The 144179-nt window shown below is 47.8% G+C and overlaps 2 protein-coding genes across 2 annotated transcripts; both read right to left on the reverse strand.

Moving 5' to 3' along the window:
* Positions 1-20974: 20974 nt before the first annotated feature.
* Positions 20975-24763, reverse strand: LOC138563021 (paternally-expressed gene 3 protein-like). Its single transcript, XM_069642816.1, has 5 exons — positions 24433-24763; positions 24115-24131; positions 22396-23636; positions 22068-22245; positions 20975-21961 (listed from the first exon to the last, which is right to left on the reverse strand). Exons 1-5 carry the CDS (start codon positions 24761-24763, stop codon positions 20975-20977), a joined length of 2754 nt encoding a protein of 917 aa, XP_069498917.1.
* Positions 24764-24812: 49 nt separating this feature from the next.
* LOC138563037 (uncharacterized) lies at positions 24813-118011 on the reverse strand. The gene is made up of 3 exons (XM_069642817.1): positions 117872-118011; positions 25283-26008; positions 24813-25122 (listed from the first exon to the last, which is right to left on the reverse strand). The coding sequence occupies exons 1-3, from the start codon at positions 118009-118011 to the stop codon at positions 24813-24815; spliced, it is 1176 nt and encodes a 391-aa protein (XP_069498918.1).
* Positions 118012-144179: the final 26168 nt, after the last annotated feature.

Genomic DNA, 144179 nt, shown 5'->3' on the forward strand with positions numbered 1-144179 from the left:
TGCCTGTCACGGAAAGAAGCCACAGTGACCGCTGAATGGACAGCAGTTCCGGGACTACTTTTCCGGAACCAAGCCGAAAAAAGGGAAAAACCCACACGGGGAAAAAACCCTTGAGGATGCAGAGTGACCGTTGCAGTCTGGAAGATCCATGCAGGCAAGGCTGGAGAAGACACAGTCCAAAATGCAGGTGCGGTGGAGTACAGAGAAATTCCAACGAAGAAGAGACCGGTAGCTGAAGGGTCGTGAAGTACTCCGTAGGAAGGCGGGATAGTCCTAAATGAAGTAGGAGCAGGCAACTGTGAAAAGGTGGCTGGTCGCTACTGAGTGGACCGAGGAACACGGCCCAGAGAAAGGAAGCAAACAGTTACCAGAAAAGGAGGAAGGCAGCGGGAAAAGAATGCAAGAGAACCTTACCGCCGCGGAGGGAGAGAGTGGCCAGGGAGGAGAAGGGAGAAAAAACGCACGCCGCAGAGGCAGCGACAGCGAGGGAAGTGGAGGGAGAAAAGGTACCGTGAAAGAAGCGGCAGAGGAGGGAGAAAAGACAGGAAAATAGTATCGCTAGGAGAGCGACACTAGCAGGCACCAAGATCCACTTCGTAAGCCGAGGCAAAGCGGAGGGATCAAGAGGGGCCCAAGCAGAGCGAAGGAACCAGTAGCGCTGGAGCGAAATCAGCGAGGGGTTGAAACGCAGCGACTTCCGGGTTGAGGGAGAAGATAACACCCGGCAGCCCTGCGTCCGGCCAATGGGCCCGGACCAGAAACAAAGGAAGGACTAAAAACCCTTTTGTCCGGGTTGCAATCTCCAACGTGGAAGAAGCCGCCAATTGCGGCTGTGGTGGCGGATGACACCTGCTCAGGATAGGAGCTGATGGTGCAGCTCTCTTTATTACTAGAGGGCGCCTCTTCAGGAGAGAAGCAGAAGGTGCAGTGTTCTTTCTCATTACTAAAGGGCGCCTCCTCAGGAGAGGTGCTGAAGGTGTAGTGCTTTACTAGAGATCGTTTACTCAGGAGAGGAGCAGAAGTTTCAGTGCTCTTTAGTGTTGCTAGAGGGCGTTTCCTCAGGAGACGCGCAGAAGGTGCACTGCTCTTGCTTGTTACTAGAGGGCGCCTCCTCAGATGAGCAGAAGGTACAGTGCTCTTTCTCCTTACTAGAGGGTGCCTCCTCAGGAGAGGAGCAGAAGGTGCAGCACTCTTTCTTGTTACTAGAGGGTGCCTCCTCAGGAGAGGAGCTGAAGGTGCAGTGCTCGTTCTCCTTACTAGAGGGCACCTCCTCAGGAGAGGAGCAGAAGGTGCAGTTCTCTTTCTTGTTACTAGAGGGTGCCTCCTCAGGATAGGAGCAGAAGGTGCAGCACCCTTTGTCCTTACTAAAGGGTGTCTTCTCAGGAGAGGAACTGAAGGTGTAGTGTTCTTTCTCATTACCAGAGGGTACCCTCAGGAGAGGAGCTGAAGGTGCAGTTCTCTTTACTAGAATGTGCCTCCTCAGGCGAGGAGCTGAAAGTGCAGTGCTCTTTCTCATTACTAGCGGATGTCTTCTCAGGAGAGGAGCTGAAGGTGCAGTGCTCTTTCACGTTACTAGAGGGTGTCTTCTCAGGAAAGGAGCTGATGGTGCAGTGCTCTTTCACGTTACTAGAGGGTGTCTTCTCAGGAGAGGAGCTGAAGGTGCAGTGCTCTTTCACGTAACTAGAGGGCACCTCCGTGAAGAGGAGCTGATGGTGCAGTGCTATTTCTGATTACTAAGGGGGCCTGCACAGGAGAGGAGCTGTAGGCACAGTGCTCTTTTGCGCTACTAGAGGGCACCTCATCAGGAGAGGAGCTGATGGTGCAGTGCTCTTTCGCATTACTAGTGGGCGCCTCCTCAGGAGAGGAGCTGACGGTGCAGTGCTCTTTATGATTACTAGAGGGCACTACCTCAGGAGAGGAGCAGAAGTTGCAGCGCTCTTTCTCGTTACTTGAGGGCGCCTCCTCAGGAGAGGAGCAGAAGGTGCAGCACTCTTTCTTGTTACTAGCAGGCGTCTCCTCAGGAGAGGGGTTGAAGGTCTAGTGCTTTACTAGAGGTTGCTTACTCATGAGAGGAGCAGAAGTTTCAGTGCTCTTTAGTGTTACTGGAGGGCGTTTCCTCAGGAGAGGAGCTGAAGGTGCAGTGCACTTTAGTGTTACTGGAGGGCTTTTCCTCAGGAGAGGAGCTGAAGGTGCAGTGTTCTTTCTCATTACTATATGGTGACCCCTCAGGAGACGCGCAGAAGGTGCACTGTTCCTTCTTGTTACTAGAGGGAGCCTCCTCAGAAGAGCAGAAGGTACAGTGCTCTATCTCCTTACTAGAGGGTGCCTCCTCAGGAGAGGAGCAGAAGGTGCAGCACTCTTTCTTGTTACTAGAGGATGCCTCCTCAGGAGAGGAGCTAAAGGTGCAGCGCTCTTTCTCCTTACTAGAGGGCGCCACCTCAGGAGAGGAGCAGAAGGTGCAGAGCTATTTCTCGTTACTAGAGGGCGCCTCCTCAAGAGAGGAGTAGAAGGTGCAGCACTCTTTCTTGTTACTAGTGGGCGCCTCCTCTGGAGAGCAGCTGAAGGGGCAGCACTCTTTCTTGTTACTAGAGGGCGCCACCTCAGGAGAGGAGTAGAAGGTGCAGCACTCTTTCTCGTTACTAGAGTGTGCCTCCTCAGGAGAGGAGTAGAAGGTGCAGCACTCTTTCTTGTTACTTGAGGGTGCCTCCTCAGGAGTGGAGCTGAAGGTGCAGCGCTCTTTTTCCTTACTAGAGGGCGCCTCATCAGGAGAGGAGCAGAAGGTGCAGCACTCTTTCTTGTTACTAGTGGGCGCCTCCTCACGAACTATAGGACGCCTCCTCAGGAGAGGAGCAGAGGGTGCAGCACTCTTTCTTGTTACTAGAGGGCAGTTCAGGAGAGGAGCTGAAGGTCCAGCACTCTTTCTCCTTACTAGAGGGTGTCTTCTCAGGAGATGAACTGAAGGTTTAATGCTCTTTCTCATTACCAGAGGGTGCCTACTCAGGAGAGGAACTGAAGGTGTAGTGCTCTTTCTAATTACCAGAAGGCACCCTCAGGAGAGGAGCTGAAGGTTCAGTCCTCTTTCTCATTACTAGAACGTGCCTCCTCAGGAGAGGAGCTGAAGGTGCAGTGCTCTTTCTCGTTACTAGAGGTTGTCTTCTCAGGAGAAGAGCTGAAGGTGCAGCGCTCTTTCTCCTTACTAGAGGGCGCCACCTCAGGAGAGGAGCAGAAGGTGCAGCACTCTTTCTTGTTACTAGAGGGCGCCTCCTCAGGAGAGGGGCTGAAGGTGTAGTGCTTTACTAGAGGTCGCTTACTCAGGAGATGAGCAGACGTTTCAGTGCTCTTTACTGTTACTAGAGGGCGTTTCCTCAGGAGAGGAGCTGAAGGTGCAGGGCTCCTTAGTGTTACAGGAGGGCGTTTCCTCAGGAGAGGAGCTGAAGCTGCAGTGCTCTTTCTCATTACTAGATGGTGCCCCCTCAGGAGACGTGCAGAAGGTGCAGTGCTCCTTCTTGTTCCTAGAGGGCGCCTCCTCAGAAGAGCAGAAGGTACAGTGCTCTTTCTTCTTACTAGGGGTGCCTCCGCAGGAGAGGAGCAGAAGGTGCAGCACTCTTTCTTGTTACTAGAGGGCGCCTCCTCAGGATAGGAGCTAAAGGTGCAGCACCTTTTCTCTTTACTAGAGGGCGCCACCTCAGGAGAGGAGCAGAAGGTGCTGCGCTCTTTCTCGTTACTAGAGGGTGCCTCCTCAGGAAAGGAGTAGAAGGTGCAGCACTCTTTCTTGTTACTAGAGGGCGCCTCCTCAGGAGAGGAGCTGAAGGTGCAGCACTCTTTCTTGTTACTAGAGGGCGCCTCCTCAAGAGGGGAGCTGAAGGTGCAGCGCTCTTTTTCCTTACTAGAGGGTGCCTCCTCAGGATAGGAGCAGAAGGTGCAGCACTCTTCTTGTTACTAGAGGGCAGTTCAGGAGAGGGGCTGAAGGTGCAGCACTCTTTCTCCTTACTAGAGGGTGTCTTCTCAGGAAAGAAACTGAAGGTGTAGTGCTCTTTCTCATTACCAGAGGGTGCCTACTCAGTAGAGGAACTGAAGGTGTAGTGCTCTTTCTTATTACCAGAGGGCGCCCTCAGGGGATGAGCTGAAGGTGCAGTGCTCTTTCTCGTTACTAGAACGCACCTCCTCAGGAGAGGAGCTGTTGCCAGGCACTCGAGAGTTAATGAGTGCAGCCCCCGCCGTTGGGGAGGCGGAGTTATTGTATTGGGGAGCGGGAAGGAGAAACGGGGAGTTCTGGGTAAGGCGCGAGGACGCCAGGTCCTGTTAGAGATTAGATGAATAAAGAAGTTGTTACATCCACTCCGTGTGCGCGTCCTCCTTACTGGCCCTTCTGAGAGGGTAACACTGGCGACAAAGGTCTTCCAGTGCGCACCGCGGAGTCCTCCTCCTCCTTGGCAATCCGCCACGCTCGTGCTCGGCAGGCCTACCAGCTCCTCCGCCGCATGCACCTCCTCCTGCTCCTTCGGTGGCCGCACACGTGCCACCACCTTCCTCTTTCCGCTACATCGGGGACTCTACCACGTGCCCCCCGGCAACTGAAGGACGCCACGGCCTGACTCATCTCCTCCCGACGAGCTACCGTCGCACATCGCCATGAGCAGAAGGGGCTCCACCTCAGGGTCCGGGCCCAGTTCACCTCAACTGCCCCGTGCGACGCAACCGTTTCAACTACGCCTACCCCCACCTTTCACCATGACCCCACAGTCCACGAAAGGGCCGCGATGGACTGACTGGATGGAGGATTTTCAACACTACGTACGGGGGTCCGGCGATGGCGAATCGCCCAACATCAGGGACATCTTCCTCAACCTGGTGGGTGGAGAGATCAAAACCGTGGTGAAAACGATTCCCGCTGCAGAACAAAATACCTTCAAGAACTTGATTAAAGCGCTAGACAAGCTCCTCATAATTGAAGTCAACCGTGACTATGAACGCTACTTATTCAACAAGTGCACCCAAATGCCACAAGAGACGGTAGATGAGTTCATCACCCGCCTTCGGGTAAAAGGAGCGAACTGTCAATTTGACGCGTATTCACTGGAAGAAGCCATTAGACTGAGGGTCATCGAAGGGTGCCTGTCTCCGGCCCTCAAGAAACAGCTCCTGAAGAAACCTCTCACGATCCAAGAGGTGAGTGAACTAGCCCGCATTCACGAGAGGGTGGATGCCCAGGCCACATCCATGTGCAATCCGGCCCACCCCAAAGTGGACACTGCTGAAACCGTTGCGGCGCTGCAGCCATCTCGCCCGGGAGATAGAGGGTCATACCCGTACAGGACGCAACCTATGCAAGCTCCTCGTCTACAGCGACAGTGTTATCGATGTGGGATGTCGTTCCCCCATGCCGGAGCGTGTCCAGCGCTATCTCAACGATGCTCGAATTGCGGGAGAGAGGGCCTTTTCCAGTCCGTATGCCGGGAGGGCATACCATTCCCGCCGGTGAGACCCCTCACACAGGCCAGGATGCCTTTCCGTCCACCGTCCCCACAATACCACCAGCCCAGATTCGGCCAACCAGGAGGGGGACAGAGGCGGTACATCAGAGCCATCGATGAGTATCAAACCCAAGGTTACCCGATGCAACCTGAACAACCGGATCAGCCACAAACTCTCACCGACGAATATGACCACCCCCCGATGGACTTCAGATATGGTTCTGCCTACCAGGACGTGCAAGATGCGGCATACGATCCGCCATACGACATGTACGACCAGGACGAATTTGTCAACCTGATACAGGACACCGATGAAGCCAGTGAGGCCCCCAAAATCCCTGTCAAGATGGGCAATCAACAGTTCCTTTTCATGATCGACTCAGGCGCCACCGTCAACATCATGGGTGAACAGGACTACGCCAAAATTCTGAACCCACCAGCACTGGAGGCCCCCCGTTCCAGAATTTTCCAGTGGGGTGCCGCAACGCCCCTACAGGCTGTGGGATGTTTCACACAACGCTTCCTCCTGAACGGCCGACAGATCGACACGACTATCCACGTCATCCGGTCGCTCACCAAAAGCCGATGCCTCCTCAGTTACCACACGGCATCTCGTCTGGGACTAATCGAAATCCATGTGAGAGCGGGAGACGTCATTGCCGCAACCTCGGACAGCCTGAGCTCGAGAGACTCAGTCGACACGGTCACGTGCCAGCAACTGCAAAATGTGATCACACAGGCAGATGTTGCGAGTGGTTTCCCGAAGCTGTGCAAAGGCCTGGGCAAGCTCAAGGCCCCCCCCATCCGGCTACACATTGACCCTTCGGTGACCCCCGTCCCGCAACACCCTCGGAGAGTTGGATTTCACCTACAGACGGCAGTATCGGAGGCACTTCACCAACTGCTCTCCGACGGTATCATCGAACCAGCCACCGGGCCGACGCCGTGGGTGTCACCACTTGTGATCGTGCCCAAGGAAGGGGGCAAGATACGTCTGTGCGTTGACATGAGGGTGGCAAACACCGCCATCCAACGGGAGAGACATCCAGGACCGTGCATCGAGGACATGATCGTCCAACTGAACAACGCCCAGATGTTCTCCAAGCTCGACCTCAATCAAGGGTACCATCAGTTGGAGCTGCATCCGGAGTCCAGACCCATCACCACATTCGCCACCCACGATGGCCTCTACAGATACCGGCGGCTGAACTTTGGGATCTCGTCCGCCGCAGAAATTTTTCAGGAGGCCATCCGGCAGGTAATCAGACCCATCAAAGGCACCCTAAATTACAGCGACGATATCCTCGTGTTCGGATCGACGAAAGAGGCCCACGACCGAGCCCTCCTTGCCACGTGCACGGCACTCCAAGATGCGGGCCTCACCCTCAACATCTCCAAATGCAGATTCAGTAAATCGAAGCTGAAATTCTTCGGTCACATCTTCTCCCGTGAAGGGATGCTCCCGGACCCAGACAAGGTCGACACCATTACCAACCTGAGCGAGCCGCGGCAAGTGGCCGAAGTCCGTTCGTTCCTCGGCATGGCGGGGTATTGTGCCAGATACATACCCCACTACGCGTCCCTCACGGACCCACTACGTAAACTCCTGCAAAAGGAAGCAGCCTTCGAGTGGACCCCCGCGTGTCGTGCGGCATTCTCTGACATCAAGCGTGCCCTGGCGGAGGCACACCGATTGGCGTACTTCAACCCGTCATGGCACACCGAAATTGTCGTGGATGCTAGCCCGGTGGGCCTCGGCGCCATCTTGGCACAGACCAGCGGGGTGGACATCCACCCACGACATGTGATCGCATATGCGAGCAGGGCGCTGTCCGCCCTGGAACTTGCCTACTCCCAGGCGGAAAAGGAGAGTTTGGCAGCTGTCTGGGCCTGCGAACATTTCCACAATTTCGTCATTGGCAAAAAGTTTACGCTCATCACTGATCACCAGGCCCTGTTGTCCCTGTTTGGGAACCCTCACACCAAGATGCCCCCTAGGATCGAGAGGTGGGGCATCCGCCTGCAAGAATACAACTATGACATAGTACACCGCCCCGGGGGTGACCTCAACCCCGCTGACTACTTATCACGACACCCCGTCGGGGCGCCAGTGACCTGGGAGGGTGACGTCGCCTACGTACAGTTCATCTCCACCAACTCACTGCCACCCGCGATGTCCCTCGAGAGAGTTGCAGCCGCATCGGCGGCCGACCCGACCATGGCCCTCGCCATCAGCCTCACCTCCGCCAACAAGTGGCACGACCACCGCAGAGCGACGCTGGCGCACCCGGGGGTATGCAAACAGGAAATTGAGCGGCTGGCCAGGATACACAGGGAGCTGGCTGTGAAGGACAACGACATCCTCCTCAGAGGGTGCAAGATCGTCATCCCCGCCACGCTACGGAACGAGGTCGTGCACATAGCACACGAGGGCCACAGGGGCGCGGACAACACAAAGAAACAGCTGAGGTGCCATGTCTGGTTCCCCTTCTTGGACACGGCAGTAGAAGAATGGGTGAGAAACTGCCATGCATGCCAGTGCACTGCCCCTCCAGAACACCCTCCCCCGCTACAGTATACACAGATTCCAGAACGCCCGTGGGAGCGCGTAGCAATGGATTTTTACGGGCCGACGGAAGTTGGCAATTACCTCCTGCTTCTCATAGACGAGCACTCAAGGTTCCCGATAGTCAAATCCGTCACCACCACTGCATTCCCACAGGTAGCGGCGGTGATAGAAGAGGCATTCAGCGAGTGGGGGATCCCGAAGATGGTCAAATCTGACAATGGACCGCCATTCTGTGGCCACGAATTCAGGACGCTAGCAGAACACCTAGGGTTTAAACACATGAAGGTGACCCCTCGCCACCCACAAGCGAATGGCATGGCCGAACGCTTCATGGCGTCCATCAAAAAAACTCGACAAAGAGCCATGCTGGAGGCAGTCGATCCTCACCAGGCGTTGTGCAGACTCTTAAGGGATTATAGAAACACCCCACACGAAGCCACGAACAAGACGCCTGCTGAACTAATGCTTCGATACAAGGTGAGAACCCGCATACCTCACAACTTGTCACCGGAAGAACCGCCTGACATAGAGGTGCTTCAAAAGGATGCAGAGGTAAAAGAAAAAGCGAGATGGGACACTGACTCACGCCGCCATGCGACGTTGCCAGACTTCCACGTAGGGGACGAAGTGCTCGTACAACAACCAACCCTCAGGAAGACAGATCCGCGGTTTGCCCCAAGCCCCATGAGGGTAACCGCAGTCAACGGCACTATGGTGACAGCGGAGGACCAACATCGAGCTGTCACCAGGAACTGTCAACACTTCAAACACTACAACAGACGAGAGGGATCAGGAGGGCCCCAAAGGTCTGTCTCTCCAGAACCTCGAGAGCCGCGGGATGACCCGTGGATTCCCCCGGGAAGAGACCCGGACGAGCTGAGTCAGGAAGAAGGTGCCCCGGAAACCCCGGGACCAAGCGCCCTTGACGAGAGGCCTCGGAGAGTCGTCAAGAAGCCGGTGAGACTAGTTGAAGAGTGTTGACTCTGATGTTTGGACATATTGTTCGGGGGTGGTATTGCCAGGCACTCGAGAGTTAATGAGTGCAGCCCCCGCCGTTGGGGAGGCGGAGTTATTGTATTGGGGAGCGGGAAGGAGAAACGGGGAGTTCTGGGTAAGGCGCGAGGACGCCAGGTCCTGTTAGAGATTAGATGAATAAAGAAGTTGTTACATCCACTCCGTGTGCGCGTCCTCCTTACTGGCCCTTCTGAGAGGGTAACAGGAGCTGAAGGTGCAGTGCTCTTTCTCATTACTAGAGGGTGTCTTCTCAGGAGAGGAGCTGAAGGTGCTGTGCTCTTTCGCGTTACTAGAGGGTGTCTTCTCAGGAGATGAGCTGAAGGTGCAGTGCTCTTTCTCGTTACTAGAGGGCGTCCTCTCAGGAGAGGAGCTGAAGGTGCAGTGCTCTTTCTGATTACTAAAGGGTGACTCCTCAGGAGAGGAGCTTAAGGTGCAGTGCTCTTTCGCGTTACTAGAGGATGCCTCCTCAGGAGAGGAGTAGAAGCTGCAGCGCTCTTTCTCGTTACTAGAGGGTGCCTACCCAGGAGAGGAGCAGAAGGTGCAGTGCTCTTTCTCGTTACTAGAGGGTGCCTCCTTAGGAGAGGAGCTGAAGGTGCAGCACTCTTTTTTTTTACTAGAGGGCGCCTCCTCAGGAGAGGAGCTGAAGGTGCAGCGCTCTTTCTCGTTACTAGAGGGCGCCTCCTCATGAGAGGAGCTGAAGGTGCAGTGCTCTTTTTGATTGCTAGAGGGTGTCTTCTCAGGAGAGGAGCTGAAGGTGCAGTGCTCTTTCTGATTAATAGAGGGCACCTCCTCAGGAGAGGAGCTGAAGGTGCAGCGCTCTTTCTCATTACTAGAGGGCGCCTGCTCAGGAGAGGAGCTGGAGGTGCAGAGCTCTTTCTCGTTACTAGAGGGTGCCGCCTCAGTAGAGGAGCTGAGGGTGCAGTGCTCTTTCTCATTACTAGAGGGCGCCTGCTCATGAGAGGACCTGAAGGTGCAGTGCTCTTTCTCATTACTAGAGGGCGCCTGCTCAGGAGAGGAGCTGAAGGTGCAGCACCCTTTCTCGTTACTAGAGGGAGCCTGGTCAGGAAAGGTGCTGAAGGGGCAGTGCTCTTTCTCATTACTAGAGGGAGCCTCCTCAGGAGAGGAGCTGAAGGTGCAGTGCTCTTTCTGATTGCTAGAGGGTGTCTTCTCAGGAGAGGAGCTGAAGGTGCAGTGCTCTTTCTGATTAATAAGGGGCACCTGCTCAGGAGAGGAGCTGAAGGTGCAGTGCTCTTTCTCGCTACTAGAGGGTGCCTCCTCAGGAGAGGAGCTGAAGGTGCAGTGCTTTTTCTGATTACTAGAGGGTGTCTTCTCAGGAGAGGAGCTGAAGGTGCAGTGCTCTTTCTGATTACTAGAGGGCGCCTGCTCAGGAGAGGAGCTGAAGGTGCAGTGCTCTTTCTGATTACTAGAGGGTGCCGCCTCAGTAGAGGAGCTGAGGGTGCAGTGCTCTTTCTCATTACCAGAGGGTGCCTGCTCAGGAGAGGACCTGAAGGTGCAGTGCTCTTTCTCATTACTAGAGGGCGCCTGCTCAGGAGAGGAGCTGAAGGTGCAGCACTCTTTTTCGTTACTAGAGGGCGCTTCCTCAGGAGAGTAGCTGAAGGTGCAGCACTCTTTCTCATTACTAGAGGGCACCTCCTCAGGAGAGGAGCTGAAGGTGCAGCGCTCTTTTTCGTTACTAGAGGGTGCTTCTTCAGGAGAGGAACTGAAGGTGCAGTGCTCTTTCTGATTACTAGAGGGTGTCTTCTCAGGAGAGGAGCTCAAGGTGCAGTGCTCTTTCTGATTACTAGAGGGCGCCTCCTCAGGAGAGGAGCTGAAGGTGCAGCGCTCTTTCTCATTACTAGAGGGCGCTTCCTAAGGAGACGAGCTAAAGGTGCAGCGCTCTTTCTCGTTACTAGAGGGCACCTGCTCAGGAGAGGAGCTGGAGGTGCAGAGCTCTTTCTCTTTACTAGAGGGTGCCGCCTCAGTAGAGGAGCTGAGGGTGCAGTGCTCTTTCTCATTACTAGAGGGCGCCTGCCCAGGAGAGGAGCTGAAGGTGCAGTGCTCTTTCTAGATACTAGAGGGCGCCTGCTCAGGAGAGGAGCTGAAGGTGCAGAGCTCTTTCTCTTTACTAGAGGGCGCCTCCTCAGGAACTAGAGGGCGCCTCCTCAGGAGAGGAGCAGAGGGTGCAGCACTCCTTCTTGTTACTAGAGGGCACCTGCTCAGGAGAGGAGCTGGAGGTGCAGTGCTCTTTCTAGATACTAGAGGGCGCCTGCTCAGGAGAGGAGCTGAAGCTGCAGCCTCTTTCTCGTTACTAGAGGGAGCCTCCTCAGGAGAGGAGCTGAAGGTGCAGTGCTCTTTCTCATTACTAGGGGCGCTTACTCAGCTTTAACTTTACTTTAATAAATTATATAGTGCAGCCACTGACCCTGAGGCTTAAGGGTGCTCAACAGACGAGACATAACAGAAGTAGGTGAAAGAGACAGCAGTGTCAGTGGAGAGAGCACAAAGAGAGTTCTCATTAGTTAAACAAGAAAGTCTTCAGTCCCTTCTTGAAGTCAGTAATGGAGGCCTCTTATCTCAGGCCAGGAGGAAATCCATACCATAATGCTGATGCCACAGAGTAGAAAACTCCTTTTTTTTACCTGAGTCAACTTACATGCTGAATTTTTGAGTTAGGAACAGTTACTATATCCTAGATTTTAATTACTGGTTTTAACAAGTACCAGTTCATCCATGAGATATGTTGGTGCTGTTTGTCTGAGGCATTTGTCAGCTGAAAGCAGATTCTTTCGTTGATCGGGAGCCAATGTAGATCAGCAGAGGAACTGAAGGTGCAGTGCTCTTTCTTATTACTAGAGGGCTCCTGCTCAGGATAGGAGCTGAAGAAGCAGTGTTCCTTCTCCTTACTAGAGGGCTCCTCCTCAGGAGAGGAGGGGAAAGAGTATTTCACTTTCTCTTACCAGCATGTGCCTCCTCAGGAGAGGAGCTGAAGGCGCAGTGCTCTTTCTCATTACTAGAGGGCACCTGCTCAGGAGAGGACCTGATGGTGCAGCTCTCTTTATTACTAGAGGGCGCCTCCTCAGGAGAGGAGCTCAATGTGCAGTGCTCTTTAGTGTTACTAGAGGGCGCCTCCTCAGGAGAGAAGCAGAAGGTGCAGTGTTCTTTCTCATTACTAGAGGGCGCCTCCTCAGGAGAGGTGCAGAAGGTGCAGCACTCTTTCTTGTTACTAGCGGGCGTCTCCTCAGGAGAGGGGCTGCAGGTGTACTGCTTTACTAGAGGTCGCTTACTCATGAGAGGAGCAGAGGTTTCAGTGCTCTTTAGTGTTACTGGAGGGCGTTTCCTAAGGAGAGGAGCTGAAGGTGCAGTGCTCTTTCTGATTACTAGAGGGTGCCTCCTCAGGAGAGGAGCAGAAGGTGCAGCAATCTTTCTCATTACTAGAGGGCGCCTCCTCAGGAGAGGAGTAGAAGGTGCAGCACTCTTTCTTGTTACTAGAGGGCGCCTCCTCAGGAGAGGAGTAGAAGGCGCAGCACTCTTTCTTGTTACTAGAGGGTGCCTCCTCAGGAGAGGAGCTGAAGGTGCAGCGCTCTGTCTCGTTACTGGAGGGCGCCTCCTCAGGAGTGGAGCTGAAGGCCGTCCAAAACTTTGAGATATACTGGCTTCCCCGATCAGAAATTATCTTATCGGGTAGACCATGCAGCTTAAAGATGTCTCGAGAAAAAACTTCTGCCATTTTGGCCGCAGTGGGTAGACCTGGAAGAGGGGAGAAATGAGCCAGTTTGGAGAAAGCATCCACCGTAACCATGATACAAGTGCAGGACTCAGAGACTGGCAGATCGACTATGAAATCGGTGGAGATTAGCCCCCAAGGACGAGCAGGCAGTTCGACTTGAGTCAACAGACCTAAAGGTTTACCCAGGCGATATTTGCCTCTGGCACAAATCGGGCAGGCTTTAACATATTCGTAGGTCTCCTTCTTCGCATTGGGCCACAAAAAAGTTCTGGAAAGGAGCTCAAGAGTGTTATCGCCTCCTCTATGACCGGCCGAGCGAGAATCATGGCTCCACTTCAAGATCTTAGTGCGTAGAGGACCCTTAGGGATGTACAATCTTCTCTTGTAGAAAAGCCAGTCCCCTTTTTGTTGAAAGGGGGTAGTGGAGGTCCTTCCTGAAGTAGGGCCGTCTTGACATCTTGAAGGAAAGATCCGATGCAAGCCAGAATCTGATTACGGTTAAACATGGACATGGACTCCATCCTGATCGCTGTGTGTTCTTTAATGGAGTCTTTGAGGGACAAAGCATCTGCCAAACTATTCTGGGATCCAGGGATATATGTGACCTGGAATTCGAACTGTGCAAAAAGATGAGCCCACCTGGCCTGTCTGGAATTTGAACACTCCATCTCTTGAAGAACCTTGAGATTCTTGTGATCAGTTCTGATCAGGAATTGATGTCTGGCCCCCAATAGCAGATGACGCCACTCTTCACAGGCAAGTTTCATGGCCAGCAGTTCTTTTTCCAGCACCGAGTAATTGAGTTGGCTGGAGGAAAGAGTTTTTGACAAATAGGCCACCGGATGTTCCACACCCTGCATGGCCTGAAGAAGAACGGCTCCTACTGCAACTGCTGAAGCGTCCATTTCCAGAATAAATGGTCGTGTCTGATCTGGATGTTGTAGAATTGGAGCAGAGCAGAAAAGACTTTTAAGATGACTGAAACTCTTTCCGGCCTCGTCTGACCAGGAAAACGGGAATGCCTCTTTCTTGAGCAGTCACGTAATAGGATACACCACTTCAGAAAAGTTAGAGATGAACCTTCGGTAGTAGTTAGCTAGGCCCAGGAATCTTTGTACCTCTCGTATGGGGGTAGGTGCCGGCCAGTCGAGAATAGCTTCAACCTTGGCCTGATCCATAGCAACCCCTTCCTCGGAAAGGATGAATCCTAGATAGTGCACCGAAGAAACCACAAACCTGCATTTTTCAGCTTTGACCAGCAACTGATTCCCCTGGAGACGAGACAATACCTGAGTAACGTGTTTCACGTGTTCCTTCATGGTAGAGGAGAATGCAAAGATGTTGTCAGGGTAGATTATGACTGAGACTGAAAGCAGATCTGAGAACATCCGATCCATGAATCTCTGAAAAGCTGCTGGAGCATTCACCAATCCGAATGGCATAACTCTATACTCACAGAGACCGTAAGGGGTGCGAAAAGCTGATTTCCATTCGTCCCCTTCGGCGATGCGGAGCAAATGATATGCGTTCCTGAGATCCAACTTGGTGAATACCCAATCTCCTTGCACCGCCTTGATGATGTCGGTTATGAGCGGCATAGGATATTGATCTCTGACGGTCACCTTATTAAGACCCCTGTAGTCTATGCAGTGTCTGAGGTCGGTGCGGTCCTTTTTTTTGATGAAGAATAAGGAAGCTCCGGCGGGAGACTTCGAAGGTTGGATCAGCCCATTCTCCAAATTAGTGTCAAGATAGTTCCTTAGTACCCTCTTTTCTGACTGGGTAAGGGAGAACATTCGCCCAAATGGAACCAGAGCATTGGGTTCGAGATCAATTGAGCAGTCTTCTGGCCGGTGAGGTGGTAGTCGGGCGTGAAGGCTCTCTTGGAATACTTGCGTAAATTCTGCACAAAAATTAGGGAGAGTGTGAATCCCAACATGATCGTTCGAGAGAATCCTGACAGACTGTGGATCTTTCCCAGCTTCTGACGGAAGACAGATGGCAGCACAATATGAGGAACCAAAACTCAGTTGGTTCTCGGTCCAGTTGATGTGAGGATTGTGCCTGCAAAGCCACAGGATTCCTAAGATTATGGGAAAATGAGCCGCCCGGATGATGTCGAATTGAAGGACCTCTGTGTGTCTGTTGATGACTAAAGACAGTTGCTCGGTGGTATGAGTAATGAGCCCGGAGGACAAAGGGGTACCGTCACCTCCTCCCACTTTCTGATCCTCCTTCCGGGCTATCCGGGTCAGTTTCATCTTATCTGCCCATAGAGTGTCCACGAAGTTTCCGGCTGCTCCGCAATCCAGTAAGGCCATGGTTTCTACAGATTTACCCTTGATGTTAAGGCTAACCGATATTACCATCAGTCTGGAATCATCTTGGAAATCTGATGCTGACACAGATAGAGTAACGTAGGGACGATGAAAATATTCTGAATTCTACCGGACACTGGTCCCTATTGGCGCCGAGGGTAATCGTTTCCCGCCTTCTTCTCTGGTAATTCCGAGCAGTCTTTTAGGACGTGTTGATCGGAACTGCAGTATGCACACAGTCCCTTCTCTCTTCTTCGTCTTATTTCTGCAGATGACAGGGGTGCTCTTGTGGCGCCGATCTGCATCGGTTCGTCGGCAGGGTTAGAAGAGGAGCGCCCAGAGGATGAGTGTGAAGGGGGGTCCACTGGAATTCCCGATCCTCTTTGTTTTCGGCGTTCAGTCCTTCTCTCTTGGAGACGGTTCTCGATGTGGAGAGCAGCTGCCAGTAGAACTGAAAAAGTGGGAGAGCGGGGAGATCTGGCCAAATCATCCTTGATCTCTTCTCTCAAACCCCTCCTGAAAACAGCATACTGCGCCTGTTCGGGCCACCTGGTACCTGCCGCCAGCGTCTTGAAGGAGGAGATGTAAGACAGTAAATCTAGAGAGCCTTGTCTTACATCAAGCAAATCTTCGCAGGCAGTGAAAGATAATTCGGGACGTTCAAAGGTCTGCTTCAGTAGGCTCTGAAACCCAGAGAAATCTTGCAGGATGGCATTTCCACTTGTCACCAAGGGAGTGGCCCAGGTTAATGCGTTCCCTGTCATATTGGAGATCAGAAACCCCACCTTGGCCTGATCTGTTGAAAACATGTGGGGTCTGAAGGTAAAGTAGATGGCACAGGCCTCTAAGAACTCTCTTACTCTCTTGGGTGAACCATCAAACTTTCCAGACGAAAGCACCATGGGGGGTAGTTCTGGAGGGTGGGAAGCGTCCCTGGCTGCTACCATCTGTTTAAGGAGGGCGTTCTCAGTCTTAACACCCTGTAACTCCAGAGACATTGCTTGGAAAGCCTTCCATAGTTCCTTGACTTGTTCCTCAGCAGACATTCTGATAACCTTTGGCGTTTCAATCTGTGACTGTTCGTGCTGTCGAACCACGTCTCTCCCCTGTACCTCCACACTCTCCTCACCTGAAATTCCCGAGTTGTCCGTGTCTTGTAGGTTTCGCTGACTCTGGTAGTCTCTTTCCTTTTTTAGGGGCACTTGCCTGTCACGGAAAGAAGCCACAGTGACCGCTGAATGGACAGCAGTTCCGGGACTACTTTTCCGGAACCAAGCCGAAAAAAGGGAAAAACCCACACGGGGAAAAAACCCTTGAGGATGCAGAGTGACCGTTGCAGTCTGGAAGATCCATGCAGGCAAGGCTGGAGAAGACACAGTCCAAAATGCAGGTGCGGTGGAGTACAGAGAAATTCCAACGAAGAAGAGACCGGTAGCTGAAGGGTCGTGAAGTACTCCGTAGGAAGGCGGGATAGTCCTAAATGAAGTAGGAGCAGGCAACTGTGAAAAGGTGGCTGGTCGCTACTGAGTGGACCGAGGAACACGGCCCAGAGAAAGGAAGCAAACAGTTACCAGAAAAGGAGGAAGGCAGCGGGAAAAGAATGCAAGAGAACCTTACCGCCGCGGAGGGAGAGAGTGGCCAGGGAGGAGAAGGGAGAAAAAACGCACGCCGCAGAGGCAGCGACAGCGAGGGAAGTGGAGGGAGAAAAGGTACCGTGAAAGAAGCGGCAGAGGAGGGAGAAAAGACAGGAAAATAGTATCGCTAGGAGAGCGACACTAGCAGGCACCAAGATCCACTTCGTAAGCCGAGGCAAAGCGGAGGGATCAAGAGGGGCCCAAGCAGAGCGAAGGAACCAGTAGCGCTGGAGCGAAATCAGCGAGGGGTTGAAACGCAGCGACTTCCGGGTTGAGGGAGAAGATAACACCCGGCAGCCCTGCGTCCGGCCAATGGGCCCGGACCAGAAACAAAGGAAGGACTAAAAACCCTTTTGTCCGGGTTGCAATCTCCAACGTGGAAGAAGCCGCCAATTGCGGCTGTGGTGGCGGATGACACCTGCTCAGGATAGGAGCTGATGGTGCCGCTCTCTTTATTACTAGAGGGCGCCTCTTCAGGAGAGAAGCAGAAGGTGCAGTGTTCTTTCTCATTACTAAAGGGCGCCTCCTCAGGAGAGGTGCTGAAGGTGTAGTGCTTTACTAGAGATCGTTTACTCAGGAGAGGAGCAGAAGTTTCAGTGCTCTTTAGTGTTGCTAGAGGGCGTTTCCTCAGGAGACGCGCAGAAGGTGCACTGCTCTTGCTTGTTACTAGAGGGCGCCTCCTCAGATGAGCAGAAGGTACAGTGCTCTTTCTCCTTACTAGAGGGTGCCTCCTCAGGAGAGAAGCAGAAGGTGCAGCACTCTTTCTTGTTACTAGAGGGTGCCTCCTCAGGAGAGGAGCTGAAGGTGCAGTGCTCGTTCTCCTTACTAGAGGGCACCTCCTCAGGAGAGGAGCAGAAGGTGCAGTTCTCTTTCTTGTTACTAGAGTGTGCCTCCTCAGGATAGGAGCAGAAGGTGCAGCACTCTTTGTCCTTACTAAAGGGTGTCTTCTCAGGAGAGGAACTGAAGGTGTAGTGTTCTTTCTCATTACCAGAGGGTACCCTCAGGAGAGGAGCTGAAGGTGCAGTTCTCTTTACTAGAATGTGCCTCCTCAGGCGAGGAGCTGAAAGTGCAGTGCTCTTTCTCATTACTAGAGGATGTCTTCTCAGGAGAGGAGCTGAAGGTGCAGTGCTCTTTCACGTTACTAGAGGGTGTCTTCTCAGGAAAGGAGCTGATGGCGCAGTGCTCTTTCACGTTACTAGAGGGTGTCTTCTCAGGAGAGGAGCTGAAGGTGCAGTGCTCTTTCACGTAACTAGAGGGCACCTCCGTGGAGAGGAGCTGATGGTGCAGTGCTATTTCTGATTACTAAGGGGGCCTGCACAGGAGAGGAGCTGTAGGCGCAGTGATCTTTTGCGCTACTAGAGGGCACCTCATCAGGAGAGGAGCTGATGGTGCAGTGCTCTTTCGCATTACTAGTGGGCGCCTCCTCAGGAGAGGAGCTGACGGTGCAGTGCTCTTTATGATTACTAGAGGGCACTACCTCAGGAGAGGAGCAGAAGTTGCAGCGCTCTTTCTCGTTACTTGAGGGCGCCTCCTCAGGAGAGGAGCAGAAGGTGCAGCACTCTTTCTTGTTACTAGCAGGCGTCTCCTCAGGAGAGGGGTTGAAGGTCTAGTGCTTTACTAGAGGTTGCTTACTCATGAGAGGAGCAGAAGTTTCAGTGCTCTTTAGTGTTACTGGAGGGCGTTTCCTCAGGAGAGGAGCTGAAGGTGCAGTGCACTTTAGTGTTACTGGAGGGCTTTTCCTCAGGAGAGGAGCTGAAGGTGCAGTGTTCTTTCTCATTACTATATGGTGACCCCTCAGGAGACGCGCAGAAGGTGCACTGTTCCTGCTTGTTACTAGAGGGAGCCTCCTCAGAAGAGCAGAAGGTACAGTGCTCTATCTCCTTACTAGAGGGTGCCTCCTCAGGAGAGGAGCAGAAGGTGCAGCACTCTTTCTTGTTACTAGAGGATGCCTCCTCAGGAGAGGAGCTAAAGGTGCAGCGCTCTTTCTCCTTACTAGAGGGCGCCACCTCAGGAGAGGAGCAGAAGGTGCAGCGCTCTTTCTCGTTACTAGAGGGCACCTCCTCAAGAGAGGAGTAGAAGGTGCAGCACTCTTTCTTGTTACTAGTGGGCGCCTCCTCTGGAGAGCAGCTGAAGGGGCAGCACTCTTTCTTGTTACTAGAGGGCGCCACCTCAGGAGAGGAGTAGAAGGTGCAGCACTCTTTCTCGTTACTAGAGTGTGCCTCCTCAGGAGAGGAGTAGAAGGTGCAGCACTCTTTCTTGTTACTTGAGGGTGCCTCCTCAGGAGTGGAGCTGAAGGTGCAGCGCTCTTTTTCCTTACTAGAGGGCGCCTCATCAGGAGAGGAGCAGAAGGTGCAGCACTCTTTCTTGTTACTAGAGGGCGCCTCCTCAGGAACTAGAGGACGCCTCCTCAGGAGAGGAGCAGAGGGTGCAGCACTCTTTCTTGTTACTAGAGGGCAGTTCAGGAGAGGAGCTGAAGGTCCAGCACTCTTTCTCCTTACTAGAGGGTGTCTTCTCAGGAGATGAACTGAAGGTTTAATGCTCTTTCTCATTACCAGAGGGTGCCTACTCAGGAGAGGAACTGAAGGTGTAGTGCTCTTTCTAATTACCAGAAGGCACCCTCAGGAGAGGAGCTGAAGGTTCAGTCCTCTTTCTCCTTACTAGAGGGTGCCTCCTCAGGAGAGGAGCAGAAGGTGCAGCACTCTTTCTTGTTACTAGAGGATGCCTCCTCAGGAGAGGAGCTAAAGGTGCAGCGCTCTTTCTCGTTACTAGAGGGTGCCTCCTCAAGAGAGGAGTAGAAGGTGCAGCACTCTTTCTTGTTACTAGTGGGCGCCTCCTCTGGAGAGCAGCTGAAGGGGCAGCACTCTTTCTTGTTACTAGAGGGCGCCACCTCAGGAGAGGAGTAGAAGGTGCAGCACTCTTTCTCGTTACTAGAGTGTGCCTCCTCAGGAGAGGAGTAGAAGGTGCAGCACTCTTTCTTGTTACTTGAGGGTGCCTCCTCAGGAGTGGAGCTGAAGGTGCAGCGCTCTTTTTCCTTACTAGAGGGCGCCACCTCAGGAGAGGAGTAGAAGGTGCAGCACTCTTTCTCGTTACTAGAGTGTGCCTCCTCAGGAGAGGAGTAGAAGGTGCAGCACTCTTTCTTGTTACTTGAGGGTGCCTCCTCAGGAGTGGAGCTGAAGGTGCAGCGCTCTTTTTCCTTACTAGAGGGCGCCTCATCAGGAGAGGAGCAGAAGGTGCAGCACTCTTTCTTGTTACTAGAGGGCGCCTCCTCAGGAACTAGAGGACGCCTCCTCAGGAGAGGAGCAGAGGGTGCAGCACTCTTTCTTGTTACTAGAGGGCAGTTCAGGAGAGGAGCTGAAGGTCCAGCACTCTTTCTCCTTACTAGAGGGTGTCTTCTCAGGAGATGAACTGAAGGTTTAATGCTCTTTCTCATTACCAGAGGGTGCCTACTCAGGAGAGGAACTGAAGGTGTAGTGCTCTTTCTAATTACCAGAAGGCACCCTCAGGAGAGGAGCTGAAGGTTCAGTCCTCTTTCTCCTTACTAGAGGGTGCCTCCTCAGGAGAGGAGCAGAAGGTGCAGCACTCTTTCTTGTTACTAGAGGATGCCTCCTCAGGAGAGGAGCTAAAGGTGCAGCGCTCTTTCTCGTTACTAGAGGGTGCCTCCTCAAGAGAGGAGTAGAAGGTGCAGCACTCTTTCTTGTTACTAGTGGGCGCCTCCTCTGGAGAGCAGCTGAAGGGGCAGCACTCTTTCTTGTTACTAGAGGGCGCCACCTCAGGAGAGGAGTAGAAGGTGCAGCACTCTTTCTCGTTACTAGAGTGTGCCTCCTCAGGAGAGGAGTAGAAGGTGCAGCACTCTTTCTTGTTACTTGAGGGTGCCTCCTCAGGAGTGGAGCTGAAGGTGCAGCGCTCTTTTTCCTTACTAGAGGGCGCCTCATCAGGAGAGGAGCAGAAGGTGCAGCACTCTTTCTTGTTACTAGAGGGCGCCTCCTCAGGAACTAGAGGACGCCTCCTCAGGAGAGGAGCAGAGGGTGCAGCACTCTTTCTTGTTACTAGAGGGCAGTTCAGGAGAGGAGCTGAAGGTCCAGCACTCTTTCTCCTTACTAGAGGGTGTCTTCTCAGGAGATGAACTGAAGGTTTAATGCTCTTTCTCATTACCAGAGGGTGCCTACTCAGGAGAGGAACTGAAGGTGTAGTGCTCTTTCTAATTACCAGAAGGCACCCTCAGGAGAGGAGCTGAAGGTTCAGTCCTCTTTCTCATTACTAGAACGTGCCTCCTCAGGAGAGGAGCTGAAGGTGCAGTGCTCTTTCTCGTTACTAGAGGTTGTCTTCTCAGGAGAAGAGCTGAAGGTGCAGCGCTCTTTCTCCTTACTAGAGGGCGCCACCTCAGGAGAGGAGCAGAAGGTGCAGCACTCTTTCTTGTTACTAGAGGGCGCCTCCTCAGGAGAGGGGCTGAAGGTGTAGTGCTTTACTAGAGGTCGCTTACTCAGGAGATGAGCAGACGTTTCAGTGCTCTTTACTGTTACTAGAGGGCGTTTCCTCAGGAGAGGAGCTGAAGGTGCAGGGCTCCTTAGTGTTACAGGAGGGCGTTTCCTCAGGAGAGGAGCTGAAGCTGCAGTGCTCTTTCTCATTACTAGATGGTGCCCCCTCAGGAGACGTGCAGAAGGTGCAGTACTCCTTCTTGTTCCTAGAGGGCGCCTCCTCAGAAGAGCAGAAGGTACAGTGCTCTTTCTTCTTACTAGGGGTGCCTCCGCAGGAGAGGAGCAGAAGGTGCAGCACTCTTTCTTGTTACTAGAGGGCGCCTCCTCAGGATAGGAGCTAAAGGTGCAGCACCTTTTCTCTTTACTAGAGGGCGCCACCTCAGGAGAGGAGCAGAAGGTGCTGCGCTCTTTCTCGTTACTAGAGGGTGCCTCCTCAGGAAAGGAGTAGAAGGTGCAGCACTCTTTCTTGTTACTAGAGGGCGCCTCCTCAGGAGAGGAGCTGAAGGTGCAGCACTCTTTCTTGTTACTAGAGGGCGCCTCCTCAAGAGGGGAGCTGAAGGTGCAGCGCTCTTTTTCCTTACTAGAGGGTGCCTCCTCAGGATAGGAGCAGAAGGTGCAGCACTCTTTCTTGTTACTAGAGGGCAGTTCAGGAGAGGGGCTGAAGGTGCAGCACTCTTTCTCCTTACTAGAGGGTGTCTTCTCAGGAAAGAAACTGAAGGTGTAGTGCTCTTTCTCATTACCAGAGGGTGCCTACTCAGTAGAGGAACTGAAGGTGTAGTGCTCTTTCTTATTACCAGAGGGCGCCCTCAGGGGATGAGCTGAAGGTGCAGTGCTCTTTCTCGTTACTAGAACGCACCTCCTCAGGAGAGGAGCTGAAGGTGCAGTGCTCTTTCTCATTACTAGAGGGTGTCTTCTCAGGAGAGGAGCTGAAGGTGCTGTGCTCTTTCGCGTTACTAGAGGGTGTCTTCTCAGGAGATGAGCTGAAGGTGCAGTGCTCTTTCTCGTTACTAGAGGGCGTCCTCTCAGGAGAGGAGCTGAAGGTGCAGTGCTCTTTCTTATTACTAAAGGGTGACTCCTCAGGAGAGGAGCTTAAGGTGCAGTGCTCTTTCGCGTTACTAGAGGATGCCTCCTCAGGAGAGGAGTAGAAGCTGCAGCGCTCTTTCTCGTTACTAGAGGGTGCCTACCCAGGAGAGGAGCTGAAGGTGCAGCACTCTTTTTTTTTACTAGAGGGCGCCTCCTCAGGAGAGGAGCTGAAGGTGCAGCGCTCTTTCTCGTTACTAGAGGGCGCCTCCTCATGAGAGGAGCTGAAGGTGCAGTGCTCTTTCTGATTGCTAGAGGGTGTCTTCTCAGGAGAGGAGCTGAAGGTGCAGTGCTCTTTCTGATTAATAGAGGGCACCTCCTCAGGAGAGGAGCTGAAGGTGCAGCGCTCTTTCTCATTACTAGAGGGCGCCTGCTCAGGAGAGGAGCTGGAGGTGCAGCGCTCTTTCTCATTACTAGAGGGCGCCTGCTCAGGAGAGGAGCTGGAGGTGCAGAGCTCTTTCTCGTTACTAGAGGGTGCCGCCTCAGTAGAGGAGCTGAGGGTGCAGTGCTCTTTCTCATTACTAGAGGGCGCCTGCTCATGAGAGGACCTGAAGGTGCAGTGCTCTTTCTCATTACTAGAGGGCGCCTGCTCAGGAGAGGAGCTGAAGGTGCAGCACCCTTTCTCGTTACTAGAGGGAGCCTGGTCAGGAAAGGTGCTGAAGGGGCAGTGCTCTTTCTCATTACTAGAGGGAGCCTCCTCAGGAGAGGAGCTGAAGGTGCAGTGCTCTTTCTGATTGCTAGAGGGTGTCTTCTCAGGAGAGGAGCTGAAGGTGCAGTGCTCTTTCTGATTAATAGAGGGCACCTGCTCAGGAGAGGAGCTGAAGGTGCAGTGCTCTTTCTCGCTACTAGAGGGTGCCTCCTCAGGAGAGGAGCTGAAGGTGCAGTGCTTTTTCTGATTACTAGAGGGTGTCTTCTCAGGAGAGGAGCTGAAGGTGCAGTGCTCTTTCTGATTACTAGAGGACGCCGCCTCAGTAGAGGAGCTGAGGGTGCAGTGCTCTTTCTCATTACCAGAGGGTGCCTGCTCAGGAGAGGATCTGAAGGTGCAGTGCTCTTTCTCATTACTAGAGGGCGCCTGCTCAGGAGAGGAGCTGAAGGTGCAGCACTCTTTTTCGTTACTAGAGGGCGCTTCCTCAGGAGAGTAGCTGAAGGTGCAGCGCTCATTCTCATTACTAGAGGGCACCTCCTCAGGAGAGGAGCTGAAGGTGCAGCGCTCTTTTTCGTTACTAGAGGGTGCTTCTTCAGGAGAGGAACTGAAGGTGCAGTGCTCTTTCTGATTACTAGAGGGTGTCTTCTCAGGAGAGGAGCTCAAGGTGCAGTGCTCTTTCTCATTACTAGAGGGCGCCTCCTAAGGAGACGAGCTAAAGGTGCAGCGCTCTTTCTCGTTACTAGAGGGCACCTGCTCAGGAGAGGAGCTGGAGGTGCAGTGCTCTTTCTCATTACTAGAGGGCGCCTGCCCAGGAGAGGAGCTGAAGGTGCAGTGCTCTTTCTAGATACTAGAGGGCGCCTGCTCAGGAGAGGAGCTGGAGGTGCAGAGCTCTTTCTCTTTACTAGGGGCGCTTACTCAGCTTTAACTTTACTTTAATAAATTATATAGTGCAGCCACTGACCCTGAGGCTTAAGGGTGCTCAACAGACGAGACATAACAGAAGTAGGTGAAAGAGACAGCAGTGTCAGTGGAGAGAGCACAAAGAGAGTTCTCATTAGTTAAACAAGAAAGTCTTCAGTCCCTTCTTGAAGTCAGTAATGGAGGCCTCTTATCTCAGGCCAGGAGGAAATCCATACCATAATGCTGATGCCACAGAGTAGAAAACTCCTTTTTTTACCTGAGTCAACTTACATGCTGAATTTTTGAGTTAGGAACAGTTACTATATCCTAGATTTTAATTACTGGTTTTAACAAGTACCAGTTCATCCATGAGATATGTTGGTGCTGTTTGTCTGAGGCATTTGTCAGCTGAAAGCAGATTCTTTCGTTGATCGGGAGCCAATGTAGATCAGCAGAGGAACTGAAGGTGCAGTGCTCTTTCTTATTACTAGAGGGCTCCTGCTCAGGATAGGAGCTGAAGAAGCAGTGTTCCTTCTCCTTACTAGAGGGCTCCTCCTCAGGAGAGGAGGGGAAAGAGTATTTCTCTTTCTCTTACCAGCATGTGCCTCCTCAGGAGAGGAGCTGAAGGCGCAGTGCTCTTTCTCATTACTAGAGGGCACCTGCTCAGGAGAGGACCTGATGGTGCAGCTCTCTTTATTACTAGAGGGCGCCTCCTCAGGAGAGGAGCTCAATGTGCAGTGCTCTTTAGTGTTACTAGAGGGCGCCTCCTCAGGAGAGAAGCAGAAGGTGCAGTGTTCTTTCTCATTACTAGAGGGCGCCTCCTCAGGAGAGGTGCAGAAGGTGCAGCACTCTTTCTTGTTACTAGCGGGCGTCTCCTCAGGAGAGGGGCTGCAGGTGTACTGCTTTACTAGAGGTCGCTTACTCATGAGAGGAGCAGAGGTTTCAGTGCTCTTTAGTGTTACTGGAGGGCGTTTCCTAAGGAGAGGAGCTGAAGGTGCAGTGCTCTTTCTGATTACTAGAGGGTGCCTCCTCAGGAGAGGAGCAGAAGGTGCAGCAATCTTTCTCATTACTAGAGGGCGCCTCCTCAGGAGAGGAGTAGAAGGTGCAGCACTCTTTCTTGTTACTAGAGGGCGCCTCCTCAGGAGAGGAGTAGAAGGCGCAGCACTCTTTCTTGTTACTAGAGGGTGCCTCCTCAGGAGAGGAGCAGAAGGTGCAGCGCTCTTTCTCGTTACTAGAGGGCGCCTCCTCAGGAGAGGAGTAGAAGGTGCAGCACTCTTTCTTGTTACTAGAGGACAGTTCAGGAGAGGAGCTGAAGGTCCAGCACTCTTTCTCCTTACTAGAGGGTGCCTCCTCAGGAGAGGAGCTGACGGTGCAGTGCTCTTTCTCATTACCACAGGGTGCCTACTCAGGAGACGAACTGAAGGTGTAGTGCTCTTTCTTATTACCAGAAGGCACTCTCAGGAGAGGAGCTGAAGGTGCAGTGTTCTTTCTCATTACTAGAACGCGCCTCCTCAGGAGAGGAGCTGAAGGTGCAGTGCTCTTTCTCGTTACTAGAGGTTGTCTTCTCAGGAGAAGAGCTGAAGGTGCAGCGCTCTTTCTCCTTACTAGAGGGCGCCACCTCAGGAGAGGAGCTGAAGGTGCAGCGCTCTTTTTTGTTACTAGAGGGCGCCTCCTCAGGAGAGGAGCTGAAGGTGCAGCGCTCTTTTTCGTTACTAGAGGGCGCCTCCTCAGGAGAGGAGCTGAAGGTGCAGCGCTCTGTCTCGTTACTGGAGGGCGCCTCCTCAGGAGTGGAGCTGAAGGTGCAGCGCTCTTTTTCGTTACGAGAGGGTGCCTCCTGAGGAGAGGAGCTGAAGGTGGAGTTCTCTTTCTCTTTACTAGAGGGCGCCTCCTCAGGAGAGGAGCTGAAGGTGCAGTGCTCTTTCTGATTGCTAGAGGGTGTCTTCTCAGGAGAGGAGCTGAAGGTGCAGTGCTCTTTCTGATTAATAGAGGGCGCCTTCTCAGGAGAGGAGTTGAAGGTGCAGTGCTCTTTCTCGTTACTAGAGGGTGCCTCCTCAGGAGAGGATCTGAAGGTGCAGTGCTTTTTCTGATTACTAGAGGGTGTCTTCTCAGGAGAGGAGCTGAAGGTGCAGTGCTCTTTCTGATTACTAGAGGTCGCCTCTTCAGGAAAGGAGCTGAAGATAAATGAAAGGAAGGACCCAAGTTGGACCTGGGAGAGTCGATCTGAGAGGAAAGAGGTCAGCCAGGCCAGAGCCTGATCACTGATACCCAGGTTTCACGGAGACGGTTGAGCAAGATGGTATGGTTCACTGTGTTGAAGGCAGAAGAGAGATTGAGGAGGATGAGGACAGAGGGAATGTTAGAGTCAAGGTTGGAGAGCAGATCTTCACGGATGTTCAGGAGAGCAGTTTCTGTGCTTCTGGCAGCTCTGAAGCTAGACTGGTGATCATGGAGAAAGCCAACAGAATTGGAATGAAGGTTAAGCTGAGAGATGGCCAACTTTTCCCGGAGTTTGTTAAGAAAGCGAGTAATGGAAACTGGGCGATAGTTAGCTGGACAAGAAGGATCAGCTGTGGGTTTCTTGAGAAGAGGATGCACAAAGGAGTGCTTCAGAGGGGAGGGGAAGGATCCCGAGGCAAAAGATTGGTTGCAAAATTCAGCAAGGGCCGGTGCGAGGGTCTCAATGTGGTCCTTGATGGTTTTAGAGGAACAGGGATTAACCTGTTTTGACGAGGGTTTCATAGATGGAACTTGTCTAGCGACCTCATCAGGGAGCCCTTACTAGAGGGCGCCTCCTCAGGCGAGGAGCTGACGGTGCAGTGCTCTTTCTCCTTATTAGAGAGTGCCTCCTCAGGAGAGGAGCTGAAGGTGCAGCGCTCTTTTTCATTACTAGAGGGCGCATGCTCAGGAGAGGAGCTGAAGGTGCAGCGCTCTTTCTCCTTACTAGAGGGTGCCACCTCAGGAGAGGAGCAGAATGTGCAGCACTCTTGTACTATAGGCTGCTTCCAGGAGGGAAAATACTTTGACGCTTAATTGGAATTACTGAAGAATGCAAGTAATGACAAAGCTGAAGAATACTGGTGTGTATATATAGAGGGGCAGTGTCTGCTTTGATGATATGGGCTGTGTATGGAGGATCTACGTCACAGCGCCCCCTTGATATGAGTGTTAAGCAGCGCTCTCTGGCTAGGAAGCTCTGAAACAGAAGAGGGACTAGTGACAATGGAGGAGAATATTTGCATACCCACAATCCTTCCTTCAGCACAGTGTTAGACATGATCGTTTGAGGCTAATACCCTTTCCGTCATTCTTACAGTACATAGTGAATGCAGACTTTGGAATAATTATGATCGTATTGATATTGTGCTTCGTTTTTAATCAGATTTTAATATATGCATAACGCACTCTATTATTCTGAGGCTATCATAGATTATGCTATTTAGTGACTGACGGTCTATATTACCACATAGAGTGTATATATAGACTGGGAATCACTTGCACTTCGTGTGGCAGGTGATGAAGGGTCTGTTATACCCAATTTTTGGAGGACTCCATTGGAGTCTACTCATAAACTACAAAAGACAGAAAGAAGTGCAGGTTTCAATAAGGTGTTCAGAAACGTACTTAATGGTCGTTGTTGAAATGTTTACTTATTATATGTATATATTGCTGTTCTAAACACTATTAACTATTCTTTCCAATTTTCAAATGGTTTATACAAAGCGAAGTCATCTTGAATTGTGGCAGTTTAAAGAGACCACCGATCCTATTTCACATCACGATTCTATTAAATGACTGCTACATTGTGAGCTGGATAAAGGGGTAGGGGTAGGGGTAGGGGTGGGGGTGGGGGTGGGGGTGGTGCAGCTCCCGATCAAGCCTGCGACCCCCTTGCCTGTGGGCACCATTTCGTATGTTTGGGAGATAACATTTTAAAGTGGGAATGAAAATGCTGCTTTACCACCACATGGAGGTAAATGCGAGAGGGTGCAGTTCCATCTTCTGTTACTAGAGGACGCTTTCTGGGTGCAGGAGGAAAGCGCTACTCTTGACCTGAGAAACAGGTCGTATTTTGGCCCCACACTATGGTCTTCAAACTTTTTTGGCCTGGGCCCCACCACCCTGAGCAAAATATGGGCAGGCCGGGCCCACCAAAAGTGCCAAATGGAGAATAAGTCCAAACGGCTATCTCCCTGGTACCCCCGCCAGTCCTCCCTCGCACTTGTCTCAGAGCACTACACCATACCCCACTCAATGCACTTGAGATATTAACCCTACACAGTGCCTCTCTCTGCACTTACCTATGTCTCCACTGACCGGGTGCACTTTATTCTCCCCCTCCCTGTGACCCTCTAAGCACTTGCTCTATTCTTACGCACCGCGCCGAAGATTGTATGTATGTTCTCCCTTGTCTTCACCCCTTAATGGCCATGTCTAACACTGCAGAATCGCTGCCAGGCCTATTTGCTGTCCCCATACTGTCAAATGTACTTTTTATGCACTTACTCTGCCTGTGCAGACTATTATCGTCAGAATTTCAAGGGCTCTGAGCGACAATTTTTTCCCCCATGTTCCCACACTCCTTGAGCGCTTTGAAACACTTGCCTGTGTATAGGCGCTATATAAATAATCAATACCATACTAACAATACCAACTATTGCGCGCTGTCACTGCACCATATTCCCAGTAATTTTCCTGGGTTCCCCCATCTGCTCCCCTCACATTTTCTGGGTTCCTTCATCCCACTCCTACCAGGGCCCTGGGATCTCCTCACCCCACCACAGCCCCTGGGCTCTCCCCACCCTTCTCCCACCACTATCCCGTGGCTCCCGCCCATTCTGCTCCCACCACGGTCCCTGGGCTCCCCCACCCTTCTCCCACCACTATCCCATGGCTCCCGCCCATTCTGCTCCCACCGCGGTACCTGGGCTCCCCCAGCCTTCTCCCACCACTATCCCATAGCTCCCGCCCATTCTGCTCCCAACACTGTCCCTGGGCTCCCTCCCCCTTCTCCCACCACTATCCCATGGCTCCTGCCCATTCTGCTCCCACCACGGCCCTGGGCACCCCCACCCTTCTCCCACCACTATCCCATGGCTCCCGCACATTCTGCTCCCACCACGGTCCCTGGGCTCCCCCACCCTTCTCCCAGCACTATCCCATGGCTCCCGATCATTCTGCTCCCACCACGGTCCCTGGGCTCCCCCACCCTTCTCCCACCACTATCCCATGGCTCCTGCCAATTCTGCTCCCACCACAGTCCCTGGGCTCCCCCACCCTTCTCCCACCACTATCCCATGGCTCCCGCCAATTCTGCTCCCACCACAGTCCCTGGGCTCCCCCACCCTTCTCCCACCACTATCCCATGGCTCCCGCCAATTCTGCTCCCACCACAGTCCCTGGGCTCCCCCACCCTTCTACCACCACTATCCCATGGCTCCCGCCCATTCTGCTCCCACCACAGACCCTAGGCTCCCCCGCCCTTCTCCCACCACTATCCTATGGCTTCCATCCATTCTGCTCCCACCACAGACCCTGGGCTCCCCTACCCTTCTCCTGTCAGTTCAGAAATACCAAACACCCCTTGGGCAGAAGGAAATGCATGATTAATTGGTTGGCCGAAAGACCAATCACCTCATTTACAGTGTTAAGAATATATACTCATTAGTTATTACGTAGCTATCAGTTTAACTAGAGTGAGGCCATTTTAAGATGACCAGAATCACCATTTTGTTTTCTCTCTGCTCTCTCTAACGTTCCCACTTTGCCTCATGTAAAACTGCTTTGCTGTAGATATTATTTCGCTTCAATGATCCATGGCTAAGAAACATGTTGAAACATTACACTGGAAAGCCAGACAGAAATGCCCGATTCCCTCCCTCAATTATCCTTGAAGGCAGGGATCAAGGCATTTTAATCAGTACACGAATGCCAGCGAGTCTCCTGAAAGAATAGCAATGTATGAAACTAGCATTTAAAGAGTTGAATTATGTTCTTCTTTACGGCCCCCCTTGCTGAGCCCAGTGAGGCCGCGGAGAGCGGGCTGACCTCTAGAGCGAGAATCGAAACTAAGAGATAGTGATGCCTGGTATGTGCCAGTCTCCTCGCGCAGCTTGCCCATGAAAACAGAAACGCTGTGTTCTCGCAAATAAAGAATGGTGTCTGTAAAATTGGAGATTGCAAACCGTTACTAAATATGGTGGTCTAAAGTGTCATATTTGTCACAATGGCCAATCATCACCTCTAATTCAAAGGGAAATTAATTGGGGGCGGCATCAAATGTGTCATACTGTGTCATTGCTGATTGTAAGGTGCTCCTTTTGTATATATGTAACTGATATACGTCTCTCACTCTCTTGCATCCCCCGAGTTCTGTTAGACACACGTCGCGTGGTGTGGGACCATTTGGCCAACTGGGACTATTTTGTATTGCAATAAACCCTAGATTTTGGGAACAGAACCGCGTGTCTGGCGTATCCATTCGTGTGTGGTGATTGTGCCTTGTTTCCACATCCGAGGGTCCCTCAGGGGCCCCTTTAAGATGGTGCCCGAATAGGGACCCTCCCCCACTTGTTCCATCGTGTACGTTGCAAAATAAGGAAGCCGGTAAGAACGGCGAGGACGGGAGCAATCGAGCCGGGATCAAGAGGGGTTCGGGGCGCCCCTGCGAAAGCGATGAGAGACTCCTCTGCAGATCTACACACAGCTGATCCCTGATCGACGTCCCTGGCCTACGAACAAGGGGGCGAGGGTCCCAAAACGAGGCAGAGCCGAGATACGCAGACACAACGTCATTGGTTGCGTCAGTATACGGACGAATTGTGTCTTGAAAAGACAAATTGACTAATCAGGTGAGTCGTGCCCCGATTCGTAAGTAATCCTGATATTGGTTGAGAGTTGATTTTGCAAAATCAAACACCCAGAGTAAGTTTGATTAGCCAAGGTTAAGGTTAAAACATGCCTGGGGTATTATCCACCTTAGCGGGATTTTTCCGCTGTGGCGAACAATCTTTAGCGCCTCCGGGGGAACGCTGGTTTATGATATGTATATAAAGTATGGTATGGGAGCGATAATGTTTTGTGAAACTTGGCATATGCAAACCAGAAAGCAGACAGACCTTCAGTGGCCGAGGAATCGGAGTTTTGAGATCGACCGGATAGATAACCTGGAAAAGGTTTTGATAAGAAAGAGAGCACCCCCTGTGGCACTTGATATCCTTAGGGACTGGAGGAGGGAAGCAATGCTCCAATTCAGAAGTAGAGAGAAACATGCGTGCAGGCATAAGTCAAAAACAGAGAAAGCTGAGGAGATGGAGGAGGAGGAGTGGAGTAATAGTTTGAGAAAGACAAGGCGGCGCGAGGAATTAAACATAGAAAAAATATATCCACAAAGAGAGCTACACTCATCAGACGAATTAATAAACAAAATTTTAACTGAAACAAAATAGGGCCCGAGGAGTGAGACTAAAAAGACTACGTCAGTAGCTGCTGCTCAACCCCCTCCCGTTGCTCAGCCCCTCCCACCCCAGCACAGCCACAGGCTACATCAGTAATTGCACTGGCCACTAGCCAGCCAGCCCCGAGTGTTTCGCAATTACCACAGCCCCAACAGATATCTCCCACTCTCACTGCCCCCTCCGCACCTCCCGACCAAGAGGGTGCCACTGTTCCGACTGCCCCTCCCATTAGTGGAATTGAGCAAAATTAATGTATGAGAGTGACTCACGGTGCGATCAGCAAGGAGAGGAAGCGTGAGCTGCAAGAACAGGCGGAAATGTATATAGACGTGAATGATGGGGCATCCACGCTAGCGTTACTATATGACTTCAGAAGGAACAATGAAAGACAGGTATTGTTGGAATGCATGGGGGAATATTTGTCGGGACAATGGAAAAAGTTAATTGGGAAGTTACCACCGCAATGATTGTTAGATTTAAATGCATTAGCCAGTTGTAGAGGGAGAGATGAGGAAATAGAAGAACATGTGAAGCGACTGTTTGAAATAAAGAATGAACTGGATGAAGAATATTCTGAAGTACTCGCCACACCGGGAATAGGAGAAAAATATTGAGAGGGGTAGACAGCAGCGATTCTCGTCACCAGCAGCGCAAATTAGTGCAGAGCTAAAAGTATGTATACTGGAGGCACTAAAATGGATTTCAGATCCCAGTATTCCCACAATGGAAATACATGGAATATTTGATGAATACACTTTACCAATGAAAAGGAAAGAATTACAGACAATGGTTGAATATTTGATAAACAAAGATATAAGCGAGGAAAAGTTGAGCCCTCCTGAATTGTTGGCGGTATATAAGAGAGTAATGGAACGGGGAACAGGAGAGACAGCTTTATCCCTCGACCTGGGAATATTGTTGCATATGAGGGAAGGGGGAGTAATAGTGAGTGTGGCTTTTCCCATGAGAGAAGTGCACCCTACTTTTGTACCGAAGGTAGAGACTCCCGCAGTAGGCAGTGCGCCACCTGTGGTAATCCTAGCACATTACACAGCCCAATATGTGCATGTTCACTTCTCTAGACAGGAAGTGAATAATATAAAACAAACAATCCCTGACATACGAAGAAATCCATCGGGTTTTTATAAAGAAGTGGAGTCTTTATTACAGTCCCCGGTGTTCACTATGGGTGACATAGATCTAATATTCCCCGTGATTTTGCCAGCGGACATATGGAAATGAATAAGAAAGGTAGATGATGAGACAGCATATGGCGCCACGTGGGCAAATTTAATACTGGAGGATAAAAATAAAGAGGTGGGTGCGCAGCCAGGGGCGGATATGTTAGCATTACCGACACAAATAGTACAGAAATTGAAAGAATTGGTCCCAGAGAAAAGAATTCAATGGGACAAAATGACTGCGTGTGTTCAAGGTAAAGACGAGTTGGCCACAGATTATTTCAACAGATTTGAAGAAGTATTTACAGATTTCAGTGGGCAGGATTTGAGTACGCAAGCAGGAAAAAGGTTATTTGTGGCTAAATATGTGAGGGAATTAATATTCCCGATTCAAAATTTGATAATGACATCAGAAAGTGCATGGCAAGCAAAAACACTAGGAGAAGTATTACATATGGCCCAATATTATGAGAACAGGGTAAATACCGAGAAGGAAAGAGAAGCGAATGGCAGAACAAATCTGAAAACACGGGTGTTACTCCAGCCGGTAGCGGGACACAACAGGGGAAGGGGAAATGCACAAAGCAGGGGAAATTCGAATATGCATGGAGGACCGTTGGGATTAAACCAATGTGCATATTGCACAGAGGAAGGACACTGGCGGGCACAATGTCCGCTTTTGCAAAATAGAGGCAGATATAGTCAGAGAACGCCTCACAGAGGGCACCCGGGAACAAATGGTCACAACAGAAATCAGATGTCACAACACCAAAGTAATCAAGAGAATGGTGCACAGAATCAAGGTCAGGATCCAAATCAAATTACTCCTACTCTAAGTCAAAATCTGCAGGGTATACAAACTGGAAATAGAGGAAGAGGGGGGAACATTTTTGATACTCAGACAGGTGCATACTATAACAGTGGTGATTACACATCAGATGATGTGTTGTTACTCCAATAGGTTAGCCCAGGACAGGGGTCGGAACCAGTGTCAATTCACGTGAATCAGAAAGGACCCTACATAGAGATGAAAATCGGGAATGAAGAGTATAGATTCCTCATAGACATGCGGGCACAAAAGTGCTTGATAGATCATCACTTGGTTCCAGGCATACCTCTGTCAGGGCGACAGAATATCTCTGTAGGGTTCGCAGGTACCCCAGTAATAAATCCCGAGTCCAAATCAGTAGCAGTGACAATAGGGCCTTTTACTGAACATTGTCCATTTCATTTAACAGAGCATTGTGGGGAAAATCTTTTAGGATTAAATCTATTGAAAAAACTAAGCACAGTTATGCATTGTACAGCAGATGGGGTATTTTTGACTATTTCTCCCCATACTATGCCGACTTCTGAATTTGTGACGAAACCTTTAACAGGGGAATTGAGTGAGGTACCAACTTGCATTTGGGCCGTGAATGACAATGATGTGGGATGCTTGAAAAAAGAGCCAGAACAAATTGCGTTAAAAGAAGGAGTAACGCGCTACCACATATTCCGCAGAATAAAATTTCAGCAGAAGGAGAAAAAGTATTGAAAAGTATTGTTTCTGATTTGGTAAAATTGGGAGTGATTGAAGAAATTACAGGTAGTGTATGTAACAGCCCCATTCTTCCAGTGTACAAGAAAGGGGGTAATGAGGTACCGTACCGTTTCATAATTGATCTCTGTGCACTGAACAAAGTAGTAGATCCCCAATTCCCGTTAGTGCCAGACGTCACTACGATTTTGACAATGATCCCTGCTCCGGGAGAATACTTTAGTGTTATCGATTTGAAGAATGCTTTCTTCAGCATTCCAGTACATAAAGAAAACAGGTATTTATTTGCTTTCACTCTAGGAGGACGATCATTCACATTTACACGCATTCCACAAGGCTATACTGAAAGTCCGAGCATATACAGTAGCGCATTGAAAGAACAGCTGGACATGTTAGAATTACCAGCAGACTGTGTGTTGTTACAATACATTGACGATTTACTAATCGCTACCGACACGGAAGAGATATGTAAAAAAGGTACTGTTCTATTATTGACTCATCTGGCTACGCATGGACATAAAGCAAGCCTAAAGAAATTCCAGTACTGTCAGAAGGAAGTAGCTAATTTGGATTACTTACTTTCAAAGGAAGGGAGAAGGTTAACACCAGAGAGGATAGAGAGCATTTCTGGTATGCCTATTCCCGCGACACAGAAAGGAGTGAGAGCGATAATAGGTATGGCTTCATATTACCGTCAATGGATTATAAATTTCGCTTTGATTGTGAAACCAATGGTGGAATTGACAAAAAAGGATGCTGTGATGCCTTTGCAGTGGAATGAAGAATGTCAGAAAGCATTTGATTTGCTAAAAAACATTTTGAGTTCTGCTCCAGTTTTGGGCACACCGAATTATGAAAAGGTTTTTAGGCTATTTGTGCATGAGAACGAAGGATGCGCGTTGTCTGTTTTAACACAGGAACAAGGTGGAAGAAATAGGGCGTGCGGTTATTTTTCTTCTGCGCTGGACCCTGTAGCACGCGCACTACCACGATGTTTGTGAGCTGTTGCAGCAGCTGCTACGTCAGTGAAACAAACAGAAGGGATGGTATTGGGGCACACTTTAATTTTAATGGTGCCACATGCCATAGATGTTCTACTCAATAGAACGCAGACGCAACACCTCACTTCTGCTAGATTGACTAGATATGAAATTGTATTGTTCGCACCCCACATCCAAATTATGAGGTGTAGCGCTTTGAATCCAGCAGAATTAATGCCAACGCCAGGGGAAAACATTGGTGGGACTGAATTGCCTCCCCATGATTGCTTAATGGTCACTGAGGAAGAAACAAAAGGGAGAATTGATCTAAGTGATATACCCCTAAAAGAACCAGAAGGGGAACTGTTTTGTGACGGCTCCTGTTTTAAACTACCTGACGGCATATCAACTGCCGCATACGCTGTTACGACATTAAAAAGTGTTGTGGAGAGTAAAATAATTCCTTATAACTCTGCCCAAGCAGCAGAGATAATTGCTTTAACAAGAGCTTGTGAACTTTCGGAGAACTTGAGCGTGAATATACTGATCAGTATATTCTATATTGATAGCCAGTACGCCTTTGGCGTAGTTCATAATTTTGGCCGATTATGGGCCGAGAGAGGTTTCTTAACATCCTATGGGGCTAGAATTCAACATGGCCCTCTGATTGTACGATTACTGTCTGCACTTACGTGTCCAAAGCACCTGGCAATAGTGAAATGCGAGGCGCATAAAAAGGTGACATGTAAAGTGGGAGAAGGAAACACATTTGCAGACAAAATCGTGAAACAGACTGCCACTGATTTCAATACAAAAATGTTGACAGTACAATCGGAGGAAGTGCCCTGCATGATAGAGAATGGAATTGTAACGGTTAAAGAGATGCAGGCGGAAGGTACCGCCGACGAAATACAGGGATGGGCCAAGGGCTCTGCAGAACTGGACTTGGAGGGTTGTTGGGTGGACAAGAAAAGCGGGAATTGGATGCTGCCAAATGCTTATGTAAACGCAATGGTTACAATGGCTCACAGTCCCACACACATCTGTGCGAAGAAAATAGTCCAACATTTAGCCACAGTCTGGGAAAATCCATTCATAAAAAAGAATGCCGAGAGGCTGGTACAAAACTGCATTACATGCCTACAGCACAATGTGGAAAAGGGAAAGGTGACTCCAACAGGAAGTTTTGGACCTCCCTCTATGCCATTCGAAGTAATTCACTTTGACTTCATAGAAATGGAAAGATGCCAAAATCTGAAGTAAGTTTTGGTGATCATATGTGCATTCAGCAAATGGGTGGAAGCATATCCATTGAAAGACTGCACAGCCATGAGCACGGCAAAAGTAATGCTAAAAGAGTATTTCTCTCGCTTCGGTCTGCCCCGAGTCATATGGTCGGACAATAGTCCGCATTTTGTAGGTGCAGTGATACTGCAGATTTGTGCAGGATTACAGATCGATAAACGATTCCATTGTTCGAGACATCCAATGTCGGCCTTTCTCATTGAACGCCACAACGGAATCCTGAAGTCCAAAATCAGTAAGATTTGTGCAGGCAGCAAATTAAGTTGGGTAGATGCATTACCAATAGCGTTACTGTGTATGCGAACATCAGTGCAGGCCAGAACTGGGCTCTCCCCATATGAAATCATAATGGGGAGACCGGCGAATGTGTGGTGCGCACCTCAGCTGAAGAGAATGAGAGAGGTAGAATACCTTGTACTCAGCATTTATTGTAATCTGTTAGTAAAAAAACTGCGTTTGATTCATCAGCAGGTGCAGGAGGCATTACCGGTGCGGTATATTGGCCCAGGACATGCATTGGAGCCAGGAACCTGGGTGCTAATCAGAAACTACGAACGGAAAACATCGCTGGCACCCAGGTGGCGTGGGCCGTACCAAATACTCCTGACCACGCAGACAGCGATACGCGTGGATGGAAAGAAAGTTCCATCGCCATTTGACACGTCAACTGATCGGGACAAAGACCAGAAAGAGACAGCAGCGGGTCCAGAAACGAAAAATGCCATTGCCAGTCCCTTGCCACAAAAACTGCCTGATCCTGAAACAAAGCCTGATGAGATTGCCATAAAAGCGTAAGGGCAAAGAGTGCCTCAACGTTGTCCAGCAGATGCTGCACCTCTGCTAGCGGACATCAAGCACATACCTCTTTGGCGCCCACCATCTTCTGTTGCGCCACAGCCTGCATTGTCGCCTGGGCACCCATCATCATCTGCCATTGTGCCCCAGGCTGACTCCAAGCTTGAGACCGGACGTGCACCCGCACTATTTGTCGATCACACGATACCAGGAGCAAATCGGTACAACCTGCGGAGCAGAAGAAAGGAGTGATCACATTTTCATCTCTTTGTGATTTTCTTGCCTCTGTTTCCTATTTTCGGATGAAGTGGGAACCGGAGGCCTAGAGGAGGGTGGCGTAAGAGTTGTGCAAGTCAGACAGCTCACCAAAAGCAACTCCTCGGTGCTAAATCCATGTGTCAGGAACCCGAGCGAACAAGCGGCGTGCACGTGGTACAAAGGCAGCTGCTCTGAAATTCTAGAGCAATGTGCAAAATGCACGGAGGCATTGCCAAATGAATAAGCAATCCAGGCAGATAGCAAACTGGCATAGAAAGACTGTAGACATTGATTGAACTCTTTCAACATCCTGAGAAGCACATGAACAAAAGATATTCACGACGAGCACAGCAGAAGAAGAAGTACGAGAGAAGAATGTCGGAACCAGCAAATGCCCCCTCCTGCACCAATGCTGATAGCGAGTTAAACGCAGTACATAGTAAGGTGAGAAAAGGACATGGTCGAAAGAATTGTATGTTGGGGCTAACCATAATAATGTGTATAATTAGCATATTAGCCCCAATATTGACCATATCAGTATTATGGTACCTAGAAGAAATGCACCCTCTTGAAGTACTTTTGCCTATTGTGAATATTTCCACCACGGAAAGCCCAGTCCATGTGATTTCCTATACCTTGTCCCCAATGCAAGAGAGACATAGGGAAGGATATGGGAACAACACATTGCTGTTAATAATGAATATGACACAATCAATCCTAAGAAAAAACAATTGTTGGGTTTGTGCCCACCTGCCGCAGCATGGTGGTCAGGGAATAGGATGGTATGTACAGCCCCTGCCCTTAACTTCTACATGTTATGCCTCTCTAAGTGCCTTATACTATGGGAAATGGAACGAAAGTGAAGCTGGTCAACTGGATAAAACAAACACAAATGAATTCGAGGAAGTGATTATGAAACCGGTGGGTTGCTCCATATTCCATAAAATACGATTAATTACACCAGCAATAATGCCACAGGATAGATTGTCTGTACCTTATAAAACTTCTGTGATCCCGTTCCACATGAACCCAAAGGGGAATAAGGATGCGGAACCCCCTTCATATACAGTGAATTATAACCCTCATTCTGTCCCATTCTGTTTAAAGAAAAAGGGTTCTTTCCAGGTAGGAACATTTACCAGAAGCAGGAATATAGCAGTCCTTGATAAAGAAGTGGAACCAATATATGTGGGAGATCCTGTGTATTTCATATGTGGAGAAGAAAAAGCATATCCTTGGTTACCTAGGAACTGGGGAGGCACGTGTTATTTGGGATTTCTGTTTCCTGGGGTGTTTCTTTTAAAAACATCAGATATAACCAGATTGACCAGGTCACAACCTCACTGGAAAATTGAAGACGGGTTGATTGAAGGGGACATAGCAAAATCATTCATACCATTTTGGGGCCAGGCGATAAACTCTTATAACATAAGATGACTGTCTAGGATAATGGAAGAAACAATAAATGGAACCACTGATATATTATATAATATGACTCTTGAAGAGAAAGGAATTAGATTGATGTCACTGCAAAATAGAATGATCTTTGATATAATCTTAGTTGATCGCAGCGGTGTTTGCAAAATCGTGGGATCAGCGTGTTGCATATTTGTAAGTGACTCCTCCCCCACGATTTTTGAAGCGATAAGAAAATTGCATGTATTAAGCTCGGATCTCCACCCTCCTGAAGGAGGCTGGGAATTGAAGATAAGCTCCTGGATTTGTGAAGTATTACGATCCTGGGGATGGAAGCTATTTGCAATCCTAGGAATATTCGTGACATGTTGTTGTTGCATACATTGTCTCCCTATAATATGTACTGAAATTAGTGAAGAATGTGTACAAATGATGGAACGAAAAAACATTACTAAATCAAGCACTCACAATAGTAATGAATCTGAAACCATTAAAGAATTCATGGCAATCGACATTGTTAATAATAAGGAGGAGACAACAAGTGTATATGAGTCAGAATTTGAATCAGATTCCGATTCCGGGAACAGTTTGCAGGGCTTAGGGGGGAGGCATGATTTTTTTTTAATGCACATCTATGATGGATGTCCAGTAAAAAGATACCATACCTGTCCCCTGGGCCCCACAGTACTTAACACAATCAACATGATTATGTGTGTATGTGAAGGCAAGTCACTGTTAACGCTCACGCCAGAAAGAATACAACCCTCTAGGGAAAACAGACAACAGATTGCTTGCAAGGATAACAAGGTTTAATTGTACAGAATACAAAGGTATCAGGAAAGAACTCTGCTGCTCGAGAACCTTCTGGTCAAACTTCGTGCAAGCAGAAGCTTAAAAGGCAGTAAGTACATCGCCATAGCTATACAGTAAAAACTAGCGTCACTGATTGGAGAGACCCTACACATGGGCGTGCTCCATAGGGGATGCCAGGCTATGATTCGTTCACTTTTCCGCCATCTCACAATTCCCACATGGGTCAGCTGGGCTCATTTCTGCTGAAGGTCAGGCTTCTTTTGAGTTATAGTTGCAAAAGCTGCTATGATACACTAAGACTACCACTACATCATCGTGGCATGCACCTGGGAGGCTCGGCACTGGTGTCAGGGGGAAGGGAGGAAGAAATACAGTCACGCTGACCCACACATTCTGCGCTTTGTTGATATCGCACCCCCGCACCCAAGGCCTCCACCCTCTTTTGGATCTATAATTTATCGCTCCCTGTACCTCGCATTAAAGGTGAAACGGGCGTACGTGCTCATATCTTTTATGTCCTTTGGTTTTATGCGTGGGGGGACTGGGGTCACTCACTATCATGAATGCAGGGATCTTTGGGCTGGGTCAGTGGTCTGGACCATTACTCTGGGTAGGCTGAGTGTGGGTTGTCGGTCTGCTGCTAGATTGGCTGTGATGGATGGGCACTGCGAGGAGCATGGTGTTGTCTCAGGGCGCATTCCTCCCAGTCATACTATGTAATTGCAACAGTGAAAGGACAAGAGGACGCTTCCGTGAGAAGTAGCGTGCATGCTCATCCCGTCTTAATGTTCTGGGCATAGTCGAGTTCTTCCATTGAGCTAAAGTTGTGCCGATTGGTCATGCAAGACTTTGCACCTACCATTACTACAAAATGGCGTTCCTTACTATGCGCGCACTGAATCTATGCGTATATGTTATTCCTGCAACATTATATCTGTGCTGAGTATTTTAGCTGGTTCTTCCTCCCCCCTTGCACACTACATGGTTGTTATGGGCTTCGCCTCACTCTAAAGTGCCTAGGGGGGTGGGATAAACTAATTTCCATCCATCATATGCAAGGTGCTGGGGCGTCCAGGGGGAAGCATGTTTTTTTTGACTGGACATCCATGATAGATGGCCAGTCAAAAATACCATTCCTGTCACCTGGGCCCCACAGCACCTCAGAAGGAGAGCTGATTTTGGCGGTGGGCAGGGGGATTGTGCAACAAAGCCATTTTTAAAATGCATTTATCGTACAACCTCCCTTTCCCCCTGTCCCACACTCGCCAAAATCAGCTCAATGAACCAAAACAACACACACACACTAACACATTCACACAGCAATCACTCATTCACATGTACACCCATCACCATACACTCACTCATAACACAAGAATACACACATCCATGCACATATTTAAATACAAAATAAATTACCATAAACGTACCTTCTGCCCTGGTCCTGAAGATTCCTTCCCAGAACTCCAGCTCCTGCATCATGAACAGGAACCGGGAAGCCAGTTCAGCTGGGCCCAGGGGCACTCCCTCAGTTGGAAAAAGCAGCTTATGGAGTGCTCCGTTTTTCACTGGGCTGGCTCCTCTGCTCCTCCATAATGGGTGAGGGGGCCACTGGGTGGATGCCCCTTCGCCCGTTATGGATGAGCCACCAAGCTCGGACTGGGCAATAGGTAAATGCCCGAACCAAAAATGCAAAATGCTAGTGTGGGGCAGTTGTTTTGGTCAAAATGGGTCACGTTTCTGGCCAATGTGGGCCATTTTGATGAGTTACTTCACTCTGCAGCTAGTAGTTTCGACCATTATTGCTGAACGAATATGCTTTAAATATCACAATTTGCTAAAATGTTTACAAAAAAAAATAAAAACTTCTGTCACTAAAGGAATGAATTGCCATTTGCAACTGTGGGCCACTTTTCTCTTGGTGCCCGAGACAATGTTATGCTCCATGTGAGCCGCCCCTGCCCATTTCCTCCATTTACAAAAAAAAAAAAGAACGTGTTTTTTTTAAATTTCAGGCTGGGGTCTCTCGCCCCACAGTTTGAAGACCTCTGCTATAAGGCCACGTGGGGGGCAATGAAACTGCACACTTTATCCTGTGCACTACACATTCTGAAGAAATGAGAGAGCATTTGGTCATAGGAACACTAGTGGCTGACTCATCCAAATACATGTTATATACAATAGTTCTCCTTCAATCAAATGTTTTTATTCCAAAAAAGTGTGGGAATAGAGGAAATATACAAAAATATGTTTCTTAAAAATCAGTGCTGTTGGAGTTGAATGTTGGTGACCAATGAGGCCTTTCCTTGGTGTTGATATCGGGAGACATCTCTGCTCCGTATGATGGTTTCCCATTAAAAGGAACTTTCATTGCTCTTATTTTATTAATAGTGTTTTAAATAGCTTATTAATGTTCTGTATTTACTCTGCATATGTTTAATGTATCTTTTCCACACTTTTTTGGATGTATATTTATATTTGCATCAATTAGAACGCATTTGTATTTAATACTTTACAGATTGAGACCCTCAACCCCACTATTGCCATGGACGCCATCCAGGGCCTACATGAATAGCAATAAAGTATTGTGGCTGGAGGTGGTCACGTTAAAATAAGAACCCCCCCACCTGAAGGAGGCCAGGTAGGGATGCCACATCTAACCCACCACCTGAAGGAGGCCACGTAGGGATGCCATATCTAACCCACCACCGGAAGGAGGCTCCGTAGGGATGCCACATCTAACCCACCACCTGAAGGAGGCTCCGTAGGGATACCACATCTATCCCACCACCTGAAGGAGGCCACGCAGGGATACCACATCTAACCCACCACCGGAAGGAGGCTCCGTAGGGATGCCACATCTAACCCACCACCTGAAGGAGGCCACGTATGGATGCCATATGTAACCCACCACCTGAAGGAGGCCACGCAGGGATACCACATCTAACCCACCACCGGAAGGAGGCTCCGTAGGGATGCCACATCTAACCCACCACCTAAAGGAGGCCCCGTAGGGATACCACATCAACCCACCACCTGAAGGAGGCCCTGTAGGGATGCCATATCTAACTCACCACCTGAAGGAGGCTCCGTAGGGATGCCATATCTAACCCACCATCTGAAGGAGGCCCCATAGGGATACCACATCTAACCCACCACCTGAAGGAGGCCCCGTAGGGATGCAACATCTAACCCACCACCTGAAGGAGGCCCCGTAGGGATGCAACATCTAACCCACCACCTGAAGGAGGCCCCATAGGGATACCACATCTAACACACCACCTGAAAGAGGTCCCGTAGGGATGCAACATCTAACCCACCACCTGAAGGAGGCCCCGTAGGGATGCAACATCTAACCCACCACCTGAAGCAGGCCCCATAGGGATACCACATCTAACACACCACCTGAAGGAGGCCATGTAAGGATAACACATCTAACCTGCCACCTGAAGGAGGCCACGTAGGGATACCATCAGAAGATAGGCTGTATTCCCATCTCCTTTCCAAGCCTCCCAAGACTCTCAGAAGATAGACTGCATTCCCATCAGAAGATAGACTGCATTCCCATCTCCTTTCCAAGACTCTCAGAAGATAGATTGCATTCCCATCAGAAGATAGACTGCATTCCCATCTCCTTTCCAAGACTCTCAGAAGATAGACTGCATTCCCATCAGAAGATAGACTGCATTCCCATCTCCTTTCCAAGACTCTCAGAAGATAGACTGCATTTCCATCAGAAGATAGACCGCATACCCATCTCCTTTCCAAGAGTCTCAGACGATAGACTGCATTCCCATCAGAAGATAGACCGCATTCCCATCTCCTTTCCAAGACTCTCAGAAGATAGACTGCATTCCCATCAGAAGATAGACCGCATACCCATCTCCTTTCCAAGAGTCTCAGACGATAGACTGCATTCCCATCAGAAGATAGACTGCATTCCCATCTCCTTTCCAAGACTCTCAGAAGATAGACTGCATTCCATTCAGAAGATAGACTTCATTCCCATCTCCTTTTCAAGACTCTCAGAAGATAGACTGCATTCCCATCTCCTTTCCAAGACTCTCAGAAGATAGACTGCATTCCCATCAGAGGATAGACTGCATTCCCATCTCCTTTCCAAGACTCTCAGAAGATAGACTGCATTCCCATCTCCTTTCCAAGACTCTCAGAAGATAGACTGCATTCTCATCTCCTTTCCAAGACTCTCGGAAGATAGACTGCATTCCCATCAGAAGATAGACTGCATTCCCATCAGAAGATAGACTGCATTCCCATCTCCTTTCCAAGACTCTCAGAAGATAGACTGCATTCCCATCTCCTTTCCAAGACTCTCAGAAGATAGACTGCATTCTCATCTCCTTTCCAAGACTCTCGGAAGATAGACTGCATTCCCATCAGAAGATAGACTGCATTCCCATCAGAAGATAGACTGCATTCCCATCTCCTCTCCAAGACTCTCAGAAGATAGACTGCATTCCCATCAAAAGATAGACTGCATTCCCATCTCCTTTCCAAGACTCTCAGAAGATAGACTGGATTCCCATCTCCTTTCCAAGACTCCCAGAAGATAGGCTGCATTCCCATCTCCTTTCCAAGACTCTCAGAAGATAGACTGCATTCCCATCTCCTTTCCAAGACTCTCAGAAGATAGACTGCATTCCCATCAGAAGATAGACTGCATTCCCATCTCCTTTCCAAGACTCTCAGAGGATAGACTGCATTCCCATCAGAAGATAGACTGCATTCCCATCTCCTTTCCAAGACTCCCGGAAGATAGACTGCATTCCCATCAGAAGATAGACTGCATTCCCTTCAGAAGATAGAGTGCATTCCCATAAGAAGATAGACTGCATTCCCATCTCCTTTCCAAGACTCTCAGAAGATAGACTGCATTCCCATCAGAAGATAGACTGCATTCCCATCAGAAGATAGACTGCATTCTCATCAGAAGATAGACTGCATTCTCATCTCCTTTCCAAGACTCTCAGAAGATAGACTGCATTCAGATCAGAAGATAGACTGCATTCTCATCTCCTTTCCAAGATTCTCGGAAGATAGACTGCATTCCCATCAGAAGATAGCCTGAATTCCCATCAGAAGATAGACTGCATTCCCATCTCCTTTCCAAGACTCTCAGAAGATAGACTGCATTCCCATCTCCTTTCCAAGACTCTCAGAAGATAGACTGCATTCTCATCTCCTTTCCAAGACTCTCGGAAGATAGACTGCATTCCCATCAGAAGATAGACTGCATTCCCATCAGAAGATAGACTGCATTCCCATCTCCTCTCCAAGACTCTCAGAAGATAGACTGCATTCCCATCAAAAGATAGACTGCATTCCGATCTCCTTTCCAAGACTCCCAGAAGATAGACTGCATTCCCATCAGAAGATAGACTGAATTCTCATCTCCTTTCCAAGACTCTCAGAAGATAGACTGCATTCCCATCTCCTTTACAAGACTCCCAGAAGATAGGCTGCATTCCCATCTCCTTTCCAAGACTCTCAGAAGATAGACTGCATTCCCATCTCCTTTCCAAGACTCTCAGAAGATAGACTGCATTCCCATCAGAAGATAGACTGCATTCCCATCTCCTTTCCAAGACTCTCAGAAGATAGACTGCATTCCCATCAGAAGATAGACTGCATTCCCATCTCCTTTCCCAGACTCCCAGAAGATAGACTGCATTCCCATCAGAAGATAGACTGTATTCTCATCTCCTTTCCAAGACTCTCAGAAGATAGACTGCATTCCCATCTCATTTCCAAGACTCTCAGAAGATAGACTGCATTCCCATCAGAAGATAGACTGCATTCCCATCTCCTTTCCAAGACTCTCAGAAGATAGACTGCATTCCCATCAGAAGATAGACTGCATTCCCATTTCCTTTCCAAGACTCTCAGAAGGTAGACTGCATTCCCATCAAAAGATAGACTGAATTCTCATCTCCTTTCCAAGACTCTCAGAAGATAGACTGAATTCCCATCTCCTTTCCAAGACTCTCAGAAGTTAGACGGCATTCTCATCTCCTTTCCGAGACTCTCAGAAGATCGACTGCATTCCCATCTCCTTTCCAAGACTCCCAGAAGATAGGCTGCATTCCGATCTCCTTTCCAAGACTCTCAGAAGATAGACTGCATTCCCATCTCCTTTCCAAGACAAGGCTGCATTCCCATCTCCTTTCCAAGACTCTCAGAAGATAGACTGCATTCCCATCTCCTTTCCAAGACTCTCAGAAGATAGACTGCATTCCCATCAGAAGATAGACTGCATTCCCATCTCCTTTCCAAGACTCTCAGAGGATAGACTGCATTCCCATCAAAAGATAGACTGAATTCTCATCTCCTTTCCAAGACTCTCAGAAGATAGACTGAATTCCCATCTCCTTTCCAAGACTCCCAGAAGATAGGCTGCATTCCCATCTCCTTTCCAAGACTCTCAGAAGATAGACTGCATTCCCATCTCCTTTCCAAGACTCTCAGAAGATAGACTGCATTCCCATCAGAAGATAGACTGCATTCCCATCTCCTTTCCAAGACTCTCAGAGGATAGACTGCATTCCCATCAGAAGATAGACTGCATTCCCATCTCCTTTCCAAGACTCCCGGAAGATAGACTGCATTCCCATCAGAAGATAGACTGCATTCCCATCAGAAGATAGAGTGCATTCCCATCAGAAGATAGACTGCATTCCCATCTCCTTTCCAAGACTCTCAGAAGATAGACTGCATTCCCATCAGAAGATAGACTGCATTCCCATCAGAAGATAGACTGCATTCCCATCTCCTTTCCAAGACTCTCAGAAGATAGACTGCATTCCCATCAGAAGATAGACTGCATTCTCATCTCCTTTCCAAGACTCTCGGAAGATAGACTGCATTCCCATCAGAAGATAGACTGCATTCCCATCAGAAGATAGACTGCATTCCCATCTCCTTTCCAAGACTCTCAGAAGATAGACTGCATTCCCATCAGAAGATAGACCGCATACCCATCTCCTTTCCAAGAGTCTCAGACGATAGACTGCATTCCCATCAGAAGATAGACTGCATTCCCATCTCCTTTCCAAGACTCTCAGAAGATAGACTGCATTCCCATCAGAAGATAGACTTCATTCCCATCTCCTTTTCAAGACTCTCAGAAGATAGACTGCATTCCCATCTCCTTTCCAAGACTCTCAGAAGATAGATTGCATTCCCATCAGAGGATAGACTGCATTCCCATCTCCTTTCCAAGACTCTCAGAAGATAGACTGCATTCCCATCTCCTTTCCAAGACTCTCAGAAGATAGACTGCATTCTCATCTCCTTTCCAAGACTCTCGGAAGATAGACTGCATTCCCATCAGAAGATAGACTGCATTCCCATCAGAAGATAGACTGCATTCCCATCTCCTTTCCAACACTCTCAGAAGATAGACTGCATTCCCATCTCCTTTCCAAGACTCTCAGAAGATAGACTGCATTCTCATCTCCTTTCCAAGACTCTCGGAAGATAGACTGCATTCAGATCAGAAGATAGACTGCATTCTCATCTCCTTTCCAAGACTCTCAGAAGATAGACTGCATTCAGATCAGAAGATAGACTGCATTCCCATCTCCTTTCCAAGACTCTCAGAAGATAGACTGCATTCTCATCTCCTTTCCAAGACTCTCGGAAGATAGACTGCATTCCCATCAGAAGATAGACTGCATTCCCATCAGAAGATAGACTGCATTCCCATCTCCTCTCCAAGACTCTCAGAAGATAGACTGCATTCCCATCAAAAGATAGACTGCATTCCCATCTCCTTTCCAAGACTCCCAGAAGATAGACTGCATTCCCATCAGAAGATAGACTGAATTCTCATCTCCTTTCCAAGACTCTCAGAAGATAGACTGCATTCCCATCTCCTTTACAAGACTCCCAGAAGATAGGCTGCATTCCCATCTCCTTTCCAAGACTCTCAGAAGATAGACTGCATTCCCATCTCCTTTCCAAGACTCTCAGAAGATAGACTGCATTCCCATCAGAAGATAGACTGCATTCCCATCTCCTTTCCAAGACTCTCAGAAGATAGACTGCATTCCCATCAGAAGATAGACTGCATTCCCATCTCCTTTCCCAGACTCCCAGAAGATAGACTGCATTCCCATCAGAAGATAGACTGTATTCTCATCTCCTTTCCAAGACTCTCAGAAGATAGACTGCATTCCCATCTCATTTCCAAGACTCTCAGAAGATAGACTGCATTCCCATCAGAAGATAGACTGCATTCCCATCTCCTTTCCAAGACTCTCAGAAGATAGACTGCATTCCCATCAGAAGATAGACTGCATTCCCATTTCCTTTCCAAGACTCTCAGAAGGTAGACTGCATTCCCATCAAAAGATAGACTGAATTCTCATCTCCTTTCCAAGACTCTCAGAAGATAGACTGAATTCCCATCTCCTTTCCAAGACTCTCAGAAGATAGACGGCATTCTCATCTCCTTTCCAAGACTCTCAGAAGATCGACTGCATTCCCATCTCCTTTCCAAGACTCCCAGAAGATAGGCTGCATTCCGATCTCCTTTCCAAGACTCTCAGAAGATAGACTGCATTCCCATCTCCTTTCCAAGACAAGGCTGCATTCCCATCTCCTTTCCAAGACTCTCAGAAGATAGACTGCATTCCCATCTCCTTTCCAAGACTCTCAGAAGATAGACTGCATTCCCATCAGAAGATAGACTGCATTCCCATCTCCTTTCCAAGACTCTCAGAGGATAGACTGCATTCCCATCAAAAGATAGACTGAATTCTCATCTCCTTTCCAAGACTCTCAGAAGATAGACTGAATTCCCATCTCCTTTCCAAGACTCCCAGAAGATAGGCTGCATTCCCATCTCCTTTCCAAGACTCTCAGAAGATAGACTGCATTCCCATCTCCTTTCCAAGACTCTCAGAAGATAGACTGCATTCCCATCAGAAGATAGACTGCATTCCCATCTCCTTTCCAAGACTCTCAGAGGATAGACTGCATTCCCATCAGAAGATAGACTGCATTCCCATCTCCTTTCCAAGACTCCCGGAAGATAGACTGCATTCCCATCAGAAGATAGACTGCATTCCCATCAGAAGATAGAGTGCATTCCCATCAGAAGATAGACTGCATTCCCATCTCCTTTCCAAGACTCTCAGAAGATAGACTGCATTCCCATCAGAAGATAGACTGCATTCCCATCAGAAGATAGACTGCATTCTCATCAGAAGATAGACTGCATTCCCATCTCCTTTCCAAGACTCTCAGAAGATAGACTGCATTCCCATCAGAAGATAGACTGCATTCTCATCTCCTTTCCAAGACTCTCGGAAGATAGACTGCATTCCCATCAGAAGATAGACTGCATTCCCATCAGAAGATAGACTGCATTCCCATCTCCTTTCCAAGACTCTCAGAAGATAGACTGCATTCCCATCTCCTTTCCAAGACTCTCAGAAGATAGACTGCATTCCCATCAGAAGATAGACCGCATACCCATCTCCTTTCCAAGAGTCTCAGACGATAGACTGCATTCCCATCAGAAGATAGACTGCATTCCCATCTCCTTTCCAAGACTCTCAGAAGATAGACTGCATTCCCATCAGAAGATAGACTTCATTCCCATCTCCTTTTCAAGACTCTCAGAAGATAGACTGCATTCCCATCTCCTTTCCAAGACTCTCAGAAGATAGATTGCATTCCCATCAGAGGATAGACTGCATTCCCATCTCCTTTCCAAGACTCTCAGAAGATAGACTGCATTCCCATCTCCTTTCCAAGACTCTCAGAAGATAGACTGCATTCTCATCTCCTTTCCAAGACTCTCGGAAGATAGACTGCATTCCCATCAGAAGATAGACTGCATTCCCATCAGAAGATAGACTGCATTCCCATCTCCTTTCCAACACTCTCAGAAGATAGACTGCATTCCCATCTCCTTTCCAAGACTCTCAGAAGATAGACTGCATTCTCATCTCCTTTCCAAGACTCTCGGAAGATAGACTGCATTCAGATCAGAAGATAGACTGCATTCTCATCTCCTTTCCAAGACTCTCAGAAGATAGACTGCATTCAGATCAGAAGATAGACTGCATTCCCATCTCCTTTCCAAGACTCTCAGAAGATAGACTGCATTCCCATCTCCTTTCCAAGACTCTCAGAAGATAGACTGCATTCTCATCTCCTTTCCAAGACTCTCGGAAGATAGACTGCATTCCCATCAGAAGATAGACTGCATTCCCATCAGAAGATAGACTGCATTCCCATCTCCTCTCCAAGACTCTCAGAAGATAGACTGCATTCCCATCAAAAGATAGACTGCATTCCCATCTCCTTTCCAAGACTCCCAGAAGATAGACTGCATTCCCATCAGAAGATAGACTGAATTCTCATCTCCTTTCCAAGACTCTCAGAAGATAGACTGCATTCCCATCTCCTTTACAAGACTCCCAGAAGATAGGCTGCATTCCCATCTCCTTTCCAAGACTCTCAGAAGATAGACTGCATTGCCATCTCCTTTCCAAGACTCTCAGAAGATAGACTGCATTCCCATCAGAAGATAGACTGCATTCCCATCTCCTTTCCAAGACTCTCAGAAGATAGACTGCATTCCCATCAGAAGATAGACTGCATTCCCATCTCCTTTCCCAGACTCCCAGAAGATAGACTGCATTCCCATCAGAAGATAGACTGAATTCTCATCTCCTTTCCAAGACTCTCAGAAGATAGACTGCATTCCCATCTCATTTCCAAGACTCTCAGAAGATAGACTGCATTCCCATCAGAAGATAGACTGCATTCCCATCTCCTTTCCAAGACTCTCAGAAGATAGACTGCATTCCCATCAGAAGATAGACTGCATTCCCATTTCCTTTCCAAGACTCTCAGAAGGTAGACTGCATTCCCATCAAAAGATAGACTGAATTCTCATCTCCTTTCCAAGACTCTCAGAAGATAGACTGAATTCCCATCTCCTTTCCAAGACTCTCAGAAGATAGACGGCATTCCCATCAGAAGATAGACTGCATTCCCATCTCCTTTCCAAGACTCTCAGAAGATAGACTGCATTCCCATCAGAAGATAGACTGCATTCCCATTTCCTTTCCAAGACTCTCAGAAGGTAGACTGCATTCCCATCAAAAGATAGACTGAATTCTCATCTCCTTTCCAAGACTCTCAGAAGATAGACTGAATTCCCATCTCCTTTCCAAGACTCTCAGAAGATAGACGGCATTCTCATCTCCTTTCCAAGACTCTCAGAAGATCGACTGCATTCCCATCTCCTTTCCAAGACTCCCAGAAGATAGGCTGCATTCCGATCTCCTTTCCAAGACTCTCAGAAGATAGACTGCATTCCCATCTCCTTTCCAAGACAAGGCTGCATTCCCATCTCCTTTCCAAGACTCTCAGAAGATAGACTGCATTCCCATCTCCTTTCCAAGACTCTCAGAAGATAGACTGCATTCCCATCAGAAGATAGACTGCATTCCCATCTCCTTTCCAAGACTCTCAGAGGATAGACTGCATTCCCATCAAAAGATAGACTGAATTCTCATCTCCTTTCCAAGACTCTCAGAAGATAGACTGAATTCCCATCTCCTTTCCAAGACTCCCAGAAGATAGGCTGCATTCCCATCTCCTTTCCAAGACTCTCAGAAGATAGACTGCATTCCCATCTCCTTTCCAAGACTCTCAGAAGATAGACTGCATTCCCATCAGAAGATAGACTGCATTCCCATCTCCTTTCCAAGACTCTCAGAGGATAGACTGCATTCCCATCAGAAGATAGACTGCATTCCCATCTCCTTTCCAAGACTCCCGGAAGATAGACTGCATTCCCATCAGAAGATAGACTGCATTCCCATCAGAAGATAGAGTGCATTCCCATCAGAAGATAGACTGCATTCCCATCTCCTTTCCAAGACTCTCAGAAGATAGACTGCATTCCCATCAGAAGATAGACTGCATTCCCATCAGAAGATAGACTGCATTCTCATCAGAAGATAGACTGCATTCCCATCTCCTTTCCAAGACTCTCAGAAGATAGACTGCATTCCCATCAGAAGATAGACTGCATTCTCATCTCCTTTCCAAGACTCTCGGAAGATAGACTGCATTCCCATCAGAAGATAGACTGCATTCCCATCAGAAGATAGACTGCATTCCCATCTCCTTTCCAAGACTCTCAGAAGATAGACTGCATTCCCATCTCCTTTCCAAGACTCTCAGAAGATAGACTGCATTCCCATCAGAAGATAGACCGCATACCCATCTCCTTTCCAAGAGTCTCAGACGATAGACTGCATTCCCATCAGAAGATAGACTGCATTCCCATCTCCTTTCCAAGACTCTCAGAAGATAGACTGCATTCCCATCAGAAGATAGACTTCATTCCCATCTCCTTTTCAAGACTCTCAGAAGATAGACTGCATTCCCATCTCCTTTCCAAGACTCTCAGAAGATAGATTGCATTCCCATCAGAGGATAGACTGCATTCCCATCTCCTTTCCAAGACTCTCAGAAGATAGACTGCATTCCCATCTCCTTTCCAAGACTCTCAGAAGATAGACTGCATTCTCATCTCCTTTCCAAGACTCTCGGAAGATAGACTGCATTCCCATCAGAAGATAGACTGCATTCCCATCAGAAGATAGACTGCATTCCCATCTCCTTTCCAACACTCTCAGAAGATAGACTGCATTCCCATCTCCTTTCCAAGACTCTCAGAAGATAGACTGCATTCTCATCTCCTTTCCAAGACTCTCGGAAGATAGACTGCATTCAGATCAGAAGATAGACTGCATTCTCATCTCCTTTCCAAGACTCTCAGAAGATAGACTGCATTCAGATCAGAAGATAGACTGCATTCCCATCTCCTTTCCAAGACTCTCAGAAGATAGACTGCATTCCCATCTCCTTTCCAAGACTCTCAGAAGATAGACTGCATTCTCATCTCCTTTCCAAGACTCTCGGAAGATAGACTGCATTCCCATCAGAAGATAGACTGCATTCCCATCAGAAGATAGACTGCATTCCCATCTCCTCTCCAAGACTCTCAGAAGATAGACTGCATTCCCATCAAAAGATAGACTGCATTCCCATCTCCTTTCCAAGACTCCCAGAAGATAGACTGCATTCCCATCAGAAGATAGACTGAATTCTCATCTCCTTTCCAAGACTCTCAGAAGATAGACTGCATTCCCATCTCCTTTACAAGACTCCCAGAAGATAGGCTGCATTCCCATCTCCTTTCCAAGACTCTCAGAAGATAGACTGCATTGCCATCTCCTTTCCAAGACTCTCAGAAGATAGACTGCATTCCCATCAGAAGATAGACTGCATTCCCATCTCCTTTCCAAGACTCTCAGAAGATAGACTGCATTCCCATCAGAAGATAGACTGCATTCCCATCTCCTTTCCCAGACTCCCAGAAGATAGACTGCATTCCCATCAGAAGATAGACTGAATTCTCATCTCCTTTCCAAGACTCTCAGAAGATAGACTGCATTCCCATCTCATTTCCAAGACTCTCAGAAGATAGACTGCATTCCCATCAGAAGATAGACTGCATTCCCATCTCCTTTCCAAGACTCTCAGAAGATAGACTGCATTCCCATCAGAAGATAGACTGCATTCCCATTTCCTTTCCAAGACTCTCAGAAGGTAGACTGCATTCCCATCAAAAGATAGACTGAATTCTCATCTCCTTTCCAAGACTCTCAGAAGATAGACTGAATTCCCATCTCCTTTCCAAGACTCTCAGAAGATAGACGGCATTCTCATCTCCTTTCCAAGACTCTCAGAAGATCGACTGCATTCCCATCTCCTTTCCAAGACTCCCAGAAGATAGGCTGCATTCCCATCTCCTTTCCAAGACTCTCAGAAGATAGACTGCATTCCCATCTCCTTTCCAAGACAAGGCTGCATTCCCATCTCCTTTCCAAGACTCTCAGAAGATAGACTGCATTCCCATCTCCTTTCCAAGACTCTCAGAAGATAGACTGCATTCCCATCAGAAGATAGACTGCATTCCCATCTCCTTTCCAAGACTCTCAGAGGATAGACTGCATTCCCATCAAAAGATAGACTGAATTCTCATCTCCTTTCCAAGACTCTCAGAAGATAGACTGAATTCCCATCTCCTTTCCAAGACTCCCAGAAGATAGGCTGCATTCCCATCTCCTTTCCAAGACTCTCAGAAGATAGACTGCATTCCCATCTCCTTTCCAAGACTCTCAGAAGATAGACTGCATTCCCATCAGAAGATAGACTGCATTCCCATCTCTTTTCCAAGACTCTCAGAGGATAGACTGCATTCCCATCAGAAGATAGACTGCATTCCCATCTCCTTTCCAAGACTCCCGGAAGATAGACTGCATTCCCATCAGAAGATAGACTGCATTCCCATCAGAAGATAGAGTGCATTCCCATCAGAAGATAGACTGCATTCCCATCTCCTTTCCAAGACTCTCAGAAGATAGACTGCATTCCCATCAGAAGATAGACTGCATTCCCATCAGAAGATAGACTGCATTCTCATCAGAAGATAGACTGCATTCCCATCTCCTTTCCAAGACTCTCAGAAGATAGACTGCATTCCCATCAGAAGATAGACTGCATTCTCATCTCCTTTCCAAGACTCTCGGAAGATAGACTGCATTCCCATCAGAAGATAGACTGCATTCCCATCAGAAGATAGACTGCATTCCCATCTCCTTTCCAAGACTCTCAGAAGATAGACTGCATTCCCATCTCCTTTCCAAGACTCTCAGAAGATAGACTGCATTCTCATCTCCTTTCCAAGACTCTCGGAAGATAGACTGCATTCCCATCAGAAGATAGACTGCATTCCCATCAGAAGATAGACTGCATTCCCATCTCCTCTCCAAGACTCTCAGAAGATAGACTGCATTCCCATCAGAAGATAGACTGAATTCTCATCTCCTTTCCAAGACTCTCAGAAGATAGACTGCATTCCCATCTCCTTTCCAAGACTCCCAGAAGATAGGCTGCATTCCCATCTCCTTTCCAAGACTCTCAGAAGATAGACTGCATTCCCATCAGAAGATAGACTGCATTCCCATCTCCTTTCCAAGACTCTCAGAAGATAGACTGCATTCCCATCAGAAGATAGACTGCATTCCCATCTTCTTTCCCAGACTCCCAGAAGATAGACTGCATTCCCATCAGAAGATAGACTGAATTCTCATCTCCTTTCCAAGACTCTCAGAAGATAGACTGCATTCCCATCTCATTTCCAAGACTCTCAGAAGATAGACTGCATTCCCATCAGAAGATAGACTGCATTCCCATCTCCTTTCCAAGACTCTCAGAAGATAGACTGCATTCCCATCAGAAGATAGACTGCATTCCCATTTCCTTTCCAAGACTCTCAGAAGGTAGACTGCATTCCCATCAAAAGATAGACTGAATTCTCATCTCCTTTCCAAGACTCTCAGAAGATAGACTGAATTCCCATCTCCTTTCCAAGACTCTCAGAAGATAGACGGCATTCTCATCTCCTTTCCAAGACTCTCAGAAGATCGACTGCATTCCCATCTCCTTTCCAAGACTCCCAGAAGATAGGCTGCATTTCCATCTCCTTTCCAAGACTCTCAGAAGATAGACTGCATTCCCATCTCCTTTCCAAGACTCTCAGAAGATAGACTGCATTCCCATCAGAAGATAGACTGCATTCCCATCTCCTTTCCAAGACTCTCAGAGGATAGACTGCATTCCCATCAGAAGATAGACTGAATTCTCATCTCCTTTCCAAGACTCTCAGAAGATAGACTGAATTCCCATCTCCTTTCCAAGACTCCCAGAAGATAGGCTGCATTCCCATCTCCTTTCCAAGACTCTCAGAAGATAGACTGCATTCCCATCTCCTTTCCAAGACTCTCAGAAGATAGACTGCATTCCCATCAGAAGATAGACTGCATTCCCATCTCCTTTCCAAGACTCTCAGAGGATAGACTGCATTCCCATCAGAAGATAGACTGCATTCCCATCAGAAGATAGACTGCATTCCCATCAGAAGATAGAGTGCATTCCCATCAGAAGATAGACTGCATTCCCATCTCCTTTCCAAGACTCTCAGAAGATAGACTGCATTCCCATCAGAAGATAGACTGCATTCCCATCAGAAGATAGACTGCATTCTCATCAGAAGATAGACTGCATTCCCATCTCCTTTCCAAGACTCTCAGAAGATAGACTGCATTCCCATCAGAAGATAGACTGCATTCTCATCTCCTTTCCAAGACTCTCGGAAGATAGACTGCATTCCCATCAGAAGATAGACTGCATTCCCATCAGAAGATAGACTGCATTCCCATCTCCTTTCCAAGACTCTCAGAAGATAGACTGCATTCCCATCTCCTTTCCAAGACTCTCAGTAGATAGACTGCATTCTCATCTCCTTTCCAAGACTCTCGGAAGATAGACTGCATTCCCATCAGAAGATAGACTGCATTCCCATCAGAAGATAGACTGCATTCCCATCTCCTCTCCAAGACTCTCAGAAGATAGACTGCATTCCCATCAGAAGATAGACTGAATTCTCATCTCCTTTCCAAGACTCTCAGAAGATAGACTGCATTCCCATCTCCTTTCCAAGACTCCCAGAAGATAGGCTGCATTCCCATCTCCTTTCCAAGACTCTCAGAAGATAGACTGAATTCTCATCTCCTTTCCAAGACTCTCAGAAGATAGACTGCATTCCCATCTCATTTCCAAGACTCTCAGAAGATAGACTGCATTCCCAGCAGAAGATAGACTGCATTCCCATCTCCTTTCCAAGACTCTCAGAAGATAGACTGCATTCCCATCAGAAGATAGACTGCATTCCCATTTCCTTTCCAAGACTCTCAGAGGATAGACTGCATTCCCATCAGAAGATAGACTGCATTCCCATCTCCTTTCCAAGACTCCCAGAAGGTAGACTGCATTCCCATCAAAAGATAGACTGAATTCTCATCTCCTTTCCAAGACTCTCAGAAGATAGACTGAATTCCCATCTCCTTTCCAAGACTCTCAGAAGATAGACGGCATTCTCATCTCCTTTCCAAGACTCTCAGAAGATAGACTGCATTCTCATCTCCTTTCCAAGACTCTCAGAAGATAAACTGCAGTCCCATCAGAAGATAGACTGCTTTCCTATCAGAAGATAGGCTGCTTTCCCATCTCCTTTCCAAGACTCTCAGAAGATAGACTGCATTCTCATCTCATTTCCAAGACTCTCAGAAGATAAACTGCATTCCCATCAGAAGATACACTGCTTTCCCATCAGAAGATAGACTGCATTCCCATCCCCTTTCCAAGATTCTCAGAAGATAGACTGCTTTCCCAACTCCTTTACAAGACTCTCAGAAGATGGACTGCATTCCCATCAGAAGATAGACTGCATTCCCATCTGCTTTCCAAGACTCTCAGAAGATAGACTGCATTCCCATCAGAAGATAGGCTGCATTCCCATCTCCTTTCCAAGACTCTCAGAAGATAGACTGCATTCCCATCTCCTTTCCAAGACTCTCAGAAGATAGACTGCATTCCCATCTCCTTTCCAAGACTCTCAGAAGATAGACTGCATTCCCATCAGAAGATAGACTGCATTCCCATCTCCTTTCCAAGACTCCCAGAAGATAGACTGCATTCCCATCAGAAGATAGACTGCATTCCCATCTCCTTTCCAAGACTCCCAGAAGATAGACTGCATTCCCATCAGAAGATAGACTGCATTCCCATCAGAAGATAGACTGCATTCCCATCAGAAGATAGACTGCATTCCCATCTCCTTTCCAAGACTCTCAGAAGATAGATTGCATTCCCATCAGAAGATAGACTGCATTCCCATCAGAAGATAGACTGCATTCCCATCAGAAGATAGACTGCATTCTCATCTCCTTTCCAAGACTCTCAGAAGATAGACTGCATTCCCATCAGAAGATAGACTGCATTCTCATCTCCTTTCCAAGACTCTCGGAAGATAGACTGCATTCCCATCAGAAGATAGACTGCATTCCCATCAGAAGATAGACTGCATTCCCATCTCCTTTCCAAGACTCTCAGAAGATAGACTGCATTCCCATCTCCTTTCCAAGACTCTCGGAAGATAGACTGCATTCCCATCAGAAGATAGACTGCATTCCCATCAGAAGATAGACTGCATTCCCATCTCCTTTCCAAGACTCTCAGAAGATAAACTGCATTCCCATCTCCTTTCCAAGACTCTCAGAAGATAGACTGCATTCTCATCTCCTTTCCAAGACTCTCGGAAGATAGACTGCATTCCCATCAGAAGATAGACTGCATTCCCATCAGAAGATAGACTGCATTCCCATCTCCTCTCCAAGACTCTCAGAAGATAGACTGCATTCCCATCAAAAGATAGACTGCATTCCCATCTCCTTTCCAAGACTCCCAGAAGATAGACTGCATTCCCATCAGAAGATAGACTGAATTCTCATCTCCTTTCCAAGACTCTCAGAAGATAGACTGCATTCCCATCTCCTTTCCAAGACTCTCAGAAGATAGGCTGCATTCCCATCTCCTTTCAAAGACTCTCAGAAGATAGACTGAATTCCCATCTCCTTTCAAAGACTCTCAGAAGATAGACTGCATTCTCATCTCCTTTCCAAGACTCTCAGAAGGTAGACTGCATTCTCATCTCCTTTCCAAGACTCTCAGAAGATAAATTGCATTCCCATCAGAAGATAGACTGCTTTCCCATCAAAAGATAGGCTGCTTTCCCATCTCCTTTCCAAGACTCCCAGAAGATAGACTGCATTCTCATGTCCTTTCCAAGACTCTCAGAAGATAAACTGCATTCCCATCAGAAGATAGACTGCTTTCCCATCAGAAGATAGACTGCATTCCCATCTCCTTTCCAAGATTCTCAGAAGATAGACTGCTTTCCCATCTCCTTTACAAGACTCTCAGAAGCTAGACTGCATTCCCATCAGAAGATAGACTGCATTCCCATCTGCTTTCCAAGACTCTCAGAAGATAGACTGCATTCCCATCTCCTTTCCAAGACTCTCAGAAGATAGACTGCATTCCGATCAGAAGATAGGCTGCATTCCCATCTCCTTTCCAAGACTCTCAGAAGATAGAATGCATTCCCATCTCCTTTCCAAGACTCTCAGAAGATAGACTGCATTCCCATCTCCTTTCCAAGACTCTCAGAAGATAGACTGCATTCCCATCAGAAGATAGACTGCATTCCCATCTCCTTTCCAAGACTCCCAGAAGATAGACTGCATTCCCATCAGAAGATAGACTGCATTCCCATCAGAAGATAGACTGCATTCCCATCTCCTTTCCAAGACTCTCAGAAGATAGACTGCATTCCCATCAGAAGATAGACTGCATTCCCATCAGAAGATAGACTGCATTCCCATCTCCTTTCCAAGACTCCCAGAAGATAGACTGCATTCCCATCAGAAGATAGATTGCATTCCCATCAGATGATAGACTGCATTCCCATCAGAAGATAGACTGCATTCCCATCTCCTTTCCAAGACTCTCAGAAGATAGACTGCATTCCCATCAGAAGATAGACTGCATTCCCATCAGATGATAGACTGCATTCCCATCAGAAGATAGACTGCATTCCCATCTCCTTTCCAAGACTCTCAGAAGATAGACTGCATTCCCATCTCCTTTCCAAGACTCTCAGAAGATAGACTGCATTCCCATCTCCTTTCCAAGACTCTCAGAAGATAGACTGCATTCCCATCTCCTTTCCAAGACTCTCAGAAGATAGACTGCATTCCCATCAGAAGATAGACTGCATTCCCATCTCCTTTCCAAGACTCCCAGAAGATAGACTGCATTCCCATCAGAAGATAGACTGCATTCCCATCTCCTTTCCAAGACTCCCAGAAGATAGACTGCATTCCCATCAGAAGATAGACTGCATTCCCATCAGAAGATAGACTGCATTCCCATCAGAAGATAGACTGCATTCCCATCTCCTTTCCAAGACTCTCAGAAGATAGATTGCATTCCCATCAGAAGATAGACTGCATTCCCATCAGAAGATAGACTGCATTCCCATCAGAAGATAGACTGCATTCCCATCTCCTTTCCAAGACTCTCAGAAGATAGACTGCATTCCCATCTCCTTTCCAAGACTCTCAGAAGATAGACTGCATTCCCATCAGAAGATAGACTGCATTCCCATCTCCTTTCCAAGACTCTCAGAGGATAGACTGCATTCCCATCAGAAGATAGACTGCATTCCCATCTCCTTTCCAAGACTCCCAGAAGATAGACTGCATTCCCATCAGAAGATAGACTGCATTCCCATCAGAAGATAGACTGCATTCCCATCTCCTTTCCAAGACTCTCAGAAGATAGACTGCATTCCCATCAGAAGATAGACTGCATTCCCATCAGAAGATAGACTGCATTCCCATCAGAAGATAGACTGCATTCCCATCTCCTTTCCAAGACTCTCAGAAGATAGACTGCATTCCCATCAGAAGATAGACTGCATTCTCATCTCCTTTCCAAGACTCTCGGAAGATAGACTGCATTCCCATCAGAAGATAGACTGCATTCCCATCAGAAGATAGACTGCATTCCCATCTCCTTTCCAAGACTCTCAGAAGATAGACTGCATTCCCATCTCCTTTCCAAGACTCTCAGAAGATAGACTGCATTCTCATCTCCTTTCCAAGACTCTCGGAAGATAGACTGCATTCCCATCAGAAGATAGTCTGCATTCCCATCAGAAGATAGACTGCATTCCCATCTCCTCTCTAAGACTCTCAGAAGATAGACTGCATTCCCATCAAAAGATAGACTGCATTCCCATCCCCTTTCCAAGACTCCCAGAAGATAGACTGCATTCCCATCAGAAGATAGACTGAATTCTCATCTCCTTTCCAAGACTCTCAGAAGATAGACTGCATTCCCATCTCCTTTCCAAGACTCCCAGAAGATAGGCTGCATTCCCATCTCCTTTCCAAGACTCTCAGAAGATAGACTGCATTCCCATCTCCTTTCCAAGACTCTCAGAAGATAGACTGCATTCCCATCAGAAGATAGACTGCATTCCCATCTCCTTTCTAAGACTCTCAGAAGATAGACTGCATTCCCATCAGAAGATAGACTGCATTCCCATTTCCTTTCCAAGACTCTCAGAGGATAGACTGCATTCCCATCAGAAGATAGACTGCATTCCCATCTCCTTTACAAGACTCCCAGAAGATAGGCTGCATTCCCATCTCCTTTCCAAGACTCTCAGAAGATAGACTGCATTCCCATCTCCTTTCCAAGACTCTCAGAAGATAGACTGCATTCCCATCAGAAGATAGACTGCATTCCCATTTCCTTTCCAAGACTCTCAGAGGATAGACTGCATTCCCTCCAGAAGATAGACTGCATTCCCATCTCCTTTCCAAGACTCCCAGAAGATAGACTGCATTCCCATCAGAAGATAGACTGCATTCCCATCTCCTTTCCAAGACTCCCAGAAGATAGACTGCATTCCCATCAGAAGATAGACTGAATTCTCATCTCCTTTCCAAGACTCTCAGAAGATAGACTGCATTCCCATCTCCTTTCCAAGACTCCCAGAAGATAGGCTGCATTCCCATCTCCTTTCCAAGACTCTCAGAAGATAGACTGCATTCCCATCTCCTTTCCAAGACTCTCAGAAGATAGACTGCATTCCCATCAGAAGATAGACTGCATTCCCATCTCCTTTCCAAGACTCTCAGAAGATAGACTGCATTCCCATCAGAAGATAGACTGCATTCCCATTTCCTTTCCAAGACTCTCAGAGGATAGACTGCATTCCCATCAGAAGATAGACTGCATTCCCATCAGAAGATAGACTGCATTCCCATCTCCTTTCCAAGACTCTCAGAAGATAGACTGCATTCCCATCTCCTTTCCAAGACTCTCAGAAGATAGACTGCATTCCCATCAGAAGATAGACTGCATTCCCATCTCCTTTCCAAGACTCCCAGAAGATAGACTGCATTCCCATCAGAAGATAGACTGCATTCCCATCAGAAGATAGACTGCATTCCCATCTCCTTTCCAAGACTCCCAGAAGATAGACTGCATTCCCATCAGAAGATAGATTGCATTCCCATCAGATGATAGACTGCATTCCCATCAGAAGATAGACTGCATTCCCATCTCCTTTCCAAGACTCTCAGAAGATAGACTGCATTCCCATCAGAAGATAGACTGCATTCCCATCAGATGATAGACTGCATTCCCATCAGAAGATAGACTGCATTCCCATCTCCTTTCCAAGACTCTCAGAAGATAGACTGCATTCCCATCTCCTTTCCAAGACTCTCAGAAGATAGACTGCATTCCCATCTCCTTTCCAAGACTCTCAGAAGATAGACTGCATTCCCATCTCCTTTCCAAGACTCTCAGAAGATAGACTGCATTCCCATCAGAAGATAGACTGCATTCCCATCTCCTTTCCAAGACTCCCAGAAGATAGACTGCATTCCCATCAGAAGATAGACTGCATTCCCATCTCCTTTCCAAGACTCCCAGAAGATAGACTGCATTCCCATCAGAAGATAGACTGCATTCCCATCAGAAGATAGACTGCATTCCCATCAGAAGATAGACTGCATTCCCATCTCCTTTCCAAGACTCTCAGAAGATAGATTGCATTCCCATCAGAAGATAGACTGCATTCCCATCAGAAGATAGACTGCATTCCCATCAGAAGATAGACTGCATTCCCATCTCCTTTCCAAGACTCTCAGAAGATAGACTGCATTCCCATCTCCTTTCCAAGACTCTCAGAAGATAGACTGCATTCCCATCAGAAGATAGACTGCATTCCCATCTCCTTTCCAAGACTCTCAGAGGATAGACTGCATTCCCATCAGAAGATAGACTGCATTCCCATCTCCTTTCCAAGACTCCCAGAAGATAGACTGCATTCCCATCAGAAGATAGACTGCATTCCCATCAGAAGATAGACTGCATTCCCATCTCCTTTCCAAGACTCTCAGAAGATAGACTGCATTCCCATCAGAAGATAGACTGCATTCCCATCAGAAGATAGACTGCATTCCCATCAGAAGATAGACTGCATTCCCATCTCCTTTCCAAGACTCTCAGAAGATAGACTGCATTCCCATCAGAAGATAGACTGCATTCTCATCTCCTTTCTAAGACTCTCGGAAGATAGACTGCATTCCCATCAGAAGATAGACTGCATTCCCATCAGAAGATAGACTGCATTCCCATCTCCTTTCCAAGACTCTCAGAAGATAGACTGCATTCCCATCTCCTTTCCAAGACTCTCAGAAGATAGACTGCATTCTCATCTCCTTTCCAAGACTCTCGGAAGATAGACTGCATTCCCATCAGAAGATAGTCTGCATTCCCATCAGAAGATAGACTGCATTCCCATCTCCTCTCTAAGACTCTCAGAAGATAGACTGCATTCCCATCAAAAGATAGACTGCATTCCCATCCCCTTTCCAAGACTCCCAGAAGATAGACTGCATTCCCATCAGAAGATAGACTGAATTCTCATCTCCTTTCCAAGACTCTCAGAAGATAGACTGCATTCCCATCTCCTTTCCAAGACTCCCAGAAGATAGGCTGCATTCCCATCTCCTTTCCAAGACTCTCAGAAGATAGACTGCATTCCCATCTCCTTTCCAAGACTCTCAGAAGATAGACTGCATTCCCATCAGAAGATAGACTGCATTCCCATCTCCTTTCTAAGACTCTCAGAAGATAGACTGCATTCCCATCAGAAGATAGACTGCATTCCCATTTCCTTTCCAAGACTCTCAGAGGATAGACTGCATTCCCATCAGAAGATAGACTGCATTCCCATCTCCTTTACAAGACTCCCAGAAGATAGGCTGCATTCCCATCTCCTTTCCAAGACTCTCAGAAGATAGACTGCATTCCCATCTCCTTTCCAAGACTCTCAGAAGATAGACTGCATTCCCATCAGAAGATAGACTGCATTTCCATTTCCTTTCCAAGACTCTCAGAGGATAGACTGCATTCCCTCCAGAAGATAGACTGCATTCCCATCTCCTTTCCAAGACTCCCAGAAGATAGACTGCATTCCCATCAGAAGATAGACTGCATTCCCATCTCCTTTCCAAGACTCCCAGAAGATAGACTGCATTCCCATCAGAAGATAGACTGAATTCTCATCTCCTTTCCAAGACTCTCAGAAGATAGACTGCATTCCCATCTCCTTTCCAAGACTCCCAGAAGATAGGCTGCATTCCCATCTCCTTTCCAAGACTCTCAGAAGATAGACTGCATTCCCATCTCCTTTCCAAGACTCTCAGAAGATAGACTGCATTCCCATCAGAAGATAGACTGCATTCCCATCTCCTTTCCAAGACTCTCAGAAGATAGACTGCATTCCCATCAGAAGATAGACTGCATTCCCATTTCCTTTCCAAGACTCTCAGAGGATAGACTGCATTCCCATCAGAAGATAGACTGCATTCCCATCTCCTTTACAAGACTCCCAGAAGATAGGCTGCATTCCCATCTCCTTTCCAAGACTCTCAGAAGATAGACTGCATTCCCATCTCCTTTCCAAGACTCTCAGAAGATAGACTGCATTCCCATGAGAAGATAGACTGCATTCCCATTTCCTTTCCAAGACTCTCAGAGGATAGACTGCATTCCCTCCAGAAGATAGACTGCATTCCCATCTCCTTTCCAAGACTCCCAGAAGATAGACTGCATTCCCATCAGAAGATAGACTGAATTCTCATCTCCTTTCCAAGACTCTCAGAAGATAGACTGAATTCCCATCTCCTTTCCAAGACTCTCAGAAGATAGACTGCATTCTCATCTCCTTTCCAAGACTCTCAGAAGATAGACTGTATTCTCATCTCCTTTCCAAGACTCTCAGAAGATAAACTGCATTCCCATCAGAAGATAGACTGCTTTCCCATCAGAAGATAGGCTGCTTTCCCATCTCCTTTCCAAGACTCTCAGAAGATAGACTGCATTCTCATCTCCTTACCAAGACTCTCAGAGGATAAACTGCATTCCCATCAGAAGATAGACTGCTTTCCCATCAGAAGATAGACTGCATTCCCATCTCCTTTCCAAGATTCTCAGAAGATAGACTGCTTTCCCATCTCCTTTACAAGACTCTCAGAAGATAGACTGCATTCCCATCAGAAGATAAACTGCATTCCCATCTGCTTTCCAAGACTCTCAGAAGATAGACTGCATTCCCATCTCCTTTCCAAGACTCTCAGAAGATAGACTGCATTCCCATCAGAAGATAGGCTGCATTCCCATCTCCTTTCCAAGACTCTCAGAAGATAGACTGCATTCCCATCTCCTTTCCAAGACTCTCAGAAGATAGACTGCATTCCCATCTCCTTTCCAAGACTCTCAGAAGATAGACTGCATTCCCATCTCCTTTCCAAGACACTCAGAAGATAGACTGCATTCCCATCAGAAGATAGGCTGCATTCCCATCTCCTTTCCAAGACTCTCAGAAGATAGACTGCATTCCCATCTCCTTTCCAAGACTCTCAGAAGATAGACTGCATTCCCATCTCCTTTCCAAGACTCCCAGAAGATAGACTGCATTCCCATCAGAAGATAGACTGCATTCCCATCTCCTTTCCAAGACTCCCAGAAGATAGACTGCATTCCCATCAGAAGATAGAATGCATTCCCATCAGAAGATAGACTGCATTCACATCAGAAGATAGACCGCATTCCCATCTCCTTTCCAAGACTCTCAGAAGATAGACTGCATTCCCATCAGAAGATAGACTGCATTCCCATCTCCTTTCCAAGACTCCCAGAAGATAGACTGCATTCCCATCAGAAGATAGACTGCATTCCCATCAGAAGATAGACTGCATTCCCATCAGAAGATAGACTGCATTCCCATCTCCTTTCCAAGACTCTCAGAAGATAGATTGCATTCCCATCAGAAGATAGACTGCATTCCCATCAGAAGATAGACTGCATTCCCATCAGAAGATAGACTGCATTCCCATCTCCTTTCCAAGACTCTCAGAAGATAGACTGCATTCCCATCTCCTTTCCAAGACTCTCAGAAGATAGACTGCATTCCCATCAGAAGATAGACTGCATTCCCATCTCCTTTCCAAGACTCTCAGAGGATAGACTGCATTCCCATCAGAAGATAGACTGCATTCCCATCTCCTTTCCAAGACTCCCAGAAGATAGACTGCATTCCCATCAGAAGATAGACTGCATTCCCATCAGAAGATAGACTGCATTCCCATCTCCTTTCCAAGACTCTCAGAAGATAGACTGCATTCCCATCAGAAGATAGACTGCATTCCCATCAGAAGATAGACTGCATTCCCATCAGAAGATAGACTGCATTCCCATCTCCTTTCCAAGACTCTCAGAAGATAGACTGCATTCCCATCAGAAGATAGACTGCATTCTCATCTCCTTTCTAAGACTCTCGGAAGATAGACTGCATTCCCATCAGAAGATAGACTGCATTCCCATCAGAAGATAGACTGCATTCCCATCTCCTTTCCAAGACTCTCAGAAGATAGACTGCATTCCCATCTCCTTTCCAAGACTCTCAGAAGATAGACTGCATTCTCATCTCCTTTCCAAGACTCTCGGAAGATAGACTGCATTCCCATCAGAAGATAGTCTGCATTCCCATCAGAAGATAGACTGCATTCCCATCTCCTCTCTAAGACTCTCAGAAGATAGACTGCATTCCCATCAAAAGATAGACTGCATTCCCATCCCCTTTCCAAGACTCCCAGAAGATAGACTGCATTCCCATCAGAAGATAGACTGAATTCTCATCTCCTTTCCAAGACTCTCAGAAGATAGACTGCATTCCCATCTCCTTTCCAAGACTCCCAGAAGATAGGCTGCATTCCCATCTCCTTTCCAAGACTCTCAGAAGATAGACTGCATTCCCATCTCCTTTCCAAGACTCTCAGAAGATAGACTGCATTCCCATCAGAAGATAGACTGCATTCCCATCTCCTTTCTAAGACTCTCAGAAGATAGACTGCATTCCCATCAGAAGATAGACTGCATTCCCATTTCCTTTCCAAGACTCTCAGAGGATAGACTGCATTCCCATCAGAAGATAGACTGCATTCCCATCTCCTTTACAAGACTCCCAGAAGATAGGCTGCATTCCCATCTCCTTTCCAAGACTCTCAGAAGATAGACTGCATTCCCATCTCCTTTCCAAGACTCTCAGAAGATAGACTGCATTCCCATCAGAAGATAGACTGCATTCCCATTTCCTTTCCAAGACTCTCAGAGGATAGACTGCATTCCCTCCAGAAGATAGACTGCATTCCCATCTCCTTTCCAAGACTCCCAGAAGATAGACTGCATTCCCATCAGAAGATAGACTGCATTCCCATCTCCTTTCCAAGACTCCCAGAAGATAGACTGCATTCCCATCAGAAGATAGACTGAATTCTCATCTCCTTTCCAAGACTCTCAGAAGATAGACTGCATTCCCATCTCCTTTCCAAGACTCCCAGAAGATAGGCTGCATTCCCATCTCCTTTCCAAGACTCTCAGAAGATAGACTGCATTCCCATCTCCTTTCCAAGACTCTCAGAAGATAGACTGCATTCCCATCAGAAGATAGACTGCATTCCCATCTCCTTTCCAAGACTCTCAGAAGATAGACTGCATTCCCATCAGAAGATAGACTGCATTCCCATTTCCTTTCCAAGACTCTCAGAGGATAGACTGCATTCCCATCAGAAGATAGACTGCATTCCCATCTCCTTTACAAGACTCCCAGAAGATAGGCTGCATTCCCATCTCCTTTCCAAGACTCTCAGAAGATAGACTGCATTCCCATCTCCTTTCCAAGACTCTCAGAAGATAGACTGCATTCCCATGAGAAGATAGACTGCATTCCCATTTCCTTTCCAAGACTCTCAGAGGATAGACTGCATTCCCTCCAGAAGATAGACTGCATTCCCATCTCCTTTCCAAGACTCCCAGAAGATAGACTGCATTCCCATCAGAAGATAGACTGAATTCTCATCTCCTTTCCAAGACTCTCAGAAGATAGACTGAATTCCCATCTCCTTTCCAAGACTCTCAGAAGATAGACTGCATTCTCATCTCCTTTCCAAGACTCTCAGAAGATAGACTGTATTCTCATCTCCTTTCCAAGACTCTCAGAAGATAAACTGCATTCCCATCAGAAGATAGACTGCTTTCCCATCAGAAGATAGGCTGCTTTCCCATCTCCTTTCCAAGACTCTCAGAAGATAGACTGCATTCTCATCTCCTTACCAAGACTCTCAGAGGATAAACTGCATTCCCATCAGAAGATAGACTGCTTTCCCATCAGAAGATAGACTGCATTCCCATCTCCTTTCCAAGATTCTCAGAAGATAGACTGCTTTCCCATCTCCTTTACAAGACTCTCAGAAGATAGACTGCATTCCCATCAGAAGATAGACTGCATTCCCATCTGCTTTCCAAGACTCTCAGAAGATAGACTGCATTCCCATCTCCTTTCCAAGACTCTCAGAAGATAGACTGCATTCCCATCAGAAGATAGGCTGCATTCCCATCTCCTTTCCAAGACTCTCAGAAGATAGACTGCATTCCCATCTCCTTTCCAAGACTCTCAGAAGATAGACTGCATTCCCATCTCCTTTCCAAGACTCTCAGAAGATAGACTGCATTCCCATCTCCTTTCCAAGACACTCAGAAGATAGACTGCATTCCCATCAGAAGATAGGCTGCATTCCCATCTCCTTTCCAAGACTCTCAGAAGATAGACTGCATTCCCATCTCCTTTCCAAGACTCTCAGAAGATAGACTGCATTCCCATCTCCTTTCCAAGACTCCCAGAAGATAGACTGCATTCCCATCAGAAGATAGACTGCATTCCCATCTCCTTTCCAAGACTCCCAGAAGATAGACTGCATTCCCATCAGAAGATAGAATGCATTCCCATCAGAAGATAGACTGCATTCACATCAGAAGATAGACCGCATTCCCATCTCCTTTCCAAGACTCTCAGAAGATAGACTGCATTCCCATCAGAAGATAGACTGCATTCTCATCTCCTTTCCAAGACTCTCGGAAGATAGACTGCATTCCCATCAGAAGATAGACTGCATTCCCATCAGAAGATAGACTGCATTCCCATCTCCTTTCCAAGACTCTCAGAAGATAGACTGCATTCCCATCAGAAGATAGACTGCATTCTCATCTCCTTTCCAAGACTCTCGAAAGATAGACTGCATTCCCATCAGAAGATAGACTGCATTCCCATCAGAAGATAGACTGCATTCCCATCTCCTTTCCAAGACTCTCAGAAGATAGACTGCATTCGCATCTCCTTTCCAAGACTCTCGGAAGATAGACTGCATTCCCATCAGAAGATAGACTGCATTCCCATCAGAAGATAGACTGCATTCCCATCTCCTCTCCAAGACTCCCAGAAGATAGACTGCATTCCCATCAGAAGATAGACTGAATTCTCATCTCCTTTCCAAGACTCTCAGAAGATAGACTGCATTCCCATCTCCTTTCCAAGACTCCCAGAAGATAGGCTGCATTCCCATCTCCTTTCCAAGACTCTCAGAAGATAGACTGAATTCCCATCTCCTTTCCAAGACTCTCAGAAGATAAACTGCATTCCCATCAGAAGATAGACTGCTTTCCCATCAGAAGATAGGCTGCTTTCCCATCTCCTTTCCAAGACTCGCAGAAGATAGACTGCATTCTCATCTCCTTACCAAGACTCTCAGAGGATAAACTGCATTCCCATCAGAAGATAGACTGCTTTCCCATCAGAAGATAGACTGCATTCCCATCTCCTTTCCAAGATTCTCAGAAGATAGACTGCTTTCCCATCTCCTTTACAAGACTCTCAGAAGATAGACTGCATTCCCATCAGAAGATAGACTGCATTCCCATCTGCTTTCCAAGACTCTCAGAAGATAGACTGCATTCCCATCTCCTTTCCAAGACTCTCAGAAGATAGACTGCATTCCCATCAGAAGATAGGCTGCATTCCCATCTCCTTTCCAAGACTCTCAGAAGATAGACTGCATTCCCATCTCCTTTCCAAGACTCTCAGAAGATAGACTGCATTCCCATCTCCTTTCCAAGACTCTCAGAAGATAGACTGCATTCCCATCTCCTTTCCAAGACTCTCAGAAGATAGACTGCATTCCCATCAGAAGATAGGCTGCATTCCCATCTCCTTTCCAAGACTCTCAGAAGATAGACTGCATTCCCATCTCCTTTCCAAGACTCTCAGAAGATAGACTGCATTCCCATCTCCTTTCCAAGACTCCCAGAAGATAGACTGCATTCCCATCAGAAGATAGACTGCATTCCCATCTCCTTTCCAAGACTCCCAGAAGATAGACTGCATTCCCATCAGAAGATAGAATGCATTCCCATCAGAAGATAGACTGCATTCACATCAGAAGATAGACTGCATTCCCATCTCCTTTCCAAGACTCTCAGAAGATAGACTGCATTCCCATCAGAAGGTAGACTGCATTCCCATCAGAAAATAGACTGCATTCCCATCAGAAGATAGACCGCATTCCCATCTCCTTTCCAAGACTCTCAGAAGATAGACTGCATTCCCATCAGAAGATAGACTGCATTCTCATCTCCTTTCCAAGACTCTCGGAAGATAGACTGCATTCCCATCAGAAGATAGACTGCATTCCCATCAGAAGATAGACTGCATTCCCATCTCCTTTCCAAGACTCTCAGAAGATAGACTGCATTCCCATCAGAAGATAGACTGCATTCTCATCTCCTTTCCAAGACTCTCGGAAGATAGACTGCATTCCCATCAGAAGATAGACTGCATTCCCATCAGAAGATAGACTGCATTCCCATCTCCTTTCCAAGACTCTCAGAAGATAGACTGCATTCGCATCTCCTTTCCAAGACTCTCGGAAGATAGACTGCATTCCCATCAGAAGATATACTGCATTCCCATCAGAAGATAGACTGCATTCCCATCTCCTCTCCAAGACTCCCAGAAGATACACTGCATTCCCATCAGAAGATAGACTGAATTCTCATCTCCTTTCCAAGACTCTCAGAAGATAGACTGCATTCCCATCTCCTTTCCAAGACTCCCAGAAGATAGGCTGCATTCCCATCTCCTTTCCAAGACTCTCAGAAGATAGACTGCATTCCCATCTCCTTTCCAAGACTCTCAGAAGATAGACTGCATTCCCATCAGAAGATAGGCTGCATTCCCATCTCCTTTCCAAGACTCTCAGAAGATAGACTGCATTCCCATCTCCTTTCCAAGACTCTCAGAAGATAGACTGCATTCACATCAGAAGATAGACTGCATTCCCATCTCCTTTCCAAGACTCCCAGAAGATAGACTGCATTCCCATCAGAAGATAGACTGCATTCCCATCTCCTTTCCAAGACTCCCAGAAGATAGACTGCATTCCCATCAGAAGATAGACTGCATTCCCATCAGAAGATAGACTGCATTCCCATCAGAAGATAGACTGCATTCCCATCTCCTTTCCAAGACTCTCAGAAGATAGACTGCATTCCCATCAGAAGATAGACTGCATTCCCATCAGAAGATAGACTGCATTCCCATCAGAAGATAGACTGCATTCCCATCTCCTTTCCAAGACTCTCAGAAGATAGACTGCATTCCCATCAGAAGATAGACTGCATTCTCTTCTCCTTTCCAAGACTCTCGGAAGATAGACTGCATTCCCATCAGAAGATAGACTGCATTCCCATCTCCTTTCCAAGACTCTCAGAAGATAGACTGCATTCCCATCTCCTTTCCAAGACTCTCAGAAGATAAACTGCATTCTCATCTCCTTTCCAAGACTCTCGGAAGATAGACTGCATTCCCATCAGAAGATAGACTGCATTCCCATCAGAAGATAGACTGCATTCCCATCTCCTCTCCAAGACTCTCAGAAGATAGACTGCATTCCCATCAAAAGATAGACTGCATTCCCATCTCCTTTCCAAGACTCCCAGAAGATAGACTGCATTCCCATCAGAAGATAGACTGAATTCTCATCTCCTTTCCAAGACTCTCAGAAGATAGACTGCATTCCCATCTCCTTTCCAAGACTCCCAGAAGATAGGCTGCATTCCCATCTCCTTTCCAAGACTCTCAGAAGATAGACTGCATTCCCATCTCCTTTCCAAGACTCTCAGAAGATAGACTGCATTCCCATCTCCTTTCCAAGACTCCCAGAAGATAGGCTGCATTCCCATCTCCTTTCCAAGACTCTCAGAAGATAGACTGCATTCCCATCTCCTTTCCAAGACTCTCAGAAGACAGACTGCATTCCCATCAGAAGATAGACTGCATTCCCATCTCCTTTCCCAGACTCCCAGAAGATAGACTGCATTCCCATCTCATTTCCAAGACTCTCAGAAGATAGACTGCATTCCCATCAGAAGATAGACTGCATTTCTATCTCCTTTCCAAGACTCTCAGAAGATAGACTGCATTCCCATCAGAAGATAGACTGCATTCCCATTTCCTTTCCAAGACTCTCAGAGGATAGACTGCATTCCCATCAGAAGGTAGACTGCATTCCCATCTCCTTTCCAAGACTCCCAGAAGATAGACTGCATTCCCATCAGAAGATAGACTGAATTCTCATCTCCTTTCCAAGACTCTCAGAAGATAGACTGAATTCCCATCTCCTTTCCAAGACTCTCAGAAGATAGACTGCATTCGCATCTCCTTTCCAAGACTCTCAGAAGATAGACTGCATTCTCATCTCCTTTCCAAGACTCTCAGAAGATAAACTGCATTCCCATCAGAAGATAGACTGCTTTCCCATCAGAAGATAGGCTGCTTTCCCATCTCCTTTGCAAGACTCTCAGAAGATAGACTGCATTCTCATCTCCTTTCCAAGACTCTCAGAAGATAAACTGCATTCCCATCAGAAGATAGACTGCTTTCCCATCAGAAGATAGACTGCATTCCCATCTCCTTTCCAAGATTCTCAGAAGATAGACTGCTTTCCCATCTCCTTTACAAGACTCTCAGAAGATAGACTGCATTCCCATCAGAAGATAGACTGCATTCCCATCTGCTTTCCAAGACTCTCAGAAGATAGACTGCATTCCCATCTCCTTTCCAAGACTCTCAGAGGATAGACTGCATTCCCATCGGAAGATAGGCTGCATTCCCATCTCCTCTCCAAGACTCTCAGAAGATAGACTGCATTCCCATCAAAAGATAGACTGCATTCCCATCTCCTTTCCAAGACTCCCAGAAGATAGACTGCATTCCCATCAGAAGATAGACTGAATTCTCATCTCCTTTCCAAGACTCTCAGAAGATAGACTGCATTCCCATCTCCTTTCCAAGACTCCCAGAAGATAGGCTGCATTCCCATCTCCTTTCCAAGACTCTCAGAAGATAGACTGCATTCCCATCTCCTTTCCAAGACTCTCAGAAGATAGACTGCATTCCCATCTCCTTTCCAAGACTCCCAGAAGATAGGCTGCATTCCCATCTCCTTTCCAAGACTCTCAGAAGATAGACTGCATTCCCATCTCCTTTCCAAGACTCTCAGAAGACAGACTGCATTCCCATCAGAAGATAGACTGCATTCCCATCTCCTTTCCCAGACTCCCAGAAGATAGACTGCATTCCCATCTCATTTCCAAGACTCTCAGAAGATAGACTGCATTCCCATCAGAAGATAGACTGCATTTCTATCTCCTTTCCAAGACTCTCAGAAGATAGACTGCATTCCCATCAGAAGATAGACTGCATTCCCATTTCCTTTCCAAGACTCTCAGAGGATAGACTGCATTCCCATCAGAAGGTAGACTGCATTCCCATCTCCTTTCCAAGACTCCCAGAAGATAGACTGCATTCCCATCAGAAGATAGACTGAATTCTCATCTCCTTTCCAAGACTCTCAGAAGATAGACTGAATTCCCATCTCCTTTCCAAGAGTCTCAGAAGATAGACTGCATTCGCATCTCCTTTCCAAGACTCTCAGAAGATAGACTGCATTCTCATCTCCTTTCCAAGACTCTCAGAAGATAAACTGCATTCCCATCAGAAGATAGACTGCTTTCCCATCAGAAGATAGGCTGCTTTCCCATCTCCTTTGCAAGACTCTCAGAAGATAGACTGCATTCTCATCTCCTTTCCAAGACTCTCAGAAGATAAACTGCATTCCCATCAGAAGATAGACTGCTTTCCCATCAGAAGATAGACTGCATTCCCATCTCCTTTCCAAGATTCTCAGAAGATAGACTGCTTTCCCATCTCCTTTACAAGACTCTCAGAAGATAGACTGCATTCCCATCAGAAGATAGACTGCATTCCCATCTGCTTTCCAAGACTCTCAGAAGATAGACTGCATTCCCATCTCCTTTCCAAGACTCTCAGAAGATAGACTGCATTCCCATCAGAAGATAGGCTGCATTCCCATCTCCTTTCCAAGACTCTCAGAAGATAGACTGCATTCCCATCTCCTTTCCAAGACTCTCAGAAGATAGACTGCATTCCCATCAGAAGATAGACTGCATTCCCATCTCCTTTCCAAGACTCCCAGAAGATAGACTGCATTCCCATCAGAAGATAGACTGAATTCTCATCTCCTTTCCAAGACTCTCAGAAGATAGACTGCATTCCCATCTCATTTCCAAGACTCTCAGAAGGTAGACTGCATTCCCATCAGAAGATAGACTGAATTCTCATCTCCTTTCCAAGACTCTCAGAAGATAGACTGAATTCCCATCTCCTTTCCAAGACTCTCAGAAGATAGACTGCATTCTCATCTCCTTTCCAAGACTCTCAGAAGATAAACTGCATTCCCATCAGAAGATAGACTGCTTTCCCATTAGAAGATAGACTGCTTTCCCATCTCCTTTCCAAGACTCTCAGAAGATAGACTGCACTCCCATCAGAAGAGAGACTGCATTCCCATCTCCTTTCCAAGACTCTCAGAAGATAGACTGCAATCCCATCTCCTTTACAAGACTCTCAGAAGATAGACTGCATTCCCATCAGAAGATAGACTGCATTCCCATCAGAAGACAGACTGCATCTCTCAGAAGATTTACTTGGCGTGTGGACTCTGTTCTTCTTCTTGTTGATATAGCTCCTCAAGAGCAGAAACTGAGCACTTCCGCTAAAGCTCCTTCCAGCTCCCAGACACATTCCTAGGAGAAACCTGAACTACTTGTCCTCTGACCCCCATTTCCTCTTCTTGGGTTCGCTCCCCAAGGGCGGGACCCAGTGATTTACATCAGAAGAGATGATGTTCGCCATTCGTCACCTTTCCCTATAATGCACCTCTGGCTTTTAGCAGCTGTAGTTCTCCATCACTGCGATATTTGGGTGTTGCTTTAAATGAAATGATCAGAACAGCAGTGTGCATTATGTCCTCAGAAGGGTTTGCAGGCTTGAATCAGTCCACAGATATGCCATACATAAAAAATGTGTTTTTGTTCTTATGTTCCCAAAATGCTCTTTGACTTTATGCAAAGTACCAAGCAGTATACATAGGGGTTCTTGGAAGGGCTTTAAGTGGGGTAAGAAATCTAGGAGGCGGGATCATTTGGGGGCGTGGCTTGTGGATGGGTGTGGGCTAAATAAATATGAAACGTTACATATTTCTATGTTTAGAAAAGATGGCTTGCATAGTACACAAACCATAATAACGTACTTACATTAATATATAACATTTATATATATTTGTGTGCATACCTTACAGTCTGCATACTTTTCAATCCATCTTTTAAACATTTCTATGTTTATAAAAGATGGCTTGAAAAGTACACAATAAATCTCAAAATATGTCAAGGAATCCCCAGGTTAGACGAGGGTTGAAGATGCCTCGGGAAAGGGTGGGGGAAACAAAGGGACAGTAACTTCCGCTAGTGACCCCTCTTGCGAGGGTTCACCAGAGGAATTTACAGTGACTGACAGAAGTGTCAACCAGCCAAAGCGATGCTGTGATTTGCTGCTACCTCTGTAAGCTTGCCTGACTTAATGGGGGGCACATCTCCCGTCGCGGCTGCGGCAGGATAATGTGTCCCACCAATGTAGTGTTGGGACCGGGGGGCCCTGGCTGGCCCAGCCCACTTAAAGCACAGGCTCTTGGTCCTCACCCCCGTTCTCATGGGGGGGGCTCTCCTGGATGACTTCAGGGCAGTCTGAGCATGTCATGGTTAGGTTAACACTTTTAGGGCCCAATTCATGGAAATGTTTGCACGGATCAAAGTGGCTTGATTACAAGCGATTGCACGCAGGTCAACCGGCCAATGACTTGATTAATGTGAAATGGCATGCATAATATCAGGGCACACTCAAAATTTATGGGGGGACCGTGTCACTGGGGTGTCGCTTGTTTGCGGGTGGATGTCAGCAGTATTGCCAGGGTGCAAGATGTCGCAGTTGAGGAAGGTGCAAAGGTAGGCATATCTGGCAGGATTTGCTTTGCGTGGGGCGTGTAGTGGACGTGCCGGTTGCTGTTTGAGCATAGGCTTACTTTGGTTACTTTGTGCTCATTATCCCATGAATAATCATATTGTGCTAAGATGAACTATGCACGGGTAAAACCCTCTGGGCGGACAGCACTTTGTAGGGATTTTGAGGGAAATTCCACAAATCAGACCCTGAGTGTTTGAACGCCCGTTAAAAGCAGAGCTGGAAGCCTCATATCAATCATTGGCAGCGCTACATTAGTACAACGGTTCACGAAAAGCGACCTAGACACATTTTTACTTTGGGCTATTAGGTGACAGTGCTACCTATAAACCGAGAACTATTGCATGGGAAAACAAATAGGAAGAAATGGCATATGATGAGGGACACACTGCTTGAAGGTGTTGTTTGGTTATCTGCCCACCCATTGACTGACCATGGCCATGCTAATCCCTATGGCCATGCCCACCCCGTTTCTGCCCCTCTCAATACTATCCCTCATGGAACTCTTTGAGCTTTGAGCTCACTGTAAGCAAGCCTTACCATCAAACTTTCCACAGAATGCTGTCAGAGTTTTTTTCAATCAGTCTCTGGGGAGTTCATAACTTAATTGGAGCTGCAAATGTGCTGCTGGTGTAATAATAATGTATTTACTTGGTTTGTCTTCAGCCACTCCATGTATAAGCACTATGAATGTCCTTCATTGAAGTCCTGCTATAACATGAATTGGCAAAGCCAACAGTTTGGTTTGTGTAACTGTATTAGGCATTTGCCAGGCACTGCTATTATATGTCCAGGTACTTGCACCATTTTGCACCTGCTACCATCAATGGCCAGCACCTGGCAAGTGTCTTTCTCATGCCTACACAAAATCCCAAACTCTTGGTATTGCCAATGGATGATTTCTGCTGAGTCAAATGTACAATCAGCTGGGCTTGGTGGATCAAGCACTGCCCATTTCCTAGTCATAGGCCACCCCACAAATCCGGCCATTTGTGCATGAGAGGAATAACAGTGGGAGCTTGAGTGTAAAATGGTGGCATGACCTGGCATCTAAGTAGTACCTGGCAAATACCTAAAACTTGTAAAAAAGCCAAACTGTTGGCTTTGCCAATGCTTGTACATTTAACCTCCTCAGATGCCGCCGCCATCCACCTGACTCCAGGAGTGGCCCTGCAGCCCGCGAAAGTCACCGCCGCAGGCCCGGATGCTGATTTGTTCCTCCGACTTGCCTGCCCCTCCCCTCCTGCCTTAAATGGAGGTAGAGGGTGCCGTGAGGCGAAGCCGGGAGAAGAAGGCCGCAGAAAAAGGCCAGCGCTCCTCTTAGCAGCTCCGCTGCGAGCGCATCTGAGAGCGGAGGCCACAACAGCTGATCTCCTTTCTTTTGGATCAGCTGTTCACCATCTGCCTGCCGCGAGCCACGCGGCTCCTAAAATGGCCGCCGCCATCCACCTGACTCCAGGAGCGTCCCTGCAGCCCACGAATGTCACCGCCGTAGGCCCGGATGCTGATTTGTTCCCCCGACTTTCCTGCCCCTCCCCTCCTGCCTTAAATGGAGGTAGAGGGTGCCGTGAGGCGAAGCCGGGAGAAGAAGGCCGCAGAAAAAGGCCAGCGCTCCTCTTAGCAGCTCTTCGCCGCTCGCAGTCTGCCGTTCGCCGTGGAATCCTGCAGGAATCACAAGGCAAGGAGTCCCGCACTCCTGAACTACTCAATTCACTTGCAAAAAGGCAACAGCGTTTACGCACACGTACTCTCCCGAACGTAATGCTCGCTCTACCCATCCCCACAAGTGCACGCAATACACGCCTACAGTCAAGAACCATGAAATCTGACACTAACCTAAAGGCTCCTTCCTCAGTACTGCATAAATCCCGTAGACTTAGCCACACAGCAAAACCGAGCCCACTAATTAAGCATCGCCTTGACCCACTTGCATTGGATACAATGTCTAAGACTCATGATAACGTGTCACTCACACGATTGAATGTAATCACTACAACCTGCAATTCTTCTACCACTGCCATGCTACCTAATGATGCAAATGCCACTTTATCTGTGTCTATGACCCCAGAAAATATGCCCCCCACTGGTCTGAATGTAATTACCGCAATCTGCAATTCTTCTACCACTGCCATGCTACCTAATGATGCAAATGCCACTTTATCTGTGTCTATGACCCCAGAAAATATGCCCCCCACTGGTCTGAATGTAATTACCGCAATCTGCAATTCTTCTACCACTGCCATTCTACCTAATGATGCAAATGCCACTTTATCTGTGTCTATGACCCCAGAAAATATGCCCCCCAGTGGTCTGAATGTAATTACCGCAATCTGCAATTCTTTTTCCACTGCCATGCTACCTAATGATGCAAATGCCACTTTATCTGTGTCTATGACCCCAGAAAATATGCCCCCCACTGGTCTGAATGTAATTACCGCAATCTGCAATTCTTCTACCACTGCCATGCTACCTAATGATGCAAATGCCACTTTATCTGTGTCTATGACCCCAGAAAATATGCCCCCCACTGGTCTGAATGTAATTACCGCAATCTGCAATTCTTCTACCACTGCCATGCTACCTAATGATGCAAATGCCACTTTAACTGTGTCTATGACCCCAGAAAATGCGCACCCCACTGGTTCGGATGTGACACCCTCAACCATCAATGTCACCCCTGAACCGCACCTCAAATGTGCCCTCATCAACGCCCGATCCATTAATGTGCACGCGCTAGACATCCACGACCTCATTACCACCCTAGATTTAGATCTTCTAATGGTCACCGAAACTTGGCTACACAAAGCCGCAGGCCCCGCCCTATCCCTCGCTCTCCCACCTGGCTATGCCATCACGAGACAAGATCGCCTGACCACTGGAGGCGATGTCGCACTCATAGCCAAAGACTCGATCACCATCAGAAAGGCAGACAAAACTATTAACAATAACAGCGACTACCTTCAATTGAAACTCACCATCTCTCACCAATGCACCATCACCCTACACCTCATCTATCGACCACCAGGACCCTTAGGAGACTTCCAGGCCTCCATCACCCACCTCCTGGCGGACAACCTTAAAAAGCCTTCCAAAGCCATTTTCCTTGGAGACATCAACCTTGGCCTGAATGACGCCAAAGACCCCGCGGCCAAAGCTCTTGACACAGCCATAGCCACCCTAGGATTCGTCAACACCATCACTAACCCCACACACGCCCTAGGCAGATCGCTAGACTTGATCACCCACCACAATTGTCCCCTCACAGTCACAGGCAACACCCCCACCCCATGGTCTGACCACCACACCATCACCTTCAACATCCCCACCACAACAACCACTTCCCATTCCCCTCTACCCTTACCTCCAGCCCTTACAAGGAGTGCCCGTCAACTGACCAAAGAAAGACTCTTTCCCTTCTTACAGGGACCTGCCTTCAGAGCCCCATTCTCAGACGACCCAGAAACCCTGGCCAAAAACTACGATACTGCCATCACGGAAGCAATCAATACCATTGCCCCACTTAAACCTCGCAAAACCAAACCCACTAGACACGCCAATGCGTGGTTCACCCAAGACCTTCTAAAACTACGCATCGACAAACGAGCAGCATTAGCTCTTTGGCAAACATCCCGGGATGATAAAACAAACTCAACTTCAAATCCCTTGCAAATAATTACAAGAAAGCCATCATTAAAGCCAAAGCTAAATCTTTTGAAGATAGAATCACGGAGGCCAAATGGAACACCAAGAAAATGTTCGCCATATTCAGGGAACTTGAGACCCCCACACCCACCCCCAAAACTTCCCCAAGGATAAAGAATGGTGTGACAACATCCAAACAGCAATGCGCAATAAGATCAGCTCCCTCCAAGCCAAAATCATGAACACCAAACTAACACTTTCCACCCACATTACACCCTCCCCGCCACCACCGCCCCCCTCACCCACAGAGGCCCCACCCACCTTCTCGTTTAAAACCATCCAAGAAAAAGACATGATCAACATCATGAAAAACATAAAACCCTCCAATTGCAAAGGCGACCCCTGTCCTGCCTCGATCATCAAAGACTGCGCAGACACCCTGGCGCCCTTCCTAATAGCCTTCGTCAACGCCTCCTTCACCACAGGGAGAGTCCCCGCATGCCTCAAGGAAGCATGGGTCCGACCCCTCATAAAGAAACCCTCACTTGACCCTACCTCCCCTAATAAATACCGCCCCATCACCACTGTCCCTTTCCACCTCAAGATTCTAGACAAAGCAGCCTACATGCAGGTCCAGCACTTCCTTGAAGAGCAGAACCTCCTTGGACTGAGACAATCCGGCTTTCGCCCCATGCACGGGACAGAGACTGCCCTACTCGACCTCAAAAACCAAATGGACGACGCAAGGGACCAAGGCAAACCTGTCCTGCTCCTTTTCCTGGATCTGTCGGCAGCCTTTGATCTTGTAGACCACGACATCCTCTGCCACCACCTCTCCTCCACAGCCAACTTCTCTCAAGAAGCCACCACATGGATCACCTCCTTCCTCCAAGGCAGGACCATGCAGGTCTTCTCTGACCTAGCCACGGCATCACCCTCCATCATGCTATGTGGGGTGCCCCAAGGCTCCTGCCTCTCCCCCACCCTCTATAACATCTTCACCCGCCCCCTCTTCCTCATCCTTGACGCCATGGGCATCTCTTACACCAACTACGCCGACGATACACAGATCCTTCTCACTCTGACAGGCGACTATGACACGGACTCTGCTACCCTCAACAACATTTACAACACAATCCAAATGTGGATGGCCATCAACGGCCTCTGCCTTAACTCCGACAGAACTGAGCTCCTACTCATAGGCTCCCCTGACACCATCAAGAAACTTGACGTACAGTTTAGTCACTTCACTATTGACTCAATCAGGATCCCAGTAGTAGACACAGTAAAAACACTAGGCGTCTACTTAGACTCCAACCTATCCATGACCAGACAAGTAAACGCCATCGCCTCCTCTGCTGCTTACCATGCAAAACTCCTTAACGCAATCAGACCTTATCTGTCAAAAGAAACATGCACTAACATAGCCAGGGCCATAACTGGCTCGCGGCTTGATTACTGCAATATTCTCTTCCTAGGGACCTCCAACAAAAACCTTGAGAAGCTCCAAGTAATACAGAACAGTGCCCTGCGTGCTGCACAAGGCATTGCCAAGAGAGAGCACATCACCGCTGCCAGAAAAGCATCCCACTGGCTCCCCATAAAGGAAAGGATCTTATTCAAAGCGCTAAGCATCACCCACAAATGTGTCCATCTTGCCGCCCCAATGTACCTTTCCCAGAGGATCTTCTCCGCAAGACCCACTAGGTCACCCTATGCCAGCATGCTCTCAGTACCCAGGGTAAAAAGAGCCAGAGCAGGGGGCTCCAGCTTCCCGTACCTCGCTGCCGTACACTGGAACACCCTCCCTAGCTCCCTGCGCTCTGAACCCTCACTGGCCGCCTTTCGGAAAGCCTTGAAAACGACCCTGTTCATCTAACAAACATATGGCCTAGCCCTCATGAATGTCATGTATGATGCATTACGTGGTATGACACCACCTATATCTGATCACAGGTCACTGCCTCACTGTAACCCAAGGCACAACCTGTACCCATTGTAACTAAGTTTTCCTTACAAGTAACAGTGCCACAATGCCCCTGGGCTGTCTGCGCGCTATATAAATGTAATAAATAAATAAATAAATACATTTCCATCCCTTAATTGCCATTCTGAACTCCCCATTCCATCATATAGTGATGTACCAATCGGAGCTGCTATGGGCTTCCAAATGCACATGCTTCCACCGTTTAGTCCTTTTTTTGTTGTTTAACGGTCTCCACCTCACCCCTTACAACCGTTCCAATCCTCCGAGAATTTCAAAAAATCCAATTAGAATTAAAAAACATGCAAAATGGCAATTAAAAAATGTCAAATTAAAACTGTTTTAGAAGGAAAACTTGAGCAAAAAAATGCCATGCTAACCAGGATTAAGTTGTGAGATTGCTCCATTTGTTTTGTTGCCAATAAGTATTTGCTTGTTCTACTCCTCTCTTCTTGACCTCAACACAAATATATGTTTACAAATGGCACAACGCCAACTGCACACATTCATCTGGGGGTATCTCTTTGTGGCAGGAGACATCTCACATTCGATAAAGCCAGCTTAAGGGAGGCAATGATTGTGTATATTCTGCTATTTTGGGCTCCCCTACCCCACTCTCTTGTCCCTGTGAGGACTTTATTGAAAGTTACTTGTTGCACATTAGCTACCGCAGATAGTAGTGGTTTTGCTAGTAGCCATACTTGTGCCGCATACACACAATTCCACATGAAATGCAGTGTAGATTCATCATGTTTACGACTTTGGCGTGGACATTCGGCTGAAACTGCCAATCGTCTTCGGTGCATGAACGCTTTTAAAGGCAGTGCGTTGTGTAGGGCCACCCAGGGTCCAGGGTACATCCTTTCGATCAAATGGGATTTTGGACCTAGCCAGACTGCTCTATGTCCTTACTAGATTCTGGCCACTTAAATTCCCTACTGGCTCCGGGCTTTCATAGCCAGACTGCTCCATGTCCTTACTAGATTCTGGCCACTTAAATTCCCTACTGGCTCCGGGCTTTCATAGCTAGACTGCTCCATGTCCTTTCTAGATTCTGGCCACTTAAATTCCCTACTGGCTCCGGGATTTCATAGCCAGACTGCTCTATGTGCTTTCTATGTTCTGGCCACTTAAATTCCCTACTGGCTCCGGGCTTTCATAGCCAGACTGCTCTATGTGCTTTCTACGTTCTGGCCACTTAAATTCCCTACTGGCTCCGGGCTTTCATAGCCAGACTGCTCCATGTCCTTACTAGATTCTGGCCACTTAAATTCCCTACTGGCTCTGGGGATTTATAGCCAGACTGCTCCATGTCCTTACTAGATTCTGGCCACTTAAATTCCCTACTGGCTCTGGGCTTTCATAGCCAGACTGCTCTATGTGCTTTCTATGTTCTGGCCACTTAAATTCCCTACTGGCTCCGGGCTTTCATAGCCAGACTGCTCTATGTGCTTTCTACGTTCTGGCCACTTAAATTCCCTACTGGCTCCGGGCTTTCATAGCCAGACTGCTCTATGTGCTTTCTATGTTCTGGCCACTGAAATTCCCTACTGGCTCCGGGGTTTTATAGCCAGACTGCTCCATGTCCTTACTAGATTCTGGCCACTTAAATTCCCTACTGGCTCCGGGCTTTCATAGCTAAACTGCTCCATGTCCTTTCTAGATTCTGGCCACTTAAATTCCCTACTGGCTCCGGGCTTTCATAGCCAGACTGCTCTATGTGCTTTCTATGTTCTGGCCACTTAAATTCCCTACTGGCTCTGGGGATTTATAGCCAGACTGCTCCATGTCCTTACTAGATTCTGGCCACTTAAATTCCCTACTGGCTCTGGGCTTTCATAGCCAGACTGCTCTATGTGCTTTCTATGTTCTGGCCACTTAAATTCCCTACTGGCTCCGGGCTTTCATAGCCAGACTGCTCTATGTGCTTTCTACGTTCTGGCCACTTAAATTCCCTACAGGCTCCGGGCTTTCATAGCCAGACTGCTCTATGTGCTTTCTATGTTCTGGCCACTGAAATTCCCTACTGGCTCCGGGGTTTTATAGCCAGACTGCTCCATGTCCTTACTAGATTCTGGCCACTTAAATTTCCTACTAGCTCCGGGCTTTCATAGCCAGACTGCTCCATGTCCTTTCTAGATTCTGGCCACTTAAATTCCCTACTGGCTCCGGGCTTTCATAGCCAGACTGCTCTATGTGCTTTCTATGTTCTGGCCACTTAAATTCCCTACTGGCTCCGGGGATTTATAGCCAGACTGCTCCATGCCCTTACTAGATTCTGGCCACTTAAATTCCCTACTGGCTCTGGGCTTTCATAGCCAGACTGCTCTATGTGCTTTCTATGTTCTGGCCACTTAAATTCCCTACTGGCTCCGGGCTTTCATAGCCAGACTGCTCCATGTCTTTTCTAGATTCTGGCCACTTAAATTCCCTACTGGCTCCGGGCTTTCATAGCCAGACTGCTCCATGTCCTTTCTAGATTCTGGCCACTTAAATTCCCTACTGGCTCCAGGGTTTTATAGCCAGACTGCTCCATGTCCTTTCTAGATTCTGGCCACTTAAATTCCCTACTGGCACCAGGCTTTCATAGCCAGACTGCTCTATGTGCTTTCTATGTTCTGGCCACTTAAATTCCCTACTGGCTCCGGGCTTTCATAGCCAGACTGCTCCATGTCCTTTCTAGATTGTGGCCACTTAAATTCCCTACTGGCTCCGGGCTTTCATAGCCAGACTGCTCCATGTCCTTTCTAGATTCTGGCCACTTAAATTCCCTACTGGCTCCGGGCTTTCATAGCCAGACTGCTCCATGTGCTTTCTACGTTCTGGCCACTTAAATTCCCTACTGGCTCCGGGCTTTCATAGCCAGACTGCTCTATGTGCTTTCTATGTTCTGGCCACTGAAATTCCCTACTGGCTCCGGGGTTTTATAGCCAGACTGCTCCATGTCCTTACTAGATTCTGGCCACTTAATTTTCCTACTGGCTCCGACTGCTCCATGTCCTTTCTAGATTCTGGCCACTTAAATTCCCTACTGGCTCCGGGGTTTTATAGCCAGACTGCTCCATGTCCTTTCTAGATTCTGGCCACTTAAATTCCCTACTGGCTCCAGGGTTTTATAGCCAGACTGCTCCATGTCCTTTCTATGTTCTGGCCACTTAAATTCCCTACTGGCTCCGGGCTTTCATAGCCAGACTGCTCCATGTGCTTTCTATGTTCTGGCCACTTAAATTCCCTACTGCTCCGGGCTTTCATAGCCAGACTGCTCCATGTGCTTTCTAGGTTCTGGCCACTTAAATTCCCTACTGGCTCCGGGCTTTCATAGCCAGACTGCTCCATGTCCTTTCTAGGTTCTGGCCACTTAAATTCCCTACTGGCTCCGGGCTTTCATAGCCAGACTGCTCCATGTGCTTTCTATGTTCTGGCCACTTAAATTCCCTACTGGCTCCGGGCTTTCATAGCCAGACTGCTCCATGTGCTTTCTATGTTCTGGCCACTTAAATTCCCTACTGGCTCCGGGCTTTCATAGCCAGACTGCTCCATGTGCTTTCTATGTTCTGGCCACTTAAATTCCCTACTGGCTCCGGGCTTTCATAGCCAGACTGCTCCATGTGCTTTCTAGATTCTGGCCACTTAAATTCCCTACTGGCTCCGGGCTTTCATAGCCAGACTGCTCCATGTGCTTTCTATTTTCTGGCCACTTAAATTCCCTACTGGCTCCGGGCTTTCATAGAAAGACTGCCCCATGTCGTTTCTAGATTCTGGCCACTTAAATTCCCTACTGGCTCTGGGCTTTCATAGCCAGACTGCCCCATGTGCTTTCTATGTTCTGGCCACTTAAATTCCCTACTGGCTCCGGGCTTTCATGGCCAGACTGCTCCATGTCCTTTCTAGATTCTGGCCACTTAAATTCCCTACTGGCTCCGGGCTTTCATGGCCAGACTGCTCCATGTCCTTTCTAGATTGTGGCCACTTAAATTCCCTACTGGCTCCGGGCTTTCATTGCCAGACTGCTCCATGTCCTTTCTAGATTCTGGCCACTTAAATTCCCTACTGGCTCCGGGCTTTCATAGCCAGACTGCTCCATGTGCTTTCTACGTTCTGGCCACTTAAATTCCCTACTGGCTCCGGGCTTTCATAGCCAGACTGCTCTATGTGCTTTCTATGTTCTGGCCACTGAAATTCCCTACTGGCTCCGGGGTTTTATAGCCAGACTGCTCCATGTCCTTACTAGATTCTGGCCACTTAATTTTCCTACTGGCTCCGACTGCTCCATGTCCTTTCTAGATTCTGGTCACTTAAATTCCCTACTGGCTCCGGGGTTTTATAGCCAGACTGCTCCATGTCCTTTCTAGATTCTGGCCACTTAAATTCCCTACTGGCTCCAGGGTTTTATAGCCAGACTGCTCCATGTCCTTTCTATGTTCTGGCCACTTAAATTCCCTACTGGCTCCGGGCTTTCATAGCCAGACTGCTCCATGTGCTTTCTATGTTCTGGCCACTTAAATTCCCTACTGCTCCGGGCTTTCATAGCCAGACTGCTCCATGTGCTTTCTAGGTTCTGGCCACTTAAATTCCCTACTGGCTCCGGGCTTTCATAGCCAGACTGCTCCATGTCCTTTCTAGGTTCTGGCCACTTAAATTCCCTACTGGCTCCGGGCTTTCATAGCCAGACTGCTCCATGTGCTTTCTATGTTCTGGCCACTTAAATTCCCTACTGGCTCCGGGCTTTCATAGCCAGACTGCTCCATGTGCTTTCTATGTTCTGGCCACTTAAATTCCCTACTGGCTTCGGGCTTTCATAGCCAGACTGCTCCATGTGCTTTCTATGTTCTGGCCACTTAAATTCCCTACTGGCTCCGGGCTTTCATAGCCAGACTGCTCCATGTGCTTTCTAGATTCTGGCCACTTAAATTCCCTACTGGCTCCGGGCTTTCATAGCCAGACTGCTCCATGTGCTTTCTATTTTCTGGCCACTTAAATTCCCTACTGGCTCCGGGCTTTCATAGAAAGACTGCTCCATGTCGTTTCTAGATTCTGGCCACTTAAATTCCCTACTGGCTCTGGGCTTTCATAGCCAGACTGCCCCATGTGCTTTCTATGTTCTGGCCACTTAAATTCCCTACTGGCTCCGGGCTTTCATGGCCAGACTGCTCCATGTCCTTTCTAGATTCTGGCCACTTAAATTCCCTACTGGCTCCGGGCTTTCATAGAAAGACTGCTCCATGTCCTTTCTAGATTCTGGCCACTTAAATTCCCTACTGGCTCCGGGCTTTTATAGCCAGACTGCTCCATGTGCGTTCTATGTTCTGGCCACTTAAATTCCCTACTGGCTCTGGTTTTCAGGTTGCGTGTAATCTTCAAGGATTTGTTTTGGAACTAGCACTTCTTTTTTGCTTGCTCCCAGATTGCATATTTGTGGTAAGTATATTCATAGGCCTTTGCACAGAGAGTGCACTTCAGACTCTCTTGCAGAAAATGTTCGTTTGTTGTATGAAATTGAATCCATGTAGGATGCGCCCAGTAGTGTACTTTATAAAAGCTGCTGCTTTGGATTGCGAATGGCGTGCAGAATTAACAGAGAGGCCTGTATAGTGAATTGCCAGGAGACTTGCGCAATGCTGGATGCTTTGTCTGGCGACTTACTCAATTTTATTGGTACCTTGAAAACATAGAATGCAATATCAATCAACATCTTTTAAAAACTATCAATACGCATTACAGTTTCCGTCCGTGACTCCATGTTTTATTTTCACACATTTAAAAGGTCTGTGATTGTGTGAATACTTGTATCTACGCAGATTTAGCCGGGGATTGGACGCCATGCTGGTGGAAAAGATGCCAAAGGCTCCAATGGAAAGATGGAGGTCTGTTCCCACAAGCATGACGGCCAGTGCTAGTTTCTGTTGTAATGTTGGCCTGGTGGTCACGTGCACTGAGTGGGACCAACTACACCTGCCATCCCCTGCTTACCCACAGAACAAACCCCTTTGGAATTGTTCCTGGGCCATCCAGTGTACTGTCCAGCAAAGGCGTTTCACCCCTTTGGAGTAGTGGGACCAACTACTCCTGCCATCCCCTGCTTACCCACAGAACAAGCCCCTTTGGAATTTTTCCTGGGCCATCCAGTGTAATGTCCAGCACTACCACAGGGTATCCTGCAGAACAGCCGCTGTCTCTAGCAGAAACCTGAGACTTGGGCCATCGCTTGCTTGTCATCCCGTGCATTCTCCCGCCAAATTTTGCAGGCCTCGCTCCTCTGGGTCCTGAATTAGGAGAGTGCGTAACGTTGCCTGCATCTGTGATTCCCGCATCACTACCTGTTGGTGACGGATGCTATAGGTGCCTTGCTGTTCTGCTTTCCTGTGTCCTGAAGCCTGCTGCACCAGAATTGTCGCCATACCTCCTCCGGAAGCTGAGAAAAGGCAACTGTCCCATTAGGGACAATCATTCTATCCCGCAGCCGCTGAGAGCCGGAGTGCCGTGAAACTGCAGGACTCAAACCTACTAGCGACCTTGACTAAACTGGCAAACTTTGGTGCAGACTGCGCTGAGGGTCTGTGAGTACTTACATCACTTATCGGTGGCCCGCTGGCACAACCTATCACTTTTATGCACAAATATCCCTAAAAGGTATTTGATCTTGGCTGGGATAGCCTGCACTCCCTAGCTATTCTCACCTTTTGAAAATGGCTCTGCTGCCACGGGCAGATCCTACTCGAATAGTGGGAACCAATTCTTCATCACCTCAAGCACCTTCCTGACTTGCTACAGCACTCCCAGCTTTTTGTGCTACTTGCACGATCATGCCTTTTAGCGTACAACTGTACTGTTGAGCACAAGGCTCCACTCTTCTTAGGGCTGGACTCGAAAGTTAGAGAACAACTCCAAAGAATTGCCTGATGCTCCTAGTGTAGTAACTCAACCCTCTCTTCACAGGCTGTGGATGTGTTTTTCTGATGTGTCACATTAGGAAACGTAATGTATATATGTTATTTAGTATAAGGATTTTGTCTGGTACCTGTTTGATATAACTGAAAATGACTTGTGTCTATTGGTAGGGCCAGCAATAAATGTATAGATACATTTCGTATGCACGTGTCTGATTTGTGGTTCGTTACTGTGTGTGCTCATTGTGGGCTTCCGATCACTCTCACCCCTCCTGAGACTTAGGGGGTAATTACGAGGTAGGAAGTAACCATGCAGCTATTAGCGGCATGGCTACCCCCTTACCGGGTACAGGGTCCAGGTTCATTGAATGAGGAAATACCTGGCCATTCCGACCTTGGAGTGCCCGGTAATTCCTCATTCAAGGAATCCATCCCCATTCCCATTTGAGCCCCTATAGGGCTCAAATGGGAATGGAGAGCATGCTAAGAACGGGCCCGTTAATAACGGGACTGTTGTTAGCATACTGGGCAGCTCGCGGGACTGGCTAAGGCCGCCTGGTAAAACCAAGTGTCCTTAGTGGGTCCTGCGAGCAGAACTCGTAATGAGGAGGTAAGGGGTTGACAGCTCCGGCACCTTTACCAGTGCCGTTAACCCCTTACCGCCAGGGTCGGAATGGCCCCCTTAGTCTTGACCGCCTGCCAAGCTATCTAGATTGGTCTGGCTTGTCCAGAAGGTTCCCCTGTTTCACTATACCGAAGGATATTCTCCTAAACCTCTGCCCCGCAGGACAGAATTTAGAAATGAACCTTAACACCTTGGAATATGTTTTACTCTTTGGTTTGAGATAAAGTACACGTCTGAACATGCACATGCTTTTATATCCTTGCACAAGATGATTTTCCAATGCTTTTAAAACATAACAATTTTTTAACATTGAATATTAGTTTATATTCTGAGGCAATGTAGATTGAGTCTGCAGGGGCCTGTAAACTACACAGAGGTAAATATCTGATTGCATTTTCAATGATACATCTTAGGTGTATTGGTCCAAATGTGTGTAGGCCCCTCTTTTGGGGGTTGAGCAATTCTGCTATTTCTTCCTTGTATGAGACAGAATCCCCCCAGAGTGTCTGCCCACCTTGTGTCTGTAATTATCTAGGACAATTCATTCTCTCTCCCCTTGTTTCAGTCACGGGAGATTTCTTTCTCAATCCAAGTTTCCTGCAGAAAGTCTGAATTTTTTAGCTTATGTTGGAATTGGGATATGGTTTTACATTGGATGTTCCAACTTGTAATTGTGAATGGTTTCATTTTTGGGACATAGATTCTAAACACGTGATGACAATATAATACTAGTAACCAACAGTAGTGCTAGGGGCAGGCATGTCCCTCACTGGGACTAACTATGGGCTCATTTAAACCCATACACACGCATACATTTTTGGGCCGATTTATGGAACAATTGTGCACTGAATTCGGTGGTGCAAGCGTGAACAAATCCGGCGCACGTGTTCGAATCGCACGCAAGCGATTAATGGAAGTCTGTGCGCATTTTTTTCCAGGGAGCTGCGCCAACACCGTGTGTGGCGTACATGGGCGCACATGTCATTGCGACATCCAGAACGCGCACAGCGAAAGCGCACAATGAGTAGCGCACACACCAAAAAGGGGGCGAAACATGCATAATAGGGAACAACGCGTGAAAATGAGGGCGTAACTGGGGAAGTACTGCTGGGAAATACGTGGAACGCCCACACGCTCGCGGACAACACGTATTCATGGAATCGAATAGGGAAAACCTGCGCACATCAAAAGACACAGAAGCGTAAACACTTCCGCCACACGAAGGCAGGCAGGAGTGACCCCGCGCAGTATAAAAGTGCACACAAACAACAAACACGTATATACACCTGCGATGAATGTCCCATTTCTCACAGCAGTGATCGTGGGACTCCGCAGAAGGAGGAGAATAGCTAGGCCCTGAATTCTTTTTGCCAGGACCAGCCTTTTTGGGATGCCTGATGACGAGGTCTATGGCAGGTATAGGTTTCCACCTCATATCATCCTAGACCTGGTCACTGAGTGGGAGGATGAGCTCACATCACCCACCTTGTGCTCCCAAGCACTGAGTTCTTCAAAAAGGTGCTCAATGTCCTGCATTTTTTGGCCACTGGGTCATTTCAACGGACAACTGCCATAGTTGGGGGTGTCTCACAGGCCACGCAGTCACGCTGCCTACAACAAGTGTTGGCAAACATGACTGTGCGCCCCTCAGTCCGCAGGCACATATACATGCCCAGAACACCCGCAGAAAGGCAGGCCGTGGTCCAGGACTTTTACAGGGTGGCACACTTCCCCAAAGTGCTTGGTGCCATAGATTGCACCCATGTGGCCCTACATCCACCTAGGTCCACTGAGAACATCTACCGCAACCGCAAGCACTGGCATTCCATCAACGTACAGGTTGTATATGATGCCCATGGAATCATCACCTCTCTCTATGCAAACTATCCTGGGTCTACCCATGACAGTTTCAGAATGTCTGCCCTGAGCAAGGGACCTAGAAGCTGGGAAGCCTGGTGACACATGGCTCATTCGTGAGTACAAATGTCTGTGCACATGCATGCATGTCACACACAGACGAATGCACAAACCCAACAAATAACAACCATCATCACCTACCCAGGTGACAGTGCCTACCCTCTGAGCACCCACATGATGACGCCAATACAGAACCCCACCACACCACCGCAGGTAAGATACAACGCAGCCCATATTGCAACCAGGGGCATAGTGGAGCGCACATTCAGAGTGCTCAAGTCACGCTTCCGCTCCCTTGACCGCTCTGGCGGCCAGCTACTATATGCACCCCCAATAGTGTGCAGGATCATTGTGGCAGCATGTGTCCTGAACAATGTTGCAACACGGCGGGGCGTACCGGTGGACATGGTGGTGCCCCCACATCCCCAACCACAGGCACAGGTGCTGCTCATTGGAAGGGAAAGGGCACGTGGCAAGGCAGCCCAGACCCAGCTTGTGGCCACATTTTTCACCTAAACTCCCACCCCTGCGGAGTGCACACAGGCCTGGCACATACCAGGTGACAATCGATGATGACAAGGAGACAGTCAACTATCACAACCTTACCACCCTGAGAATGTTTCCATGGAAGTGCTACATTGTGTGCATCCCTAGCTACTTAAACATAACCAATCCGGTGTGACCAAAAGGAACACATGCAAGGTGCATATCACACCACCCCCTGCAAAACAGGCCATGAAAATCACTGGTATGTCACCCAAACCCTCCCAACCCCCATCACCGTCGGTGGCCACACCATGACATGGCATGCAACAGCAAAAGAGCAAATCAAAAGCACAACACATGACAAATTAGATTCGAAGTACCATGAGATAAATGGAAAGAGGCCTGAGAAAATCACACCTGATATGGAATCAGATGAAATGACTGACCAACAACCTCCCACACATACAAAATCATACACAAATGCATGCCACCCGTGGTACCATCAACAAAAGACAGAATGCCTGTTGGCATGCACATTGGCCAATCCAAATCGACAAATCCCCAAACCGTGTACTGTGTATGTCCCCTGCTACACACCGCTCATCACACAGCACAGTGAGCGCCCATTGTGTTGGGGATATACCTTGAGCATCATATAAAAAAGGACAAGCAACAAAAATTACCCAGTGACGCATGTACACGATCCCAAAATGGTAAGTGATCATGTGCGCAGGGACACAGCATGGCAGAGAAGGCAATCTGTGTGCACATGTGGGCATGGATGGGTGGTTGTATGTGTGGTGGTGCATTGTGTAAGTGTGTGTGTCAGTAGGGACATGCACTCAATACATGCATGTGAAATGAAGTGACCGTCAGTGTCCTGTACACATCACATGTGAACATTGCCCATGTGGACACCCCAGTGTGTCAAACCACACCAATCCCAGGATACCTGAAAAGTAAACCAAACACAGGAACAACCATTGACCAGCAGAATACATCATGAACATAGTACCACACATTGACAATGTCAGAGATTGCCCAATCGCTGTAGCCCAAGCGTACCGTCCAACAACAAATGCCCCTCCCTCATTTTCTCATCACCTTGACCTTCAGAAGAACTATCTCTGGGGTCTGTTGGCTTCTTCCTTCTAGTCTACCTAGCTTCAGGATCCCCCTTCCCCTTGGTTTCCTTGTTCTTCCTTTTGTGTAAATAGGGTCCAGCCGCCTCAGAGGCCACCTTGACCGGTAAAAATACCAATCGCAGAGAACTCCAAGGAGCCAAACCCCCAAACCAGGGAAAAAGCCTCTAGGCACCAAAAAAACCCTGGAAGAGTCTCCAGTAGAAGACTTGAAGTTGCAGAATATGGCCAAGTACATGTCCAAGCTGAATGATAGAATAACTTCCAAGGTTGCACAGTTGTACAATGGTTCAACAGGATGGGTAGGGATTTGAATACACAATAATCAATGAGGAGGCCACAACTGATGGGTAGGGCTGAAACTTGAGTAGAAAATAACCAAGGAGGCTGGCACAACTGGATGGTTGAGCTGAAACCCAATCAATCGTTGATAGCGTTAACGAAGAAAGGCAGAGACAGCACAAGTCTGGAAAGGCACAGTGAATGGGATATAGCCGGAAACAGCTGACGGCAAGTTAAGGCCACCATCACATGAATGCACAATAGACAAACAATATTATAAAAAAAATAATAATGCCCACATATGACCCGGGGGAGTCACCCAGGACGGGGGAGGTGTAGGGTGCACCTCAACACCCACATGTGATGATGTTGAGATTAAAAAAAACTTCATGGGCTCAACGCCTGCACGGCCTGACCTGTGTGGGAGATAAGTCGTCATCCTGGTCACCCTCTAGAAATCAGAAGGTGGACATGGCACAGTTCCCTGACCAGGCCTATGCGCAGCTTGCCCCTCGACGGCAGCAAGCCTGCGGGTCTGGTAAGCCTGGTCCTGTGTGGAGATGGCACGTAGGTCAGCATGCAGCACCTCACGTGATACGCGTGCTTCCTCTTGCAAGGTAGCATGTGTAACACAGAGTTCTGCCTGCATGGCCTCACATGACATCTGGAGCACATCCCGGCATGCACGTAGCTCAGCCAAGATGGTATTCTCAAGCTGCTCCATCCTCTCCTCTGACCGCTGCCTCTGCGACATGTTGAGCACACCCAGAGTATCTCTGAGGGATTCATGGTCATCCATCAGGGCCTCCATGTGTGCCTCTGCGTGAGCAGCAAGTGCGTGATGCAGAGACACCATTTCAGCCCGGCCTGCCCTGTCTGAGGCTGCCATGACCAGCCTGAGTGAGCGGGCCGTGGACTGTGCTGCCCGCTGCTGGAGCTCCACCTGCCTAGCAGGGGGAGCACGGATTGGGCCACATGTTCCATCATCTGAGTGATCTTATCAATAGCTGCCCCCTGTTGCTCTGAATTGGCATACATGGATTGCCTCCACTCAGTATAACCCGGTGGTGCACGGCCACCACGTTGCCGGACATAATACCCACGGGGCCTGAGGAGCCGTGGTCCTCGTTGGATTGGCACCGCCCACGGCTGCAGGACTACATCCCTCCGTTTACATGATGCCCCAGGCACATCAGCAACTGGTGTGGAGTGTGACCGTGCGTCCCGAACCACCACAGGCGGAGGTTCCAACACTGTCTGGCCCCTCAGTGCAGGTGTCGTGGACAGAAGATCATCCACATCAGGATCACTCTCCAGTGATGAATGGACATGACACGCATCCAACTCAAAATTGTGCTCAGAGTGATCATCAGAGCTGGACTGATTGCCAGCCCTGGAGACGATGGTCTGGAGCACACGTGAGTTCTCGTGGTCTACCACCCCCTGACCCCCACTTGTGATGGGTTGCTGATGTAATAGCAACCCTGTGTCTGGAATGACATCACCATCCTCTGGCTCCATTGCGTCATCACCTGTAACGTGAAAAAAACAAACATGAGTTCACATGTCAGAAGCACATAACCCGCACACACATAGACATCACATCGACAGCCAACACATGAAGCAGACATGTCACACACAACTGAAATTGCAGCATGCATCCAGTGGCATTGATCACCTCCATCACACACCACCTCTGTCAGGCACATATCACAGGCAGAAATGACAGATGGCAACAAAGAGATGGCACATAGCAAAAGCATGTCTGAACAGCCAAATGGCCACAGCTGCAAGTGAATAAAAACACACCATGACACACGTAATATGCATGTACACATGCATCACTAAATCATCATCACCAATTTCGCTTCATCCATATGCAGCTTGGCCCGTACCGGGCGTCATGGGCCATGTAGACATAGTGAATGTCCTGAGCAAAGCAAAGCGAGGGCCTGCAACGAGGCATAAGGGGCCACAAGTCCCAGTACAGTCCCAGTACAGTCCCAGTACAGTCCCAGTACAGCCCGAGCTGCCAGTCCATGAAGCCTTAGGGCCTGATACAGCACATTGTGCATTGAATGTGCCAAAAAACATTATTCAGTGTGTCAAATCATCACGGCTAGGCTCCACCAGATTAGCCAAGTGGGCCTGGGTGTACACGTACTGCACATCAGTGCACCTTCAGGATTTTGCCAGTTGCACATAATGGGCACAATGCAGAAATCTCAGCAGTATTTACGTTCAATAACAACATATTAGTCATTCAACAAAAAAGCTGCAGAGAACACATGTGTAAATAAACACTTTTACACACACATAATTGAGTAGCTGCAATGTTGCACTACACAACGTTGAAGCTGCTTGCATATGTATATGTGAAAGTGTTCAAATACACCTGTATGGTGAATATGAACAGCATCCTATACAGCAAAGCAAGCAGCTACAACGCTGCTTGCTTTGATGTGTGTGAAAGTGGACACATACACACGTGCAGGCAGCTCCACAGTCATTCCAACCCGATTGGCAGGCTATAATCAATCTGCGGCCTATACCAGTTAGTATAGGCCGCAGATTGACCAATCAACCTTGCTATACACTCACTAGGGTGTTCCAATACTGAGTACATTTGTCACAGGATGACAATCTGAACATACATGGCAGGTCACTTTGACATTGCAGCAGTGAGTAGGCATGTGGAACGGTGTAACATGGCTCAGGAGTGGGTGGGTGCAGTGCAGGACATGTGTACGTTACCAACTATCTACATCAACAAGTACGTTATGATGTCAATCAATAAACATGAAGGAAGTGTAAGGGCAAGTCCAGCCATCATGTGCAATGTCCATGCAATGGGTTGCATGGCTACAGGCAACTCCCCCCCCCTTAGTGAAAATGCAGGGAGGCATTGCATGGCAATGAAAGATTGACCAGAGAACTGTGTATTGGCAGACAGTGTTGGGTAGCGTCAATTGCATCATCTGAGTCCACTGACACCACAGCAGATGAGAAGGCGACAGTAAGCATGACACATGATGAACCCTCTGTAGTACACCCATTTGTGCAGAAGGTACTACAGCAGTTGAACAGAGTCAGGGGGCCTGCAACAGGGAGAGGCCTGTGCCCCACACAGACTATGGCACCCTAAACATGTGCGCGAAGCAGGACTGAGCCAGAGAGAGCATGCCATGATACGTATGTCCAAATGCCATGATACGTATGTCATCCTGGACACGCACAATGATCATCCTGCCAAGGACACATAGGGGCATGCATGGAATGCACATGGAGCATGAATGGGCACTTATGTCCCCGGGTAGCATCTGCCATCTGCACAGTCCGAGTGGGACACCCTGCATCAAGGACAAAGGATGTACCCCACAGTATGTGTCTGGCAGGTTGGCAGGGGGAAGTGTGCATGTACACAGGAGCATGGAACAGGCCATTGCAGTAGTCCAACATGTTACCCACCAGTGCCATGGTGAAATTGAGGTGCAGGGGGGTGGAGGGGCAAGGCAGCATGCCTGCGTGTAGTACCCACATGCAGGCTGAACACAAATGCACGTCAGTCATGCGATGACATAGTCTGAGTGCTGAGTGGAAAGATACCCCAGGCTACATGCAGAAGGGTCAGTGAGCTGGAACATGGACCGAAGGGGCAGCCGGGTGACTAGCATGTGAGTAGGGTGCATGTGTGGTGATGAGGACAGTCCCCATCTGCTCTCCATGTCCAGCATGCAGCACAACAGGCACGCATTAGTGAAGAATTGGATGACTCGCACATGAGAAACATGTACACATAGCATGTAGTGGCAGCCAAGCACAACACATCACACAAGCAAAGCACACATGGGCTGGACAAACATGCAATAACACTCACCGGATGGGCCATCAATGTCCAGCATCTCTCCCACTCCTTCAACCAATTGTGCCGGGATGAACTCTGCAGCGATCACCTCTTGCGGAGTGAGTTCTTCCTCCTCAGGATCTGGCCGACTGCCAGTCACCAGAGTCATGGCATAATTGGAGGCACATTTTAGCTTAGCATAGTGTCGGAGGTCATCCCAACACTTTTTGCAATCCTGAGCTGTGCGCACCTCATGTCCGAATGCACTAACACCCTACGCAACATGCTTCCAGTGGTCCCAATGCTGGGCAGGCGTAGTGTGACAATTTGGCCACTAGCATATCACGTTCGTGTTCCGACACGTAGCCCACAAGGAAGTCCAGTTCCTGCTTGCCGAAAGGCTTCTTCCTCGACGTGCCTCAGGCCGGAGCCGTGTCTGGGGTCCCAGCCTCTTGTGCAGGAGCAACCTTCCTCCTCTTGGGCAGTCGTCTGGACCCTGACTGGCAAATGCTGCCCTGATCAGTAGGGGCAGTGACGCTAGTAGACTGGACCAAGGGAGTGGCAGGTGGAACTAGGACGGAAGCCCTGACTTGCGTCACCGGCTGCTGGGTGCTCTTGACTGGACCCAGCCTAGCAACAGCCGCTGTGCCAAGGTCTGTGACCGAGACTGTCCTGGCTGGCAGACTCACAGCCAGGGTGGTGTTGGCTGCATCTGCCAATGCAGTTGCCAATACCCGGCTGGTTGGGACAGCAGATGACAACACTGCCCCAGGGACACTGCCCCTATCTCACTTCTTCCTTTTCTCATGAAATTGATGTAGGCTTTGGTGTCTCCTCTTCTTTCTAATTTGCTTGAGTCCTCTCATTTCTTCGACCCTTTTCAGTCTGGCTTTCGCCCGGGGAGGGGCACTGAATCTGTCTTGAACTCGGTACTCGATGACCTGGTATGTTTGGTGGACAAGGGTGGTGTCGGAGCAGTCCTACTTTTGGATTTGTCGGCTGCTTTCGACACCGTCGATCATTCCATCCTGCTTTTTCGTCTTTCCAACGCTGGTCTTTCTGGCCAGGTCCTTGATTGGTTCACATCGTTTCTGTCTAATCGCTCTCAGTCTATTTCTCTTCCCCCTTTTTGATCTAAGTTGGTTACACTTGTCTGTGGTGTCCCTCAGGGCTCTGCACTTTCTCCTATTCTTTTCAACATCTATATTAGATCTCTTCTGCTTCTTATTCACTCACATGGTTTACGCTATTACTCTTACGCGGACGACGCACAGATCCTCGTCCGCCTTGATCTTACTCAAGCTGAGACTGCCGTACGACTCAGGAACTGTTTGGAGGATCTGGGGCACTGGATGATGAATAATTGGCTAAAATTGAATTGCAGTACGACTGAGGTCCTGGTGGTGGGTACTTCATCCCCCCTTCTCCTTTGGACCTCGCAATTCTGCCCATCGAGCCTTGGCCCTCTCCCTCTCCCGGTTCAATCGGTCCGTAATCTAGGTGTTAAAATCTCTGCCTCCCTGTCTCTTGACAACCAGGTCGCTAGTGTATGTAGTGCTGGTCACTTTAAACTCTGCATTCTGCGGAAAGTCTTGCCCTTTATTCCTGCTGAATGCCAGGCTCTGGTAGTGGCAGCCTTGGTTCTCAGCATTCTTGATTATTGCAATTCTCTTTATTTGGCCCAGCCTCGCTATCTGATCCAAAAGCTTCAATTGTTGCAAAATGCTGCCGTCCGCTCCGTACTCCGTGCCCCCCTTTGGATCCCACATCTCTCCGCTGCTCAAGAAATTACACTGGCTTCCTGTGGCCAGCCGGATCCTGTTAAAATCATTGTGTCTGGTGCATTGTGCCTTTTATGGCTTGGGTGCTGAGTATCTCCAAGCAAAGTTTACTCATTACACTCCTGCTCGTTTGCTGTGCTCCCAATCTGCGTGTCTTCTCATTGCCCCCCGTTATCGTCTGTCTCATATGGAAGGCTGTGCCTTTTTGGTGGCGGCTGCTAGAGCCTGGAATGAGCTGCCTACGGCCCTCCGTGCAACTGAAGACCACCTCACTATTCGCCGGCTGCTGAAAACGACTCTATTTTAGGCCGTTTCTCTCCTTTGGTGTTGTCACTGCTCTGTTCTTTGATTCCTCATCAGTAGCTAGCGCCAAGATTACTCTGGGTGTACGTGCGCTTTACCAAGTTAAAAAAAAACACACAACAAAAAAAACAATGGCCTCGGTCAGAGCATAGCTGCACGCCCTTGTCTTCTGCCACCTGACCACCTGGAAATCAGCCTGGGAGTCATCAGGTGCCAACGCATCATGCGCTGGCTGACCCTGAGCCTGGGGGCTGGTCACCACAGCTGCACCTGCAGCTACCACAACTGTTGGGCCCGTGGCAGTTGATGAAACATGGGCACCAGTGTCAGATGCAAGAGCTGCATCTCCCAGAGCTGCAGGGGGTGGTGGCCTGACTGCATCAACACGTGGCACAACATCCTGCCGAAGTGGCGCACCCCTGTCTCTTCCCCCTCTGCAGCCACCCTGGACACCCTGGACTCCCCCGACTGCCTGGTCACCCCGGCCATGTCCCTGACCACACCCACCACATGGAGGACGCGCAGCTGATACACACCTCACCTTTCATGGCCTCCCAACCATGGCACGGATGTACTAGTGCCAATGGGAGGTATACACAACAATTGCCCCGGGCAATTGGGGTGAAGGGTGCGGGGTACTTGATGTAAATAGCACCCCTGTGCTCCTGCAAGGCTGTATGTGACCCGTGTGAGAAAATGATGGGTCACGCAATGCTCAGGCACCCCAAATCTGCAATAAAACCGTGTATGCATCCCCCGGTAGCCCACGGGTGTGGAATTAACCTCCCGCAGTATGCAGTGGCACCCAGGGACACAAAATACACGTACGCGTGGGACAAACAAGCTACTATGACCTCGGAAACGGGTAAGTGACACACAGGGGCACCTGCAGTGGGAAAAATAGCATGCGCGACTCACCGTCTGACTAGCGTGGGAAAGAAAAACACGAGTAGGCAAGACCCCTGCCAAAAGAAGAGGTACATCCTCAATCGCTGTGAAGGGATGGCGCGTGTAACAACAAGAAGTAGCAACATATGCGTCGGTCTCCACGAAAAGCACGTACAGTGAACTGCTGGGCCACGCTCACCTTTAACCCGTGCCGAGGGAAACTCCCGCGCGCATCACGTCACTTACACGCTTACGCGCTAAAGCCCTTTCCTCGGATTACACGCTGACGTGCAGTTTTTTCACGTGCTAAATCACTCTGCATCAAGCTGGCCACACGACAACACATGGAAGACCACGCTCCTGCCCAGAAGGCCATTTTCCTGCCGCCAGAGCCGCCTCCCATGAGCCATCTGCTGCTGCCTGCCTGCAGACCACGTGCCCTGCTATTTGATGCCTGCACATCAGCCATATGCATGGGGCCAGTTGCTGCGACCACCCCTGCTGGAACAGAAGACTCCCGACTGCTGTTCCATCGCTCCACAGCCCAGCACCAGGACCAAGTTGCCCACCCACATCTGGCTCGGGGTTGCCATTTCGGGCCAAACTCCATCTGGGACCAGTGCAAATCCCCGGCAGAGAGGCAGAGGGCTGCCAGCTTCACTGCTGGAGAAGTTGGCATCCTGGTGGAGCAAGTCCTCGTGCATTAGGATGCCCTCTTTGGACGACCACGCGCCGACAAAGATGGACGGGAGAGGATCTGGATGGACATTGTGGGTGCAAACAACACTGAAGGGGAGGTAACCCGCAACCTGAAACTCGTCCATAAGCGCTGGGAGGATTTCAGGTCCAGGACCCTCAGGAAGGCCTGGCGCCTCTTGGAGGCAGCGGATGCAATGGCGTGCCGGGTACACCTTACCACTGACCAGATGACGGTCCTGGAATGCATTCGCCCAGCGCTTCACCTCCAGGTCCTCGAGAGGCAGACCCGTCTGAAGTTGTGCGGTAAGTGTCCATGTGTACTCATTGAACGCAGTGCATGTTAAGGTGTGCCAGGAGTGTGCAGCTTGGACATATGTCTGACATGGCCCATGTATGGATGTGTATGTGCAGGGACATGACTGTGCTGCATCTCAGTCCAGTCATGTGTGATGTACATCAATGGTGTATGTGTTTCAAAGCATGACGCACAGCTGCATGTGAAGATGGACATATGTTTGCATGCCTCTGTATGTACTCAGCCATGTTTGGGGTGTGTCACATGGATGCCCATCACTCCTTCATGTACGTGCACGGTGTACATGTGTGTGTGTCTGTTTAGGGGGGTGTGTGACTGTGAGAGGCCATGGATGCATGTGACACAGACATGTAGATACCCAATTGGCAGATGTGACAAAGTTGCCGATGATTGCACTGTGACAGGTGGTTGAGATGTACAGATGCATGTGTGTCTGGTGATGTGTGTGCATGTGTTCGGCACTCCCCATGTTGCTTGTGACGTCATGCCAACCTTTGGATGTTCATGCAGTTGTGTGTGTATGGATGCTGCTGCCTGCTGCATGATTCCTGTTAATTTGTGCGCGTGTGTGTGTTCAAATGATATGAGTGTTGGGGAGTATGATGCCATCTGTGAAGTTTGACACTGCCTCTCATGTGCAACTGTCATGTGGGTATCAGACCATTGTACAGTGCCCTGATGCCTGTGTTCTATCTCTCCCTGTCTGCAGCGTCAACTGATGAAGAGGGCGGAGATGGTGCTGTGGAGCACAGCGGCAGGATTGCCACCGCCAGCCGGAGACGCAATGCCCGGCTCCCCTCCGAGGTAATCATATCTTCCGGGAATTAGGAGTCTGGTGCCGCGCCCATGGCCGCAGCTGCTGAGGGATGGTCCAAGAGGCTGAGGTTGGAGTTGGACTCCTCGGCAGCAGAAGGGGCAGCTGAGCCCCCACAGGGGCCTATGGAGGAAGATGGCACGGAGTCATCCAGGTTGGTGGGGGGTTTGGTTGAGGAAGAGGCCATGACAGCCCCACGCATGGGGCCTGGAAGGGGGGATTCCACTGGTGCTAGTGGTGCAGTCCAGGGGCAGGGACAGTATGCAGCACAGGCCGCCGCGGAGGTGTCTGTGTGTAATCCTGTCCCCGATCCTCTGACTGCATCATTCGGCACCAGCAGGGATGCCTTCGTCCACACCCGTTTTCAGGGAGGGGATGCGCAAACAGCAACTGGCCTTCCTCTTCCTGTGGACATGGTAATCTGTGACCGGATTGAGCCTTTTCTAGCTGGTGTGGCATTGCACCAACGTGGTATTCGGGATGACGTTCAGGGTTCTAGTCTGGACAATGCACGTCATTTCGAATACCTGTTTGGCCGCGTCACGCTACTAGGACAGGTCGTCGGCACTGGGTTCCTCCGTGTGATGGATCTTCTTGCGACCCCCTGCTCAACTGAACCCCCTATGCGCCAGTCGTCCTCTGTGCCATCTTGCCACCCAAGTATCACCTGGACCCCCTGTGGAGCTGACCCTGAGCTAGCGGCCAGGCTGGTAGAGGACACATACTTGTCACATTCGAGAGTCAGAGGTCCAGCAGGGGTGGCCACCCCACCAACTGGACCCCAGCAAATGGAGGACGTGCAGGCATCAACAAACAGGGCATGTGCACGACAGCAGCAGGCTCAGGGTGGGAGCCATCATGGCTCGCGGCCATCAACATCCCAGGGGTAGGCACCGGCAGGCAGGCAAGAGGAAGTGTCTTCCGTGTGGCAGCGGTTGGGCCAGCAAATAGATACAGAGCAACGGCGGGCGGAGAGGGCACGGCTCACAATGGTCAGGGCGGAGAACTCCATGCACCGGGCTTTGAGGTGGGTTGAGTGCCTTGAGGCCACTCACAGGGAGTTGGCGGATGACATGGCTGCATCTCTGCGAGACCTCAAGGCCAGGGACGTCATTTCACCAAAATGCCAGGGGTAGCGGAAGTGACATCTCACGACCCTTGACCCCCCGATGACATCACAGGAAGTGATGTTATTTGACCCCGCCCCAAAGTGATATTGCGGGTAGCTATGATACATGACATTTCACCCGTTGACAAAACAGGAAGTGGCATCACATAGCATTGTAAACTACGAAAAATATAGTTACGATATCACTATGTGATGTACATTTCATACAAGAATGGATCGCCATATGTATCAGTAAGATCAGTGTGTGTAGGCCCATATTACCAAATTACTGTGCATGCAAGCAGACGTCCATGACCAAATGATAATGATGTGTTATTATATAGCACTTACGCTTAAGCGCTTTATATAAAAAAAATATACACCCAGTATCACCCAGCCTGTGTTGGTACTCATTTATCGACCTCAGAAGGATGAAAGTCTGAGTGAGGCGTTTAAGAACAGACTAAATCAGTGACTCACCCCCTGAAGTGTGCCTGAAATAAACATTTAATGAGCCTAGCAATTATTGTATAGAATTCCAGAAAGACACATTATTTGGTACTCCTATTCTTTCTTATTTAGGGTCCGTGCTGAAAGTGTTAGACTTGTGGCACTCCTGTTCTATTTTTCTTATTTTTTTTAAGGGGCCTGAACAAGAAAGCCAGCCACCCCAGAAGTAAAGAGCCATGGCCCAGGATCTTGCATAAAAAAAAAAAAATGTTGTTTTTTTTTTAATTTATTTTTTTAGAGGTCGCCAGGTAGACTACAGAGGTCGCAAGGGAGACCTCAGAGGTCGCAGTTGCGACCTCTGGTGACCCCCAAATGACGTCCCTGCTCAAGACCAGGGAACAGGCCCGCCTCCGGGACATCGACATGGAGTTCGATGATGCCCCGGCCCAGGATGTTAGGGAGAATTCTCAGGAATGGCTAATTTCCCTGACCTAATGAGTCTCTCAGCAGCTTTGCTGGATTTCTAGGATTTATTGTTTCACCTGGTAAGAGTGTGAGCCTTTTTTTCCCACTCTTACATGTGTTTTGCTGACCATATACATTTTTATACGGTTCCAGCTGGGTTTATTAGCCATTTCTTTTTGAAAATGTCTTTCTCGTATTTTTCTCTGCGAGCCAAACCTGGTCTGGTTCCTTTGTTCACCGTCTCTTTGCGGGCTTCACACAGAAGCCCTCCTTAGTCGCCTGAAAGTCTGGGTGGGCAGGATGTGAGGGAGGGGTTTTAGGACCCATGCCATGGGTTCCCTTGGTAACGCACTCCTGTTTGATTGGCTAGGTGACTGTTCGGCCAGGACAGCCACCCAGCTGTGTGATTGACAGCCAGGCTGAGTGAATGGGGGAAAACTGCATAAAAAGCAGGTCTCTGGGTCTGGAAAGTCAGAGTCGCTAGTGGAATGAAAGAACCGATGAGGAGCTGACGGAAGAGGACCCCTAACACGACTGAACCACCCGGTGAAGCCCTGCTGCAGGTCAGAATCCTCGAACTCCAATGACAGAGAAGATCCTCCTGGAATCTTCTTCCCCTGAGATGGTAGGACCAACCAGTTTGCCCAAACTGCAAGCCAGGACTCCCTCCTCTGGTTGAATTCCATGTACAGAGCTACAGTGGGCCAGATAGCCAGGAAGGTCGGACCCCGCTTGGGTTTTAAGGAACGCACATTTTATTTATTGCTTTGCTCTGCTGCTGGTTTCTTCCCTGGGCATGGAAGGACCCTCCAGTCTTCCTACTTCATGTCAGTCCGACAGTCGCTTAAGGAACTGTGAGCCTGCAGGAACTGCCAGGAACGTCCGCCTCAGCTACAGCTTCTTTTCCATTTAAAGGTACTGTGCAAATCCGGTTGTTCGTTTCGTCCAGCCGGGGTGAAGGTGTGTAAAACCTTTCGCCAATCCGAGGGCTTTTCCTTCTCTACTCTTTAAACTGACTTTCCTGCCGACCAACTTCGTCCGGAACTCTTGGCAAAGAATTAACCGCAAACTACCCGGAACTGTGTTGAACTGTGTGATCTTGAGCAAAAGACTTTTGTCCTATTGACTTTGGCCCTAAGCCTATTTGATTTGATTCCATCACTGTAGTTCCTCTTTCTAGATTGCCCTGCTTACTTACCTGTTGGTGCTGCTCAATTTCTGCCTAACTTTGTCTTTCCCTTCCTTTTTAATTACTAGAGTGCCATTTTGCTCCCACTTCATTTTGTGAGCTTAACTTGTCTGGAAACTATTGGGAGTGGTGTGGTGTAGTACAAGTGTGATTTTTTAACTGCTTTGCTTTAGTGAATTGTTATACAACTGATGTGTAAATAAAGGTATATTCTTTTACTCAGAAACCTTGAGCCAGTGTTTGTTTGAATCATAGTAATTGCTGACCTTTGTGTAACTATTGATACTGCTCACTTGCTCTTGAGATAAGTCTGGCTGCTCAGCCATCGCTACCACTTTTACTGTGTAGTACAGGCTTATACCAAAGGTGAATTTGTACTGTCACTTGTAGTCTTAATTGTGTGTTGTGTTCCCAAAGGGTACTGCATATAATTTTGCCTAACACAGGACATCAAAAAGTAAGCCGTCAGACTAGCCCACTGCCTTTGTATATAGTTATTTAGGTTTAGGTTTCATTTTGTTTTTTTATTATTTGGAGTACACAGACTTTGCTCCCATTTTTGTATATAGTTGTGTTTTACATAGGGTTTTCTGTAGGTTTCATTTGGTTTTGGGATCAGGGACCCTTCAGACTTTCATTGTAAATAGTTCTGGACATGTACATACTTTATTTATGTTTTCATCCCATGGAGTAATGTTTTTTTTTATGCTTTTCAATTTTTGATTCATTTCTATGGACTTTGGGGATGGATCACTTTTCTTTTTCATGTCTTGGATTTTCATTTTTCCTTGGATTTTACTTTCTTTTTGATATTGCATTCATTATTTCCTCATTTGCATGTGTGTTTTTCATTTTGTCATTTTGTTTTATTTTTAATACATTTCATGAATCTTCATTATTGGTCTGGTCTACTCTCATTGGTTTCATGCATGTCTCTATGAGCATTGGCTCCGTCATGTGTTGCCACTGTGTGGCTCTGTAGGACAATTATTAATGGGCATGCTGGTTCTTTTCAGACTGTCATGGCATGTGTAATTTAGTAGGGAGTGGTGCTGTGGATGGTTGGATGTTTGTACTGGGGGGAGTGGGTAGCTGGGGATTTGGGTTGCCATTAGGGCCAATGGTCTGTATTGTTATGACGTGGTGTTTGGAGGGACATGTGTCGGGCCCTGCTAGCAGGTGATTGTCACTAGTGGGGGGGACATGTTTCGGGGTGGGGCCCTGCTGGCAGGTGCCCGTCACTGGTGGGGGGGACATGTGTAATGGCCTGCTGGCAGGTGCCCGTCACTGGTGGGGGGTGACATGTGTGGGGCCCTGCTGGCAGCTGCCCATCACCGGTGGGGGAGAAATGTGTCGGGCCTGCTGGCAGGTGCCCGTCACTGGTGGAGGGGGACATGTGTCGGGGCCCTGCTGGCAGGTGCCTGTCACTGGTGGTGGGGACATGTGTTGGGCCTGCTGGTAGGTGCCAGTTACTGGTCGGGGGCTACACATGTGTTGGGGCCTGCTGGCAGGTGCCCGGCACTGGTGGGGGGACATGCGTCAGGGCCTGCTGGCAGGTGCCCGCCACTGGTGGGGGGACCTGTGTGTCGCCCTGCTGGCAGGTGCCCATCACTGGTGGGCAGGGACATGTGTGGGGCCATGCTGGCAGGTGCCCATCACTGGTGGGGGGGGCATGTGTCAGTGCCTGCTGGCAGGTGCCCGTCAGTGGTGGTGGGGATACATGTCAGGGCCTGCTGGCAGGTGCCCCTCACTGGTGGGGGGGACATGTCTGGGGACGTGCTGGCAGGTGCCTGTCACTGGTGGGAGGGACATGAGTGGGGCCCTGCTGGCAGGTGCCCATCACTGGTGTGGGGGACATGTGTCGGGGCCTGCTGGCAGGTGTCCATTAGTGGTGGGGGGGACATGTGTCGGGCCTGCTGGCAGGTTGCTGTCACTGGGGGTGGGAGGACATGAGTCGGGGACTGCTGGTAGGTTGCTGTCACTGGGGGTGGGGTGGACATGTGTTGGGGCTCCAAAGTGCATGGTGCCATGTGGGCTGCCTGCGGGGCAAGGTCAGGGGATGAAGGGGTGTCCCCCGTGGTGTGGGCTTCCTGTGGGGTATGGGCAGGGGGGGCACACCCAGGAGGGCCCACACTGCCAAATCGCATTTGAAATTCCTCACGCACCCCCAGAATACACTTACCCCGCTCGCACCAGCCCTATGGTGTGAGAAACTCCCTGTGCACCCCTCGTAATATGCGTACTCCACTCGCGCCAGCCCTATCACCTCTAAAACTCCCTGTGCACCCCTCGGAATACGCATACCCCGCTCACAGCAGTCCTATCACATGTAAAACTCCCCACTCACCCCTCGGAATACGCGTACGCCGCTCGCGCCAGCCCTATCGCATGTAAAACTACCCACGCACCCTTCAGAATACGCGTACCCCACTCGCACCAGCCCTATCACATGTAAAACATCTGCGCACCACTCAAAATACGTATACCACGCTCACACCAGGACAATCGCATGTAAAACTCCCCGCGCTCCGCTCGGAATACGCATACCCCGCTCACGCCAACCCTATCGCGTGTAAAACTCCCTGCGTACCCCCGGAATAGGCGCAGGCAGCCCATCCACCCTCCACATGCCCCGCAGGCATCCCATCCACCCTCCCCATACCCCGCAGGCAGCCCATCCACCGTGACCATGCCCCGCAGGCAGCCCATCCACCCTGACCATGCCTCGCTGGAAGCCCATCCACCCTGACCATGCCCTGCAGGCAGCCCATCCACCCTCCCCATGCCCCACAGGCAACCCATCCACCCTGACCATGCCCCACAGGCAGCCCATCCACACTGACCATACCCCGCAGGCAGCCCATCCACGATGACCATGCCCTGCAGGCAGCCCATCCACCCTCCCATGGCCTGCAGGAAGCCCATCCACCATGACCATGCCCCGCAGGCAGCCCATCCACCCTCCCCATGCACTGCAGCCAGCCCACACCACAGGGGGGACTTTTTCCACACAATTTGCCTGGTGCGAGTGGGATATGCTTATTCCGAGGGGTGCACAGGGAGTTTTACACAGATTGGCCTGGCGCGAGTGGGGTACACATATTCCGAGGGGTGCGCGGGGAGTTTTACACAGATTGGCCTGGTGCGAGCAGGATACGCGCATTCCGAAGGGTGTGCAGGGAGTTTAACACACAATTGGCCTTGCGCAAGCGGGATACGCGTATTCCGAGGGGTGCGTGGGGAGTTTAACACGCGATTGGCCTGGCGCGAGCAGGGTATGCGTATTCCGAGGGGTGCGCAGGGAGTTGTACATGCGATTGGCCTGGCGCGAGTGGGATACGCTTATTCCTAGGCATGCGCAGGGAGTTTTACACGCGATTGACCTGGTGCGTGCAGGCTACGCATTTTCCGAGGAGTGCGCTGGGCGATTTACACATGATTGGGTTATCACCTGAGGGCTGAGTGCCGTTTTATGTGCGATTTCGTTGTTGGGGGGCTTTATGCTGGTCCACTGTCCTTTGCATCATGTAGGGGATTTGTGCAGTTGTTTTGGGCGCACGGGGCAGGGTTGGGAGCGTAACTGGTGCTGCAGCAGGGTCGCTGCACCACGCTGCACCACGGCTGGTTAAGGGTGTTTAAATCCATGAATACGCGGTGCGTCGAAATGGGATTTAGCGCAGGCGGCTGGCGCAAGCTGGTGCAGGCTCCCTCTGTGCGCCAGCCGCCTGTGCCACTTCTGCGCTTGATTCCATGAATTACCCTCTTTATATACACACACCTACATTCGTACACTCAAACACACATATGCAAAATACCATTGCATACACTCCATGTATAAGTGCACTTAAATATATAAACCAAGAAATGCCCACACATTTCCCTTGCATATGACTCCACAAACAAACACATACACTCATTGCATCGTTTGCCAGTTGCAAATGTGCTATTGCTAGCAATACCTCCTTAAGTCAGCAATGCCCTTCACAAATATTCTTCAATAGTTTATTATTGCTGCTAAAGTCTTTCTGTTGGTTTCATATGCTGATTCAAGGCATGGGGGCTGCACAGACAATCCTTAACAAGCTGTAACAATTGTTTGATTTTCCTCATTTAATTATCTTTGTAGTTAAGTTTTCAGCCTTGGTTTTGTTGTTGGTACCCAGTAATCCTCTTCCCATGAAAGTGTGTTCCATGTTGTGTGTGGTTTTGCACGTCCTTTCATTGCCTTTAGTGTGTGTTCTTACAAGATGCTACTGAAGTTTGCATTCAGTTCATTCCACCCATGAGAGTCTATTCTGCCTCTATCTTGGGATACGCCTTCATGGGCTGTCATTCCTGTCCTCTGGCTGCATTTTTCCATGTGGTATGTTGGTCCCACTCTGTGGATTGGCTGGGGTGGGGCTCTACAGCATGTTGTTCCCCCATCTTGGGATACGCCTACATGGGATGCCATTCCTGTTCTGTGGCTGCATTTGTCCCTGTGGTATGTTGCCCCCACTCTGCAGATTGGCTGGGGTGGGACTCTACAGCATGTTGCTCCCCCATCTTGGGATACGCCTTCATGGGCTGCCATTCCTGTTCTGTGGCTGCATTTGTCCATGTGGTATGTTGGTCCCACTCTGTGGATTGGCTGGGGTGAGACTCTACAGTATGTTGTTCCCCCATCTTGGGATACACCTTGATTGGCTGTCATTCCTGTCCTGCGGCTGCATTTGTCCATGTGGTATGTTGCCCCCACTTTGCAGATTGGCTGGGGTGGGACTCTACAGCATGTTGTTCCCTCATCTTGGGATACGCCTACATGGGATGCCATTCCTGTTCTGTGACTGCATTTGTCCCTGTGGTATGTTGCCCCCACTCTGTAGATTGGCTGGGGTGGGACTCTACAGTATGTTGTTCCCCCATCTTGGGATATGCCTTCACGGGCTCCATTCCTGCTCTGTGGCTGCATTTGTCCCTGTGGTATGTTGCCCCCACTCTGTAGATTGGCTGGGGTGGGACTCTACAGCATGTTGTTCCCCCATCTTGGGATACGCCTTCACGGGCTCCCATTCCTGCTCTGTGGCTGCATTCGTCCCTGTGGTATGTTGCCCCCACTCTGTAGATTGGCTGGGGTGGGGCTCTACAGCATGGTGTTCCCCCATCTTGGGATACGCCTTCACGGGCTGCCATTCCTGCTCTGTGGCTGCATTTGTCCCTGTGGTATGTTGCCCCCACTCTGCAGATTGGCTGGGGTGGGGCTCTACAGCATGTTGTTCCCCCATCTTGGGATACGCCTACATGGGATGCCATTCCTGTTCTGTGGCTGCATTTGTCCCTGTGGTATGTTGCTCCCACTCTGTAGATTGGCTGGGGTGGGGCTCTACAGCATGTTGTTCCCTTCTGGTTCTGTTGGTGGGGTAAATCTCTGCTGCTGGGGTACGGGTGCTATTGGATTTTTTGGAAACTATGCATTTCAGTCAGTCCTCTTGTTAATTCATTGGGGACCGGGTTTAGGTTTTTAGGTTTGATTTGTTGCTGCGGTGGGTATCAGAGGCTCTCAATCCAGGCAGATCTGTTCAAGTAAATTAAGTGTAATACAATGATGTAATAAAACCCAGACGAGATTTACTGCTGTGCAATAGCAGAGGGCGATACTAGAGGCCCCTTTCATCTTGGAACCAGCCCAGGATATAATACTAAGGGGCAGTACCAAGGACTGTTACTAGAGGTCTATAGTAACTTGGAATCCATGTTGTTTTGCCGAAGCACCTTTCTTCGATGTATTTTATTTTGAAATAATGATGTCAAATTTTGACTTTGCTTTTTAGGGGGTCTCCCTCATACACCCCTCTTTCCCTTCACTACTACCTCCACCCCAAATGCCCCCCCTCTCCATTTTAAGCCTTTAACCCACAACTATTTAAATAAAATTCAATTTGAAGTAATTACTGCCACGTAAAGTACTTAGAAGTAATTGCTGGTGATAAAACTACGGGATACCGAGTGATCCCGACAACATGCGTTATGCCAGGGTGCAACACCAGGGGCTATTACTAGAGGTCTCTCGCGAGATTTGACAGTATTGCCTGCAAGAAGTAATTAATAAATCTTTTATAAAAAATAGAACAATCAGAAAGAATTAAAATATTGAATTTATTTATACACATATTCAAAAGTATAAGTAACAAATGCCCTGACTGGCCACTATATTGATGCAGCACACGTGCATAAACATAATGAGAAGCCCAAAGTTATCATACGACAGACGATATATACAACAGTCCAAGGGGACAGCAAACTTAAAAAGCACAATTAAAACAACCTGTGAAATGTAGATGCAGGGGAGCCAGGGCGGCCTTCAATCGTTCCCCCTTTTGTCACCCAATCAAACCCTTCAACTCAAAGAGAAAAGGGCAAGGCCCCCCTATGCTGCCACTATTCTAGGGGAGGGGGAGGAATGTGCCATGGGTCTACGTTGAACATACACTTGCCATAGATATTTCAAATGGCTGGAAGCCACTCTCCTCAGAAAAAGACATGTTATTGGGGGAACTTGCTGTGATATAAGTGATCAGAACATCTTGCGCTACCATCGAGGCCTTCACTATATTCTGCTTTCTCCAAGTGATCCGGGTTCTACTGGAATTAACACTTAGGTGACCAGAAAGTCTGGTGCCGGTAGACAAGCGCGCCATAAGAGGAAAATGGTCACTCTCGAGACACTAATGTGCACACATATCAACAACAAGGATGGCCGAAACTGACAGGCAGGTTTTGCCATGCTGCACAAGGTTGAAGGCTCATTATGTTAAGGCATAGGGTAATTTTGTGGATTGTATGGAATGCAAATACACATTTTTTTCAAAATTGGAATGCACTTTACTGCGCGTAATCCATTGTGATTACTGCAGCTCCAAATTATCTATGGAATACGTTTCATTAATCCACTTACTTGAGTCGAAGTAAATTGTTTTAGCCAGCCGAATATCTAGTGTAATTTTTTTAGATTAGACCAATTTACATGAATTGAAACTTAAATTGTATTCACTAATAACAATAGGAATTGCATTTGAATATATTGTATTTTACAAAAATGTGATATTACATAATTTTATAAAATGAATGAATATATCAAATACAATTTGATGTGTTGTGATATAAACTAGTTTATAAATTTTTTTTAGATTAGACCAATTTACATGAATTGAAACTTAAATTGTATTCACTAATAACAAAAGGAATTGCATTTGAATATATTGTATTTTACAAAAATGTGATATTACATAATTTTATAAAATGAATGAATATATCAAATACAATTTGATGTGTTGTGATATAAACTAGTTTATAAGGTTTTCTTTCACCAAATGCACAATTAAGTTTATTTATGTAAAAAAAATAGATAAGGACTGATCTTACATACGTGAAGGGAAGGTATGTGTAAGTATTGTGACAAGGAAGATGAGAAGTAAAAACATTTCACTGCCAACGTGTGAAACGTGCTTTCAAGTATATAAGTTTTTTTATTAGGACAATTGACATAAACACAAACTCTGCACTAAACCCAGCTACTGCCCTGAACAGTTCACCTTATAAACGAACTCGCACTGCACGGATATCCGCTCACCCACAATCCATTGAAGTTTGCATATCCTCATTTGTTCCACAATCAGAACAGACACTTTATTTGAAAGTAATTCAATGCATACAGTCACTGCACAAATAGCATTAAAAAAATAAGCCTACTTTATTTATATTAAATAAATCTTTCCGCACTCTATTCTTCCGAGGTACAGATAATCCTGGATATTGCATAGCGCCATCTCTTGTGCATGCTTCGCGTTACTTTGCAGCCGGCATGTTACTGCACTCTGTGTGGCAGTGACCGCAGGCTCTAAACCCTATTTTTGGCAGGTCTCTGAACGCGGAAGAGGCCTCACAAGCTGTATTAAGGAAAGGTTTGAGCTGATGCGGGCGGTCACGGTGAGCTGTAGCTTCACTTCCATTCTTTGCAAAACATCTGAACGATCATAGACGCACACTTATTATCAACCCAACGCTGAAAATGATAGTGTCGAGCAAGTACAGGATTTAAAATAAACTAGTTATACTAGTTTGTGATTTTCAAGGTACGGCTCCATGTAGTGTTTTACACGAATATACTTCTGCTATCATTATTTTAAAAATGTTGTCTATGCAAATTTCTGCAAAAGATTGTAGGTACATGGATAACCGGGTGAACCGCTGACTTGAGCTTTCACTCACTGAGCTGCCCTGAGCAGTGGCTGCTTTTTGCTGTTTCCGCACTGAGGTATTCCCAAGCTCCAGTTCATTGACCCCTGACCAGAGTGAGCTCTTCCCTGACCCGGCGACCTCTGAACAGAGAAAAGCTCCTGAAGCGACTGATGGTGTAGAATGTATTATCTCTCTGCGGGGACTGAAAATTACAGTGTCAAACCAGTACAGGATTTGAAATAAAGAAAATAGTAATATTCAGTTTGTGCTCTTCAGAGTGGCGACTTCATGTATTGTTTTACACGAATATAAAGCTTCTGCTATCGTTATTGTACATATTTTATATATACACATTCCGCAAAGGATTGTGGGTATGTGGATATCCGGGTGGTGGCTCTCACCATTGACGCTGACCAGAGTGATCTCTTCCCTGACCCACTGACCTCTGAATAGAGAAAATGGCTAGTGTAGAATGTACTGTCTGTCTGCTGGGACTGGAGCCAACATTCCCAGCACCTCTTTGCTTTGTCGACTACATTGTCCATTCATGCCAACATTTCAGAGCACCCGGAGCGAGATTTTGTCACAGGAAGTGGGAGAAAAGAACTTCTCATTATGTCCCATTGGATTGCATTAGGGTTAGAATTATTTTAGGAGGGAAAAAACAAAAATAGCCAAATTTGTGATGCAAAGTTTGGGGGTCTCCTGTCTAAATCGGGAGGGTGAGTTCTTTTGATTCATTCTCTCTCCCCCCTCGCCTTCCCGCCAATCTTTGGCCCACAGGCCAGGTGTTTAGTACACTGGGCTCTATCAGGCTGGGTGAATTATATGTGTCACAGTCCATCTGAGACAGTGGGCCTCATTACGACCCTGGCGGTAAGGGGTTTACGCCAGCGTTAGCTGCGCCGACCCCTTACCGCCAATTACGAGGTCCCCTAGCGCCATGGTGCTTTTAACACCTGCTTTTAGCAGGTGTTAAAATCCATGGCGCTAAGGGACCATGGAGTTAATTACGCCACCGTAATTTACGGTGGCGTAATTAACGCCTTCCCCACTCCCATTATGCCCTATGGGGCAAAAATGGGAATGGGGAAGGGTAAATGGGGATTGGGGACCTACCGCCCCGCCAAGGTCGGAATGGGGCGGTAAGTCCGCCAACCACCATGGCGTAAACGTAGTTTACGCCATGGTGGTAAAGTCACGGCCCAGACGGTAACTTACCGCCTGGGTCGTAATGAGGCCCACTTTCATTTTGCCTCTTACCGTTGCAGTTACACACTTTGAACAAACCTCAACCTTCAGTCAGGACTCTCACTCACTTGCAGACCATTCCGGCACTGCTTTGAGGTGAGTCCCCTGACTAACTGTGCCCCTGTTTTTAAGCTGTTATGCTGTTATGCTCCAATGTGTAGGGCATTTGCCCTCCGATCTGCTTGTGCTACTTTATATTGTCATTTATAATCTTGATTGGATGCCTACACTGAGGTACACACATTTTCACTAGTAGCTTGTACGTGCAGGGTCTCGGTTTAAGCAATTGTTATGGGTCCTGAAGAAGGCTTTGGCAGCTGAATTTAAGAAACCAGCCAAAATGTCTATCACTACTTCACGGTCAGGCTATCCACTTCCTACACAAGGCGTCTACCACAAGATCCCATCACTCTGTTATTCGACAAGGACAGGCATTATTGTATAATTGCTTCTAACTTCTTGTTCTTTGGACGTAGACCCGCAGATAGACTAATGCTAATGTTAAATTGACAAACAGTGGGCACTCGCCCCACTTTTTGTACACATTTAACTACAGCTTCACAATGTATGTGCTATGTAAAGTATTTTACAAACTAATGCAATTCAATAACATACTCTGAATCTGCATGATTGTGTTGATTTGTTTATACTTTTTGTTTAATACACACATGGTGTTTTTGATTTGCTTTTAGTATTACAACAGCTTGTATGCATTGAAATGTGTTCCATGATTGTAGGCATACATCCTGTTGATGTGGAAAGATGTTTTGATTAAATATGTACATCATTTTGATCAAATTAGACTAATGTAGACTGGTTTTTATTGCAGCTACCTCACCTTACGGATAATTCATATATCTGTCGGACCTTCGTTCAATGCAGGTTTTTGATCTCTCTTGTTTTGTTTTGCCACCCTAAGGCTGAGGATGGTGCTTTCTGACACCTCAGCCCCAGCTTAGTTTTTTAGCATCTCTCTTTTATACTAGACATTTGTACACACATGTTGGTGTAGTAAAATGCTTGTAATGAAGACAGGAGTCTCTGGGCTTGTAACTTGTATTTATTCTCTCATAGGTTTCATGCAGGATGCACGCAACGTGCGTGCCTCAATAACGAAGGCCAACGGGCCTAATGTGGCTGGGAGGTTGGCCTAATGTGGCTGGGAGGATGCGGCCTTAATGTCCGTGTCCAAGATTTATGAGGAGCGGGCCCCGTATCAGGAGGGCTCAGCAGGACGCACCTTATCGCGTCCTCCGCTCGTCCCGTAGTGCGCGCGAAGCGCGCGGGGGCGGAGCTTGGGTCCACGGCGAGATCTCGCGAGAGCGCTGGCTCTCGCGATATCTCTACACATCTCCCTTTTTCAATGCACAGCGAAATCACTGTAAAACATAGTCATTGTATCTCACCCGTCTTCTGTGTTCTCTTCTGGGCCGATCATCAGTTCTGGTGCAATTCTCCTGTTGCTCCTGATCGGGATCTGCACACAGTGCTTCCGGTTCGACCTCGGTTTCCACCCTCTCTCTGTCGTCTCCTTCTGGTTCTCGTTCTTCACCTGCTCCGTAGTCTCTTTTGGTTTCCGTTCGTGATCTCTCCGGGGTCTTCGCTCTTCCTCGAGTCTTCTGGTATAGTGCCACTCTTTCAAGATTCCACGCTCGCCCGTCTTCCGTGCGAACATGATTTGCTCCTTTGTGAATCACTTTGATGGGTCTGCTAAACCGAGACCCTGTGACCTGATCTTTCTTCGGTAACTGGATTTTAACCAAGTTTCCTTTTCCTATGTCGGACGCTTGCTTGGTTCTTCTTCTCCGATCACTCCATGATTTCATGCGTGTCTTGTTGCTTTCGATTCTCCAGACTACTTCTGCCATGTCCACCGCTTCATCTTCTCGTATTTTCGACAACCATGGTGGAATCAGCGTGGATGCCGCACTCCTCCCTCTCAACATTTTGAACGGGGATATTTGGGTGATCCCATTTGGAGTGAGTCTGTGGGCCGCTATGGCCTCCTTGGTGGTTTTGAGCGGGTCCATGCCCGAAGCCGTTGCCAATTGGATGGCGCCTTTTATGAACCTGTTGGCCCTCTCTACAAGCCCATTGGCTTGGGGGTGATATAGGGCCGCTTTCTTTTGTTTTATGTGATTTCTTTTTAAGAATTCCTCCATGTCTTTTGAGACTAGTTGCACCCCGTTGTCTGTAACCACTTCCTTGGGGAGGCCTTCCCTCTGAAAACTTTCTGTAAGTACTTCTATAACGGTTGCCGTGGTTATGTTCGGGACAAACGCGGCCTCCCCCACTTGGATAGGTAATCAACCAGTACTATGCCGTACCGGTGTTCAGGTGCCATGGCTTTCAAAGGCCCTATGAAGTCAATGCCAACCTTTGACCACACGGCTTCTGGAATTTCCGTGGGTATTAGGGGTGCTTGGCGGACCTTAAGTCTCTTGTCGCTGTTGAGACATTCATGGCAACGTTCTATCATGGATCGAATTTCCTGGTCCATGGATGGCCACCAGTAGGCCTCTCTCACTCTGCGACGGGTCATGGTGTTTCCCAAGTGGCCTGCGTGGGCTCTACATAGGATGATTCCTGTGGGAGGAATAATCTGATCTGACTTCATAATTATCCCCTCCGTTTCAGATAGTTCGTCCGACACCTCCCAGTAGGGTCTCATGCCCTCGGGCAACGCCTTTTCACTTGGCCAACCTTCCTTGGTCCATTTGCGAATCATGGCCATGGTGGGGTCTTTCCCATCTTCCTCTTCCCAGTGTCTCTCACTGAGTTCCAGGTAATCTGGCGCTCTCAAGTCCATGATGGATGCAACTATGCATTCTCCATGAAGGAACGTGGTGGCTTTATCCTTACCCTTCGGCAGTTTCGACATGCAGTCAGCTTGTGAATTTTTCCAGCCTGAGATATGCTGGATCTCAAACGTGTACTCTTGCAGCTTGGCTGCAATGTGTGCCAATCTGGGTGTGGATACTTTTGTGCCTCCCGGGCTGAGCATATGGATAAGGGGCTTATGATCAGTCACTAACTTGAATTTGGTGCCCCATACATACGTCCTGAAATGTTCCACCGCCCATGCGCAGGCCAACATTTCTTTTTCAATGGTGGAATAGTTCTGTTCCGCCTCCGATAATGCCTTCGATGCAAAGGCCACAACATGTTCAGTGTCACCTTTCTTTTGTGTTAGCACTGCTCCCAGTCCATAAGCACTGGCGTCGGTGGTGACGTCTGTTACCCTCGCCGGATTAAACGGTTGAAGGCATGGTGCATCTATGATATGCTGTTTTATATTCACCATCGCCGTCTTTTGGGGTTCTTGCCATACAAATTCCGAGCCCTTTTTGAGTACATCGCGAAGGGGTGCCGTGGTCTCGGAAAACTTCGGTATGAACTTCGCATAGTACTCAGCCAGCCCCAGAAATGACCTTACTTCCTCTTTGCTGTTTGGTTCCGGTGCTTTAATGATTGCTTGCATGAGATTCTGTTTGGGACTGATACCTTTTTCTGAAATCTTATACCCTAAGTATTCCACTTCTTTCACTCTGAACAAGCATTTTTCATACCGTAACCGCACCCCTGCTTCTTGTAGCTTGTTTAGGACAATTCTTAACGTGGCGTCGTGCGTTTGCTCATCCTCCGCATACACGAGGATGTCATCCTGGAAGTACACCACGTTTTTAACTTTCCTTAGCAAGACATCCATCATGCGTTGGAAAGCCGATGCTGCTGATGACAACCCGAATGGCATTTTGGTGAATTGGTATGTGCCAAATGGAGTGATGAATGCCGTGAGGGGTTTCGACTCTTCATGTAGCTGTATTTGGTGGTATGCATTCCTCACGTCCAGTTTTGAAAATATTCTGGCTTCTTTCATTAACAGAATGAGTTCATTTATGCTTGGAAGAGGGTAGTTATCTGTGATGACTTCCAAGTTTAAACTGCGTAGATCTATGCATACTCTGAGTTCCTGTGATTGGGATTTCTTTATAAGCACGACGGGGCTCAGCCATTCAAATGCTTCGATTTCTTCGATGACACCCTCCATTTTCATCTTTTCCAACTGACTTCTAAGGATGTCCCTTGCCGTGGCTGGTACTGGCCTCACTCGGTGCTTTACAGGGACCGCATTCCTTTTGAGCACTATTTTGTGCAGAAAACCCTTAATGTGCCCCGGCTCCTCCGAGAAAAGTGTTGGGTAGTCGCTTTTGACGACAGGTCCGCTCGTCACCCTGACCGACAGGACCTGATCTTCGGTGCTGGGATCCAGTCTGATTTTCAGCTTGTCTTGGTCGTCCCACCCTAGCACTGCTGGGCCTTCGTGACTGAAATAGACCCTGGTTGTGGTTTCCCTTCCTTTGAATTCTACTTTGGCTTTGATGTATCCTAACAGTTCGATTGACGCCCCTCCAAACACCGTGGGTTTGTGACTCATCATTAGCACTTGCACCTTTTCTTTTCCCACCATGTCCTTATACGTGCGAAGGGGAATGATCGTTAGATCCGAACCTGAATCTGCCATGACCCTTGTTTCCATGCCATCAATCTTGATCATGCAGTGAGGTTTCTCTCTCCTTGCTCTTGTGCTGTTCACCATGATGACTGTGGGTCTTCCTTCATCTTCTGAGGATGATTCTTTCTCCGTATTGCGATCTGCATTAAGGCTGGAGACTTTCTTGTTCCTCCACCGACACACAATAGAGAAATGGCCAATGCGTTTACAAATGGAGCACTCCTTTTCTCTGGCTGGGCACTCCATGTCAAACGCCAGGTGTTTCGTGCTGGTGCACCTGTGACACTTTAGGGGATCTTTCCTGTTCCCTCTCCCTTCTCTCGTGTCGGTTGCCGGCCTTTCTTTTATTGCATGGAAACCCACTGCTTGTATTTCAGCGGAACTCTGGGCCCCAGTAAGCTCCTTTCGTCTCCCGCCGTTTCCTCGCCTGCTCTGGTGATCTCAATCGCTTTCTCCAACTGCAGTTCCTTTTCAACAATAAACTTATCTTGGACTTTCCGACTGTTAGTGTGGACGACCAACATGTCACATATGAGGCTCTCCGCATTGTTGCCAAAATTACACAGCGCTGCTAATTCCCTCAGCTTGGTGACGTAATCGTCAACTGGTTCAGACATTTCTTGCCTTCGGGTGTAAAACCGTATCCTGTGGAGCACTGTGTTCTCTTTACTGGCAAACCTTTTTATGATTCTCCTGACCGCCTCCTTGAAAACATCATCATTGTCGCCAGCCACCGGTATTGGGGTGAGACTCTCGAATATTCTTTGTCCTTCCACTCCCAGGGCATTTAGTAGCATGGCCCTGCGCCTTGCCGCTGAGAACCCTGCCCCACCTAGAGCCTCCACATATGTCGTGAATAGGGGCTGCCATTGTGGCCATGGGATGGCAGGCCTACCTGGAGTTTGGAGAAAGGGTGGCGGTGGCGTTGCTCCTTGCATGCTCCTCTGTGAGTTCTGATGGTGATACTCGTCGCCAATTTATGTAGTAAAATGCTTGTAATGAAGACAGGAGTCTCTGGGCTTGTAACATTGTATTTATTCTCTCATAGGTTTCATGCAGGATTCACGCAACGTGCGTGCCTCAATAACGAAGGCCAACGGGCCTAATGTGGCTGGGAGGATGCGGCCTTAATGTCCGTGTCCAAGATTTATGAGGAGCGGGCCCCGTATCAGGAGGGCTCAGCAGGACGCACCTTATCGCGTCCTCCGCTCGTCCCGTAGTGCGCGCGGGGGCGGAGCTTGGGTCCGCGGCGAGATCTCGTGAGAGCGCGGGCTCTCGCGATATCTCTACAGTTGGGCACCCACCCTTAGTTTAAATCGGGAGGGTAGGCATGTATGCATTGCCCTCAGTAAAGAAGGAGAGATGAGATGATGGCAGCAATGTCATACTGCCCCCCCTACAGATTTAAGTAATAGGCTACTGATTTTTCAGTAACCATGCAACCATTGCTTAAACTGGGTTGAGAAATTGAGGGGAGGGCTCTAACAAGGGAGTGTGGCATGAGTGCTGGGAGTGGCCTAATGGGGCATGGCCAATTTAAAAACCGGCAGTCAAACTTTATAACAAACTTTACAAATGTGTGAGTTTATAACATGTTTTAGTATCTATGGGATAATTTCCTGTTTGGGTGATATTTCTTAGTGTTCCTATTTAGTTTGCCTTTAAACTTTGAAAGTTGCATGGCATGATGTGCTCTGTACTGTGTCATTGCTCAGAACTGTTTCTTCCTTTGAATTCTGGGACTTGTAGTCCTAGGTTCCCCATTATAAATCGAGAAAGACAAATCCTAGAGAGCACGATAATGGACTGAACTAGCTATCCTCTGTTGAATGGAAAGTCACGCGGCACATAGGAAGTAAACTGCTCTGCATCACACAAAGACATTTCCCCAGAGCCACAGTTCATCAGTCACTGCATTCCTGTGTCTCTAGGAAAGGAAAGCTTGTTGATATTATCTTACTGCAACCATACGAGCATACACGTCACAAGCGTGTTATTTTTAAATGTTTCCTCACGCACAGAACAGACAGGCAGTTGATATGCATTGGTAATGCATCTGTTATGGAAATGTTCTAGCTGATAATGCAACTAGCCCCTGGATGTCCGAGGGCTGCTATAAATGTGAACATAAATAAATAAATATGCTTTGAAGTCATCATTGCTTCATGTAAAGTTTAGACGCACCATACAAGTTTATATATCCAAACTTATTTATTGAAGATTACCTCCAGCGACAGCAGGCACCACCTCTGAAGGCAGGACCCAACTGACTCTTTAAGAACTTCACATGTAAAACACTCTAATCATAACACTCTAAGAATACTCATGGAACATTACATGAGGTACATAAACAGAACATAGAATATGTAAGTTCCATGCTCAGAACTAAATAGCTTTGTTAGTGTTTGTTCATTCTATGTTTACCTAATGACATTTATTTATGTAAACACAACACACCTTCCCCCTTTCAATAACTTGGTTTACTCTAGCACATAATCTCTCAACCAAAGAGGTTTATCTCTCCTTCTTTCTGTGCTAGTACCAGTCATTATATCCTGTTGACCTCTCCCTTTAATTTCTCCAGGATGCTGCACCAACTCATTATCATTCCCATCATCATCTTCCTCACTATTTTCTCTATTCTCCATTGCTTGACCATTGTTGTTACATTTAACTAGTTTTGACATTGACCAGCACTCACCACCTTCCATTATAACCACATTCCCTCTCACTACCGCTATTTTCTTAGGCCCAATAAATTTACTCTCAATACATTTGGGAGAGACCCTGGGGTTTTTTACATACACCATCTCACCTTCTTTCCATACCACACTTCTGGGTTTCTTTTCTAAATCAAATCTTTCCTTGTATGCATTTTGAGCTTCTTTGATCAATGTAACTATCTTATCTCTATCAATATTTACACTCTTGGCCAAGTCAAGCCACCCTGGACACAGTTTTGTTGCCGGCTGCCTGCCCTTGAGTGACATAAATGGTGAAACTTTAGTGACAATGTGAGGCGTCGTGCAGTAATTCCAAACCATTTCCCTCAACACATTCTGCCATTCCAGACCTGCCGCCATGGCCAATTGCACTCCTCCCTTTATAAACCTGTTAGCTCTCTCTACCAACCCATTTGCCCTGGGTTGATAGAGTGCTGTTCTGTAATGCCTTATGCCAAACTTTTTGAAAAATTCCTTCATTTTATCGGAACAAAATTGAACACCATTGTCTGAAATTAATTCCGTGGGAAATCCTTCCCTGTAAAATGTCTCTTCAAAAAATGTTATCATTTGGGCCGTGGTTGCTTCACTAATTGCCTTCCACTCTATCCACTTTGAGTGATAGTCTACTAACACAATCACATATTTAAGGTTCTCACCTAAATTCTGTATTGGACCCATCAGGTCCACAGCCACCTTTTTCCAGGGTTCACTCGGAACACTAACCGGTCTTATAGGTGCTTCCCTCACCACTTTACTTTTATCGCTCCTCTCACACTCTCTGCAATTCCTTACACACCTCTCTATTTCGCTGTCAACTGCCGGCCACCAATAAAATTCTCTGATGTATCTTTTGGTTCCTCCCATCCCTAGATGACCTTGATGAGCTATACCTACCAGCTTGGCTCTAACATTGCTAGGTGGAATCACCTTGGTGCCCTTCCTGAGTCTTATGCCATCTTCCGATAAATTTAGCTCATCTTTTATGCAATAGAAGCATTCGAATTGTTTTTCTACCTCGTTTTTGTGGGGCCACCCTGCCCTAGTCCACGCCTTGACTTGATTTAATACGGAATCCTCATTATCAGCAATCTCCCACTCATCTTTGCTTATGGCATTGTATTCAACCTCAGCAATACTCACACCCTGTTCTAATGGTGCTTCCTCAGGATCCTTTCCCTCCACTGGTAGTCTAGATAAACAGTCTGCTACCACATTGTCTCTACCAGCTATATACACCATCTTGAAGTCATAAGCTAGTAGTTCAATCATCCATCTAGAGATTCTGGGTGATCCCTTTGCCCACTCTACACTACCTAGGAGTTGAACTAATGGTTTGTGATCAGTTTCTATCGTGAACGTCTGACCCCATAAATAAAACTTGAAATGTGCTACAGCCCATGAGACCGCTAACGCCTCCCTCTCAATCACGGAGTAGTTTCCTTCCGCTCCCTTTAATGGCCTTGAGGCAAACGCTATTATATGTTCTGTCCTACCAGAATACAATTGAGATAATGCTGCGCCTAACCCCATGTTGCTTGCATCAACTGATAACACAGTTCTCCTTCCTGACACAAAACCTCCCAAAGAGGGTGCTTGTATTATGCACTCTTTTATTTTCCTGAAGGCTTCCTGGCATTCACCTGACCATTCAAACTTAACATTCTTTCTCATCAATTCTCTTAATGGAGTTGATATGGAGGCAAAACCATTCACAAATTTGTGATAGTACTCCGCCAGCCCCATGAATGAACGTAACTGATCTTTATCACGTGGCTGGGGAGCACTGCTAATGCTATCAATGAGAGACTTTTTTGGAGCAATTCCATCGCCAGAAATTCTATGTCCCAAATAATCTACTTCTCTAACTGCTATCTTGCATTTTTTTCTTTGCACAGTTAAGCCAGATTCTTTAAGTCTCGTTAACACAGCCCTCAATACTTCATTATGTTCCTCTTCATCCTCAGCAAACACTAGTATGCCATCTTGGAACACTGTTACTTTTCCTAACCCCCTCAGCACCTCCTCCATCACGCTTTGAAAGACAGAGGCTGCAGAGGCTAAACCGAAAGGCATGCGATTGTACTTGAACACTCCCTCCGGAGTGATGAATGCTGTGAGATGCCGGCATTCTTTGGACAACGGAACTTGATGATATGCCGCTGACAAGTCTATAATGGAGAATACCTTTGGTTCCCCCAGGGTGGAAAGGGTCTCTGATATGTTAGGAAGAGGATGTCTCTCCACAACTATGTTCCGATTAAGGCTGCGTAAATCCACACATAGTCTCAGGTTTCCATTTGCCTTGGCTACTAGTACAACCGGCGACAGCCATTCCGTTGCTGTTATGGGCTCAATTACCCCCTTTTTCACTAAGTCATCCAATTCAACACGAAGTTTGTTTCTCATCTTCAATGGTACCTGTCTGACCTTGTGTATCACCGGTTGTGCATTGTTCTTTAATTTGATATGGTGTTCAAAGTTTATGAGTTTGCCCAATTTCTCAGAGAACACTTCAGGAAACTCTTTAGTCCAGGAGTCATCTTCCACTTCAGCAATGGATATAGGCTGGGTTGCATTTGCTTGTATTCTCACACCCAAGTTCTTTTGTTCCTCCCATCCCAGAAGAGAGGCTCCCTTATTTGCTACCAGGATTTTGGCTTGGCATTCTTTTCCTTTGTAGCTGACAGATGCAGAAAATTCCCCCAGGATTTCTATTGTAGATTCTCCATATCCACAGGCTCTGATATCAGTGGATTTAATTTCCTCTTCACCCTTCTTCAATATTTTTATCAGAGTGTCCTTAGATATTATAGACCACGGAGAACAAGTGTCCACTTTCATAACTAAACTGCGCCCATCGATAAAAAAAGTGTCTGCCGGTCCTTTGGCCTCGCCTGAAATAGCTGAAATTTCAAATACAAACTTGGTACTTGGTTCCTGGTTGGTTGACACCTCTTGAATGTTGTTATCTCTCCTAACCGATTCCTCGATGCTGGCTCTATTCTCCACTCTGGGCTCAATGCAATTTATGGATGTAGTTTTACATACGTTAGCAAAATGTCCTCTATTCTTGCACTTAAAGCACTCGGCGAACTTTGCAGGGCACGACGGAAAGTTTGCACCATGTCTGGGATTACCACATCTGGTACAAGCATTTCTCATGGTCCAATTTCCTTTCTTTCCGCTGATGACATTTGACCTTTTCTTCTGATCTATGGTACACACTGACATAGTAGTCGTGTTTAGTCTGTCCCCTTTTAATTCCTTCACATATAATGATGTCCGTTCAATGCTCCTGGCTAACTCAAGCGCCTCGTCCAGTTTCATGTCCTTGGCTAATAGCTTCTCTTGAATTCTTGCATTGTTGGTACACCTGAGTAGCTGGTCCCTGATTAGGGAATCAGTCAGATTTTCAAATTCACATGAGTAGCTCAATGACCTTAAACAGGCTACATATGATTCCACCGACTCTGACTGTTCCTGTACTCGCTGGAAAAATTTGTGTCTTTCAAAGCTGACATTTTTCTTGGGCTCAAAGTGGTCTTTCAGTTTTTTTAGAGCTGCTGCATATTCATCATCCTCTCCCGCCTCAGGCATATTTTCTCCAGACAGTCCATCAAAGATTCTGCGTCCTTCTGTGCCCAAATTGTGAACCAACAAGGCTTTTTTCCGAGCTGAAGAAAATCTATCACCGCCCATTGCACTAGATAATTTTCAAATGTATCCTTCCACTTATCCCACCTGAGGAGTGGGCGGCCAGGCTCATTCAGAAATGTAATGGGTGGAGGAATTGATGTTGCCATGGTGATGTGGGGGCTGTGAGGTCGTAGATCTTTGATTAATTGGCACAATTATTCAAATGTATCCTTTGTTCATTGCATAGACTTTTCTTTTATAGTTTTGTAATTATTACACTCTTGTAAATATTTCTGAATTTGCTTTTCTTCCTTTTCTTTACGAAGTTATTTCCTTTGTTATGTCACAATGGAGACCGGGGCTCTGAATGAGAATGTTTCGTTGCCATGCAAAATTGTCATAATGGAGACTGGGGCTTTTTTCTTTCACAGCGTATATTATGTGCACGCCAGGATCAGCTGGTGTCGCGTGCTCTGGCTCGCGAGTGGGGGCGGGGCTATCGCACACAGCTGCGAGCGGTGAGACAGCTCGCGAGGCCCGCTGTGCTGCCTCTCTGCACACGGCTTCTTCGCGGCTCCCTCTCGGCGCTCGCGAGGCCCGCTGTGCTGCCTGTATGCACGCGGCTTCCTCGCGGCTCCCCCGCGGCGCTCGCGAGGCCCGCTGTGCTGCCTGTATGTACGCGGCTTCCTCGCGGCTCTCCCCCCGAACCAGTCACTTGCCTTAAATGGGCCTCCTCCTCACATCGATCGTGCGCGGCTCCCCCAGCGGCTCTCCTCTGCTCACGAAGCCACAATTGTCCAGGGCAAAGGCACAGCTGTTTGTCCGTCTCACTTCTTCTTTTCTCCGCCGTCGATCCGCCTCACCTGCTGTCGCTGGCGGCGGAGAAGACACAGCAACTGCAAGAAGGCCGTGAGCGGCGCCCGGTCCTTGGTATAAATCCTCGTCGCCAATGTAAAGTTTAGACGCACCATACAAGTTTATATATCCAAACTTATTTATTGAAGATTACCTCCAGCGACAGCAGGCACCACCTCTGAAGGCAGGACCCAACTGACTCTTTAAGAACTTCACATGTAAAACACTCTAATCATAACACTCTAAGAATACTCATGGAACATTACATGAGGTACATAAACAGAACATAGAATATGTAAGTTCCATGCTCAGAACTAAATAGCTTTGTTAGTGTTTGTTCATTCTATGTTTACCTAATGACATTTATTTATGTAAACACAACACTTCACAATTTATTAACACACCAACATGCTTTTTTTTTTTTTAAATTGCCATTTTTTCATTTTTATTGTGTTTGTTAAACTTTTCACATAGTTTTACCATAGGATATTCCGTCAATACAACATTAAAATAAGAGGAGTCCATACACTCATACTAAAATTGCGAAAATATTTCCAATTGTCCTACACAACATGGCAAAGTAAATAATACAGTTATGTCTTTAAAAGCAAGAAAGGCTAGATCCTATCCTGTTAATTACAGAGCCACTGCGCATACTCAGTGAGCAGGCATAGGATGTTCTGACAGAAAGCAAAAACTGACGTTACACCTGCTGCTATGATATGTCTAAGGCAAGAGGGGCACACTGGTGTTGGGTACATCACAGGAAGAGGTGCCTGCGTGGTGGCAAGTGTGTGGCATTTGAGGGAGGTGGCGCACTTTAGGTGTTTGCTGTGGGGCCCATATTGCCTAGAAACTGCCCTCAGTGCGCTTGATGGGAACTTGCTCCGTTCTCCGGCTCAACACGCCAGCTGCTTAACAGCAAGCATGGTTCCGGTTCCGGTTCCGGTTCATCAAGCACAAGATGTACAACAAGAGAACGTCAGACGCTTCGTCAACAGCAAATAACGTAGTATTCATAAAGTCACGTGAAAAGGAGGCGTGGCGTTGCATCGGCCCACCATTTCTCATGCCAGTTCAACACCGAAAAGTCTCATACCCACAATCCCTTCTAAATCTGCATAAATACAATTATTCACATAATCACGGACCTTTTACAGACTTTTAAAAAATTAAACAGTTGACAGTTTGAGACCAAAACTTGAGCCAGATGTTTTGTAAATCGGTATTATTTACACACTCTAATTTTCAAAGGTAATCATACTCATAAGAATTTATCTAAGGTACGCACCGTTACATGGCGACACATAGCTTATTGGTGAGAGCCTGCATTTTACTGCACTGTGTGTGGCAGTGATCGCGGGCTTTAAACCCAATTTTTGTGGGCCTCTAACGTCTATCTGAGGCCTTAAACACGTTTAAAAGAATAATTGTGTGTTTTCTGTTCGTCAAGGCGTGTGTTTGAAGTCTTTCATTGAAAATGTATTTAATATCTGAATTCATGTGGAAGTTGAAGGTTTCGCTTGTGGGAATTCCTTTATACAGCAGATGCACCCAAATAAAATAACATGTATGAGACTTAGAACGTAATTATTTTTAAATTACTTTTTTATTACAGTTGAAATGTAAAGCAACACGAACACAGAATGTGATAGACACATCCTGCATACAGAAATACCTTACAGTATTAGGTAAAGTTTGAGACTTGTCGAATGGTGGGGCATTACATGTAACCACAACTAGACAAACAATGTAGCTCTTATCGGACCCCTGCAAAAACTGAGGTAGTATTCTCCCCGCCCCCACCCCCTGCAATAACGGAGGCAATACACCTCCCCCTGCAATAAACGAGGCAGTATACCCCCCCTGCAGTAAAGGAGGTAGTATACCTCCCCTGCAATAATGGAGGTAGTATAATTTTTCCGGCGATAACTGAGGTAGTATACCTCCCCCTGAAATAACAGAGGTAGTATTCCCCATGTAAAAAAGGAGGTAGTATACCCCCCTTGCAAAAACGGAGGTAGTATACCACCCCCTGCAGTAAAGGAGGAAGTATACCCCCCTGCAATAACGGAGGTAGCATTCCCCCCTGCAATAACGAGGCAGTACACCCCCTGCAATAAAACATGTAGTTTAACCCCCCTGCAATAACAGAGGTAGCATTACCCTGCAATAAAAGTGGTAGAACCCCACCCACTGCAATAAAGCATGTAGTATACCACCCCCTGCAATAAAGGAGGTAGTGTACCCTTCCTGCAATAAAGGAGACAATTTACTCCCTGCAATAAAGGAGGAAGTACACCTCCCCCTGCAATAAATAAGGCAGTATACCACCCCCTGCAATAAAGGAGGCAGTATAACCCCTTGCAATAAAGGAGGTAGTACTCCTCCCCCTACAATAAAGAAGGCAGTACAACTCCTGCAATAAAGGAGGTAGTTTACCTCCTCATGCAATAAAGGAGGTAGTACACCTCCCACTGTAATAAAGGAGGCAGTATACCACCTCCTGCATTAAAGGAGGTAGTATACCTCTCCCTGCAATAAAGAAGGTAGTTTACCCCCCTGCAATAATGGAGGTAGTACACCCCCCTGAAATAAAGCATGTAGTTAACCTCCCCCTGCAATAACAGAGGTAGTATTCCCCCTGTAATAAAGGAGGTAGTACACCTCTCCCTGCAATAAAGAAGGCAGTATACCGCTGCCTGCAGTAAAGAAGGTAGTGTATCCACCTATCACCCTGCAATAAAGGAGGTAGTTTTCCCCCTCCTGCGATAAAGGAGTTAGTTTACCTTCCGCCAGTGGTGGAAGTGTGCAGGAGTGGTTGGGAGCGGTGCTCCTATGCTTTTCTCTTGTTTTCTTTGCATTTCACTGTTCCTATACTTTTAATTTATCTTCAGTCCGACCTGAGTAAGGGTTGTGATGTCTCTGCAGCTGTGTCCCCACCACAGCACTGTGTTTGGGGGAACTGCTACTCTACAGAGGTCGTGTGTCCGTGTGGGTGAGCAAACTGTCCCACAGGCAATTTCACCGGGTCGGGTCACACAGGTTTGTTGAGTAAAGAACTCACTGTAGGTGCCTGAGGTTCCCTTCTGTCTGGAGAGCGACACAGAACGCTTTTAGAATTCTTCTGCTAGACTGCACGATTTCAGCGCACCCCAGGTCACCTCACACTTAAATGCAAGCCTGCCTTATCATGAACCAGTCTTTCAATCCCTGGGCCTGGCCTTATCATGAACCAGTCCTTCAATCCCTGGGCCTGGCCTTATCATGAACCAGTCCTTCAATCCCTGGGTCTGCCTTATCATGAACCAGTCCTTCAATCCCTGGGCCTGCCTTATCGTGAACAAGTCCTTCAATCCGTGGGCCTGGCCTTATCATGAACCAGTACTTCAATCCCTGGGCCTGGCCTTATCATGAACCAGTCCTTCAATCCCTGGGCCTGGCCTTATCATGAACCAGTCCTTCAATCCCTGGGCCTGGCCACGTTCTATGGCAATCTGTCAACAAACTCAAGAATGTTCATTTGTATGTTTGCATTTCATGACCATTGGATACCACATAGCATATGGAGATATATATTTGCATCGCCAATACAACTGTCATGAAATACAAAAGTTAAAAGCTCAGTTCACTTGTTTTTTTCGCCCTATCTGGCTCCATTCCTGTGTTTTAATTCAGTTGTGTTGCCGTGTTGTTACTAACCTGCCTCATTTTGCTCTGTCCCTCATGTTCTGCATGGAGAATGCTTCCATTCAGGAAGGAAAGTGAAATGAAATGCACAGAAATATGCCCTTGTGGCAAAGGAAGTACAGTGCAGTGTCAGCCTCATCTGCATCACTGTTTAAAAAGATAGTAAACAACATGAGCTTTTCTGCCCTGTGGGGGCATGTCAGATGGTTTCAGAAAAGAACCCCTAAGGTGCAGCATTCCCAATTGCAGACCCTGCTCGGGCAGCTACTTCTTCCAATCCTTCCTTTCTGCGTCTCCAATGTGAAATGAGTAGGAAAATAAAAATAATGAGGAACGGTTTCTGCAAATGACACTGGCAGCATGTTTAAGGGCGTCCTCTCAGGCATTTGCCCCTGTTGGTTCAGAACCAGAACACTCTCACAGCTTAAATAACAAGTCATGATATTGTCCAATGCACTGTTCAGGTTCTAAACCTGCTGCCTGGCAATTAGCAATTAAGGTTGGATCAATTGTTCCTGTACCTCGTACATACAGTTTATGCATTCACTATAGCACAGCTCGTCAAGGGTTTCTTCTATTATTTGTGGAATGTATTGATCGAGTGCATCAACCAAAGTTGAAATGTAAATACTATACTTAAGTGCTATAATGGTTCAGAAGATAGCTCAGTGTGTTAAGCACTCATTGCAGAAGCACAAGTTCATATGCCAGATCACAGTACCTATTATTATTATTATTATTATTATTATTATTATTATTATTATTATTATTATTATTATTATTATTTTTAGGATATTTATTGAGTGCCGACCGAGCAACAGAGCACTTTACAATCATAGGGAGGCTAGAACAAGTTTAGGGAGCAGAGAAACATCTGAGCAAGGCCTTCCCTCTCTCTGAGGTTGTAAACACTTTGATGATAGGAACACCTGCTTTGCTAAAACATACCTGCACCAGAGTGTGCTAGATATAAAAATGAACATAGCATCAACAAGAGCTTTAAAAACGGTGTCACCCTACTCTATGTAGCGCATGAAGCTTTTGTCAGGAGAGGTGGGTAGGCAGCCACATTTGAGACTTTGGAACCACGTGTTTGAGGCTCATATCCTGGTTAAGCCATTGAACAATCATGTGATCCTGGACAAAACATTTTATATCACTGCATAGTTCTGTGAAAAGGTTAGCCGTCCCTTATTCCAGAGTCATTGGTTAGACCATTTCCTGCCTTTTCTCTTCCTGTAGGCCAATTGAGCGGAAGGGGTACTAGTCAGCTGATCAGAGGTTCCAGGCCACTACAGACATTACTTTCAGATCTGCTCATTTGGCACAAAAGGATTCTTTTTGTACAATTTCCCATTTTCTTCACATCATAAATAACAATATAAATATCTGCTTCAAAAAATGATTATACTCCGCTGACCTTATCACAAAGTGTACTTTGTTGGCTGTAATAAAGTTTTGAATTGGAGTAGTAAAATGCAGCTGACATGTTTGAGGCTCCCTTAGTATTCCTACTTTAAAACTTCAATGATGAAAGAGAAAATAAAGCTACAGTAAAGTAATTCTCTTTTTTTAAACCACGTTTCTATAAGGGTTTGTTTTAAATAGTTTATTTTTGGATTATCATGTGATGTGGGTACTTACTAAGTCAGGTCTATAAATTAGTATTATCTTAGTTAATGAAGGTCAAACAATCACAGGCAATTGAACCTTGCTTTAAGAAAATAAAACCCAAAGGGTTTGCATCAAATCCTGACACTTCCAGGGGGTTTAACCCACCTACTAGTCTGGTGACTACATCACACGATACAAAGGATTTCTTGTCTAGAGATGGCAGTAGTAGAATGATCACCCTTTTGTCTCCATCAAAATTTTGACTGGTGGGAACGCCCCCTTTGTGTCTTAAGTCCCGCCCCCTTTTCATATACCTTGATATAAATGTAAGATATATTTTATATAAAAAAGATATCAACAATGATATCAATTTTATATCAAATGTATATTTGTACATAAAGTTGGATATCATTTTTATTTCATTTGATATAATTTAAATATACATTTGATATCAAATGATGTAAAGGTTGGAGCAGCCTGCGGCGATATTGCCAGGATGACGGTTGGGGGCGAAGTGTGCTTTGAAGACAGGGACTGTGAACTTAGGGATTTGCGGCGTGACGCATTGAGGACGGAGTAGTGGGTTTGGCCTTTTTATAGAGAGTGTACATGACATCATGATTTTATGATGTGATGGGCACGGGCTAACGAGATGGCTATAGATTTTATACATAGGGATTGAGCTATGACTACGCTCAGGAGGGTTCTGGTATTTTAATGTGAATAAAATCTGAATAAAATGTATGTTTTAAATGTGATTAAAATTAATTGTTGCTTTTAATATCTGGTGTTGTTTTTAGGTTTTACTGGGGTGAACATGCACGGGCATGATCGCTGCTGCTTGACCGACTATGGAGGGCAAAGTGAGCTCTGAAGAAAGGGACTGGGAATTTAGGGTTTTGCAGAGTGACGCAGCAATGTCGTGGGAGCGGGGGGTTCTCCTTTAGGGGGTAATTCATAGAATTTAGCGCACAAGTGGCGCACGCGGCTGGTGCACAGTGTGCGCATGCGAATCTCTGCGCCAGCTGCATGCGCTAAAATCCATTTCCGTGCACAGTGTATTCATGGATCTTAGTTACCAAAACGAGCCGTGGCGCACAGTGGCGCAGCGACCCTGCAGCAGCGTCAGTTACGCCCCCAAGAACGCCCCTCGCGCAGGGAAAAGCCATCAAAATCCCCAATCCAGCGCAAAGGGCTGCGCTAACCCTGTACCAGAATACATGGCCGCCACACAGCACACGGCAAGCGGGGAACGTGTATTACTGTGTGGAAATCGATATAATATTGTGACCCCAATCGCATTGTTTAAATGTATGTTGGCCTACGCCAAGCTGTCTAAAGAATATTATGAACATAGGTTCCGCGGCAAGGTCTTGACCTTAATGTATTGTGTAAGCCGCCATCTTGGATCTAGCCGCCATTTTAGGTATTCTTGCAGTGTGGAAGTCACCCTGAATTACAAAATGGAGGCCGAATGACATTTCGATTAAGACTTCGGCTATGGTGACCTCCGCACACGTGAATGAATAATATGTCCGCAGGCTACCTGTTAGGGTCATGAACTAAGACCCTGTCCTCTGTTTAACCTAGGTGTAAATATGTAACTGTATCAGAGGAACTGATCTAATATATGGAGATTGCATGTTCGACCTGGCTACGAACCCTAGCCGTTGTTCCAAGAATGGTTAACTACAAGAGGGTTGGCCAATGCAGTACTAAATTTATAAAAGCCCGAGCATCCCGATGGTCGGTCTCTCCCACTTTCAGTGCGAACCTAACCTTGAAGGTTCGCATGTTGGTCAGAGGGCCGAATAGCTATTCGCATGTCAATTGACTTTGGTAACTTTGTAACTTTGAAATAAAGCGCTTTGTATGTCCTTTGTAACCTGTGTTGGTGTGTTTCCTTTTGGGCTTCCCGGCCTCATATCAATTTCTCTGTTTCCACAGTTGGCGCCCGAATAGGGACCCTCAAGATTGATGCCGGATCATTGAAGGTTGACGCAGACTATCGAACTGGGATTGGACGGTGTGATTCTGCGGGCCTGACCGATCGAGACGCGATACCTCGGCAGCGCTGCACGATCCGATCCTTGGACGATAGTCGTGTGGTCTGACACGGCATCTTGACGAGGGTCCAATTCCGAGGCGGGCAGATTTGCCGAAACCACCGAACGCAGGTAAAATTTGTTAGTTGAAGTCCTTTGTAAACCGTACGGTCCTCCTTAGGTTTGGTCAGGTGTAGTCGTGACCCGGCTCTTAATTTAACCCTGACAATTTGAATTTGGCGTATTGTATCTGCAGACACAATTATTGGACCAGGTAACACCAATTCTTTGAGAAATGCCTGGGAAATTGTCTAGCTCTTTTAGGGCTCTGTTCCGCAGCGATCGACAATCTTTGGAATTTAGCCGTCCGGCACCACAGGAGGGGTCGCCGGCGTGTACTATGTACTGTAAGTATGGCATTGGTAGTATTGTATTTAATGACATTTGGCACAGACAGACCAGAAATGCCTCCGAATTTCAGTGGCCAATCAATGGTAGTTTTGAGATCCCCCGTATTGAATACTTTGAGTCGATCTTGCTTAAGAAAAAGGCTAGGCCAGCAGCCTTTGATGTGTTACAAAACTGGAAAAAGGAAGCATTACAGCAGCTTAAAAGTAGGGATAAACATGCACGACGTCATAAAACGAATGCCGAAAAGGCATTGTTATATGACAAGGAAAAACGATTAGATGAAACCCAGAAAATGGACAGAGCTTTTTCGCTCGGAGTCCAGAAAATTTACCCTTCTAAAGATTTCCATGTTTCCGAGGAGTTTATTGAGAAAATATTAAACGAACGGAGGCCTGATTCTTCAGCGCCACCTCCGTATGCTCCTGTTGTGGGCGCTCTTCCCATTCCTGCTATTGCTCCTATCGTTATTCCTACTCCTCTTACACAGCCTACTACCCCTAGTTCCTTAGTTGTCGCTCCTCCGCCTATTTCGTCTGTTACATTACCTCTTCCCCCTGCACCCATGTTAGGTTCACCTACACTTTCGATTTCGGGGAGTCCTGTGTTTATTAAATCAGATCCTGGTGCAGGGTCGAGGATAGTGACTCGTAGTACTGTTCCTGCAGGCAGGAAACAGGAACTATTTGCTTGGGCTAAACATTGCATGGAAAAAGGTGATCAAACTGATGTATTTTCAACATTATCTAATTTGCACAATTTTCCCGAGAAAAACGTTTTTATTGAAGGACTGGGGATTCATTTATGTGTAATGTGGGGTAGATTGCAGACTTCGGATCTCCCACAAGGGGTGAGAGATCTGAATGCCTTGGCACTCTCGAGGGATACAGAGCAGAAAGTATATGGGCATGTCGATAGGTTGTTTGAGTTTAGAAGGGATTTTGAAAGGTTACAAAACGAGGATGATGAGGACGATAGGATATATGTGCAGAAACGGTTCCTTTCATGCCGAAGATCAGCACCTGAGGAAGTACGGATTTGTACCAGAGATGCGATTCGGTGGATCTCGGATCCATCGATACCGCCAGATGAGGTATATGACACATATAGTCAATACACGGTAGAGATGCAAAGGAAGGTGATCCAAATGATGGTACAGCATTTACAGGAGGAATGTATAAGGAAAAAGGTTGGTTGCCCCACAGAGTTATTAGGTATTTGTAAAAGAGCTTTTTCACCCGACACTTCTACAGCTGCTTTAGCGCTCGATTTGGCCTTATTACTTAGTAAGCGGTCGGAGGTCCCTATATCTCAGTTGCCTATGAGAGAGGTCCCTCCGACCCTTGTCCCAAAAGTAGAAATCCCCGCCAACGCGGCGGCTGGTACTCCCGCGGTGGACATCCCTGCACATTACGTATCACAGTTTGTTCACGTCCCGTTCTCTCGACAGGAAGTGAACACGATTAGACAATCAGTCCCTGACATCAGGAAGAACCCGACAGGGTTTTACAAAGAAATAGAATCCGTTTTGCAGTCTTCTGTGTTCACCTTAAGTGACATGGATTTATTGTTTCCAGTGCTTTTACCTGTTGATGTATGGAAACAGGTACGAACAATAGATGATGTGCCGGGGTTAGGGGATACATGGGTAAATTTGACTAGAATAGATGGGGAACGACCAGCTGGTGAGAAACCACCCCAGGTTATACTCACTTTACCCGATAGAATAGTTGCCAAATTAAAAACTATAATCCCAGAAAAAAGGATTATTTGGGACAAGCTTACGGCCTGCGTCCAAGGGAAAACTGAAGGTACTACCGAATTCTTTAATAGATTCGAACAGGTGTTCTCCGACTTCAGTGGACAGGATTTAGGTACAGAGTCGGGGAAGAGGTTGTTTGTGGACAAATTTGTGCGTGGATTGTTGCCCGACATCCAGTCACAAATTATGTCCTCAGAGAGCGCTTGGCAGGCAAAATCTCAGTCAGAGGTTTTGCATATGGCTCAGTATTATGAGAATCGGGTTAATAACGAAAAAGAGAAAATCGAAAAAAGAAGGGGTGACCTAAAGACTAAGGTATTGTTGCAGCAAATTGTCAGGCACCCCAGAGGAGGTACGACACAAACTAGAGGTCAGTACATTCCAAGAGGAAATACTCCTCTAAGTTCTATCAATATTAATCAGTGTGCTTATTGCCGCCAGGAAGGTCACTGGCGAGCACAGTGCCCTGCCCTCCGTCAGAGGTCAGGAGGCACATTCGGAGGTATGGGTAGGCGACCACGGGGCCGCCCTGGAGCAGGGGGCCCTGATAGGGGTCAGCTTTTACAAGATCCACAGCAACCTTTTTCACGGGAAAATCAGACTCCGAGTATGGACTCGAGAAATATATTTGATCACCCTTCCGCCGCCTATCTTTCTGAGGAACTTCCCTTTGATGAAGTTCTGCCTTATTAGGATTGCCCGAAGCAGCGTTTGGAACCTTTACCTATTCCCGTCATTCAGAAGGGCCCCTATGTTGAATTATTGGTGGGGAATAGGAAACATCAGTTCTTGAACGACACTGGAGCACAGAAGTGCTCCATCGACCATTCTCGGGTTCCAAACATCCCCCTGTCAGGGCAAACGAATGTTTCTATAGGGTTCTCTGGTATACCAACTGTTTGTCCGGTCTCTGCACCGGTACCCGTTTCTTTGGGCCCTTTTACAGACCAGTGCCCTTTTCTTCTTACTTCAAACTGTGGAGAAAATTTGCTGGGGTTGAATTTGTTGAAGAAATTGAACGCAGTGATTCATTGTTCCCCTGACGGAATAAGATTAACAGTTTCACCACAGCAACCCTTTAACTCCCAATACTTGACCCGACCTCTACCTTCCGAATTTGACATTGTCCCAGAATATTTGTGGGCAATAGACGACAATGATGTCGGGATATTGCACATTGACCCTGTTAAGATAGTATTGAAACATGGGGTTAAGCTACCGCGCATTCGGCAATATAAAATTTCAGTTGAGGGCGAGCGCGCTCTGAAATGCATTGTCTCCGATTTTGTACATCGTGGAGTGATCGAAGAGATTACAGGTAGCTTATGTAATAGTCCGATCTTACCGGTATATAAAAAAGGCGACAATGCAATTCCGTACCGGTTTATAATAGATCTTCGTGCTATTAACCGGGTAGTGGCCCCACAATTTCCAATCGTGCCGGATGTAACAACAATCTTAACAATGATCCCTGCTACGGCTACGCACTTCAGTGTCGTAGATTTGAAAAACGCCTTCTTTAGTATTCCGATACACAAGGAGAGCAGGTATTTGTTTGCGTTCACCTTGGGGGGACGCTCATTTACATTCACAAGGGCACCTCAAGGGTATACTGAAAGTCCTAGTATCTATAGTAGAGCCTTAAAAGAGCAGCTCGACACCCTTGAACTGCCACCTACTTGCACGCTGCTTCAATATGTAGACGATTTGCTCCTAGCTGCAGACTCTGAGAAAGCTTGTAAAGAAGGCACTATATTGTTGCTTGTTCATTTAGCTGAACATGGACACAAAGCTTCACTTAAGAAATTTCAATATTGTTGCCAGGAGGTTGCCTATTTAGGCTACCTCCTGTCAAAGGAGGGGAGAAGATTGACACCTGAACGAATAAAACACATTTCTGGCATGTCTGTCCCAAAAACACAGAAGGAAGTCAGAGCCCTGATAGGGATGGCGTCCTACTGTAGACTGTGGATCCCGAACTTTGCCCTAGTGGTAAAACCGACGTTGGCTTTGACGAAGAAGGGCATTTCTCTGCCACTGCCATGGGAATCGGAACATCAACGATCATTTGAGCTTCTCAAAGCCGCGCTGTGTTCAGCACCGGTTCTGGGTACACCAAATTACGATAAGGCCTTTGTGTTGTTTGTGCATGAATGTAATGGATGTGCTTTGTCTGTGTTAACGCAGGAACATGGAGGGAAGAATAGGCCGTGCGGCTATTATTCCTCCGCCCTCGATCCTGTTGCATGCGCTTTGCCGCGATGTCTGCGCGCTGTTGCTGCTGCGTCTGTAAAACAGAGTGAGGGGATGGTCCTAGGCCACGATTTGATTCTGATGGTACCTCACTCTGTTGATATTCTATTGAATAAAACTCAAACACAACACCTTACTTCTGCCCGGTTGACCAGGTATGAATTAGTTCTATTTGCTCCTCATATCCAAATTAAAAGGTGTTGTGTTCTCAATCCGGCTGAACTTTTGCCTCTCCCGCAAACTTCTGCTTGCGGCGATGATGGATCACATGACTGCCTGTACGCCACCGAACAAGAAACAAAGGGCAGAATAGACCTTTCAGATACTCCTTTGGAGAATGCGAAGGGGAGCTGTTTTGTGATGGCTCCTGTTTTAAACTTCCGAATGGCACATCTACAGCTGCTTATGCAGTTACTACTTTGAACAAGATCATAGAAACTAAAAGGATTCCGCATAACTCCGCGCAGGCCGCAGAGATTATAGCGTTGACCCGCGCTTGTGAGCCCTCCCAAGGGCATAGAGTTAACATTTATACGGATAGTCAGTACGCCTTTGGGGTGGCTCACAACTTCGGAAAACTGTGGTCGGAAAGAGGGTTTCTGACCTCACATGGGACCAAGATTCAGCATGGCCCCTTAATAGTACAACTACTCTCAGCACTCTCACTCCCTGAACAACTAGCGATCATGAAATGTGCAGCACATCGGAAGGTCATAGACGATGTGGGCAAGGGAAATGCTTTTGCAGATTCGATAGCTAAACAAACAGCCACAGACCTTAGCACAGACATGTATACCTCAAGGGAAGTGAGAGATGGTTGTATAATAGATGAAGGCATTGGGTCTGTGCGAGATATTCAGACTGATGCCTCTGTTGAAGAATCTAGGAAATGGGTTGAAGGCATGGGGAAATTGGATGACGAAGGGTGTTGGGTGGACGCATCTGACGGGAAATGGTTGCTTCCTGATTCTTATGTATTAGCAATGGTCACAATGGCACACGGTCCAACACATGTGTGTGCCCAGCAAATTGCGAAGATATTACAGCAGGTTTGGGTGAATGACAACATTTTGGAAACTGCAAAAAGACATGTTAGAAATTGTATGATTTGCCTACAACACAATGTGGGTAAAGGGACAGTGACTCCAAGGGGAAGTTTCGGGCCCCCCTCTGTCCCCTTTGAAACCATTCACCTTGATTTCATTGAAATGGAACGTTGTAATAACTTGAAATATGTTCTTGTTATCATTTGTGCTTTTAGCAAATGGGTCGAGGCTTTCCCTGCCAAAGATGCTACCGCCATGACTACCGCAAAGATCTTGGTGAAAGAATATTTTCCTCGATTTGGGCTCCCGAGGATAATCTGGTCGGATAACGGCCCACATTTCATCGCAGCTGTAATATCGCAAATATGTGTTGCCTTAGGGATTGAGAAACATTTTCATTCAGCTAGGCACCCTCAAAGTGCGGGGTTGGTAGAAAGACACAACGGTATTTTGAAAAACAAACTTGCAAAAACATGTGCCGACACTAAATTAAAATGGCCAGATGCTTTACCCATTGTATTGTTAGCTATGCGCACCACACCCCAGACTAGAACTGGGCTTTCTCCATTCGAGGTAGTAATGGGAAGGCCTGCTAATATTTGGGGTCTCCCTAAACCTAAAGCCCTGAGGGATGTGGAGAATGTATTGCTCGTAGATTATTGTAATCAATTGACTAAAAACCTGTATTTCATCTACCACCAGGTGAATGCCGCCTTACCTGTACGGTTTACGGGCCCAGGACACGATATATTGCCCAGCAGCTGGATCCTGGTAAAGGCCTACGAAAGGTCTTCCTGTCTCGCGCCTCGCTGGCGGGGACCCTACCAGGTTTTATTGGTCACCAGGACGGCAGTGCGGGTGGCAGGAAAGAAGAACTGGGTACATGCAACGCATGTGAAGAAGATCCCTCACCCGACGCCACACGTTACAGAAGAAACAGAACCCCTTGCTGATGCTACGATCTCTGATCTCGGAGTAGCAGGCAGCGCTGTGAGTGCGTCGGGGAAGTTCTCTGAGCCCGAGGAGCTCGGGGAGCCGTCCATCTCGTCTCCACACTCTCTTGATCGATCACTTCCGGAAACTCTTGTTTCAAGTTCTGCGACTTCCGTCGCCACCGACGTGACGCTCCCCTCAGGGAGCGACGATACTTTGCTTTTGGATTCAGCAAACTTGGGTACCATCAGGTACAACCTTCGACCACGCGCTGCACGAGTATAGTGCATTTGAAAGGAAGAAGGAGTGATCGAAATACTATTGTCTTTCCTTTTTTGGAACAAAGGGAAATAAGGGTTCTGTTGGCTAGGGTTGGGAAGGACTAAGAAGTCGCGCGGCCGAAGCGCCGCCAGCAACGAACATTGGGGCCGACGATCGGGATAACCATGATGCCTGCCGCCTTCACCGCTGTTCCTCGTATCGAACTATTAGATAAGGGGGTGACCAAATCGAACAATGGACAATGTGCCTGGGCCCTGAAAACGTACTGTTGTGTTCTTGTTTTGATTATTGTTAGTTTTGCAACTGCTGCCGTGGGACTTTGGTACTTTGAAGAAATTTATCCTTTGAAGCCTCTGTTACCGACCGAAATTGTACCAACTGTTTTGACTCCCTCTGTACACCTTCATACTCTGTCCCCTAGGGACTCTCGGCATAGGCAGAAATATCATAATAATACTTTGATGATAGTAATGAATGCTACGCATGCTATTCTTAATAGGAGTAATTGTTGGATTTGCACTCACTTACCACAACATGGGAACAAGGGACTGGGATGGTATATACATCCCCTACCTTTAACGACTTCCTGCTATGCCTCTCTTAGAGCACTCTTCTTTGGCCGGTGGAATGATAGCATCTCAGGGAACTTCGATGGCACTAATTTGAATGAATTTGAAAAACGTGAATTGACTCCCCTGGGATGCTCGCTTTTCGCAAATAGGAGTAGACCTAATATCGCTTCTATTAGGCCGTCTGATAAACTTTCCTTTCCTTTTCAAAATCTAGTTTCTTTTAAGATGGCTCCGATAGGCAATAAGGATGCCATGCCTCCTTCTTATTCTGTAAATCACAATCCTGATTCTGTCCCTTTCTGTGTACAAAGAAATGGCACTAGGCCAATGGGAGATTTTGAGCCTTGTGTAAATATTGTAAATTTGACTGGGGAAAATAGGCCTTTGTATGTAGGGGGACCCGTTTATTTTGTTTGTGGTAGTTTAGCTTTTCCCTGGTTACCCAAGGATTGGCAGGGGACTTGTTATTTGGGGATATTGTTACCAGGTGTGTTTATAGCCAGTACCTTAGAGGTATCTAAGGCTCGCCCGCGACGGGATAATGATGGAGATACCCCTGGACAAGTATTCGGGGATATAGCCAAATCAGTAGTCCCCTTCTGGGGACAAATAGCAAATTCAGAAAACATTAGGGGATTAGCGAGGGTATTGGAGAAAACGATCAACCGGACCACGGACATACTTTACAATATGACCTTAGAGCAAAAGGCGATAAGATTGGTAGCACTTCAAAATCGAATGGCATTAGATGTCATTTTAGCTGAACGAGGTGGAGTATGTAAATTAGTGGGGTCCGCTTGCTGTGTTTTCGTACCAGATTCTTCATCAACAATATTTAAAGCAATTCAGAATTTACACACTCTTAGTTCTGAAGTCCATATCCCTGTAGGAGACTGGAGCCTTAGTACTTGGTTTTGGGATTCTCTACGATCTTGGGGGTGGAAGGTGCTTTCTGTCATTCTAGGTATTTTAGGGACTCTGTTATTTCTTTGCTGCTGTTTTCAATGCCTCCCGAGTATATGCGGAATGATAGGGGGATGTTGTGCCCAAGTTATGAGCGCAATAGGGCGTAGAATATATACCCCGAAGACAGCATCTAAAGAATTCATGTTGCAAGAAGTTCTTATGAACAACTTTATGGCTATTGATATTTCAGACAATGATGCGGAACCTATGAATGATAATGCCTTCAAGTATTTTCAAAAGTATTAGGAAATAATGTTTTAGCACTTGGCATAGGCCAAAAGGAGGGTCTGTGGAAATCGATATAATATTGTGACCCCAATCGCATTGTTTAAATGTATGTTGGCCTACGCCAAGCTGTCTAAAGAATATTATGAACATAGGTTCCGCGGCAAGGTCTTGACCTTAATGTATTGTGTAAGCCGCCATCTTGGATCTAGCCGCCATTTTAGGTATTCTTGCAGTGTGGAAGTCACCCTGAATTACAAAATGGAGGCCGAATGACATTTCGATTAAGACTTCGGCTATGGTGACCTCCGCACACGTGAATGAATAATATGTCCGCAGGCTACCTGTTAGGGTCATGAACTAAGACCCTGTCCTCTGTTTAACCTAGGTGTAAATATGTAACTGTATCAGAGGAACTGATCTAATATATGGAGATTGCATGTTCGACCTGGCTACGAACCCTAGCCGTTGTTCCAAGAATGGTTAACTACAAGAGGGTTGGCCAATGCAGTACTAAATGTATAAAAGCCCGAGCATCCCGATGATCGGTCTCTCCCACTTTCAGTGCGAACCTAACGTTGAAGGTTCGCATGTTGGTCAGAGGGCCGAATAGCTATTCGCATGTCAATTGACTTTGGTAACTTTGTAACTTTGAAATAAAGCGCTTATTATGTCCTTTGTAACCTGTGTTGGTGTGTTTCCTTTTGGGCTTCCCGGCCTCATATCAATTTCTCTGTTTCCACAACTGGGGTGCGCGGGAAGTTTGACATGCGATTGGCCCTGTGCGAGTGGGGTACGTGCATTACTGGGGTTCGCTGGAAGTTTCACACGTGAAAGGGCCTGTGCGAGTGGGGTACGTGTATTACTGGGGTTTGCAGGAAGTTTCAAACGCGATGGGCCCTGTGCGAGTGGGGTACGTGTATTACTGGGGTTCGCGGGAAGTTTTGAACGCAATTGGCCCTGTGCGAGTGGGGTACGTGTATTACTGGGGTTCACAGGAAGTTTCACACGTGATTGGCCCTGTGCGAGTGGGGTACGTGTATTACTGGGGTTCGCAGGAAGTTTCACACGCGATAGGCCCTGTGCGAAAGGGGTACGTGTATTACTCAGGTTCGCGGGAAGTTTCACACGCAATTGGCCCTGTGCGAGCGGGGCACGTGTATTACTGGGGTTCGCGGGAAGTTTCACATGCGAAAGGGCCTGTGTGAGTGGGGTACGTGTATTACTGGGGTTCGTGGGAAGTTTCACACGCGATAGGCCCTGTGCGAGTGGGGTATGTGTATTACTGGGGTTTGTGAGACGTTTCACACACGATTGGCTCTGTGCGAGTGGGGTACGTGTTTTACTGGGGTTCGCGGGAAATTTCACATGCGATTGGCCCTGTGCGAGTGGGGTACGTGCATTACTGGGGTTCGCGGGAAGTTTCACACTCGATTGGCCTTGTGCGAGCGGGGTATGTGTATTACTGGGGTTCGTGGGAAGTTTCACACGCGATTTTGCTGTCAGAGCGGGGTACGTGTATCCAGTGTGGTGCGCAGGGAGTCGTACACGTGAATTGGCAGTGTGGGTCCTCCCAGGTGTCCCCTCTACCCCCACCACGGCCCCTGCAGGCAGACCACACCACAGGTGACTGCCCTGCACCCCTGGTCATGTCCCGCAGGCAGCCCATCCACCATGGGCATGCCCCCCAGCCAAGCCACATGTCACCTTGCAATATGATCAGCAACTCATGTCCCCCTGCACCCCCACCCCCAGCAGTGAGGGGCACCTGCCAGCAGGCCTCCACTCATGTCCCCCTGCACCCCCATGCCCCAGCAGTGAGGAGCACCTGCCAGCAGGCCCCCACTCTTGTCCCCCTGCACCCCCACCCCTCAGCAGTGAGGGGCACCTGCCAGCAGGCCTCCACTCATGTCCCCCTGCATCTCCACCCCCAGCAGTGAGGGGCACCTGCCAGCAGGCCCCCACTCATGTCGCCCTGCACCCCCACCCCCAGCAGTGAGGGGCACCTGCCAGCAGTCCCCCACTCATGTCCCCCTGCACCCCCACCCCCCAGCAGTGAGGGGCACCTGCCAGAAGGTCCCCTCTCATGTCCCCCTGAACCCCTACCCCCCAGCAGTGAGGGGCACCTGCCAGCAGGCCCCCATTCATGTCCCCCTGCACCCCCACCCCCCAGCAGTGCGGGGCACCTGCCAGCAGGCCCCCACTCATGTCCCCTGCACCCCCACCCCCCAGCAGTGAGGGGCACCTGCCAGTAGGCCCCCACTCATGTCGCACTCATGTCCCCCCACCCACTCACCCACCCAGTAGTGACATGCCCATCTCATGACACAAACCAAAAGTCAACTATG

Source organism: Ambystoma mexicanum, chromosome 1q (genome assembly GCF_040938575.1).
Source record: "Ambystoma mexicanum isolate Mex_15411 chromosome 1q, UKY_AmexF1_1, whole genome shotgun sequence".
NCBI lineage: Eukaryota > Metazoa > Chordata > Amphibia > Caudata > Ambystomatidae > Ambystoma > Ambystoma mexicanum.

Excerpts from the sequence above, each read along its gene's own strand:
- LOC138563021 (XM_069642816.1), bottom strand. The coding sequence starts at position 24,763 with ATGAGTAAGCGACCTCTAGTAAAGCAGTACACCTGCAGCCCCTCTCCT. Across the intron at positions 22,246-22,395 it reads ACCTTCAGCTCCTCTCCTGG|CTCCTCTCCTGAGAGGACGC; the intron begins GTAGGCACCCTC and ends CTGCACCTTCAG. Across the intron at positions 21,962-22,067 it reads TCAGCTCCTCTCCTGAGGAG|GCACCCTCTGGTAATGAGAA; the intron begins GTGCGTTCTAGT and ends TCTACTGAGTAG.
- LOC138563037 (XM_069642817.1), bottom strand. The coding sequence starts at position 118,011 with ATGGATGTCTTGCTAAGGAAAGTTAAAAACGTGGTGTACTTCCAGGAT. Across the intron at positions 26,009-117,871 it reads GAAGCAGGGGTGCGGTTACG|CTCCTTTCCTGAAGAGGCGA; the intron begins GTATGAAAAATG and ends ATTTATCTTCAG. Across the intron at positions 25,123-25,282 it reads TCTCCTGAGAGTGCCTTCTG|TAACAAGAAAGAGTGCTGCA; the intron begins GTAATAAGAAAG and ends ACTGTCCTCTAG.